This window comes from Lonchura striata, chromosome Z (genome assembly GCF_050655825.1).
Source record: "Lonchura striata isolate lonStrDom1 chromosome Z, ASM5065582v1, whole genome shotgun sequence".
NCBI lineage: Eukaryota > Metazoa > Chordata > Aves > Passeriformes > Estrildidae > Lonchura > Lonchura striata.
Genome location: NC_140740.1, coordinates 70,916,611 through 71,040,347, shown reverse-complemented (window position 1 = coordinate 71,040,347; position 123,737 = coordinate 70,916,611). Strand labels below are relative to the sequence as shown.

Below are 123,737 nucleotides of genomic sequence, written 5' to 3'. Positions count from 1 at the left end.
CACTTTAAGGAAATTTAAATCAATTAAATTCTCTTTAATAGGAAAAAGACAAAAAAGCTTGATTGGGGTGCATTATTCAATGTAGATATTGTTAATTATTCTGGCAAGTGTCTCTGCAGAAACATCCAAAAGCAATGATTTTTTGTCTGCTTGTTGGTGTAGTAAAGCATGGATTTGAATTTGTCATAATAAGTGGATGGAGGTAAAATGTACAGGTAGAAGATTTATGCTTCCCAAAGACACACAAAATAGTCCACCAAGAAATTCACAGCAAGGGAATGTGATAATTTATGTGGTGATGATTAGGCTGTCCCATTTTCTTACCATTTTAATTATTGCAACTTTTGAGTTTGGCTGTTTGACTTCCTTGGGTGAAACTGGAAGAAGAAGGGAAGTCTAAATTTTTCTTGGGCATTGGAAACCACTGAAGACCAGGGAAATATATTGATTAAGTGATTGCTACTGTTTGTAACCTTGTCACTCACATGAACCTGTAAATTCAATGCCTCAGTTGCAACAACACAATCTGTGATCCTAACTTCAACATGTTGCTATTGCAGCTTTTTCAGCTCTTTCTGACTCACTCTGCCAGGACACCATTTATTGTGGGGAAAGGCAACATTCAGCTGCAGAGCATTGAGACAGCAGTTTTTAGATATCTCTTCCATCTAGATCTCTGAAAATATGTCTGTTTGACTAACAAGTATGTTACTAAATAAGTACGGACCAACATCTGCCATGAACTCTGATCATAAAAGCAGCAGCAGATCTTCTGTACAGTGTGGCTGTAAGTGCCTGTACACAGAGTTACTCTTTACTAGAACAGTTCTGTTTATAAAACATTTAGAATAAAATGTCAGCAGTAGCATATTTCAATCAAGAAGGGGTTGTTTTAGTTTTTGAACAGAAAAGTTTAATGTGTTAGGTTAGTTAATGTACTGGGGAAGTACACGTACAATGGAATTTAGAAAAATTTTGAATGAGACCAGCAGAACCAAGCCAGAATAAAAGCTCTCTCTAGCATACTGTTAACAGTGCCAAAAATAAATTGAGGTTTCTTCTTACTTGCCTTGGTCAGATGCTTTTGTAGATAAATAACTGGCTTATATTTCATGTGGTTTTTGGCATTGACCTTGATACAGAATTAAACAACTGATGCATACTGGATTGCTGCAGGCTCTATGTGATTTTACATAATTAAAGTGAATGCTTTAGGTAAGTCAAATTACACTTTAAATAACTCGATGTAGGATGTATCTTACTTATTTGACAATAGCATTGTGCAGAAAATGACCTTATAGAATTAATAGAAATAATTTATTACCTTTTTTATACTTCCTTTTTCTTAAAATACCCAGTATCTTCAAATTTCTCCTATATTTTACCTGTACTTCACACTTAAAGGTCTGGATCTGTGGATCTGTATTACTATGAATGAAACTCATAATAAAATCAGTTCAATTCATATGAATAGCAACAGAGGTTGAATTTTGCAGGGTCTTCCTGGTAGCACTGTCAGTGGAAAAGAGCTGAGCAATGTAGGCTGTTGGCTACTTTAAGAGTTGGTTGTTGTGTGATCCCTCTAAGGGACAATGTCCCTCTACACATTGTTTTCCCATGTATGTGTCAGAGAAAAACCTAGTCTTAGCAAGGCACATGCTAGAAAATGAAGCCTTGTCTTAATTAGCAAACCAATTAGGAGTATTCTGTAAACATAGAATAGCATGGGGTAGCACTCTTAAGGAGTGATTTGATTGTGTTGAAATTGATGATTATGATGAAGATGACAAGATTGAGTGCCTATAGTAAGACAGCGGGAAGATCAGCAGAGCAAGTGTCATGGTGGGAGTCTGTTACAGACCACCCAACCAGGATGAACAGGCTGGTGAGATGTTCTTCAAGTGACTGCCAGAAGTCTCATGGTTGCCCTTTTATGTGTGTATGACTTCAGCTTGCCAAATGTCTGCTAGAAATAGAACCCAGCAGAGAAGAAGCAGACCAGGGGGTTCTTGGACTGTGTGGAAGGTAACTTCTTGACACAGCTGATGAAAGACCCTACCAGAGAAGATGCCCTGCTAGACCTGGTTTTTTTTATGTGCTTGTTTTGCCAGGGCTAGAGTTAACTTTCTTCATAATGACTGGTATGGGGCTGTGTTTTGGATTTGTGCTGTACACAGAGTTGACAATATAGAGATGTTTTTGTTATTGCTGAGCAGAGCTTGCACAGAGCCAAGGCCTTTTCTGCTTTTGGTACTGCTACACTGGGGAGGGGATTGGGAGTGCTTGGCAGGACAGGTGACCCCAGCTGAGCAAAGGGATGTTCCAGACCATGTGGCATCATGCTTAGAATGTAAGTAGTTTTGCTTGGATTGTGTGCATGGCTTTTGCTTTCTCTGTTAAACTGTCTTTATCTCAGCCCACAAGTTTCCAGGCATTTTTTCCTCCCAGTTCTCTCCCTGATCCCACTGGTGCGGGAGTGAGCAAGTGGCTGCCTGGAGCTTGGCTGCTGGCTAGGCTTAAACCATGACAACAAGCAAAGAAGGACTAGAGGGTGGTGTGGAGGTTGGTGGCTGTCTTGGACAGAGAGACCATGAAATACTAGAATTTTCAGTACTAGGTGGAGTAAGGAGGGGCACCAGCAGAACTTCCACCTTGGACTTCCATCTAGCAGGCTTTGGCCTGTTTAGGACATTGATTGATAGAGTCTCTTTGGAGTCAGTCCTGAAGGACAGAGGAGTCCAGAAAGGCTGGATTTGCTTTAAAAAGGAATTATTAAGTATTCAGGATCAGATTGTCCCCTTGTCTAGAAAGACAAGTCATCAGGAAAAAGGACTGGTTAAAGAAAACTTGGGGAAAAAAAAGAGAATCTATCATCTCTGGAAGGAGGGTCAGATGCCTTGGGAGCACTGTAAGGATGTTGCAAGATCACTCAGGGAGAAAACTAGAGGGGCCAAAGTCCTACTAGAACATGATTTGGCCACAGTAGTTAAAGACAGCAAAAAAGGCTTGTATAAATACAGTGATAGCAAAAGGAGGCTCATGGAGTGTCTTCATAATTTGTGGAATGCAGAGGGTAGTGTAGTGAGTGACAGGGCGTGAGGAAAAGGCAGAGATACTTAATGCCTTCTTTGGTCTTGATATTGTTCCCAGTCGTCCTTAGGATACCCAGCATGAGAAATTACCAGAGCTGGAAATTGGTGATGGGCAGATGAGTGAAGCCCTCATAATCCAGAAGGAAATGGTTAGTGACCTGCTGTGCCAATTAGGTGCTCTATGGGTGCCAGTGAGATCCCCCCAGAGTAATGAACTGGTAAAATAACTCACCAAACCACTCTCAATCATCTACCAACAGTCTTGGTTACTGTAAAAGTTCCAGAACACTGGAAATTAGCAAACATAGTGCCCATTTGCAAGAACAGTTGGAAGGATGATCCTGGAAACTACAGGGCTGTAGTTACCTCAGTTCTGGGCAAAGCTATGGAAGAGATGCATGAAGCCCATGAATGAAGAAAGAAGCCATGAATGAAGAATAATAAAGAGATGCATGAAGGTACATGCAGGGCAGCCAGGGGATCAAGCCCAGCAAACATGGATTAACAGAAGACAGGTCCTACTTGACCAACCTGATCTCCTTATATGACAAAGCGATGTGCTTAGTAGATGAGGGAAAAGCTGGGGGTGTTGGCTAGCTAAACCTGAGTAAATGCATTTGATACCATCTCCCACAGGATCCTCCTAGAAAAACTGCTTGTGGCTTGGATGAGTGGACTCTTCAGTGGGTAAAAAACTACCAGGATGGGCAGACCAATAGTGTGGTGGTGAATGGAACTAAATCAAGTTGGTGGCCAGTCACCAGTGGTGTTCCCCAGGGCTCTTTTTGTGGATGGATGTGTTTAACATCTTTATCAATTATCTGGGTGTTGCAATTGAGTGTCCCTCAGTCAGTTTGCAGATGACACCAAGCTGGGTGGGAGTGCTGATCTGCGGGAGGGCAGGAAGGCTCTGCAGAGGGATCTGCACAGGCTGGATCATGGCCAAGGCCAGTGGTGTGAGGTACAACAAGGCCAGTGCTGGTCCTGCCCCTGGGTCACAGCAGCCCCAGGCAGTGCCACAGGCTGGGGCAGAGTGGCTGCAGAGCTGCCCACAGGAAAAGGCCCTGGGGGTGCTGGTGACAGCAGCTGAGCATGAGCTAGCAGTGCCCAGGTGGCCAAGAGGGACAATGGCATCCTGGGCTGTGCCAGCACCAGAGTGGCCAGCAGGAGCAGGGCAGGGACTGTCCCCTGGTGTTACAGTGTGCTCGGGCAATGCTTTTCCCCATTTCCAAGGACCGCTGTGACTCTGATCAGAGAAGTGGTCCGTCCTTCCTGCTCTGATGGGGTTGGCAGAGAGCCAGAAAGCCCTCCCTGTCCAGAGCCTAGATAAGGCCATGACCCTTGCTGTTCTCTCTTTCTTTCCCCCCTGATCTCATGGAATAAAGAAGCTGGACAGCCTCTTTTGAATCTTTGGCCATCTCCTGATGTTCCTCCCCTCAAGGCCTTATATCTCTGGGCTAGCCTAATTGGGGGCTGAAAGGGGTAGGAGCATCACCCCTGTACTTGGCACTGGTGAGGCCACATCTCAAATCTGTTTTCAGATCTGTGCCCCTCACTTTAAAAAAACACTGAATTCCTGGAACGTGTCCATAGAATGGCAACATAGCTCTCGAAAGCTTTAAAAACATGTCATAAGAGGCACTTGTGAGAGCTGGGTTTATTTAGTCTTGAGGAGGCTCAGGGTGGACCTCATTGCTCTACAACTTCCTGAAAGGAGGATGCAGTGAGGTAAGGGTTTATCTCTTCTGCTGTGCTTGCAGTGAGAGAACAAGAGGAAATTACCTTAAGCTGGGACAGGGGAGGTTCAGGTATAAGAAATTTATTGTCATTGTTAGGGTGGTCAGAGATTGGAACAGTTTGCCTACAGAGGTGGTAGAGTGACTGTCCCTACATATGTTCAAGGGGCACCTGGATCTGGTGATGTGGTTGGTGGTTTATGGGTCACAAGGGTGGTGCTGGACTGGATAATCTTGAAGGTCTTTCCCACCCTTGACAATTTCCTGGGTCTTTAGTTACAGCTGGGTAATGGTGTAGTTGTAGTCTTGTATGGTACAATGCAATGCAGGGACTGATATTGCACTATACTGAGCTTTTGGTCTTAATTTGAAATTAAAGAATAGGCAATGAGTGGACCATAATTTATGGCCAAACATCCTGAGAAAGGTAAGCTTTAGGGTGCAACTCTTCTACCTTTACCACAGTTCTACGTGAAATACCTGTTTTAATCTTGGTATCCGATAGTTTGTTGATATATTCTAGCACCCATTACTTGGTGGGTCCTCCCTATTAAAATATAATTCAGCATTTCCTTATATGAAATATCATATTAAATATATATAATGCCTGCAACACATACCTGAGACCCATAAAACATATGAACCGGTAAGATTAGGCCTTCAACTATGTTTTGTGAAATTGTCAAAACATCTAACACATTACTATATTGCAGAATATTTACAGCAAAAATTGCAGAAGTAGGTCCTGCTGGTACCAAACAGACACCAGGAATTCTTGGAGACTAGAGTCTGCATGCCTCTCACCATTAGCTGTTAACTACATAAATCTGTAATGGGAAATGACTGTTAATATTGAAATGAATAAGTAGATTACAGTCCCTATTTACTGGGAATATGACAGCAACTCAGTTGAACTGACACTTCCTAAGTGATCCTGTCAGATGATCTTCAGAGGTTCTTTCCAGCCCTAGGAGGTCTGTGTTTCTGTGATTCAAAATACTTGCGTTTTTTGCCATCTGAGACACACTTGTTACTTGGTTCTGTTGTTGTTAAATTAAAAAAAGTGGTCTTATTTCAAAGGTGTAAGTGCAGTAATTTTTCTCTCAAAATCAACAGTACAGCAGTCCAAAACAGTTATATAAAAACTGAAACCATTCAGATATGTTTGTAACAAGAAAACAAATTTATTGATTTTAAAAGACAAGACACAATTTTGTTTTGAAAAACACAAGAAAGCTAGCCTGAGTTCAAGTCTGAAATATTCAGAAAAATCCTACTGTCTTTAGTATGTTCCAGTCATTTTTTTATACAACACACTAAAAGTTAATATATATTTTTATAATTATAAAAGGTCCCCAGTTATTGTACAGTACACAATACAAATTGCCAACAAACTATTATTTAGCTCCTGCCAGTTTTGAGAGGACATTATATACTAAAAGATTTAGCATTTGTCACAAAAATCACATCAGGAAATACGTATTTACAAAATCAAATACATTATACAAAAAAAACCATCACGTTATTCTGTAAAGATGTCTTCTTTAAATAATTAAAAAGTATATTCAACTGTAGCCCAAAAACTGGAAAAGAACATTACATTATCTCACACATACAATCTACAAAAAGTTGCTTACCTCATTTACATAATATATTCAGTCAACTGGAAAATAAGAATTTGAATATGTCCTAGTGTTTATGATGTTTCTGTGCTGTGGGACTGGATAATGTAATCTGCCACTTACTAAGTGAAATTTAAATGATGGCACTTAAAAAAAATACAGTATAAAATAAATGCAACAAGGGAAGTTTCACAGAAGGTAAGAAAGCCCTGAGTGATGATAAAATTACTGATTGGTAGCTCTAGAATTAACCTAATTAAAGTTTACCACCTCAGGCACAATTTTCCAAGTTTTTGAAAGGCACTCGAAGTTTCTTTACCAGCCTCATTGGTTATTAACTGTAAATCCAAATTTTCAGTGGGTATGAGTGGAAATGGACAACTTGCTTTGGTACAAAGTGATATTTTCCCAATATATTTTAAATTAACTGGGTAAGATGGGTATATAATGTTTAAATACAAGGCAGTCACTTTAATATTGTATGGAAGGAAACTTTACTTGGGGAATCCATTAAATATTCTTTGTGTAAAAAAACTTTTGCTGGTATCACTGAGTCAAAAAGAATTGAACTGAGTTCCTGTTAAAACCCAGTCCATTAAAGGTTCTTCCTGTGAAGTCTAAATTCCTCCTAAAAAGACATTTATTATTTCAGAATCAAATTAATTTAGAAGTGAAAATTCCTGTAAGATGTTTGCACCATAACCAAGAAAGTGCTTAAGAACATACAAAGAATATCTTCCTGAATTAGTGTTACGTGAGGCTCATTTGATGCCCATAGGCTTCTTCTGGGTCTTGTTTTCTACAGTGAATTTCAGCCTTAATGAGCAATCTCCAAGAACAATTCTTACCAAATATTTAACTACTCAGGGCTTCCAATCCCAAAATGCCAATTTATTTTTTTCAACAGGAAAAGAAGAAAATAAGAATAAAACAAGAGTTAAAATGATAGTTTTCAAACTAAGGCATATTTTACTTCAAACAAACACTAGGCAGTCACTTTGTAAGTGGCTTTTACTATTTCTTAGTTAAACTGGTAAATTAAACTCAGGTCTACTGGCACATAAAATCACTAGCAGCAATGATCAAGGCATGCAAACTCAGAAGCATTTACAGTAAATTATGAATAAAAAAAGTTGTTAAATTAAAACCCTTTGAGTATTGCATTTAAGTTAATTAATTATGCATTAATTTGCATTAACTGACTAAAAATGTTTACAACTTACTTGCACTATACTACTGACGTAATTCCCTTAAATAACTTTAAATGATACCCTTTTTCTTTGCCCTCAGCTAGACTTAAATAAGTACAGCTGCTTTAGTGTTTGCTGAATGATATTGCAAGAAACCAGTAGAAAATGTACTGTATTCTCACTTAGTAAGGTGGCATCAGTATCTCTAAGTTAAAAGAATCTTTACTTGCTGCTACACTTGTTCCCTTGTTCCTGTAAGCAGTAATTTTAAGAACAAAGGGGCTTTTAAAATTTTTTGCTCATGCAATTTCTAGGTTGCTTTTAAATTTCTGACATTCAGTAAGGGCCATCCAAACTATACCCTTGTATGTGAAATTTAATAAATACCTTCATCTTCTAGCTAGTCATTATTGCCGTGACTGAGTTTTAAAAGGAATATTAACATAATTGTGCACTCTTTGTTCCTGTTTGTCACAAACACTGGCAAAAATTTCAATGCAAACACATCAAATACTCTGTAAAATTTATTATTACTAAACCTTCTTTTAATCCTAAAGATTTCTCTTTTACAGTACCAGAGTATTCCAATACTAATCTATCTCAGAAAATTTTCAAAATAGCTGAATATATTTTCTAAACTTTTATCTTTGTCCTAGGGTGACGTTATGAAGCTAGTATCCCCAATAGTATGTTCTGTTTATTCTGTGCCTTCAAGACAGGCTTTGAGAGCAAAGGCAGGGAGTAGAAGAAGAAGGAGTTTTGTTATTAGCCTGCACTCACTCCTCCAATCCTCCATAGTTTGCTGAAACACAGAATTCCACTGTGTTGTCTGGGCCCAGACAGGGCAAAACACCTCGCTCCTTTGCTCCTTAGTTTAGCGAGCTGAGGCAGTCCAAGTTTTCCCTGGACTGGTTTTCTTTCCCTTCTCTTGGATCCGTCCAAAGCTGCTCTGGACTGGGACCCGGGGAAACACCAAGAGCTCGCGCTTTGTGGCCTACCAGGACCTACAGTGGGCAGCAGCAGCCTTTCCCAGCGCCGCAGGGACTGATAACAGAGTGACCACCCCCAGAGAGACTTTCTGCATTTGTCATCTCTTCAGAGCGACAAATGAGTTTTGTCAACTGGTATTGTTCATTTTTTTTTATGCTGGGGAGTGCTTTGCCTGTTTAAATAAACAGGTTTTTTTCCACTTCTCTCTGAGGAATTTCTTCCCAAACTCTCTGGGGGGAGGGGCTATGTGGGTTTGCTTTCTGGGGGAGGGGCCTTTTTGGAGGTTTTCTCCCAAATTTGCCCTAAACCAGGACAAAAAATTGGCGCCCAACATGGAACTTGAGAGAGTGGAAAAAACCTTGTTCTAATTGTATTTTGGTTGTAATTACTCTGTGTTGGTATAGAGCAGTTAATAGCCATGTTGTTTGAATCCATAATGTCATTTGGGTTGGAGGCTTGCATGTGTTTCTGGTCCCTAGGTTTTTTTCAAGGTCTTAATACCTCTATGGTCCCTAGGTTTATTTTCTTATCCAGAAACAGCTCCAGTATTGTCCCAATACATAGTGTTTGCAGCAGATGGGCACTGACTAGAATAGCTATTGGACTGGGCTTGGTGGTAATGACTTGCAGGAAGTTTATAAAGGTGCTGGAGTCTGTTCCAGGAATGTATGGTTCATGGTTATGGTTATGCACCCAGTTAGAGGAGGTGCAGGGGATGAGGCCTTTCAGCCTTTACTTTCCTTCTTCTCTCCTGAATCTGTTACATCCCTATTGGAGAACATTCCATTTCCCTTGAATGTTAAAGAGACATCTTTCTGGTGTTTAATCTGGTAAGCTTCCTCTATACAGTCTGCAGCTTCTCTAGAATGAGGGCTGAGATTTCTAGAGGGGCTGATGAAACCCCGACCCAGGAGTAGACCCAGGCATGGAACATCCTAAGTGGTGTGGGAAATGGGAGTATATGGGCCAAATCCTGAAGGAATTTTATGACCCTATATTCTGGGACTTTCCACATGAAGAAATTCAGAACCCAAGTGAGGTTCTGAGGTGAGGAAATACCTGAAAGAGAGGTGCCATGATGACCCTAAGGAGAAAAGATCATTACAGTGAGCTGGGTCCTGGCCTATGCTTATCGCACCCTGCTAGATACTGTAGGGCAGCAGAGGAAGGGGGGCAGGGAGATAAATCAGCAGCTACCCCAGTCACTCAGGCTGCAGCCAACACCCCAGTTACAAAGCCAGCAGCTAAACCAGACAGTGAGCCTCAACCAATGGCTGTTGCTACTAGCACAAGCAGAAAGTGCACAGACAAGACCAATCAACTAATGGATGATGACAATGATGATGATGATGGCAGTGATGATGATGATAATACAGGAGAAGGACCCTCCATGCCTGCTGACATAAAGTCAGGAATCAAAGCAACTGGCACAAGATCAGAAGCCAATACTGAGTCCTTTATCCTGAAGGACATTTGTGGCCTAAGGATTACACTCAATGATCTGACGATTCTATAATTAGTTGGTTGGTCTGTCTTTGGGATACTGCAGGCAAGGCTACAATTCTGGACGGCACTGAAGTGAGACATTTGGGATCCCTGTCACATGATCCTGTCATTGACCAAGGAATTATGATGGGGGCTAACCCTCACAGCCTCTGGGCACGGGTTCTGGAAAGTGTAGCACAAAGATACCTGTGTGCAGACGATCTTTAAATGCAGCAGACCCAGTGGAAGACTATAGAACAAGGAATCCAAGCCTGAGAGAAATGGTGGTGGCAGAGAGTATCTTCTCAGATGAAATAACAACTAGGAATCCAGACTTGGTACCATGTACATCTGTGATGTGGCAAAAACTTGTACGGCTTGGGCCACATGAATACACTTCTGCTTTAGCAATAATGAAGTGGGATGAGAGGGATGAGACCGTGCTCAACATGGCAAGGAAACTCCGAGCATATGCAGATGCTGTACATGGCCCAACCCATGCCAGAATTGCAGCAGTAGAAACACGTCTGCAGAAATTAGAAGATAGAGGAGAATCATAGGAGACTCAGGGAGGAGATGAAAGAAGACCTTCTGCAAATCTCAGCAGTACAGATCAGAAGTTCCAATATCCAATGCAGATGTTCTTCAGATGGGGAGAGAAGGTACACCCCATGAGCTGAGCTGTGGATCTTCCTGTGCAGTTGTGGAGAAAACGCGAGGAGATGGGATGGAAAATCTACTGCTGCTCTGGCACAACAGGTAATGGGTGCATGAATTGGAGGAAGGCAAGACTCAGAGAGAAAGTTCCACCAAAATGAGAGCAGCTCCAGGTGCCTGCAGCCAAACTATGAAGTATGATGATGATGATGACATGTCTGATCCCCTTTAAGGAACTTCCAAGACATATGCCCAAGGAAGGAAGGATAACCAGGTTTAAAGGGGCCTGCCTCTAGCCAGGTAGAAGCGAGGGAAAACCATGTTTTCTGGACTGTGTGGATTCGTTGGCCTGGCACATCAGAACCAAAATGATATAAGGCTTTGGTTGATACTGGTGCACGTTATAAATGCACGTTAATTCCATCGAGACACGTAGGGGCAGAATCTATCGCTGGCATGACAGGAGGATCACAGGACTTTACCTTGGTGGAAGCTGATGTAAGTCTGACTGGAAATGAGTGGAAGAAACAGCCTATTGTGACTGGCCCAGAGGCCCCATGCATTTTGGGCATATATTACCTTTGAAGGGGGTATTTTAAAGACCCAAAAGGACTCAGGTGGGTATTTGGGATGGCAGCTGTAGTGACAGAGGGCATCCAGCAATTGAACACCTTGCCTGGACTGTCTAAGAATCCATCTACAGTAGGACTTCTGAGGGAGAAGAGCAACAGGTACCAATTGCCACTTCAACAGTGCATCGCTGACAGTACAGAACAACTGGAGATGCTGTGGTTCCCATCCATAAGATGATCCGAGAGCTGTAGAGCCAAGGGGTAGTCATCAAAACCCACTCACCCTTCAACAGCCCCATTTGGCCTGTGCATAAACCTGAAGGAGAATGGAGATCAACTGTGGACTACCATGCATTGAATGAAGTGACTCCACCGCTGAGCGCTGCTGTACCGGATATGCTGGAACTCCAGTACAAGCTGGAGTCCAAGGCAGTGAAGTGGTATGCCACCATTGATATTGCCAATGCATTTTTCTCCATTCCTCTGGCAGCAGAATGCAGGCCTCAGTTCGCTTTCACCTGGAGGGGCGTGCAGTACACCTGGAACCGACTGCCCCAGGGGTGGAAACACAGCCCCACCATCTGCCATGGACTGATCCAGGCTGCACTAGAAAAGGGCGAGGCTCCAGAACATCTACAGTATATTGATGATACCATTGTGTGGGGGAAGACAGCATCAGAAGTGTTTGAGAAAGGAGAGAAAATAATCCAAATCCTCCTGGAAGCTGGTTTTACCATCCAAAAGAGCAAAGTTAAGGGAGCGGCTCATGAGATCCAGTTCCTGGGAGTCAAGAGGCAAGATGGACGGTGTCAGATTTCTACAGATGTCATCAACAAGATCACAACTATGTCCCCACCAAGCAACAAGAAGGAAACACAAGCTTTCCTAGGTGCCATAGGCTTTTGGAGGATACACATTCCTGAGTACAGCCAGATTGTGAGCCCTCTCTACCTGTTTACCTGCAGGAAGAATGAGTTCCACCAGGGCCCTGCACAGCAACAAGCCTTTGCCCAAATTAAGCAGGAGATTGTCCATGCAGTAGCCCTTGGCCCAGTCAGGATGGGACCAGATGTGAAGAACGTGCTCTACTCTGCAGCTGGGAACCAGGGTCTCTCCTGGAGCCTTTAGCAGAAGTTGCCTGATGAGACTCAAGGTCAACCACTGGGATTTTGGAGTCAGAGCTACAAAGGCTCTGAAGCAAACTACAGTTCCACAGAAAAGGAAATCTTGGCTGCCTACAAGGGAGTCCAAGCCACCTCAGAGGTGATTGGTGCAGAAGCACAGTCCTGCTGGCACCCTTACTACTGGTGCTGAGGTGGATGTTCAAAGGCAAGGTTCCCTCTACCCACCAGTGCTACATGGAGCAAGTGGATTGCCCTTATCATGCAGTGTGCCTGTATTGGTAAATTGAATCGCCCTGGGATTTTGGAAGTCCTTACAAATTGGCCCGAAGGTGAAAGTTTTGGTGTCACAGATGAAGAACAAGAAACAGTGACATGGGCTGAAGAAGCTCCACCATATAATCAACTGCCACCAGAGGAAACACACTACACTCTTCACACTGACGGTTCCTGTTGCATCATAGGGATGAACTGGAAGTGGAAAGCAGCTGTATGGAGCGCTCATGACAGGTTGCAGAGGCCACTGAAGGAGAAGGTGGATCAAGCCAACCTGTGGAACTCAAAGAAAGCCGTTCAACTGGCCCTGGACATTGCAAAAAGGGAGAAGTGGCCAAAGCTCTACCTCTACACTGATTATTGGATGGTAGCCAATGCTCTGTGGGGGTGGCTGGAGAGATGAAGAGAGGGTAAGTGGCAGCATAGAGAAAAACCAATTTGGGCTGCTGAAGAGTGGAAAGATATCGCTACCCGGGTAGAGAAGCTACCTGTGAAGGTTTGCTATGTAGATGCCCATGTCCCGAGGAACAGAGACAATGAGGTGCACCAAAACAACCAGCAGGTAGATCAGACTGCAAAGATAGGGGTGTCAAAGACAGGCCTTGATTGGGAACACAAGGGGAATTGTTCTTAGCACGATGGGCCCATGATGCCTCAGGTCATCAGGGCACAGATGCCACCTATAAGTGGGCACGGGACTGAGGGGTGGATCTAACCATGGACAGTATTTCTCAGGTGATCCATGACTGTGAGACGTGTGCTGCCATCAAACAGGCCAAGAGAGTGAAGCCCCTATGGTATGGTGGGCGGTGGTCCAAGTACAAGTATGGGGAGGCCTGGCAGATTGACTACATCACACTGCCCCAGACACACCACAGCAAGCGCTACGTGCTCACAATGGTAGAAGCCACCACGGGATGGTTGGAAAGCTACACTGTGTCTCATGCTACGGCCTGTAACACCATCATGGGCCTTGAAAAGCAGGTCCTTTGGAGGCATGGCACCCCTGAGAGGATTGAGTCAGACAATGGGACTCATTTCAAGAACAGCCTTATCATTATCAACACCTGGGCTATGGAACATGGCATTGACTGAGTATACTATATCCCCTACCATGCACCAGCTGCAGGCAAAGTGGAGAGGTAAAATGGGTTGTTAAAAACCCAGTTGAAAGCACTGGATGGGGGATCTTTCAAAAATTGGGAGCAGCATTTAGCAAAGGCCACCTGATTAGTTAACAGCCGACGTTCCACCAATTGAGCAGGTCCTGCCCAGTCTGAGTCCCTGAATATAGCAGACAGAGATAAAGTCCCAGTCCGAGGTTTGTTAGGGAAATCATTGTGGATCAATTCTGCGTTGATTACAGACTAACCCATTCTGCTCAGGGACCAGGTTGTACATGGTGGATAATGCAGAGAGATGGAACAACACCATGTGTACCTCAGGGAGATCTGACTGGGGGGTAAGATATGCAAATACCACTGTTTGCTGGATGTTACTGCCATTGTCTGTACATGAAACCACACAGACATGAGATAGAAGAAAATGTTTAAGTGTCAAAGGTCTGAGCAAGTGAAAGATGGAGGTTTGAGTGAGTAAAATGAAAGCGGGGAATCCTGCAGCTCTGTAGTCTGGGCCCTGGATTCAGCGGTCCAGTGTGGGGACACAATGGCGGCATGATGGGTATTGCTTGTAATTTTTGGTTGGAACAGATAGAAGTTTTTATGTGAATAAAATGCATTATGTTTGGTAGTAAGCTGATGATATGGGAATAAGGGGTAGAATGTCCTAGGGTGACGTTATGAAGCTAGTATCCCCAATAGTATGTTCTGTTTATTCTGTGCCTTCAAGACAGGCTTTGAGAGCAAAGGCAGGGAGTAGAAGAAGAAGGAGTTTTGTTATTAGCCTGCACTCACTCCTCCAATCCTCCATAGTTTGCTGAAACACAGAATTCCACTGTGTTGTCTGGGCCCAGACAGGGCAAAACACCTCGCTCCTTTGCTCCTTAGTTTAGCGAGCTGAGGCAGTCCAAGTTTTCCCTGGACTGGTTTTCTTTCCCTTCTCTTGGATCCGTCCAAAGCTGCTCTGGACTGGGACCCGGGGAAACACCAAGAGCTCGCGCTTTGTGGCCTACCAGGACCTACAGTGGGCAGCAGCAGCCTTTCCCAGCGCCGCAGGGACTGATAACAGAGTGACCACCCCCAGAGAGACTTTCTGCATTTGTCATCTCTTCAGAGCGACAAATGAGTTTTGTCAACTGGTACTGTTCATTTTTTTTTATGCTGGGGAGTGCTTTGCCTGTTTAAATAAACAGGTTTTTTTCCACTTCTCTCTGAGGAATTTCTTCCCAAACTGTCTGGGGGGAGGGGCTATGTGGGTTTGCTTTCTCGGGGGGGCCCTTTTTGGAGGTTTTCTCCCAAATCTGCCATAAACCAGGAAAATCTTCTAAAGGAATCTTAAAGTAGACAACTTCCTATCTGTAGAATCATGTTTGATTTTCTTTGTATATACATGCAGTTATGAAAACCAGGTAGCTGAAGTACTGTTTTATATTACACAGTACATATAAATGGCAATGAATATTTTGCCTACATCTACTGAGGCCCCTATTAATAAAAAAACATCCCCATATTGTATGCAAGTATTTACTTTAGACATAATTAAAAAAAGATTTACAATACAATAAGCTATTTAAAAGTATATACTCAGTGGACTAGTTAAATTAGCTAAAAATCTTTGTTCCCATCGTGTTACTTACAATGCTCAAAGGGTTAATGCAAGGCATTATATCAAATTAACTTCCTAGTACTAGAACTAAGCACTGTGTGTTTATGCTTCTATTCCAGTTTTTATTTTCAGTGTTAATTCACCAAACAAATTAGCAGAGATACTAGAATTCCAGGTACCAATTTGCTTTAAACTGTATACAAAGAGCATGTCCTGTTAGTGTGACAAGGGCCCAATTTTCAGAAATTCATCTTGCTCTCTCAGATTTGTATTTCAAACTCTGAAATTATTGTTGTATACTTCTATTACTAGTAAATCTGGGTTTTTTGTCAGCGCATTTATGGCTCTCAGTGGTTGGTTTTGTTTTGTAAAAGCATTTTTAATTAAATTGGATTGCAGTGTATCTCTAACATGGATTTTTTCCTAAACAGTGCAGATGTCAATTGGTGAACATGATTTCCTAGGGAAAACAAGATATAACAAAAAATTTTTTCATATATTTAAAAATACCTTGCTTTAAGTTTAATTTATATATAGACCTATGCATTCCTGAATGACAGAACTTTATTTTCCTATTTTTTGAACTAAAGGCAGTAATGCCTTTAAAATTGTCATTTTATAGGCAAATAATTTAACATCTATTTTCCAAATTTTTATGGAACTTATTAAAAATGAAGGTGCTTTGAGCATACTACAGTACAAGCAAAAAAAAAAAAACCTGAAAAAAATAAAAAAATGTTTTAAATCTGATTTACCACAAGAAAAATGAAAATGTAACAAAACATTTTAACATATATAAAACTTTTGAAAATTGGGCCCTGTGCTTTGTAAAGGTAGTTCAACAAGACCTCTTCCCCCACACTGTTCACTGTGCTATTTTGTGCTAATGGGGGAAATGCCTCTAAAACAACTATTCTGGATTCCATTTCAAGATTAGATAAAACACATAAATCATGTCAACTCTCATAATGTCTACCCTGTGGACACATGCTACACCTCTCCATCGCATTAACAACAGAATTCAGAGCTGGTGTGGCAATGCAGCCGCATGCTACACATTACAGAATACACACTGAGGTATTCGTAACTCTCTACTTCAACAAGTACTAAAACCCAACTATTAAACAGCAAGAGTGTGCAAAATGTTTTATCTAAGCATTTGATTGAAATTTCAGTAAGAACAAAACAAAAGACCCCCAATTCTGTACGTTTACAACACATTAAGATAGTTCCTCTAAAAAAATCTGGTAAATTCTTTAGAATTTAAGAATAAGAATACAGACTCCAGTCAGTTTTCTGAACCTGTGAAAGTTCCATTTTGTCTTGATAATTCATTGTTTTTAGAAGCTATGAAATACATTCCATTTTTGTATTCAGATTTTTGTTCAGTTTTGTTTTTCACATTATGACATTTAACAACTGAGTGGAGTGGAAAGCTAAACAATGAAAGATACTCAAGTCCCACCATATTTAGCAATCTAGATTTACCTTGTACAATTGTACTCTTTTCTCAGCAACAACAAATTCAACATTAAACCAAGAAAGAATAAGAAAACACAAATGAACACAAAAATTAAAACAACTACTACAGTATTTAAAAAAAGCTGAAATTGAAAAAAAAAAGTTGAATTATTTCACTTTATTTTACTTGTAAACATCTTATAATGCACAATGAAGGGGAGTAAATATTTATCACAGCTTAGTTTTAGCATTTTTGGTGAAGGGTACAGATGCGCTGATTTCTAAGGAAAAATCAGGACACACTGAGCGATATATGTGACAACAAAATCTATAATGAGATTCAGTGCATTTATGAGTTTAGAAATAATGAATATAAATGTCACTTTTTACTGAGGCAAAAGCCATCTACTGACATTAGTAGGAATTATGCCTACACAGAATGAGCTGGATGGGTTCACAATTCTGCAAAGGAATTAAATTTTTTTTTGTGCACCAATAATGTTAGGACATTTTAATTTATGTGCAACTGTATTTGGAGCATATGTAAACTTTAGCAACAAACTTGTTTGTTATAAATACACTTCCATTTTACATGCTCTTCTCCCATTTGGTATATATGACTTGAAAGTCATTTCCAGACACACTAAATAAACCAGAATAAAATAATATGATTTTTTTTTACACAGTCTTTCCTGTAAGGTTGATATTTTTGTGTTTTCATTCACTTTTTGGATTATTTTTCCTATTTAATTCTACTACTTTAGTGTAGCAAATTAATGTGTCTGCACAATGACATGTTTGTGAAGAAAAACTTGAATTCATTAATGTCAATTAATATGGTCTCTATAAATTGATACTATTCAACCATTAAAATGTAGTATCTGGCTGATACACCACAAAACATAGAAATTGAAAACATGCACTGCATTATGTACCTGCTCATTTATTTCTTTTTAGTTTTTAAAATTAAAAGTAGGCAAGGGTTTACAAAATATATAATCATGCTTGGGACTATGGTCAATCTATTTTGACATTTGAAGTTGGTATTAAAGCTAGTTTTGCTTTTCAAATTCCCAAGCAAATTTTATTTCTATTAAAGTGAAATCCAGCTAGAAACGAGAAAAAATAGGTCTATTGTTATTCTAAGAGGGATATTAAAATTATTTAATAATAAAAAAATCCTTTTATTCTTTTGAAGGCTGTGTAACCTGTCCTTACTTCTTAGGGAATTTGAAAATGACAGGCACACCTTGTTGAATTAATTTAAGAGTTAAGAATAACAAAAAGTACTAAGTCTTAGCTTCAGTTCTGTTTAAGGCACCATGTAATAGCCGAGGTACAATGATCCCTGATGTACATTCTTAAATGGCAATGGTCCATCTAGCCACCTATTCAAATTCTACACAATTGGGAATAGGTACAAGTGAGGTGTGCCAGTTACACTGCCTTGTCTAATTTTTGTAAAAATTTAAATCCACTTTAACAACAAGGAAATGTTTTTGAAAGAAAAATTATGCAGGTTGCTACATTCCTTGCATTCTATAAATCACCTTTTCTAAGAGCAGCAGATTGAACCACTAGTAGGAAAAGACCTGGAATAGAAGAAAGTCATCCAAAAGGAATGTTTTCCTGTATGTCCAGTTCAGCATAAGTAGCACATACACTTAAAATTAACAGTAATCAAGTCACTTCTTTTTTTAGCTTCAGTTTCTAACAACTACAGTGCCACTGAACAATCAAAAGCATCTGTTCAGTGGCCTCACATATAGAATCAGTAGTCTTCAAAACAGAGGAACTGCTATGTATGCAAATAATATCTGAAACTGTTGATTTTAAATGAAGCTTGCATTGTTTACATCATGTTCAGATAATTAGGTACATTTATGCCATACAGATTACCACATTCTGATACAATTCTGTCTTTTAAACAGCTTCTTCCTCACAGGAAGAAACGAGGAGATCTTCTCAACCCTCCAGCATTATTACAAAAAAATCCCCCTAAATACTCACAATTTTATCAAAATAGTGTCTTCTCGTAGTACGATGAAAAGCACCTTTTATAACAAATTTGATACATCTGCTGTCAAATAAGTATGCCTCCAGTGTAAATCAAAGAAAATAGTTCTTTTGATATTTCACAGAAGTGCATCTAATTAAAAACCTATCTATATGAAATCAGCATCATAACTAATAATTAACATTAAAATATTTTTAAAACTATGAAAAAAATTAAATTATTATAAGAGGACAAAACATTAACATTTAACTTTGCAAAAATCTTCCTTGCATTTGATACAAAGAAACCTCTTCATATTGAGTGGCCAAAGTAAAATGATTTTGTTTACAAAAATTTTTTTTTGTAAATACGTACAAAATACGTACACCCATTCCATTTAACAACTCCAACAAAATAATGATCAGAAGTTACATTTGACAATAGTCAACCTTCAGACTTATTGTTTTTTTTTTTCTTTTTCCTATTAAATCTAAACAGCTAATGCAATGGGGTGTGTGTTGGAGGCCAGGGGCAGTTTCACATTAGACTGCAGTATACGTATTTCCAGTAGCACTGCATTGTCTGATAGTCTGAGTAGTTGCAACAATGTGCTCATTATGAATTGGGTTCAGGAGGTTCTGCTGTACTCCACTCTCAAGCACTGGCTGCATGCAGCCCACCTGGAATGCCTGGTTTAGCTCAGTTTTCTCCCTCTTAGCTTGTGGCTCTCCACTTTCATCCAGCTCTTCATCTATTTCACTTTCAACTTCGCTGCCCTCATCTGCACAAACAAACCAGCATGTAACTACCACAGAGTGAGAAGTTTCTAATACCAGGCTCTTTATTCTGTAAGCAATAGTTGAAATATAGGGGAGCAATCTGATAAAGCATAAACTGAAAATTAAAATTTTGATGGAAAATAAGTCATCTGTTATCTCAAATAGATAAACAGATTCAGGTCTGATCACTTGAGCTACATACTCTTGATGTGGGAAAAAAGCCTCCAATTTCAAAAGGTCTAACAAACAATGTAACTTCATATTGGAAAATACCTCATTTCCTAAGCATGATAAACAGGAGTTGTTACGTTTAGGTACAGATAAGGAAACTGAGGCGAGGAGAGTTGTGGTCATTTGACCCCAAATTTTGACAAATATTCTTATAGTCACTAGTTGAGTTCTGAGGTCAAATCACCCCAAATCACTCAAGTAGTCAGTATAAGAATGCATGTCAAAACAGAGCATGAAGAGAATTTAAGGAACTAATCTCTCCCTGACTACTTGCATATAATTCTGCTTCTTGACTTAGCAAAACATCACTACATTTAAATATCCATAAACAACTCTTGTCTTTCTTGCCACAGCTGCTACTATACTGCATCCTATTAGATATAACAAAATTTGCATAAAAATTTGAATATTTCTTTGTGACAATAATAAACATCTTCAAAATATTCCTATTTTAAAATGAACCTGCAATATTCCAGTCATTATTACATGTGGCATATTACATACATAACTACTGTATTATATCAATGTATCCATACAGGATATACATGCACTTTAAAGGATAATTCAGCTCAAAAATCTGTTTGACTGTGTTTTTAAAACCTAAGGATTTATTTGGTTTAGAGACACATTAGCTCTAAACAGAATTATACCCTGGAGATACTAAAATGCTTACCTTTATCCATATTTCCAGGGGACACAGCATTTAAATCACCAAACTGCAAAATAAACAATTAAAAAAATAGACACAGTCTTAAGCAAATGTGGACTTAGAATATCTACGATGTAGGAAATGTGTGCTCCACTGGTTTGATACATTCATTCAAATGCATGATCTTAGCTGCAGCCATAGCCATAGTAGAGCAATTTCCCATTCCATTTCAGTCTTGTGCTTATTAAGACAATTATCACTAAGTAAACCCTCAAAAAGGAGAAGTACAACCTTTTTTAAAGATTGCTTCCTCAGGGCCTTTGTTGTTTGAAGTAAGCTATTTATGTTTTATAAAGCCATAAATTATAATGGATATTCATTCTGAACTGCCAATATTATAACAAAAACTCCCTTTAAAATTTTCCAGGCACCATTTCAATTGTGCTGGAGCAAAAATGAAGTATGTCACAGAGTTACTAATCTACCTGTAAGGCAGATGAAAGGCACTCCTGCGAAAGGGTTTATAACCTGTTAACTGATTTATATCAAAATCCAGAGCTTTTAAAAGTAGCTGCATGTAAGTTAGAAACCTTCTTCCCTTTCCTTCCTCCATTTCTCTTGTCTGAAATTTGGAAGGGTAAAATGCCACCAGTGGATACAAATGAAAAGGACATTGTTTAGATAGATACACTTCTAGTTATAAATTACGCCAGTCTTTTCCAGAAGAATTTTGCCAATACCTGTGTCCAAGGGTGGAAGAAGAGGAAGGGAGAAGTATGAGAATGCTTTTCTCAGTTGCAACCAGTTTATACTGTTTTACAGTGCTTGTTGGACTGTAATCTTCCTCATTTTATTTCAGCCATTGAATACACAGAAATATAAGAAGACATGCATTTAATGTATTACTTCTATTCTGCCCCTCATCTCCAAAAATTTTGCAATACGTACTTCCTCATAGTATTTCCATATTCAGTCTTGTAAACCTTTTAGACGGCCCTATGCTATATTTTTGTCTTTATCATATAAAGTCTACTAAGACAACAAGAATGTTGTAACTGCATACTTGTGTAGGACTTTCTGCAAATATAAGGCAAGAAATCTAAGAGACTCTATAGTGATGGTGGGTCTTTCTGCTAAGTAGAAAAATGATTTAATTTTTCTGAAACATGTCATGACACATGATATAAAATAATTTGACAAAGCAAGATGAGACACTTTCCAACTTCTCTTAGAAATAAATAATCTCTTTATAATGTTTAATAAACTTATCAATATATCTTGTGGGAAGAATGACAACTCAACTAGCAAAATTACCTGCAATTTATAGGTAACATGGAACATGATAAAGTGTCTTGCAAGTGTAAAAATGTAACAAATCTGTCCTATTAACAATTTAGCATATTTTTAAATATATCCATTTTCCAGCACCTTGAAGCATTATTCTTTGGGAATAGTTTATGCTTTCCTTAGCATCTCCTTCAAAATAAAAGGTCAGATGAACTACTGAAAAAAAAGGGATAAGAGAAACTTTGCCTTGCAGAAGCCACAGCTGAGTGTAAAAAAATAGTTGTGCATTGAGACTCTAGATCTTCCTTATAAGCTAATAGTCTTTGAAACAACTGTATGAAAATAAAATGTGTTACAAACCTTTTTGACATAAGAAGGCTGGTTTACATGCAGAATTTTGGCTTATCCAGACCTGTTCACATACCAGTGCAGACATACATACCTGGGAATTGCCCAGGTACATGCAGGAACTAAATGTAGTTTGCAGTATTTTTTTCTAACTAGTGGCAGCAGTCAGAAAACAAAAAACTCCTGCCTCACCAAATCCTGGTAGGCTCTTGTTAACCGGAAATATTTACTCTGGGAGGCCTAGGTAACATGCAAACCTGCAACTGGAGTTGCACAGAAAGGCTTACAAAAGATCTACAACCCAGCATATGCTGTTCAGTGATACCATACAGATAAAACACACAGCAAACTGGCTGCAGCCAGAACAGGAGACCCCACAAGTAATGAAAGCTACTAAAGCAACTATCTAAAAGGAAGCTCAAATGAGCTTATTCCCAGTTGCACAGCACTTTTCCAGGATGTCTGCACTGTCTATCACACTTTGGAAGTCATGGCTTGCAGAATAAACAAATTAATTGCCTGACATTGTGGCTGGAAACCACTGCTGGCACAAAATGGAAGCAGCTATGTCAAAAAGTGTATATATTTTGTGTGGGAATTGTGTGTGTAAATGTATGTAAACAGATCCACAAAAGTAACATTTTCCTATTACTATGCTCTTTTTTATTTTCACATAAAATATTCAGGTCTCAAGAAGTGGAAAATAGTTGTAAGTTGATCAACATTTTTCAAATTATGCATATGAATCTGTGTGCAGATTCATAAAAGAGTAAGTTCATTTAGAAATAACTGATTTTAATAATTCAATGTTTTTTTAATACTCTTACAATGAACCAGGGAAACAAGTTTGAAACCACTGTATATATTTGTAACCCAGTCTGTTGTAATGCTGCAGAAATCCTACCATTCTACATACACACTTAAAAATGTGCAAACACACTTTCTCTAATTCATCACTAAATCTATCAATCTAGTCTCTTACATATTATCTTACCTCTCCCATAACTGCAATAGGTGTCTCTCCTGTTGCCTGAGCAACACGATGTTCTACTAAGTAAAACATGTATTCATCGTAAAGCAAGCGGATCAGATGAAAAGAGCCAAAGCTAGCAGCACTGCGCAAGGTTAAATCCCGAATCACCATTGAGCTATTCGAAAATAAAAAATATATATATGTTTATGTCACAGCCATTTTAACATTCAACCATGTAGACAGACATTTCACCTCAAAACCAATATTCTCAAAAGTAACATTATCCTTAAATGACTGATTTAAAGGGATGACAAGGAAAGGGCAATAATTTGCTTCTCTCTTTTCTCAGAACATACTGTTGAACACCACATAGGAAATAACCAGACTGGTTTGGTTTTGGTATTGACCTAAGCATAATTGACCTTACCACTAAGGTGGTAAGTGTAAAACTTGAAAGAAACTTTGATGAAAGAAAACATAAACAACTAAAATGGCAAGAAAACTATTTGTTTTAAAGAAACTATTGCTTAAATAGTGTCTGTTGTGTCAATCTTTCCAGGGCAATGCTTCCAATTGCCAGAATTTAAAAAGCTTTGAAACTTAAAATTCAAAAACAATAGAATTATTGTGGGTTCATATTCTATCTTCGTATCTTCAGCAAGCAGTCACTACAGTCAGGTTCAAAGAACAAGGTTTACTCTGATAACTGTTTCAATAAGCAGCTAACATGAAATGCTTGTCTTAATGTTCTTTTCATATATTAAAATCAGCTTTTGCCTTTCTTATCCAATAAACATTGATGCCACAATGTTTTAGTAAGTACACTAATGTGTGCTTACTAATGTACTTACAATGTTTTAGTAAGTGACTTAATAACTGCATAGTTTTTTAACCAAAACAATTCATAATATGTTTCTAACTCTGGACAAAATTACACCTGCATTCATTTTCAGATGGCCTTTAAAACAATAAACTAGGGTGATTTAGGTCTCTGTTCATTTGCTGATAATCCTGAGTTCAAGGTTAATAACAGAAATCCTCTGAAAAAAACCCCATGTTTTTCATGATGTTCCAAGCCACTGTTAGATATTAGATTTGTCAACTTCATTACAATGCACAATTCAGTAATTAATAGAATAGTTAGAATGTTTTAAAATCTACTAAATACTACCTGTAGAAAGACCATTTTAACAGAAATTGCCGTGCTGCTTTAGGAAAGCTGGGTCTTCCTTCATACGGTTTCAATGCTTGCATCATTACATTATCAAGCCAGGCAGCCCACTGCTCCAGGGTGCTCTGCTGTTGAAGAGTCATCTTGAAATCTGTTTCGAGTCTCTGAACCATGTTGTCATCACACTGGCACACCCAGGAAGCCTGCTCCTGTTATAGCACAGGATGCTCTTGAATTGACAATACATAAGCCAAGCATACCGTGTAATTGTATCTCAAAGGTTAAGCTGTTCAATGGATGAAAGAGACTGGACCCACTTACTAGACAGACTAAGAAGTGGTTTTTATTTTATGTCTGTTGTAATTTTGTTGAAAGCAAATAGGTGGGAAAAGCATACCATGAAAGAACAGACATCAATGTAAACAAAAAAAAGTTTCCTGTTTCCCACATTCATTTGTGAGAAAGGGCTTCTACCTTTGTAATTTTTCTATTTAAATACTTATATCCTGTAATTTTTTTTTTCTGGGATTTCAGGCAGGACAAGCAGGAAGAAGAGTCAAATGCAGGGAACTAAAGTAATAAAAGAAATAGCAAGAAATCAAGTCCAATATTCCTTTTGTTCTAAAGAAGCTTAAAGACAAATCCTGTTACATTGTCTTATAAAAGAAACTTTGTACGCAAATAAGGATTGTTTGCTGACTCTGCGCAGTATTAGATTACAGATTACTTAAAGACAACATAAGATGCACACAAGCGGAGAAACACACTATGCAGCAATCAGCAATTTAGTGAATGTTACCAAGTTTAAATTAATTTAACTGTTAAATTCAGAAAATGAGAAAAAAATGACAGCTCACTAACTGCAAGCCATTTTCATTGAAACTGTAGTTGTCATGTGCCAATTTAACATATTATTCACAGACTGTCATGTCAACATATTACTGTCCTTAATATATTGTACCTTTGGTCAAGAACCCTTGACTAGATTTCTGTTAGGTGTGTTAACAAGTACATTAAAACACTCATTTACAATGAAGAGAAACAAGAGAACTACCAGGAATCTGAAACCTTTCACTTTCCTGGCCAAAAGGACGAAAGTATTTTTCCTCAGACAAGCAAAAACATGTAGAGAAATTAAGCTTAGTACAAATATATTGTAAATTTAGGCAGAGGCATGTAGAAAAAAAAAGTACTAAAGTTTCAATACTAATGTATGGAGACAGTCTCTACTGAAAATGCTATGCATTTAATAACTTTAGAGACATTCAGAAGATCCTAAAATATCATTTTTGCTATTAGTAAGACACAATTCATGTTACCCATTCTAAGAAAGTATTTGTTCCACATTTGCATAGAAGTTGGATGAATATGTGCATTTCAAGGGAGTAAATAGAAACAGGTAATGGTTCTGAGCTCTTATCTTCCTAAAGCATAAGCTGTCACATTTGGATTGAGTTACACAGAATATGAATGAGCAAAATATTAGCACTTGCCTTTCTTGATAGAATGATGCCTGACAATACTGTTCAAAATCATAAAAGAAGTAACACTTAAAAAAACCTGCTATCCAAAATTAATTTTTACCTGAACATTGGCAAAATCAACACGGTTGAGATCATTGAGCATCTGGTTGATTTGAGAAGTGTTTTGAAGCACAGCACGAGCTGCTTGAGCCAGGTGATTAAGAGATGTGTATCTTCGCAGAGTCTGGGCAAAGGCACTTACAGCGGCAACCTATGATGAAATTTACTATTTTTAAATATTTTGCTCCACAGATTAATTCTACAGATTGAGTCTTGACTTTCATTTTAATACTGTATATTAATGAGTCCTCATATTTGAATTACACCATGCAACAGATCAAATAAATTATTTCCTCTGCTATTATTTGATGCTTGATACTAAACATGAAATTTAGCATTAATGTTAAAATGCTTCTCCTTTTAGATGCTATTGCCCACTTGGTTTGCCACTACAAGAATAGTACTTCAAGTTTCATCTACCTTGGTTTGTATCATCCTTTGTGGAATATTGTTCATGGCATTTGAAAGCCAACCTTCAAGGCTTTTTGCAAAATTGCGAATGGCTTGGGTCAAGGCACCTGCACATTGGAGAATAAAAACAGAATGAAAATAAAGCAGTGCACCTGTCTTGAAATGTTTTGCATCCTCAGAACTCTTGCGTCCAGCTTTCAGGTCTGCTGCATTTACTTACTTGACAAATCTAGTCTAGGCTCAAAATGCCTCACTGAGATAAAGATTACACAACAATGTATTAATAATATAATGTAATAATTATTTTTAGTTTTGGTTTAATAAGAAGTTCTGACTTCTTCACCAGACAATCTTCCAAAGAAGTTTGTGACTTAGCAGTATTGTTTGGGGCACTCCTATACAAGAACAACACTAACTGCAGCAATTCTGGTGGAATTTTCCATCAAAAATTTTCAGCTTTCTATTTTGCCTAGATACCTCTTTCAAAAAGCAAAAGTCTGGGGGAAAATCCACTTACAGGAATACTGCAATTTCCTCAAATAAGTCCAAAGTAATCTTAAACTATGTCATAGTGCTGTGAATAAATTCTGTTCACATGCAGTCCTTAAGGATATCATCAATAAGCAAGATATAGGAGTGTGTTTCACTGACAGGAAGTGGAATTATTCAAATGACTGTGAAATCTGTGTGCATTTTGTTTCTTTTCTATAGCATCCACAGAAATGCTGAATAGCTGTCAGATATAGAGAGACACTGCTGCATTACTAAAACCAGAAATTTTAATTTATCAAAAGAGGACAGGAAATATTGTCACAAGGAATAGTATCTGGAAAAAATAAAATCATATTTTCTGAATGATAGAAACACAGCTTTCCCATGCCTAAAGCTGATACATTGAAATAACAGTACTACACTCAAACTGCTGCAAAAAGTAGTCAAAAAAAGGAAAAAAAGCTAAAGATTTCTGAAGACTACTAGAGAATGAATGCAACCAAAAAAGTGAAGAGGAAAAAAAACCTAAAGAATACATTTTTTTAATAATACATTTTTAAAATAAGCTTTCTACCAGAAATGTAAATTTACTAAAAGAAAAACTGCACTATTTGTGGTATCTTTTTCAAATGTCTTCAAACTTGCAGTCATAAGCAGTAGAATCCATATTGGTAATTATAACTCACCACACCTTTGGATGCTTAGCTGACCACACTTTGATCTTACAAAGTATCTGTGTTAGCTGAGCCCTCTTATGGTATCAGGTTTTTTCCTTCCTTTAAGGTTTACATGTGAAGAACAAGCTTTTTTCTTCAGCCCTGTCAATCCCCTAGTTCACTTGTGTTGCTTTGTAAATTATTTCTGTGCACTCACTAATTGACTATGTACTCACTCACATTTTCTTACCTACCAGAGAAGATGGAAGTAATAATGTAAATACTGTATGAGTAGTATTTGAACATTTAAGAAAAACATTACCACTTTTTCACTTCTAGTGTTCTCATTACTCTTTTTTACCCAAGTTTATATATGTTACAAAATTATTTGCATCACTGTAATGCTGATCTCTTTTAAAATAAATATTTTAAATTTATTTTAAAAATAAATATGGAAAAGCAGCTCAGGTCTTTAACTAGACCTGAAATAAAAAGGAATAAATAAAAGGAATTCTAAGTTCTGAAGAAATAAAATAGCAAAAGTAGCTAATCAGGCATCCGTATTGTATAGAACCATTATGAATTTCTAATGACCTTTGCAGATATATTAAATACAGAATTTTTCTCATATCCCTAACTACACATCTAGCCATTATCAAAACCATAAGTACTACACCCTTGAACTTTTAAGTTCCTCTGAACTCTTTCAAGAATCTTTGTATGATAAGCACGGTGAAAAGTAAATGGCTTAAATTATTAAGTGTTGCTAGTCACACACTAAAAGATGTGGCAATGGCACTTATGGAAAGTTTGATTTGCATAAACACCTAAAAAGCTTGACTTCTGAATCAAAACCCCTCTGACTTGTACAAAACTGAGCTTTATAATCTTTCCATTACTTCAATTTTTTGTCAGTCTAGAATCGTGTAATATGACATGGAAGTGTATTTTGCATAAATTCTCTATAATGGAAACTAACTCACAAGCAAATTTGTTACTGTCCATTCTGCCATGTGAGAAGATGCAAGATGTCCATTCTAAAACATAGCAGGACATTAGATAATTATGATCTTTATTCCTTACTCCAATGGACAGCATTTCACTTGCTTAGGAGACGGAATTTGTTGTTTATATACAGCAATTCTTTACTCATTCTGTGGGTGTGAAATATTTCAGCTGATAAATTTAACACAGAGGTTAAAAATAAACCCATTTTTCTCCTCAACAGTCTATTTTTTTTCTAGTTTAGTAAGTCCTATTGTATCAACAATAGGACTTGTCTAAAAGAAAAAATACTAAAGATCTAAATAAAAACAAACCAACCAAACAAACAAAACCTTGAAAAAGTTATGCTTTCTTCAAGCCCCTTTCAAATTAATATTTGTCCTTATTTTGAGCAACAGCTGCTGCTACCTTCCCATTTACTAAAAATCAATCATAAACATGCCTTTAATTAAGCGTTTATAGTCCCAACACCTCTACAGAGTCCAAACATTCCTACAAACTGCTATTTTCCCACAGAGGGTGATGAATTTGTCTGCTTCACCCAGCTGCATTTTTGTTGTAGTCAAACTTAATCCATTATTTTAGTCTCTTGTAATGACTGGAGATGCTTTTATTCAAAAGAAGGAGTTTAAAAAAATAATAAAATTTTAAACATTTAACAGTGAAGAAGAAATTTGGATGGCCCATCATTTAAAGGAAAGCTGCTAAAAAAAGCCATTTAGTTAGCTGGTCCTAAAGGATAAAGTAAGAAAAAATGTTAGCTGTCTTCCAAAGGTAGCTCAGTGAATGTAATTCTGAGCAGAAAACCACTGGACTGTTCACAAAAAGGAGGCAGAAGTCTCTTGGGATGAATTTGTCCTGGGATCAGATGATATGTTTGAATCCAACAGTCTGATAACCATCCCCAAAACAGGAATGTCAAACACCGTAGGTATCAATTATTCAAACATGACTGGTAATTCTAAAAAGAAAGAAATAGCATGAAAAGGATATGATTCATCTAGTTATTGGTATTAATTGATTTTGTCCCATTTTCTTGTAATCCTGTACTGGCAATGACCAATGCATCTTACATAACAAGGCAGGAAGACAGCATGATGTAATTTAAACATCTCTCTAGAGACTGCCAGGCTTTACAGGAAAAGCAACTGAAAAGGAGAGGGTCAGGTTTGATGAAAATTGTCTGCACTACCTTTTTATTCAGAAATTACCTTGCTTTTACAAGTGAGAGTTTTCATTCAACCTATTAAATGTTATAATAAAATTTGAGGGAGTTTTTATTATTACCTAATTGGTTTTGATACACTATATTACTCTAAAATCCTACCTAATGGTATTGTCATTAGAGAACTAAAACCTTAAATATAAACCAATGCAAAATAATTTACACAAGTATTAGTTGCCAATAATTGCATGTATTTGAGAAAACATTTTTCTTTTATTCTGCTTGATATGTCAGTTATAAATTATATCAATTGCTACCAAGAACTTACTTGTTCCTTACACAAAAGGTAAAATGTGCATTGTAAATGGCAAACCTTCACATTTTATATATTTCCAGTTTCAATTTTTTTGGTATTATACATAATTTGCTAAAAACTCATTTTATACCACTGGCAAGCAAGAAGTCAATAAAACTTTTCTGCAAGGCACTACTAACAAATATTCTGAGTGCTTATTACTGCTGGACTCCCTGTAGCAGAGAAGGTGTTTACAGCATGACAATATAGCTTTGTTACCTGCAGAACTACTTTCAGCCTTAATTAAAAAAAAATAATCAATACAACTTTTTAAAGTAAATACTGTGGTTTTTTTCATTGGAAAAAGATAATACATAGGAATTATGAGGGTTTTAGTAGGCTGCTAACATGATTACAGTATAATATTTAGGACAGTATATGTGAGAGAATAAATACTTTATGAAGCAGTTAAACTTCATTCACATACATTTGTTTTCTACCAAAGATAGCCATAAAAATACATTGCTAGAGCAATGACAGATTCTAGTAAAATTAAATTTGAAAAGAAACCTCTACTCCTGGTAATGGTGGTATGACTGGGCAATCACTCACTATTTCATGCAGAATGTATGACAGAAAAACAGTAGATTAGAGTAATAAATTGGACTAGGAATTTTTCATTGCTATAACAGTTACTAGAATTGATTTCAGCAGTCAGGGATAAAGGAGCACCTCTCCAAACATGGAATCATAAAGACAGCAGTTCTATTCCAGCCTAATCAAAGATTAATATGTGATGTAGGCATTTCCTAGCACTCCTTACACAACAAAACTGAGGATCAATTATACAGTATTTTGTAACTTTCAAATTTTTTTCTTAAGTTGTCCTGTGAGGCGCAAGTACACCTCCACCATATACATGCTTGCAGAAAAATCTTTATACAATGTTTCAGGTGTTGAACTTACTAGGAATAGGTCTAAGGACGTCAGGAATGAGAATCTCCACCAAAGCCTGGTACATCACATGGTCACAGTTACACATCCATTTCAGAATAGACTCATTCTTGCACAGAGTAATCAGCTTTGCTTTAGGAAGTCGACTTTCTATTTCACTCAGATTGCTGGTGTTAAAAAAACGTAGCAAATTAATAAATGATAATGCATTTATGGCACCTAGAGGCATGGTTTAGCAGCTAACATGGCAGTGCTAGATTAACAGTTGAATTTGACTTTTCTGACCTAAAGTTTTTATGATTCCATGAGTTACAACAGGTAAAAACCTGGGTGTTAAAATGTACTTTTTTTATACAGGTGTCATAGATCTCTCAGTTGCACCCAATATAACTTATTTACATGTTGTCTCATGTGGAAATGGGTTTAAGAAATGTCTCCATAATTCTCCTACAGCTCATAAATAGTGCAGACATATGAATGATCCTTTTGGTTTAAAAGAAGTGGATTGAATATTTGGAAGAGACAACTTCAACTGTAGTTGTCTATGCAAAATACCCCCATGGTGACACAACATGGATGTTCCAAGACGGTCCTTTGGCATACACCCAGGCTATACAAAACTGCCAGACAACATAAATTTAATTTGGAAAATAATCATAGGAGAAAAAATTACTATTTTAAACTAATAAGATTTTTTAAATTTCACACTTAGCATTATTATGAGACACATTAAGGAAACTTTCCTGACCTTGGTTCATTAACAGGAGTGCCATCAGGTGGAGCAGAAGGAGAATAGCGCCAGAAAGTTTGCCACAATTTTTCTATCAGGCTGAATTGAAGATTAACAACCACATCCAGTATTGCCTGAAAAAATGAAACATGAGATCATATTGTCTTTTACCCAGAATCCCTCCACTCCTAACTCCAACTACATCTACAGTTCTTTTCCTTCATCACAGAGTGGAACCAAGACAAACTATATTTCTCAGGTTATAAATGGTACCTGTTCTATTACCTTTAATACCTATAAATTATCCAGTACTATAAATTGTTGTGCACAGAGACTTGCATAAGGCTTGCATGGAAGCCTCTGGGAACTAGTATGGTCTATGTAAACATATCAGAGGACTTTAGGCACAGAAAATATCTACCGCTACTGCAAATAGAAAAGTAAACCTGACATGTTATTCCTTTTCATAATGCCTTATAAGATGAAGTACCTCCAAAAATAATTTTAAAAGACATATTGTTCAGTATCAAATGTGCCTTAAATATTTTAATGTTTCTTTGATAGGAGAAAAATGTTACTGCTTTTAATGTAAAAGAAAATAAAATTATAATCTAACCTGATTTACATTTCCTACTGACTAAACCAAATATCTGCATACACAATCTAAAGTCTAACGTAAAGAAAAACATACATGTAACAACATTTCATTCAGTATTTACTACATATAACTCTTTCTTTCCCGTGTCAAGGGGATCATTCAGAAAACCATTTTGCTCTCCTTTTCATTGAGTTAAGTAAAATATTGTGAGGAAAGTCACATGCCACTATCATGACTGCAATATATTTGACACTGTTCTCCTGTACTGGCCTTCTTCAATAAAAGTCATGAACTTTGGAAAAGAAATGGTTTATAGAAAATACCTCACAGTGCTCTCGATAAAGACTCTGTAGTGATTTGATATCCTCAAAGGTAGTACCATCTGGCAGAGAAGATATTTCAACTTCTCCAAACTCTGGCAGTACTCGAGATGCATCTGTTGTCATGACAACATAATGAAAGAGGTGCCAGTTACAGTATGGTTAAAAAAAATTAAGATTATACATAGAAATAAATTCCAAAAGGTCATAATATTCAAAGGAGAAATTATTTAATACCTGTTGTATGCCAAAATACTAAATACAGTAATAATTTTTAGTAAAAAATAAATACAAAATTATACTTGAATAGATTATAATGTTATTGTGTATATAGTATACCTATATGTAAAACCTAACACATGCTTTTTCAGACTATTACAAAGAAAATATGTAGAGTCAGTGCAGGAGAGACTAATCCTTGAAAAATATTTTTGTTGCTCAGCTGAAGAGCTTCCATGCAGCCACGTGTGATGAAGCTTAATAAACTCAATATACATTTTTACTTGACATTTTCTAGACTTTCAAGTAGAGCCAATGTGTGTTTTTACTATTTGCCACAAATGTTTCTAAGTAAGATAAAATACTGGGCTGAAAGGTACCTGGAAAAGAAGACTCAAAACATTTCAATGCTACCTTATGCTCCAAATGGTTTTAGTAATAGCAAAATCAAGCCAAAGGATTTGGTGGTTGAAAATCCCAACCAAATAAGCCTACAGTAACAGCACACTCTATCAGCACAGCCAAGGACTCCTTTTACATAAACAATTAACTAAATTATGATTTGTTTCTATGACTGGAATACATGCTTAACTGGTCCACAAATCCACTATTTGGATATTTTTAAACATGACCTTTAGGTTTTCAGTTGAAATTATTTGTCTATTTCCAATCACAACACTAGAACACCCTTTCAAAACAGCCAGGGGTGGCTAACCTGCATAGTAGTGCAATACCATCCCCCCACAACAACTTTCATGAAATAAAATGCACTGTAATGCACATGAAGGAAACAACTTTTACAGCAGGAATTTCAATAAGCACATTTAATATAATTATGCAAAGCAACTTCATATTTATGTAATATGAAGTATATCTCTGTGTATATATAGATATACATACACTGTTTTTCCTATTTTTCCTTTTATACTTACATGATGCATATTAAATATTACATAAGACTTAAATTACATAAAGTGTAATTCAAGTGCCTTTCTGTTCTGTTGAGAGCAAAGATTTTAGAGAGGGCATGATAACTTCAGATGCAACTATTTTACTTGTCTGGCTTAATATTCACTGTGAAAACAAAGTTCACCTTAATTACTCTTATATAGCAGTATAAAACCTGCTTTCATACCTAGGAACTGTTGATGATGTTGACTTTGGGCAATTACAGTTTGTTCAACAGATGTGCCTGTCTGTTGACCACTTCCTGTGAAGCCATCTGTAACTCCATCCACTTTCTGCATAGGCTTATACCTGCAAAAATATCAAGTACAAAATTATCCTTTCTGTTTATTTCTTTATTAATGAAACACTGAGTTTGATTTTTTCAGGACAAGTGTCAAAAGAATTTAGAGATTCTTCCTTACTTTGTAAAAACAGATATAAAAACCACTAAGGGAAGCCAGAGTGTTAACAATGCATTACAGAATTCACAAAGGTGATATTCCAGCACTACTCCCAATTTCTGGTAGAATTTAGCTTAGTAACAGCATATTGTAATACCGGCAAATTTATACCAAAAAGAATCAAATCATTCTCTTTCCACACAGATTGATATAATTTTGTAATACAAAGGTAATATTTCATTACTTTTAAGAAGAAACAACAATACTGTCTGAGGATAACGATGACTTCAAAACAAGCACTTTGGGATATTGAAGTTATGCAAATCCAAAAGGTTCATGGTTCCCAAATTAAGAAAAGGAATGAAGAAAAATGAGGCATTCATTCAGTCTACAGCCTTTGCTGAAGAGAACTAGAAGTATTTATTCAATTAGATGTGTCTGATAGAGATGGTAGAATTGGAATAACTACCCAGAAGAAAAGTACATTGACTGCAATCTACCCCTGATTTAAAAGACAAAAAAACCACTAGAAATATAAATAAGCTGACAAAAGAGAAAGATTACCATAACAATGAAAATTACAATATTCAGTTTTTTAGTTCTCTGTTAATAAATCCTGCTAGAATCTTTCAATATACTTGGATAACAATAAGAACACATACCATCATATATGAAACACTGAAGTTAAATACTAAGCCTCCTACAGCACAGTATTTTTAATGTAACAGCTACCTATTGTGCATAAGAGTACCTTGCAGTTCCCACCCCTCATCAACACCTTTACAGATTCTCACAGCAGAGCTTAGGATTGGTGTGAATTGAGCCTGAATTGGGTGCATGTTGGTGCAGGTACATGTGTGCCACTACAAAACATGGGGCACAGAAGTATGCACTAACTGCACACAGTGCCATATGTGTCATTTTGTACAGATATAATCAAGGAACGTACTGACTAAAAGTCAAGAAAATTATGCAAACATACTTAGGTAAGGAAAATAAGGGAACTATGTAAGACATACAGTGGTGTTAAATAAAATAATGAAGGAAATAATACAAAAATAAATATCCAGTCCTAACAGCTATATAATGAAATTCCAAAATTATTTTTAATTTGTGAATCACAAAGAAGACAAGATATGTGACAATGTTTAGTTGACTGGCGTAATTTTTCTAGAAATAATTCTAATTAGACCATTGTGGCATATGTTTTGGTGCACATATGTAATTCTGAATGCAAGTGAATGAAATGTCTAAGTGAATGAGATTGAGAGGGCAAAATAGGCTTGCTGGGAGATTTTGTAAATATCTATCATCATTACTATATAATCCTGCCATGGTTTTTGTAACAAGCATTTTCTACACGATGCTATTATGAGACATCTCATGCTCCTGTATTATGCCCAGCAAAAGATTCAACTGAACGTTTTTGGAGGAGTAAATGTGCTAAAGGTGACTTGCTTGATATGGTGCTCTTCTGTCTATGAGTGTAACGAAATTATGCATCTAACATAGTTTACTTTAGGGTAATATTACTGGCTAGTGAAACCAGTCAAATCAAAATTAATTTCAAAGAAATGCACTAATTTCCAATTTTTCCCCTAAAATTTTCTGTTTAACATAGTTTTTAATATGCATATTCACACTTTCTTTCATCACCAGTACAGCCCTGTGCCACAGCTTTCAACTACTTCTGAGCCTTCACAGATTCCTCAGGAACAACAGATACTAAGGGAACATAATTACATGTACTTGGAGGCAAACCATTGTGGCCATATTAATTCTTCACAGGGACATGAAATATATTCCAAGCAACTTAATAGTAAGTTCTCTGATAAGAAGTGTGAACATAAAATGATACAGCAATGAAAAGAAACAGGAATGTTTGAAATTAAAGCTGTTACTGCTTTTATACAGCTTGTGGGACAAGAATTCAATATAGTTAAAAAGAATCTGTTCATATTATCGGTCATTTTATTATTATTTATTTTCTGCAAGTTCATATTCTAGGTAAATATTCTTTCACATTGACCAGTGCCTGACGTCATTGACATCAACTGGGTATTCAGCACACTTTTGTTTTCACAGCAAAAAAGCTGAACAGGAATTCAAACTTGTCCATGTAAGGAAAAGTAAGACCTGATGAAGTAGAAATAGTGTGAATAGTTGTGTTTCACACTTTACCTCTGTTTCTGCTGCATGGGCTGCTGTCTCATGGCCATATATTGCATGTCCTCTTGTAGTCGATTAAGAGGAGAGTCTGGCTTGACACGAATCCCATAGTAATGATATTTGGAGTTCCCCCTTTATGAAAAAGCAAGAATTAAAAAAGCAGTAATACTAATTTTACACATTTACATTACATTTACTTTACAATTTACACTGACTGGAAAACAACACACATAAATCAGGTCTGGCTCTCCTGTCATACCTGTTTACCATGAGTGTCATTTTACTACCTTTGGGAAATTATTTCACTCTCTTAAACAAATATTATCAGCATATTAACTTGCACTCCACTTGAGTAAGAAAAATGAAATGTAAATAAATACAATTTATCTAGTTATGGGCAAACAGTATTCTTAGTGATTCCAAATGGAAAATTATGTTTTATTTATAATGATAAGAATCTGAAGTGTAGTTACCAAAATATAAACACATAAACTGTCAAAAGCAGAAAAAATAAAACTGTAATAATATATTGAAAAAACATAGAACTATTCAACATGAAGAAATAGAGCTAAAAGAAAAACACTAATATTTTAATGCAGGTCTTATGTATTCTTTTTCTTAGCAGACTAGTTCCTTATTCATAATTATTACTTTTATTTTTTATTATAATTCAGGATTTCAATTGCACAAACCTAGTTCCAAGTCTTCTGGTCCGTAGTCCCATGAAGATTGACCGTATGAGTTTTCCAAAGGAGGCAGCATTGACTGGATCCAACTTGTGCTCCTGACAGTGTCGTAAGTAATGGTTGTAAAGGGTACTTCTTGGAAGGCTCACTCCTTCTGCAGTTTCATAGTTGTCTAAAAGCCATTGAAGCTATATCACATATGAAACAGAAAAAAACAAACTTTATTATATACTTTATTAAAAATATTGTAGCCATACAGCATTAACTCGTTGGAACAAGTTGGAACCACTCTTCAGGTCTATTAAAAAATTACTTCCTTCCTCAGAATGTCTTTAAATGCTAGTTAAACAATAATGCTTTAATACCTTCAGAATTACCAGGGAATAGCAGAATTCATTGCACTTGTGACCTCAGTAAAGTGTTCTTTTCTTAAAATATTTTTGATTCAGTATCACACATCAGTATGTGATAAAGGTATCTAAGCTTTCGAGACAAATTATTAGTACCACAAAGAAATAACGGAATTATGAATGCAATACACATAAATTGCAGAAAACAAACTCCTTCGGCACAATAGGTAATTAATGTATTTGTAAATCTGGAATATGATACTGTTTCTCTTTGTCTACTATTAAAAAAACATTAAGATAAAGATCAGAAAAAAGCTAGTGCATAAAAGTCAAAGAACTACCCAGGTAACATTGAAAATAATTGGTATGTCTATAAATCATTAAGGATACAAACCCTTTCAGCTGTAGCCTGCTTGCCTTTGACTTCCAAAAGGAACAGAATGAGTTTATTGGAAAAACAGTAATCTTTTAATGTAATTGTGGTAGATAATTAGAAACATGCAAGAAGAGACTTTATGTAACATCACTGCAGATTCTAAGTACAGCAAACTCATGAAACACCTCTAGCTGTTGCTAATATAAAAAAAAAGTTAAGAGGACAATTAAATACTTCTAGATTTAATATTAAATGAAAATTATGAAATATATTAAAATCAATATAGTCTAAAAATATATTAAGTTTCATTGTTTTAGTTTTTTGATAAGTCAACATTTTTCATTATTTTTCCCAGTACTTGTCATGGATCCCTAGAATTTTCTAAGCTGTAGAAAAATATAGAGAGAAGATGAAAATGCTTCCAAGACATACAATGTTTAGCTTGGTTTGCAGGCAATTTTGGATTTCAAATAAAGAAAATGAAGAAGTACAGCTAATCATCACTTATCATTGTTTTATATGTACTAACATTCACAAGTGCTTCCAAACTGGGCACCTATTGTTTTGAAATATAGCTGAAGAAGAGGTATAATTGTTAGTATTTGAGTTTTGTGTGAATGTATTAAACTCATTTCACTAGTGATCAGACATAAGCCTGTCTTGGCTTACAAACAAAGGTAGTTATGACTTTCAACGGTTGCAATCTATCCATATTGAAAATCTGTTATTACATCTCTATTTTTATTAATACATTTATATAACATTTGTCATATATTATTACATCTAGAATTGAATCAGAACGATACAGAACATGAAGTACTTCTGCCTTCCCCAAGGAGAAAAACTCTGTCAATCCCAAAAGACTGACAAAAATTAATTATTTTGTAATTAAATTGTATGTAGCATTAAAGATATTTTCCTCCAGATGGTTTCTAATCTATTATTAATCACTTTGAGTGCACTTCATTAATTATATTGATTTCTAACAGATGTTATTTCAAACATAACTTGCATTATTCAACACACAAAAAACCTAAATCAAAAGTTAAGTGCAATATAAGAATTTTTGCTCTTGGAAGGAGTTACTTAGTAGCAAGAGCTTGAAATCCTTACTTGATAGATTATAGCCTGGAAGAAAAAGTGCAGTTAATTCATGATTTTAAGAGAAAATTGAATCCAAACATTATTGTAACAAACCTTTTAAAGAATCCAAACATTCTCTATCAAGCTAAAATACAATTCTAAAACTTTCCAGGTTTGAGTCATGGCTTATGAATTTGTACTACTGACCATAATGTACTGGTAAGATGGGGAAAGGTATGAAATATTTACAGAGCCAGACCTGTAAAATTGAGTGTGATTTCAATTAAGGTGCAACATTTATAAATCACTCAACTATCAGTTAGTTGAATAAGTTGATCCCATGCAGAAATACATCAAGAAACAAAAGAAAACAGAGGAGAAATGACAAACTCCTTAAAATGGGAACTCATGTACTTGGGGAAAAAAATCCTACAAAACCTCACTGAGGTATCAAAGGGTAAAAATTTAAATCCCAAACTAAAAAAATTCCACAAATTAATTTATTACCTTCTAAGTTTATAAGTTAATTAAAAACACAATTTAGAATTCTATTTTAAAATCTGCTAAGCCTATTATTTTAATAAATGCCAAACCAAACCATTAGAAGGCAAATTCAAGAAAAATTTAAAGATACAAAGTGCACATCTACACTTGAATTTCCTTTACACTGTCTTTGAGTTTAAAGACAATAAGCAGTGCTTTAAAAACAGGCAAAACAGCCTGTAGGCTTGATCTAGATTTTAAATTTATTTCAAAAAGACCAAAAGCAGTAAAGACTTCTTGCCACAAAAATGCGTACAAGGCTTGTTTTAAATTTTTCTTTCCCCACAGAGTCAAACAGTCATTCCTATCACAGTATTTTTCACAAAGTGTTTACAGTAAAGAAATACCATGGTAAGTCTTCACAGCTGGGAAGACTGTGATCTTCTGTGCAAATCTTGTTATTAGGAAAACACTGTGAATAGTGCCTAGAACCAGGAAACAAAGCTTACAGAGGCACTGCAGCTTATCTTGTAACCTTTCTTGGTTTTATACAGAGACTGTGAAGTTCCTAACAGGTTTAAGCACAAACGTAGAATAATTCTAATGTTTTAAGTCTTTTCTAGATCGTTCTAAAACATTCCCCAAAAAGTTACAGTCTGTTAAAAATCACATTTGAACAATGATGTTGATATTAGCAGTCCAATAATATATATTATTATTTAAATAATAATTTTGATACCACTTTATATTCAAAAATTATTTTGTAAGCACATAAGGTAGAATCTAAATGTCTGTCTGTAGATAATTTCTTGTAATTTTTTTATAATACAGTTTTCCTCTCTAAATTTTACATTTAAGAAAAAACAGCTTGCCTAAATTCTCAACAGAACATTTTTAATTTTAATTTCAACAAAATCAGACCCCTACAGGAAAAAATCCAATTTCAAATCCAAACCTTCTAAAGCATACATGTTTAATTTGATTTCCAAAGGACAATATCTACCATCATATTCTATATTCAGACTGCAAACTAAATCTCAATTTCTTATGTAAACAATAATGGTATTTGAATTTATATTACAAGCAAAGCTGAGAAGGGAAAAGAAAGTAATATGAATACAAACCAATCAACATGGCAAATATACAAAATTCAAAACCATAAGTACCGACAGGAAAAAAAAACTTTTCAGAAAGGCTAACAACTTACAAAATCATAATATTTATATAATAAGTGTAAAATTATCTTGGTCTTTTCCCTTAATTTTAAGGTTATATATAATGAACTTATCACTATATTTGGAGATCATGTTTTCTGCAAATATCTTTTAGCTTTTTCTATGAAACGTTCTTAACCGTAAGACTTGCTACTTCTTTGATAAGAACAAAGTAAAAGGCAGATGAATAACACATTTCTTAATTTCTTCAAATTAAGGCACTGCTTTCAATTTTTACCAGGTCATCAGAAGGGTCCTTAAGATTCTTAAATAAAAAATTACAAAATAAACTCACTAGTCAGAATAAATGAAGAAATACCTAGGAATAACCAAAATATATATTTTTAGGTGTTCTGTTTGTTTCTTTTCTTCTTCTTCACATGCCACAAAATTAGTATATGGTACAATTCTTATGATGTAGACAATTGTATTTAAAATACCCAAAGCCAGCTCATTTAGAATTAATTGAACCTTAGCTTGATATTTACACTGTAACCCGCAAAACAGTTAAATGTGTTAACTCATCCTAACACAGGTGTACAGCATAGGAAACAGGTAACACTCTGCAATATACCATAAAGACATTTAATCTGACAAAATAAAGCCATGGGAGGTGTAGTAGAAGATTACAAGCAACTAAGATGGGAAGATTAAGAGCAAAAAGTAATAATAAAATAAAACAAACATTTAGAGGCAGGCTAAGCATGCAGAACAAGCAAGAGAGAGTGTATGTGAAGAAGAGACAACTTACATGGCTGTTGAGAAGAGAGCTTCTGTGAGTGGACAGACCATCAGACTTTTGCAGTGTCTCAATCGCCATTTCAATCTGATAATAGATGTCATTAAAAAAAGGACTCAAGATGGGATAGTAAAAAAGCCTGATCAGAGAAGTTTTGACAGATTCCTTACAGATCAACAGAAATGCCTGTTTTATCCCTGGATAGGGCATATATTTTATTAAAAGGGCTCATTCTAGAGTCCCAGTGAACACAAGCCTCCTCAATGAGGTCAGAAAGTCCTTGCACATATCCAATTTTCCTTGTACATAAACTGCAGGATCACAGCCTCAAAGTTCATTTTACCTTCCAAGCTGCTCAGAATGAGCTCAAAGAAGTAGAATTACTAGTGAGCTGCACTGAAATAAAAATAACCCAGATTGAACAAAAACATAACCACTAAAGTAAAAAAAAAATTAAATAAAAAATCCCTAAACTATTTTCTGGAAAGCCTCCATATGTTTTCCCTTTAACTATACCAGGAAGAAACATGCAGAGCTTGCAATAAGAATTGAATTAGAAACAAAACTTTAACTAACTGAAGTCACAGAATCAAATCCCAAACCAAAATAATTCAATAGGCTTTACACCATTAGCTTCGCTGGGACAGGACATCAACCCTAACTCCTGCCAGCACCCTTTGAAGATCCCCAGCTGTCAAAGTAAATGGAAAGTCAGAAGTTACACAGACTGCAGGATCCAGCCTTTGGAAAAGCATATTTGTTCACAATAATTTGGCTTTAAAAAGGAAAAGAAAACACAGTATAACTAAAATACAAAGTAGATTTTTTTTCAAATGCAAATGTAGGGTTACTCTCATGTCCATTTTCTTTCTTTTCCTTTTAAATAACAATGGATATTCTGATTTTGGTCAGTTTGGCAGCAACATTAAAGAAAAAACCTAAGTGTAATTTATCTTGGGGGCCAGAAGAGCAAAAACCAACAATGAAAATGACAGAGACAATGGAATGCACAGTAAGAAAAGGCACACAATTATTAGCTACAATAAATGGCCGAAATGAAAGCAATGGAATCACCACTTAAACTTTTCAAAAAAATACTTATAATTATTTCCGTAAACATTTTTAATGAATTCTCTCTATCATACTTCAAATACCACAGTATTTGAATTATACACTAATTATCATTTTAGTGACATAATTTATCAATACTGCCTGAATTTACTCTCTGTATAGTAGAAATGGAAAACTACTATTGCTGATATTTGAATTTACCTGTAAAACTAGTTTCTCCTTTTTTTCCAAGGCAATTGACAAGTATTTTAATATATTAGCTGTGAGGAGTAATTTCTTTTAATTGTGTCATATTAGCTTTGCAAGTTTTTAAAAAAGGTACATTATTAAATATATACAATTACTATGCAAGAAAACATTCTTGCTTGGCAATAATGTTCTTTCTTTCTTTTTTCCGATTTCTTCACTGACTTGCTTCAGTGGAAAATACCATGAAGTCAACGTATTCAATCAAACAGGAAAGATCGAATTTTAAAAGCATGCTTCAAGAAAAAAACTACAAGCTCAAAAGATCATCATGCTGTCAGTTTACTATATATTGTAGCCAGAGAGTTTCCCTTCCTAAAAAAAATACAATCAAACAGTTGAGAGTGTACAGACATTTAAATCCTAAATCCGAATGTTAGGTCACATGTGCCAGAGTGCTTAATCCACAGCAGTACTGTACACCGGGGTTAAACTACCTGCTGCTCATTCCCACTACTGCCCTACTCCATTTTGCTGCTGCAACTTGTGGTCTTCTTTGTTCAGAGAACCAATCTGCAAAAAAAATTTGCCATCTCTAGTAATTTCACTTAAAAAGAGGAATTACAGATGACACTGACTCCTCAATGCCATATTGATTCCACATCTTTTGGAGGTAACTTTTGGGCTTTCCATCATTTGGAAGATTTTTGTTGCTGGAGTTTCTTTTAGTAAATTTCATGTGTATGGACACTGAAGGCAAAGAATCTGTGCTCACTTCTAGTGCATCACATAAGGCAAGAAACACTGGTTACCACTAAAACATGTTTATTACTTTACCAAGTTCAGAAATGGGATCTATATTTAAAATGAGTCTCCACGTATTCTACTAGGACAAGCTTAAAGAGAAATTATTTTCACTACTAATATTTGTTCACCATTTTTAGATGATATTTTGATAAAATGAACTTTCACCTTTATCTGACAGATGTCTCTACAATCCCAGAAATCCTCTTTGCATATAGACTGTAAAATTACTTTTTAAACTATTTTTTAGAATAAAATATGATTGATTTGAAGACAGATTTCTTAGACACTAAATGATTCACCTGCCCTTTCTGCAAACTTATGACTGCTTCTTGTTTTACTCTACTGATGAACTACAGGGCTCAGTTCTAGGGCCAGTTCTATTCATTTTTAAACCATGACCTGGATACAGGAGTTGAATGCACCATTAGTAAGTTTGCTGATGTTATCAAACTGGAAGGTGCTGTTGACTCTCCTGAGTGACAAAAGGCCTTGCAGAGAGAGGGATCTGGATAGAGTGGAGCACTGGGCAATCTTCAATGACATGAAAATGACAAGTCAAAATGCCAGATTCTGCACCTGGGATGGAGAAATGCCAGACACAAGTCTGAACTGGGAGAGGGGCAGCTCTGGATTTGCAGAGAGAGCTCTGGGGGTGCTGGTTGGCAGCAGGCTCTGTGGCAGCCAGCAGAGTGCCCTGGCAGCCAGGAGGGCAGCAAACCCATCCTGAGTGCAGCAAACCCATCCTGGCTGCAGCAAACCCATCCTGGCTGCAGCAAACCCATCCTGAGTGCTGCAAACCCATCCTGGCTGCAGCAAACCCATCCTGAGTGCTGCAAACCCATCCTGGCTGCAGCAAACCCATCCTGAGTGCCTCAAACCCATCCTGAGTGCAGCAAACCCCATCCTGAGTGCAGCAAACCCCATCCTGAGTGCAGCAAACCCATCCTGACCCATCCTGAGTGCAGCAACCTTGGCACTCTGAGGAGGTGATCATCCCTCTGTGTCCAGCGTTAGGGCAGGGCCCCCCACGAGTGCTGGGTGCAGCTCTGGGCTCCATTTCAGAACCATGGGAAGGTCCTGGAAGGTGTCTGGAGAAGGGCAAGGCAGCTGGTGGAAGCACTGCACACCATGGCCTGTGAGGAGCTGCTAAGGGCTTTGGCTTGTCTAGTTTGGATTAAAGGAGGCTGAGGGGCAACCTCCTTGCTCTCTACAGCTTCCTGAGGAGGGGAAGTGGAGAGGGAGGTGCCGATCTCTTCTCCCTGGGATCCAGGGACAGGATGTGTGGGAACGGTTCAGAGCTGGGCAGGGAGGCTCAGACTTGCCATTAGGAAGCATTTCTTTATAATAAAGAGAGAGTGGCCAAGCCTGATGGTGCCCTGAGCCTATCACTGTGTAAGGGGCATTTGGATGGAGCCCTTAAGAGCCTGCTTTACCTTTGGGTCAGCCCTGAAGTGAAGCACTGGGCTAAATTATTCTTGTAGGTCTCCCACAGTTTAAATATTTTATTTTCTTCTACTCTGTTATTCCAAGGGTTTTTGGTTTTCAGGAGGCTCTATGTGATGCCCATGTACAGAAAATTGAAGCCACCTGGGTAAAAAGTTCCTTAGGTGAAGGATGTGTTCCTTCAAGTTTTAAGGTTCTAAGTTCTGGCTAGGGACTTTTATTTAGGCTGTAGAAAAACTGAGCATTACATCTCTATTCAAATAGCACTTAAGCACAAACAAAGAATAACTACACAGGTAACACAGTGTGTATTATTATGATATTTTTTGTAAAGATGAAAGTAATTTTAACATTTAAAATTATATTCTGTGTAAATACAAAAGGAAGACTGATACCTTTCCATTTTTAAGCTGTGAGAGATTCCAGGCACAACTTCCTACATATTTATCTGATATGTTAAATAAAGAAGAATTTCACATATTTGAATATGTGACCAGTCATACATTCCCCCTTTTATTGTCTTAATAAGACTAAAAACATTTATTTAAAAGTTCTGATAACTGAAATATACACTATGACTCCCACTGCAATTCCAACTAAACCATGTTAAATGTTACACTATATGTAGGAACACTAATCAGTTTGTACAGTTACAAACATAGGCAGTCATTAAATTAATATCATTATAGATGAGAAAAGAATGATTATGAATTTCTTCAATTTACTTTGTTAGTGAGCTGAAACACTGCCTTATACTCTGACACAATCATTAAGGAATAAGGATATCCTCCTGGGTTTAAAAACTTAAACAGTTTGATCCCAGTATGTGCACCTATAATGTAATCCTTAATGATCTACTGATGTGGAAGTTACTGACTGTTTTTGCTAGGTTATGCCTCAGTATTCATCAACATGTTACTAGATAAACAAATTACACATAATAGTCTAAGATGCATATAGCACAGACATAGCAAACACCTATCCCAAACCCACTTTGCAAAAAACTCCCTTCCCCTTAGGAAGAAGAAAGAAAAAGAAGAAAGAAATAGTAGTTTTCTATATGATTCAACTAACAATTCCCATGATCAAGTAACAATTTAATAATTGATACAAAATGTTTATCGTAAGTTGCTCTAAGGAGTTCAAAAAAGAAAACAATGTTGGTGTTTTTTTTTTTTTTCCTTTATCTGTTTGCATTTGCAAATCGCCCTCCACCAGCAGCAGGGCAGGCAGGTGGTACCTTAGTTTTCAATATATTGTTGCAGCATGTTGAAAAAAGATAGCTACTGTCTCTTTTTCCACAGGCACCACTCATTCACAATGCCTTTTATCCACTTCCAAAGGTTCACCCTTTCAGGCTTTAAAGGAAGTGAAATTCTAAAGCAGCTATCATCACAATGCTCCATTATGAAGGAATTACTAATTCATCATATGTATAAAGAAAGACTGATATGGTGGTACAGCTAGCTAAGGCCTGGGTGCTTGTGGCAATTGTGCCTATGTAAATAAGGCAGAACTAAACTGAAAATACAGGATAAATGGACACAGGCCTTTTGAAAAAGTGACAATTTCAGTCTTCTAGAATGCCACAAACATACATGGTTCATGTTGGCTTTCAATACTATTTCAGGACGGAGTATTCATCTATGTCATATTGTTTTCTAAAACCTGTGCCAGAGGTTTGTTTGCAAGCTTGTCTGTGTTAGACAGACATTTCATTTTCATGCTTGCTCACAAGAAACAAGCTTGAAAATTAAATTATACTGACCACATGAGGAGAACTCCAATCTAGCCCATACAGCTGGGAGACTTAAAAGATCTACATTCCTGTCAATAGAAAAAGCTGTAGCAACTCCTGCAAACAGATTGTGTGAAATTTTGCTCAAAATATTGAAACAATACTATGAAGACAGACAGATACTTCTTTAAGTCTGTAGAATGAAAGAAATGTAAATATGCAGAAAGAGAAGAAAAAAGAAAAAGATGTAAAATTAGTGCAGTATTTTACATAAAGTTGACCTTAAAAGAATGCTGATAAGCCTTAAATACTTAGAAAAAGAAGGATTTTTTTAGTTCCAAAAAACTCCCCTGATTAAATTGTACATATGGAAGTTTAATATACAAGAAAGATAAGGGTCAAGACACCTGCTGCAAATGCACACTACCAGTAGTCTACAGGTACATAAGACATGCATCCTGACTAATGAATACAGCATGTTCTCTAGTGACTATAAAAGAACATATGGAGTTGTTTGGGAGAAAAAAAGCACACCTCACAGTCACAAAATGGAAAAAGATTACTTGAATTAAATCAAATTACCTTTTCCTTCCCAAATTTTCAAACATAATGTTACTGCCCAAGTGCCAAGGGACCTTGACACAATTCAGGTGGGCTGACACAAATCTCATGAAATTCAATACAGTGAAGTGCGAGGTCCCACACTTGGGTCGTGACAATCCCAGGCTACAGGCTGGGTGAAGAAGTGTGAGAGCAGCCCTGCAGAGAAAGATTTGGGGGTGTGGTTGAGGAAAACCTCAACAACAGCTGGTAATGTGCATTCACAGTCCAGAAGGCCAAATGTGTCCTGGGCTGCATCCAAAGCAGCAGGGCCCCTCTGCTCTGCTGAGACCCCACCTGCAGTGCTGCATCAGCTCTGGGGTCCCAGCACAGGAGAAACATGGAACTGTTGGAGCAACTCCAGGGAAGGGCATGAGGCTGATAAGAGGACTGGAGCATTTTCTTCTGAGGACAGACTGAGGGAGTTGGGTCTGTTCTGTCTGGAGAAGAGAAAGTTGCATGGAGACTTCACAGCAACTTCCAGGATCTGAAGGGGGCCTGCGGCAAAGGTGGAGAGGGACCCTTAATCAGGAACTGCAGTGATAGAACAAGGACTAATGGGTACAAACTGAAAGGGAGAAACAAAGGCTGCATATTAGGAAGAAATTCTTTACTGTGAAGGTGGTGAGACACTGGAACAGACTTCCCAAAGAATCTGTGGCTGCCCCACCCCTAGGGTTGTTGAAGGCCAGGCTGGATAAGGTCTTGAGAAACCATCTAGAGGGAGGTGTCCCTGTCCATGGCAGAGGACATTGGACTAGGTGATCTTTAATGTACCTTCCAACCCTTAACAATCTACGATTCTGTGTTTATCTTCTTTGCTAGAAGTTGTCCAGCATAGGGTCAAACTGACTAATTTACCATCTTTTCCCCATATCATCCAGTTACTTGTATACCAAGTACCTCTTATATATATATTTAAAAATATTCTAAACCTTTTTCTCTGTGTTTATTTTCTCCACATTTGGAAAACAAACAAAAAAAAAATCCCATGTAAAAATCTATTGTCAAGTCTGTCATAAAGACTTTTAAAATACATACATTCCACCTAACACTAAAAAACACATGTAAATACATCAGACTTATTCACACCAGAGAACCAAAATAGAGAAACTAAAAAGAAAATTCAACCCAGATTACTATTACAATCAAATTTGAGAACATTTACAGCGTGACACCCTTAGAAAGAAAGGGTGGCCGTATTAGGACAAGTGTGTACTTTATCAAATTCAAAGCAGATCTGTAGTCCTTTAGAAAGGTGATGCGTCTATGCCATTGATAACCAGACTGTTTTAAGAACATCATCATGGCAAGTCTCCTGGCATCCAGTTTATTAAGCATTTTTAAACAAAAAGAATCAATACAAATTCTTCCCATGGATTGAAAGATGCTTATTTTTGATATCTTATTATGAAAAAACACTGTTTCTTACAATCTTTTAAAATCAGAAACTGGAATACTGCATTGGAATAAACCAGGTTTCCAACAACTCAGTTTTTTGATTAAAAAATACCAGAAATAAACATTAAACTGCCAAAATTAGTTGTATAATTGCTACAGGGCTTTTATGGAGAAAACACACTCTAAAAGCCAATGAGGCCAGCCTCCTGTATCAGAGGAGAAGCAAGGAGCATAGACAGATGAAGCCAGAATCTAGTCAGGGTAGGTGTGGCTGACCTTAGTAGCAACCATTCTCCCTTTCCCCCCTCATTCCTTGTCTTGCAAAGATCGCACAGTCTCAGTGCAAGACTTTACAGTGTAGCAGCAAGGTACTCAAAGGGACAGAGAAATTCATTATTTATTTTGGTGGCATTGCTACACTGAAATCTCCGGAAGAGAGGGAAAGAAGCCATGATGCATCATAGCCTGAAGCAAAAGTCAAAGCAGGAGATTTATCAAGGCACAAGGTCCACATGATACCTTTTTTTCACAGAAGAAGTCACTATACTCAGTTGCAGAAATGATAAATAAATATCTAGCCTGTATATGATGTCAGACAAAATGATCAAATAATCCTTTTTGCATTAAAGTCTGTGCATCTTTGATTTGCTCAGAAATGTTTTATTTTATGCTAAAATGGATTTAGCTACATCAAAATTACCAGAGAAGTTAAGAAATGGAAGAGGAAAAAACTTCTGTATTGAGAAGGAAATTAATAAATAAAATCTCACCTCAAACTTAAATCCAAATTATAACATTTATGCCCTTATGTAAGGTGTTCTAGTTTTTCTGAAATAGTTATAATACTTCCACTAGAAGGATATGGTATTATGAGGATATGGTATTTAGACTGGGCCTTCGTACTTCTTGTTGTTTTCTCTCCAATAATTACAACATATTTTCAGCAGGTACCATCCCTCCTTTGAAGTTATTCCTTTGCATGCTGTATTTACTAGCAGAACTAATAGTTTGTGGTGATACATTATATACATATTAATTTTGATTTTATTTTCATGCAGATTTAGATTTGCACTGAAATAGGATGAATTTCTGTAACAGCATGAGTGGAGACCTCCTATGGTTGATGATGACGGCTGAATGACAACTGTAAATTGAGGATCAGTCATAAAGCTTGTTAGAAATCAAGACTAATAGATGGGAGGCTCTCACTGACTGATAAGCATAACAACACATACATTATTAGAAACTGTAAGAATTTTTTAACCTTTTGATATTATGAAATATGGTTGATTAAATTACCTTTTTTCATCACAAGAAAAATCCTTAGGTGTTTACAGATGGGTAAAAAATGAAAGGTGATTTATATTTCATTATTAACATGGCAATCAATCTAATTTTTTGGAGAGTCCCTAAATGTTCCTTATTTAATGAGAGCTGCCATAAACCAAATGGATGACTGTTCCATACAGGTTTCAACATGCAAATTCATTTTAAATAGACATCCAGCTAGGCTAAATCAGTTCTTCTTCAATGCAGTCACATACGTTCTTAACCAATCCACAAACATACTCATATGAAACTGATAATTCTGGAAATCTGCTTATCTACTGAGCATCTTACATAGAAGTTCTTATAATCTGAATGCTTTTCTGGTTTTGTGAAAAAAACCTTTTTAGCATGTAGAGAAAGTAGTTTAATAGGTCAGCAAGGGTTATAATGGAAGAAGCAATGAAATCAATGGAAAAGAAAAAAGTAAAGAAAAAGCTAACAAATGTTATTCATGCATACCAACAAAAACCTTTACTGTATATATGTTGGAATAGTTTTGAGAGAGCATAAATCTTGATATTTTGGCTATAAAACCAGTTCTACTGCATGCTGCAGCTTCATAAAGACAGCTTTCTTGTATTAATATTTGACAGAAAATTAAAACAAATTAAATATTACAATAAAAATATTAGCTCTTTATTAAAATTCTGAAGCACAACTCAGAATTACATTAAATAATAAAGAAAAAAGTGAAAATAAAATTAAGTTTAAAATACTATCTTTTATTGAATTCTGCATAAAACAAATAGCTTACCTGCTTAGGAGTAAATTAGTTTTTTAAATTCATTTATCTAAAAGACAGTTAATAAAATTTACCCATTTTTTATGTTTGACTTTTAACCCGAACTCTTATTTCTTTATTTCTTCTAACTTAAGCTAGATGTATCAGAAGGAGTTAACATCATTCATATAATAATTTGCTTATTACATAATGTAATGATTTGATCAGTGAGGGTGATAAATGACAAAACAAGTGAAGTTATCAGCTGAAAAGAGTAAACAGAACTAGCACCTCTATGGCAAAATAAAGAGAACTTGTGATGATCACATATATTGATAAATAAATTCTTATTAATTTCTATACCCTTTTTCTCTATATGAAAATTCTCAAAACTAATTCAGAACTGGGAAAAATTTTATGCATATTATTCTAGCAAAACAGTCTGGATACAGGTTATTTTGATCACTCCAATATATCCCCTACACAAGAATGGAAAAAGTTATGATGGTAAAGATAAAAGTAAGCTCATAAGTGAAACAAGCTCTACCTATCAAATGTGCAATTCAATTAAAGTATTACATTGCGCTATTTAATTTAGTTTAGTTATGCCACCTAGTAAAATTAAAACAGACGTGGTGCATTCAAGTGAGCTTAAACTGAACCTTTTGTGTTTCAATTAATTCTTGAAACACACCTAGCCTAAAATTATTTTCTAAAACCATGTTATGTCCACTTCCTTTGCAAGAAATGTACTTCTGATGTACTCTAATTTATCATTCTTCTAGAACTATATTAAGCAGAAGAAATAACAGCCTAAGAAACAGAGAAAATTATTTTAGTGTCAAAATGCAATTTAATAATTGTTGTTTAACTAGCAGTATATTTTCCTATTCTTAACAGTGAGTTGATACAGCAGTATGAAATTTATTTTGAGCAACTAAAACAGGCTATTTTACTGACACAAGGAGAAAGAGAAAAATGCTGCTGAAGCCATGAACTTCAGCTTTCATTCAGTGTTGGCAAATTCTACTTTTAATTTGCAAAAAAAAATCAAACTGGTTTTTAATTTGCAAAATTACAGGTGTGGAGTTCTGACATTCAAATAATTCTAGGATTTTCAACTTCAAAGTAACTCTACTACTCTTCATTTGTGTTTACTGGATACATTTAAGCCTCAATTGTTTTCACTGTCAGTTAAGCATATGAAATCTGAAAGAGCAATGACCCCTTTTTCAGAAACTCTGTACTTCTATTAAGTAATGAAAAATACAGGCAAATGTTAATATACACACTTTTTTACAACTCAAGTATAAAATTCTCTGTTGCTATGAAATCTCACACTATATTCAGGTGGGATAGTTATACTATTCTTGAATTATGACTCTTCACAATTTTTGTTTTCAGGAAATAATACTGCTTTCTTGGATAAATACTGTTTTTTTTGGAAAAAGTAATAATTTCTTGCATGGCACCAGAAAGAGTATTTATCCATACCAATCACCTTAAGATTAAAATTGGAGAGAATTTTCACATCATCTAAATTATCCAATGCTTTTACATTAGTTTCTAAAAATTAAGTCCCCTAACTTAACTGCCTTTTTGAATACTGATGAATCTGTATTATCACTGATGCTTTATCTCATTTCTATATTTTTAAATTGCTGCTACCCTATGTTTCACAATTCTCTTCCTCATTACTTCCAAATCTCTATGTGCAGAAAAGAATACTCAGAAGCATGAGGTAAAAGTACTCCTTAGGGCAGCAATGGTAAGAGTAGTATAAACCATTTTCCTAACTGACATATAGGCAGATTAAGTAAGATTTTAGGCAAAGTTCTCCATGCCCATGTTTATATATCCACAATATTCTATACCATTGTTGTAACAGAATGCATCCTCCCATTGCACTGTCAGACATTCCCACAAGAGTTTTTAATATGAACACAAATTAGAGACATACCACAGATAAGTAAGAATGAATTGTTAAAACATATTACCTCAGTATTCTGAAAAAATGGAAATATTTTGAAATAAGCAACCAAAACTATACTAATATCAGGCAAAAAGCTGATTAAATGCAGGGAAGTTACAGATACTGATCTAGAACTTAGATTATTTAACATTTACATCTAACAGTTACACTCAACAACACTGTATTTTTCTTATGTTTTCAGAAAAATTACAAAATGTTTAAATTTAACATATGAAATGTAATTTTTCACAAGCTGTCAAGGGAAAGGTATGCCTTCATGATTAAGTTTTCACAGTATTCTTACTCTTGTATCTTACACATATGTAGTGCCTTTTTAACAAAAAGTATTGTGTAGTCCTCATTCTGACAACATAACATCGCAATGCATTCTGTCACAGAAACTGTGTCAGGCTGCAAGAACCTCTGAGTGACTACGAGACTCATTTCAAAGGTTTTGCATCAGTCTGAAATACTTACTGTCGCTGGGGAGGCCCGTGTTGTGTGAGTCACTGTATGACCAGAATTTTCCATTGAATTGCCAATCAGATAGGTCCCTCCTGAGCTGCTAATGAGTTGTCCTCCTGTTACGCCCATCTGAATCCCTCCAGTGCCCACCATGCTATGAGACGAGACCACTGTTGTCACCTGTGCAGAACTTCCTTGAGTATCAAAATAATTTCCCCCAGTGTTTTGACTGTACATCTGGGTTTCTGTGTAAGGATAAGTTGTTGATCGGCTTCAAAAAAAGAAAATAAAAGAAAAGGAAAATACATTATTTGTATTTCATTTAGCTGAGTGTAATGTTATAATGCTAGAAATTGATTTACAAAGACTAAAGTCAAATCAAACAATCCTTGTGTCCTCAGAGAATAACAGCTAGTCAAATCAAATATTTAAATAACAAACTCAGTATCAATGGTAAGCCAAGTATCCACCGAACATTATAGAAAAACTGTCAGTCTTACAGAAAGAGTAAGAGAGAAAGGAACAACACAAATTGAAGGCAGGCACATAGAGCTAATCTAATTATTAGTATATTGCAAAGTAATCTACAAAGTCCTGCCTGCATCAACATTTTTTTTTTAATTAAAAATAGACAATAGAATTTCAATTTCAAGTCAGATGCTATATATTTTGCATAATGTGTAGTTTGCAAAGTTACAAACAATTCATACAAATATCAGCTAACAGAGACAAATGTTCAAGAATCCTCTGCTGTCAATTGTTTTTAAATTCACTGAAGCTCTTGACTGAAGCTTGAAAATCTGAGTCTGTTGGTATTTTGGGAAATGCAGTTATTTTTACAGGGCAAATTCAATATTAGACATGAATTCATGTAATGATAAAAACTGGCATTTAAGAAATAAAACAAAGAGAACTATAACTTGTAAAACTATCACAAATATTAGAGAAGTTAAAGGAATGCAACAGTAACATTTTAAAAATAATTATCAAGTATGAAACATTTCCATGTCATTAAACATTTCACCCTGATAAACTATTCAGCTACTGAAATCTTCTATCATGTTTTCATGTTCTTATTTACTTTGAATCATTACTCTTCACGTGTTATAAGCTACTTAAAATTTTTGAATCTGTATTTGTTCCCACTAACTAAATTTGATATTTAACTCTAAGTATTTCAAAATTATAAAGTAAATATAATTCATTATTTCAAAGACTGGATCTTTGTATGTTGACAAGCATGATAACAAGTAAAGATCAGTCAGCTTACCCAACCATTAATTTTCTTATTTAAGCATAAAAATCTGTAACATTTCTTGTAATCTACAGGCAATATCAATTTATACAGCAGGTAACAAAACAAGTTTAAAAAAACCACAACAACCAACAACAAAACCCCAGAAACACAAGAGGTGGATGCAGCACTCATGTTTTATGCAATAAACTGATGATTAAGACACATATGCAAGAACCTGAAGTCAGGCTTTTCTTCCCCTTTATCTATACAATATTTATTTATAAATTAATATAGAGAAAAAGTCCAGGCAATTTACTGTTGTTGTTTTTTAATTATGAACTCTTACATAAGATTACTTAATTAGCAAACAACAGACCCAGAAATTATAATTTCTTCTTTACCTTCAGAAAAGCATTACTTCTAAATATTTGAGGAACATAATAGTACCTCACCAAGAACCAAAGTCAGAACTTTTGCTCTAATAACTATGGCTACAACAGTTTCTCCTTTCCCCTGCCAAGACTGCCAGAATCTCCAAACTTAAGTTTCAAAATCTAAAATGTTTCATAAGCTTCATACTACCTTATTCCCTCTTACCTCTCTTTAAGTTACATAAACACTTTCCATTTTATTTTGAGTATTTCAAAAGCCTCAAGATCAGCTGCAAAAAACCTAGAAGCTAATCCAAAAGAAATGCATTGCAGTCTGCTGAAAACAAAGCAAAATAGTTCTTTTAGGGACTAATGCTCAAACAGACATTTAATCTATTAAGCTTTTTTTTTTTTTTTTTTTTTTTTGAAGTTAAAGTCAGTTGATCTTTCCATTGCAATAACGTATGCATATATTGAGGTACTGTGCAGGTCCTGGTTAATCTGTTCTCTCAAGCCAAGGTATCATGGTGATATCTTGTGATACCCTAGGGATATTGTTTATCTTAGAACCTTAGGAAAGATCTACTGAGTTGTTAAGGTGCAAAAAAAATATCGCTAAACGCTCTCATCTTCATCCCTAAATCACCTCCCCACGCGCCACATCTAGATGATTGTGAACATTTCCAGGGATTGTGCCCCATCACATCCCCACATTGCTTGTCCCACTTCTTGATCATCTTTTGCAAAGAAAGCGAAGAAATTTTTTCTTAATGTCTAATCAAAGTATCCCTTGGTGCACCTTGAGGTCATTCATCTTGTGATGAGCACAGTAACCACTAACAACTGGACGTTGCCTCTATCTTTACATCTGTGAACAGTGCTATGCAGCAGAGGACAAATGTAGGGAAATGGTGTGATGTAGGCTCAGGGGAAACAGTTCATGGAAATTATCACCAAGTGACGTACCCTGTAATTTCTCTCACAAGAGGAAAGAAAAATCTTGGTATCAGCTGTCAGTAAGGAAAGTAATGAAAGGATAAGATCATTGTTGACAGCAAAAATAATGTCTAGAGGAAATACATTGTACAAAAAATGCAAGGAGAACAACTCTCACTTGCAAAAGTAGAATTGAATGTTGGAAGCAATGCAAATCCTAGAGAATGCTTCAAATTTTGAAGAAAATTTAGTCATAGATTTGCTGTGGAATAGAAGATGAAATATTTGTTTGCTTTTACCTTGTTAAGGTATATCTGTATATCATATGTATCATCTGCTGACCTCTGTATCACACATGGACTCTAAATAAGGACTGAATGTAACAGAGCACCTATTTCTGCTTATAATAGCACTCTGTATCAGTGCATCAATGGGACCAATAGGTCTGACTCCAAAATAAACACATTCTTCCAACAACCAACCAGCTTTACTAGAACACCCCATCATTGGAGATGATTCAGCAAACCTTTCACAACAGAGTTAGACTGTGTCCTTAAAAGTGACATGAAATTATTATTATTACATGCAATAATAATTGCAACTTAGCAAAGAGACATTTAATTTAACCAAAATTATTCAATCTGGAAATTAAAAATGCAGCTGGATAAGATGATCTTTTAGAAAGCAGTTTTGAGAAATTATGTTTTTAGAAAGCAGACCTAAATGTTTTAAGGTCATTGTACATGGTAACACGACCCTTTAAAACAAAGTTGCAGCAAAGAGGAAAATCAATTCAAATAAGGAAGAGATCTTGTATTTCTCCACAGCACGTATAGCACAAATACATTATACTTTCTCAAATAGCCTGACAAATATCATAGTCAGTTCCTTCACACTACAAAGGTTGCGAATGCATTCCTAGTTCTCTCCTTTAACAGCTGCATATAAAATCACACAGGGAGTAATCTTAAAGTTTTCTTGCTCTTTATGAGAACATATTGATGATTAACTCATGCTTGAGATAGCAGGAAGGCAACAGAACCTGACAGTTCCTACTACTGAAATACTGTGAAGTTTGGTGCTTACTAGAATGTGGCATTAGGAAGCTTACCAGTTACAAGTCAATTTAAAGTCTAAGTACTTAGGCTGCAGTATCCTAGTTTCCAGAAGGCTGTGCAAACCAGATCATGCTTACCCTGACAGCAAGCAACAAAAAGTCAGGCACTGTGTGAATTCAATTCAGATTAAGCAAGTCCAGAGCAGGTGCCTGATGTTAAGATCCCACACTAGTAATTAACAATACCAGCAAGAACTGGACTAGCATTGCAAGGTACAATAATTCAAGGCATTTCCTATTATGCCTCACTGCTTGCTTACATACATTTTATAATGATTTGCAAAATATAATGTTAGAAATAAAAGAGATGGATTTATGGTATAAAGTTGTTTAAAACATAATTTTTTTGCACAAGAAAACAGAAAAGAATTAATTTCTACATGCAGTAAGCCCCAGCACTAGCATGCAAATCAATTGCAATGTCTTATCCTACATTACAGACTAATATAATGTTACTGAGCCCAACTTTTACAGACACTTCTGTCTCTTCAAAGATACTGACATTCTGAAAAATGGAGAAAAATAAAAACAATGGCACAGAAAGAGTAAACATTTTCTTGTCCTCCCTTAGTTTTTAGTGTGCACATGCGCACATTGGAAATAATTTATTCCCATCTGCATCTATGACCAGATTCACATAAATATCCAATCCACTGACTACTATATATGAGTGTTAAATCTCAGAAAACCTCCAAATCAAGAAATTCATTCACGTCAGAACAATATCCTCAAACTCCGTAAGTTTTTAGGATAATTGTGTGGTCCTTAAATTAATAGAGAGTTTCACAGAAACTAAAGATAAAAAAATCCTTTGTCTAATACTGAGGGAAGGCCTTACCACAGCCAGATTCTGGAGGTGATATATCCTAAGCAAAGAGAAGAAAAGGAAGTGCCATACACACTGAGACTGTAACAACAAAACATGATACAGCTATTTAATTACAATAGAGAGGCATTTATTAGTCACAAAAAAGAACTGAGATCTTCAACACTCAGTCCAGGACCCTTTTCCACATGGAAACAAAGCCATAAAAGCACACACAATGCACAGCTACAGAAAACTCTGCAAGCCAGGGAATATAGCAAATGAAAACAAAGGTGCAATTCCATAAATGTTATTCTCAGGATCTGTAATTTAGACAATTAAGAAAACATTAATTAGAAATTTCTAGAATTCTGATTAAGTACAGCAGACCTTTAGTCCAAGAAATATGGTATTGCTACTGTTAGGAACATGTCAAAGGGCACATTCTAAATCTGCAAGACCTCAGGAGTTGAGCTTATCAGGCTCTCTTTGTCCAGGCTTCTCTGTCTTAGTCTAGAGTTTTGTTCTAGCAGTGATTACTGAACATTTAGATAAATGTTACTTAATCTGTTTTCATTTTATCTTAGCTTTCTATGACTGTATGGTATGAAACCAATAATTAAAATTATGAGGCATTGCCCTGTCTAACAGACTTTAATATCAAATAGCTATTCCATACAAGATAAACAATCCTGGACCCTAGACCAGCACTGTAGCAAAGAGAACCCTGAACTGGCATAACAGTATTAAAGAAGTATCCATTCTGGCAAAAACAGACCACATAAAACAAATTCAGATAAACTATGGAAATGGAAATCAGTGAATAACGGACAAGGTATAGGCTGCGCTAGAACACAAAAATAGCTCCAAGTGGACACACTATGCCATCCTCACCACCCATCATACATTGTCCCCACATAATGCCTGTGATAGTGGTAAATTGCTGTAACTCTAACTCAGACAGGAGCCATTCACCTTAGTATGCATATGGGTAGTAAAAGGAAAAGGATAATGTCAGAGAAAAAGGGATAGATACTAGTAACTAGTAGAAAGATAACAATTTTAACTATATTTATAATAATTAATTAACCATTAAGATTTCAATTAGGGTAATAGTAAATTCTTGGGTTTGCATAAATGGGGCATTTTGCCAACATAAACACAACAAATTGTTGTACAACAAGTTGGTGAAGAATGTGGTTTGGATCCAACAGCAATATCAATCCTTGCACAATCCCAGCAATTAAAACCTTCTTTCCTGCATCAGAAATACCAGATAAATGGCTACATTTTATTCATCTGTTACAATCTGTAAGAAGAAAGTTCACGTCTAGTATGCAGAACCAATTGATTTCTTAACATAGGTGCAGCAATAATAGTATTAATATATTCTGAACAGTCAGGTAAGCCTGTACATGCCACTGCAACAACAATGCACTTTTGTTTCAGAATAGTGACATGCTTGACAAGTAAAACTGTTGTTAACAAGACACAAATGCAGATAAACGTAATTCAAATATTCTTATATCATACAACGTATGTGACAATTTGTGGGCTACACCTCTTGTATAATTATATTGTCTACAATTATAATAAAACCAAATAACTTTTAAATGTAGACAAATCATGATATAAAATGTGTGGGAAGAATTGTATTATAGAAATATAACAATTATGCTTGACAAAGACTGTGAAACCTGACAAACATCTTAGTTTTATAATGCAAATAATTAGGCAACCTTTTCCTGACATATATTGTAACTGCATCCTTTGTTGCCACTGTATATGGATATAAATCAGTGCTACTTTGTAAATGCTGTATTTTAAAATAAAGGATAATTCTTTCACAGAATTGTAGAATGGTTTGGATCAGAAGGGACCTTAAGGAACTTCTAGTCCAACTCCCCCCACCATGGGCAGTGATACCTTCCATTAATCCAGGTTACTCAAAGCTCCATCCAGCCTCGTCTTGAACAGTGCCAGGGATGCGGCATCCACAACTTCCCTGGATGACCTTCTTTGCCACACTCTGAGCCAAGAATTTCTTTATAATATCTGTCTCATCTAATCTAAATCTTTCCTCTTTTAGTTTAAAACCATTGCCCCTTTAGCCTATCATTATCTGCTGGTAAAAGAAGTTTTTCTCCCACCTTTTTTGTAAGCCTTCTTTAAGTAATGAAAAGTTACAATAAAGCCTCTCAATCTGTCCTCAAGTATCCTTGTAAGAGAGGTGCTCCAGTCCTCTGGTCATCTTTGTGTACCTCTTCTGGACCTGCTCTAACAGGTCCATATCTTTCTAACTGCTGAGGACCCCAGAACTGGACACAGCACTCCAAGTGAGGACTCATGAGAGCAGAGTAGAAGGCAATGTCTTTCATCAGCCATGTTAAGACAATTTATTCCAGAGATTCTCATATAAATTAATGTCTTCACCCTAACTATGGTTTGCAGACTTCTTATTCTGTTGCCAGAGGAGTACTGTTGCTTGATAGATTACAGAACAATCCTATACCTGATTTTGAGTTAGAATTAAGATTTTGATTTATCATAAAATATATCAAATATAGAATCATAGGAAGACTACACAAAATCTGGTGTATAAAAGCATGTGGGAAATGTGCTTCACTATATAGAATCTTTAAAAAGTCTGAGTAGAAACATAGACTAGGTCCATTCTCCATCAATTAAATTCCAATCTCTAAAAAGGCTAATCTTCCTGTAAAGATTGAACAACAAGTTGCTCATTCACTACATTGCTGCTTACAATAACATCGGTAAGATCTTCTTTGTAGGAGGGAAAAACAATCTAGATTTGGCTCACATGCTAAGACAAGCTTTCCTCTTTTATATCCTGATTTTGCAACAACTCTTAGAGGAATTCAGATGCAGAAATACAATAAAATAATGGAAATACAATAAAATAATGGATACCTGAAAGTTCATACTAAGCCGTCAGTCATATATGTTTTTCCCTTGGACTATAGTAAGTAATGTAGTACACTTTCTATACACTGCTAAAAGTCCCAACAGCATATGTAACAACTTAAAAGTAATGAATGAAAAGATAAACTTGAAAAATAGCATATTTAAGAATAACCTCTTCTGGAGGCTACTAGGTTCTATCATGGCCACAATGACTTCATGCTGCTGTATGTGTGTGCTGACTTTGGCTGGGGTAGAGTTACTTTCTTCACAGTAGATGGTGTCAACACCATTTGTAGCACAAGTCTGGAACACAGCTGCATACTAGCTACTAGGAAGAAGATTAATCTATCCCAGACAAAATCAGTACAACAGAGAGGTCGAATGTGTATTTAAAATACATTGTTTAGGATTTACAAGTGAGAAAAAAACCAGAGAAGACAGTACACGAAAAATTAATAAATCAAAATGTTCTAGTAAAAATTGCCAAAGAACACTGTAAGTGTTAGCATCCTAAATCTCTGAATCCGAATAATATTACTCTTTTGAACTGCTTTTGGATTACCAATAAATAATTATCTTCAGACAATCAAAAAGCTTTTTAAATTGTACTTCTTAATAAAGCCAGTTAGAAAGCAAAAATGGTAAATGAAGGAATGACATTGAGAAGCTCCTTCCCAAGCAATGCAGTCTACTTTGAAGTTTGAGCCAGCTTCAAAGGTGGTGTTGCTCCAAGTCTGTTATTAGACTAGGTAAATGTCCAGAGGTCAGATCAAATCTAGATCATTTTTTTAGTCTTTCTTAGCTTAGGTATTGAAGAAAGAAACTTGATGATGAAAAAGCTTGTTCAGGAAAGCAGGAAATGCACAATCATTGAAAAAAGATATTAAAGAAGCAGCAAATGAGACTGTTAATTTCCTTCCTCTGCTTTTCCTCATTCCTTTGGAAAAAAACCAAACTGATCTCATTTTATGAAACACTTGAATTACACACATTACCACTTTCTTTAGATAGCAACTACAGCTGCTGCACCTTTCTATCATTTGCCACTAGGATTGCAGCCAGGAAGACAGAAGGCCCTACCTTTTGTCTTGAGGATAGAAGTTATACAACATGTGTTTTAGACAGAATGTAGCCATGAACTAGAAGATACTTTTTCAAACAACACTATGCCATAGAGGGTGCAACTAAAACAATCACAAGAATTCTACTTACACAAAACTTCTGCTTAATAAAAACAAATAATGTGAATTCACATTTTCATCAAAAAAGCTATTTTGACACTGGAAGAACTGTAATTGAGTACTTTTTCTTTTAAAATTAATATACAGTAGTTGATAGAAAATGTGTATTTAACTTCACATTTTAATGCACGTTAAAGTTCAAACCATTTTCTGACTTACATAGCTCCATTAGTGTAGACTGTGTCACTTCCCTCCACATACTGAACCTGGGCTGGGTAGACATGCTGTACCTGTTGCACAGTCTGTACTTGCTGTACCTGAAAACAAAAAAAAACCAGAAGATCAGGATATCATAAAGAAATACCGATGCTCCAGTGCACCCCGTGGCTTCTAAACAATTTGGGATATCTCAGTTCCCAAAATTACTAAAGGTACATCACACCAGTAGCAAAGAAAATTTTTGTTCTTACACAATATTTATGCTATAAATTTGGTGAACAGAGTGCTAACACTGGAGATGACACTCATACACATCTTCAGTGCCAAAGGCATAACTGGAGAGCACAAAGATAAGATAAAGTGTAACTTTGGTTTGTGCCAAGCTGAAGAATTACATTTACTACAGAAGAAAGTATCATTTAATAACATTTATGCTTTTTGTTATTCTTTTTAAGTAGTAAATAGTACAAGCCCTAAAATCATAGCTCAAATATGTTGCAGTAAGTTTAGAAATAAATGATCTCATTAAGATTCTTTAGCTCTTGTTTAACTGGAGTTAAATTACAGTGATGCAAGATTTTTTTTTTTTTGCAGTGTACATTTATGGGCCAAAACCCCCATTCTGAGTAACCCCTTTCCCAGATTATCAGCTGTTAAAAACTCCAACACAATCTGGTTTTACTTCAATGAACTAAACAACAAGAGGCAGTAAGGCATGGATTATCTTCACATGTATCACTAAGGACAGTTACTAATCAACTCCTTTGATTCATATACTATTGTAGGAATGTTTCAGGTTATGCAAATATTCTCTCCAATTCTAACTTTTTGTCTTCTGCCACAGTAAAGATGAAGAATTTAGTCTTTAACATCTTCCAGCTTTCAGAGAAGCCATTAATTTGGTCCTACAGCAGTCCAGAATCTAAAACATGGTAAAGGACTTACTGAGACTTCACAGATTGACACAATTTTACCCAAGGAATTGAATCAAGAAAGTATCAATGCACTTATTTAGCAAATAGATTTAACATTAGGTGACAATAATTTTTCTCATATTTGTTGCTATAAGGCTACTTCAATCTAAACCATTTGGTTCTAATGACTACACCATAGTCCCAGATAAGTCTGGGTTTCATGCATTTGATGAACCAACTTCAAAAGCTCTTTAAAAATATCCTTATCTAATATTTTCACCTGTGTTGTGTTTTAAAAAGTTCTGCAAATAAGCACATTCCCTACTTTTCCATAAAAGTCCATGACTCTGACATGAAACAAAAATCTAGACTTTTACAGAAATTTTCCCTTAGGTTGACAGTAAAACCCAAAGTCTAAAAAGGAGAGAAAACAGCCAAAGCTTAGAATGCAGCTATATTACCATGATGAAAAATCAGATCCTTCTGTCCACTAACATCAACAAGACAGAACATGATGGCTAAGATACCTATTAAAATCCAAACTTTTATGATTTCCCACATGAATTATTACATAAATTGAGAAATACACCTGAAATACAATTTCTCAACTTCAAAAAGTATAGTTTGAAGATGTCTGCTTAATTATTAAAGCAAAGTGTGTACATTTCTTCTCCTAACAATATTCAGTTATTTAACAGAAAGGTTCAGTTCTCAAAATAATCACAATAAAATTATAATCAAATTATGCACATTACTAAGACCTTTGAAAATTCTTTAAATTAAAAAAAATAAATGACTGTATTGTGCAAACAACTTCCAAAATTAAATTGCTTCTATTTCCATCACTTTTGACTTCATAACTTAGATTAATTCAAATCATCATTTCATGGAATGGGCTTGATCCAAATCCACTGTAAGAAAGATCTGTAAGCTTGTTATTAATCCGTACCTCTCAAAACTCAGATCTGCCAAGCTCTGACAAAACTCATGCAATAATTGGCCAAAATCCATGTATGTTTTATTGTGAAACATATCTGCAACTTATTGTGATATTTTTTAAGTTTAACTGTAGGTATATTTCTTCCTTTTGGGTGAGTCAATTCTATGACCTTCAATCAGTGGGAAAAGGGGAGTGATCGACTTGACCTATGCTGGGAGAAAACATCTTGAAAATGGGCTTTGTTCTTAAAACCAGTAGCTTGTCACCTGACATGTAATGGATATGCCCCATTTTCTCCCTCAGTAGCACAGCTGGGGAAACACTGTGGAAATATTGCTGTTGTTAGTACCAATTCTATGCTTTCACCCAACTACTACCAAAATGCACTTTGTTCCCTATTCACACACTCTGAATATGGCTTAGTTCCTATTAAAAATAACCCACATTATTTTGCTGTTAATAATGGAGACATGGTTTTCTCCCTACAACCTGCCTACACTGGTAAAATGGAACTCTACATTGTGTACAAACACGGCATTAAAACAGACAGGTCACATTCCCTTTCTATATAAGGCATTATTATATCCTCACATTATTCTTGAATACAAGCTGCTACCCATTTCAAAAGCACCAGATTCAGCATAGTGCAAGACCTTTCTGTCAGAACTGACACGATACCGTAGGGATAAAGTGTGTACACAGTGCATCAATGTTTGCTGTCTATTGGATAGGAAACTGAAATATTCCAACATGTGTTTCTCTTCTAATATGGAGTAAGAACAATAAAAATTTAATTTACCATGAAACAAATACCAAAATTTGTTAAAATTAAAATTTTAATTGCTTAATTTCAATTTTCCAGCAGTTTTAATGTAAGTCCTCTAATAGCCTAACATGTAGTACTACTAGAAACATCCAGACTGTTTACGCATAGAAAGTAACTTATTTTTTAAACCAATATTTAAGAATGGATATACTACAGTGCTATTAAACACTTTACCTACTTTTCAAAAAATGAAAATGTTTTTCCTTCAACACTGAAGTTCAATACAAAGAGGGCCACTGATTTTTTTTTTTTCAATATAGTAATTTAAAAAGTTTACAAAAAAACTTTGCTTCAGCTTTTCTGAAACTCAGTACTGCTACAGTTAAATTCATTATCCTGTCATAGGAAGCTGTAGTCACTACATGGTACTGCAACGTACTAAGAACTTCAGGGTGGGAAAGGTTAGAGGCAAATATTTTTTTCTGTCAAGCTATAACAAATAAAATAAGTAAGGAGCCTTTAGGATGGCCTTGTATATGAAACCTCTGCCATGATGAAAGTATTTTGTATATAATATTTCCAACATTAATTTTATTTCCTATTTTATTTCATTTTTAATGTTTTAATGAGATTTAAATCTAGTGCCTCTGAATCTTCTTTTTAATATTCAACAGAAAGAAATTACATATGTATATTTACTCTCTATGAGCATAAAATTATTTGAGAGAAGTTGGTTATGAGGAAACAAAACACCATGAAAATTGTGGAAAATATGAAAAAGGTGGGTTTTTTCTTCATATCTGTTTTATTTACCATTATCTTTTCACCTTTTATTAAGCTGCTAAAGGAGTACTATCAGCTACGTCACGTAGTTCTTGGGGCAGAGCAGAAATTGTTGACTATTCCTGCAGAGTTTTCCAGAGGCCTAAAACTAAATGGCCTTCTTGTATTAAAAAATACTCCAATAATTAACTGAAATGGGCTCAAAATAGAAAACACAATAAAATATTTATAAAACAGCAAGAGTATGTAAGTTCCAAAATTATGCTCTAGGGTGGACTGGTGAAATAGCCATGGTAATTTTCATTATTTTCTGGCTGGAAAACAGAAAATTAACAAATTTGTATAGCAATTTTTGACTTAAATAAGGTCAGATACTAGAGCTTTCATTCCTCTTGCTTCAGTGACTCTAGCCTGAAATAAAAAACTGGAATAGGATTAGAAGCAAGCAGCTGAAATGTTGCAGGGCAAGAGGTGAATGAGATTTATTTTAATACACATGTGTAGCTATATTTACTAGCTGAAGAAGAAAAAAAGGGCAAAAATAAATTGTATTCTTAATTATACTACCTTAGAGGAACAAATGAGGGACTAAGATATATTTTATCTATGAAAATTTGTCAACAAAAATAAAGTGGATAAAAGCATACTGAAATGCTGAAATTACACTGAAGCATGAATCAAAATGTAAGAGTGAATGCTGATTTCCAAGAAAAAGTGCTTCTGTTCAAAATACTACTAAGCAAAGACCAGAAGAACAGAGCAATATATATATAAAGGTTTTTAAATTCCATTTTAAAAAGAACATATAATTATCCACTGTGTCTTTGCAAACAGCTTGGATGTGAAAACATTTTCTGTCCTTGGAGATAAAAATAATTTTTTCCTTCATTAGTATGGATTACCTTTGGCAAGTAACATATAAATAGCACATGCTGTAATATTCTAAGCACATTCATATTTATATAATGGCTAATGTCAGCTCATGATTATGTGTTTCATATGCTAAACATGATTTTGCATTAGGAGCAATTCTGATTAGCAGAAGTCTGCATCCCCAGTTAATGAATGATAGAACGCTTTGTGAATGTGATGGCCACCAAATTCACTGACTGTGAAGAAATGCTTTGCCCAACTTCAGATGCATGGATATATTTTTATGAAATAACTTAATTTTAGTTTTATTTCTCCAATTTTTCCATATCACACGGCATAAACTCAAAAGTGAGTTTAATTCTGAATCCTTAGAAGCTTACTGCACTGAGCTGAAGACTGCCTGTTGAAAAAGCAATCATTAATTAATGAAAAATCCCTGTATTCAAGGAAAGAGAAGACTAAGAGAATTCCTTAAGCTATTTAAACAGAATGTAATTACACTCCCACATTTTTGGTCTTAGTGTTGTTGCTTTTTGCTTCTTTTTCCCCTCCATCCCCTCTTAACAGTGACTTCTGCTGTGTTGCATGAAACCAGTTGCCACTAGAGCCACTTCTGCAAGAGGGAATATCAAGGTTTTCATAAATGGTACCTTTATTGTTCCTATTCTTGGAGCATTACAACTGACTTTTATGAGCAGTATATTAATACCAGCTATATGGAAATTAGGGATTTGTTTTAGCCAGAAATATTAAAAGTTACTAATTTGTTGATTGTTTTTTCAAAAGACAGGATGCCTGAATATTAATGCTGCTGAAGAGAAAAGGCTCCTAGTCTGCCCTTCCACTTATTCAGCTTTCTCTTCTTCAGGGCAAAAATATTTCATTTTAAAAAAAATGTAAATTTTTTGTGCATGTAAGAACCATGATGTCATGAAATCAACCCCAAATTAATGCACTCAGGCAATGTCATTTAAATATGGTGTACATACAGGAATAGAACCTTGGGAAACAGAAACCACCCTAGAAAAAATGAACTAATATACATTTAATATTAATTAAAAAACAAATTCATCCAAAATTGCATTATTCACTAGAAAGTAGTAATAAATTACTGCAAATCATGATATGAAAGTTTCAGCCTGCACTGAATTGTTCTATATACATGAATACTCATGTTACAGTATCCTTGAATTTAACAAAATCCCAGAATTGTCCCATTGTTTTTAGCAATGTATATTCACAAGAAAATATAATCAAAATTTGAATATTGAGACATAATTTGGATACAGCTAAAATCATTAAGCATGTCCATTATAAATCATAGAAAAAAAGAAACCATATATTATATACTCTTGCCTAAAACCTTCTCTCCAGCTTTCAACATGGGTAACTTTGAATGTACAGAAATAATAAGTCCTCCCTCTGCCATAAAAAGAATGTCTTTATTAAAATGGCCATTACAATGGCTCTTTCTCCTAATTTTCTTTAGGCAAATTGGCTTATTCCTACTAAAAGTACATAGAGGCCTTTATACAAATTGGCCTACACTTTAGGCCCAATGCAATCATCTATATACAGGTAATTCCTCAGGAGAGATCATACCTGCAATTTCCTCAAAACAGTGTTTGTTTCTATATTTGCTATTCCTTTTTTTTTTTCAACCCTGAAATTGAAATTACCTATCCCACATACATTCTTCATCACATTTGGCATACCATATTCACAATTTCACTCTTCCCTTCCTCCTCACTACTTCCATAATCTTATCATCTCTCTCTACACATATCTCCCATACAAGTGTTTCAAACACTGCAATACTGTCTGCATAGGACTTCTGAACATTCTTGTTGGATTTTTAATCCCCCTTCCTTTAGACTTCTTTTCTCAAACATTATGCTGATTATACAGTCAGTGTTAAGAGTCAGTCAGAGAAGTATAATTTATTATGTCCACAGGGAAAAACAATCCAATGTAATGATGGTGTATTCAATACAAGGTGATACTCAGAAGGAGCTTTACGGAAGGAGATGTACGTAAAGATGATGAGGAACAGTTGTGCACACTCAGGGCAACAAAAATACTGTTTGCTGTTCTTACTGAGGTATAATCAAAGAAGGAAGAACCCAATCTCATCCTTGGCTTCTATGTTTTGACACATGTGTAACATTATTAGTGGACAACTAGCGTTACTTTAGAAAAGATATAAACAGTTGGTGACAATGATTAATGCATCATTTATGTGAGAAAATGTGTTAAGGAAAACTCCCAGTGTGACCATTCATGAGACTCTCAATGCAGAGACTTCAACTGCTGGACCTGAGATCCCTTCAGTAGGCGGCTCCAGTCAACAAACAAGGAGCCAATTCTATCCTAGAAGTTTTCAAAAAGGTAGAAAGTTTGCACAAACAAAGTTTACAAATACCAAAGGCCTGCTCATTCTCAATTTTTCTGTAAGAGTTGAACACAAATGCATAGAACCTGACCTTACAGTTCAATCAATACAAATACTAGAACTGCTATAAAGTATCCTACATGGCACTAACTGGTTACCAGTTTTCAGCAGTGACCAGCACTTAACAAATTCAGTACATAATATTGTATGTACATCTGATATGGAGAAAATAAGCAAGCATGGAGCACTATCAAACTGCCATCTTGTACCTGAAAAAGTGAAATACAGAAATAGCAAGGAACAAGTCATACAAACAACATGTATTAACATCTGTAATTATGAAAGATGATCTCAATCAAATAATAATCCAGATTGTATTTCACAAAGGAAAATAGTCTTTCACTCAGAAATCTTACAAAAGAGTTATAGACAAATCTCCTTCAAAGTTTAGCTAAGTTCAATCATCATACTATAGTAATGGAACTAAATGCACTGGAATTTAAGAATTTAAAAATTGCTGAAGAGTTTAATTTAGAGAGAAGCGCTCCACCAGCACAGAAATTAATGACACTGTTTAATAAAATATGTCTAGTTCTCATATTACTGATTTGGAAAATGGGAAGTCAGATTTTGATGAAAAACATAAAATGTCATCCAGAATACCCATCACATGGACAGCTATTTTCTGTGTTTTCTGGAAAAGTCCTAGACAGTCATCATGGCTTTCACACTGAATCTCCATTTTCTATCTCCATACTTTTCCTTTTTAGCTCCCCATTTATTTCTGCTTCTATTTCTTCTAAAGCTCATGGGTGCTGCATAGAAGTAACCACCTCATGTAACACAACAGCACATTGCGCTGGCTGCTACACCAATCTTCCTTCTCTGCCAAATTTACATTATGGGTTATTGGTTGTCATATCACAAAAACTTTCATGAGACTGTGCATATATCTGCATGCATTCAAGTCTAGAGATGCAAAGAACAGTGCTTTTCATATTTACATTTGTTTTACACTTACTTGGACATCCAAACAGATGAAGAAATTATATAGTCAATAATTTCAGAAACATATGCATTATTTAAAGGAAAAACGTAAATATTCAGTAACATAAAATAAACTTCTGTGAGCTACTGCATGAATTATATAACAAATAACAGCTAGAATCATGTATGAGTACTACCAGAGCTTGTCAGATGCTCTAGTTAAGAAAAAGATCTTGAAAATAGCTTGCTTTTCTCTGGTTATTTTCATTCCAGCAAACTAAAATTTATAAAGCAGAGCAAAAGTTCCTTTAGCATCTTGCACAAAACCAAGTTCTTCATTAAATTGTAAAGAACTATTATTAGAATTTTTTTTTTTTAATCTTCTCAAAATTAACAGCCACATACCTGCTGCTGAACTGGTACTTGCTGCACTACCTGTGTGGGCACTGCTGCCTGGCCAGCCGCAGATGTCTGTAAAGTCACAGTTGAACCTGTATCCGCCCCAGTCTCCGATGTCTGCATTGTGATCTCTGAATAAAATTAAAATATAAAATCCAAAAATTAGTGCATAAATGTTTTTATTTTGCCACTTACATTAGCACACTAATTTGTCCCTTATTTCTATTAATATTTTAAAATTAGCTAATACCAATTGTGTTAGAAGCCCAAATATTTTTCCCCCTGCTAGCACACAGGTTTGTATAAATAGAGTTTTATGTTATTTTTATCTTACTTATATTTGAAATAGCCTTTGCTTACATATGAAAAAATATGTCACTTATCTGAGCTTTGTCCCTTTAGGATTAAGTAAGAAAAATCAGCAGCAGATCTTCTCTCAGCCTGTAAATAACTGGTCAGCATTCAATACCATTTTTTCTCTGTCTTACTGAATTATACTAAAATCTCTATACACTCACATTCAAAGTTGAACTTGAAGTGGCCACAGAATGAAGGCCTCTACTCTGGAAAGTAACCTCTGAAATGCATTTAATGAGCCACAGCGAAAAAAACACTCAAATAACCTTCTTCAGTAGAAAGCATTAAAGCAATTATTAAGAAATTTTTTTACTCTAAAATCATTTAGAAATACATAAATGGTAGACAAGTGTTTATGATCATGGCCCTGATGTTTAAAGGGATGTTTAAAATTTGGGTAGAATAAAGAAATGGTTCAAGAATCAAGAAAAATGCCTGAAAAATAAACTTATCAAAAAGACAACCAAGAACGACACGTCCTCATATGAAACACAGTTTGTGAGCTGCAAATTCCTCAAATTTGCACAGCCAAAATGACAATACAATTGAATGGTGACAGACCAAAACGAATTCAAAATTGTGAATCAGCATTTTATTTCCCTTTTTTCTTAAATTTCTTTAAAGCAGTGGACGAGTAACCATTGAAAATAATAAACAGATGAGGCAGGTTCTTCTTCACCTGGTACCTTCAAAACAGAAGACTGTGTCTGTGAAGAATCACAGAGAAAAAACACAAACTACTAGTCTGTAATCCAAATGTTCTGTGAAAACTTTTACTGCCCTCAGTCTCTATTAAACTATACTAGCTACAAAACACTTTGGCAATCTGAGAAACACTGTCACTAAAAATTAGTAGCTTTATCATGCATAATAAAATAGATTTATATGAAAAAAATCTATAAATACTTAGAATGACTTATGCAAGTGATTTTTTTTCAGTTTAACACATGAGACCCACATGGCTGACAGCGAAGAAAATTGAATCCCTACCACCACTACCAAATAACAAGCTCCCCCAAAAACTCAACAATTTTTTTTTGAGACAAAACCATAACAAAAATATTGAGGGACATACCACTAGATAACAGGAGGAATGAATTATTGTATGAAAAAGAATTCAGCATTCTCCTTGCTTAACAACAGAACCAGCTGTCAGCAACAAACTTTCCCCACAAGGCTGGGTTCAATAGCAGTTTAAGCTGATTTAAGACTGGATTTCTGCAGTTCCTCCCTCCAACTGTCTCTAGTTCACTTTGCATTTAAATGTAGTCACTGCAAAGCAGGAAACAGGTATAAAAATTTGGTATGAGGTCAGGCGACAGGGCAAGGACCTTGCCAATTGGGACCATGCTTGGTTTAAACTCCAGGAAATCATGCCTATGGCAAACCTGATTGATTTAAATTCCCCTTCTGAAATACTCAGAAAGACTGATAAATTCTTGATCAAACTAATTTCAGATTAATCAACAGACTCTCAGAGTCTCATGTTAACTGAACCCTCTACTTTTAAACAGTGGATGCACTTCAGGACCCAGCACACCAGACAAAAATCAGCATATAAAAGAAAAAGAATAAAGAAGTAGAACTCCAGATTACATTTATATGTTAAAACCTTAACAATTAAAATGGATGTCCACACAATAAATATGGAGTTGGAAGCCTCCATGCTGCTAGAAAGTTACAACCTAGTTGTGATTACTCAAAGGTGGTGAGATGAACCCCATGGCTGGAATGCAGGCTGTTTAAAAACAGGTGAGGAAGGAGGGATGGGTATATTGTGTTTGTCTGGAAAGGCTTGGGTAGCAAGCAAGGGAGAACTACAGGGGTGGCTTCTCTGAGCAGCCTATGTCTGATGAAGACAGTGCCAGCTGGATCCAAGATGGAACTATTGCTCACCAAGGCTGAGCCCTGAGCCCATCAGGGACAGTGGTAGTGCCTCTGAGATAACATATCAAAGACGGGGGGGGGGGGAAGTTATTGGGCAGAAGCAAATTGCAGTCACAGAAGACAGGAGTGAGAGTATGTGAGAGAACCTGCAGACATGCCAGTGGAAAAGCAGGCTCCAGAAGGTGCCTGAGCTGAGATAGGAGCAGGTTTGCTGGACTGTGACTCCAGGGGAAAGGCGTGCTGGAGCAGCCTGGTCCTGAAGGGCTGCACCTCATGTAAAAGACCCATGTTGGAGCAGTTTGTGAAGAATTGTAGCCCATAGGAATGACTCTCAGAGAAATGCATGGAGGACTGTTTTTTGTGGGAGGATCCCTACACAGAAGCTGAGGAAGACCACGAGGAGTTCAGCCCCTGAGAAGGAAACAACCACAGAAACAATGTGTAAGGAACTGATCGTAATCCCCGTTCTGAATTCCCCTGCGCTGTTGGAAGGGAGGAGGTAGAGAATCAGGAATAAAGTTAAGCCTGGGAGGAAGTGAAGAGTGGGGGGGGGGATGTTTTTGAAGATTTAGGTTTATTTCTTACTATCTTATGTTGATCTGATTGGCAATAAATTCAAATAATATTCCTCAGGTCAAATCTGTTTTCACTCTCATGGTGAGTGATCCTTCCCTGTTGTTATTTTCATCAATGAGCTTTTAGTTACATTTTCTCTCACTTGTCCAGCTGAGGACTGGAGGAGTGACAGAGTGGTTTTGGTGAGCACCTGTCATTCAGCCAGGACTGCTTCCATTGTTCTGGTTTAAGCCTGTATCCTAAACACTAAATTTTATTATAGTTCGGTACACTGTACAGATTTTTGCCTCTAGATGCCATATGATATGGTCTGACAGTTCGCCTTAAATATCTTCCAATTTACTGGAAGTTTTTCTAGCATCATGTCAATGATGCAGTCAGTGTAATTCCTTTACATTTTATTAATATTGAGCACACACTGCTGGTTTTGGCTAGGGCAAAATTAACCTTCTTCACAGTGGCTGGCATTAGGCTGTGCTGAACGCAGAGTTGAAAATACAGAGATAATTTTGTTAGTGCTGAGCCAGGCTTGCACAGAGCCAAGGCCTTTTCTGCTTTCGGTACTGCTACACTGGGGAGGGGACTGGGGATGCTCAGGAGGTCAGGAGGAGATGCAGCCAGGACAGGGGACCCCAACTGACCAAAGGGATGTTCCAGACCATGTGGCATCATGCTCAGTGTATAGAGTGAGAGAAGGAGAAGGAGGTGGGTGCGTGGGGGGTATTTGGAGCAATGGTGTTTTTCTTCCCAAGTCTCTGTTATGTGTGATGGGGCCCTGCTCTCCTGGAGCTGGCTGAACACCTGCCTGCCCATGGGAAGCACTGAATTAATCCCATGCTTTACTTTCCTTGTGTGTGTGGCTTCTGCTCTCCCTTTTAAACTGTTCTTATCTCAACCCCTGAGCTCTTCAGCTTTTACCCTTCTGATTCTCTCCCCAACCTCACTGGTGGGAGAGTGAGTGGCTGCTGGGGCTTGGCTGTTGGCTAGGATTAAAGCCACAACAATAATCTAAATGAAAACTCTCCCATTTTTTCCCTGAGCCTCCATGTAAGTAAAGGAAGTGAATATTACAGCAGAAAAGACGTCATCTTTGCCTAATTGGACCATCAGGTGTATGACAAACAACAGATGAATGTTTGACAAGGTTCTTTTTATTCTGCCTAATTAAGCAGTTGGACACACCCATCTGTTAATGGTATTGCTTTGTATAGCCAGCGCTTGTTGCATGATGTGAATGTAAGCTAAACAGGCCACATTCTGAAAGAAGACTAATTAACCTATCCAAGTGGGAAAAGATACTGTCGGGACCCAGCTGCTGAATGCAACAAGGTTAGTATTACCTCTGTATAATGGGCAGGACTTAGGCAAAGCTGAAAATTATTGCTTTCCTATAAATTCTGTGCAGTTTCATGTTGTCTGTTAAATTCCCTAAAGATTTTTTAATATACCCAAATTCTCAGTTGGAATCCTTCTGTTTTCTTGAGTTGAAATATGAAGACAGAATGATTTAAGAGTGTAACTTACTCTAACACTTATCAAATGGGATTATTAAAATGTGTCAGATCATGGTTTATTTTGTTCCTGGACTACTTCACACTGAACTAATTTACTTTTTTAAGCAATCAGAGTTTGCAAAGTTTTGTTAGCTACATATGCTTTATTGTTTAGATAAAATAATGTAGCAGGCTTTAATTCAATGCAGAAAATGAAAGCCTGTAATTTACTTTCAAGTGCAGCAGGAAATTTCTTTTTTCTCCTCTAGAAGCCTAAACAAAACATCACAGAAGATAAACTGAACTAGATCTCATAATCACATGCAGTAATGGCAGGCTTTTAACAGTCAGAATAAAAGGCTAATCTTAAGATCTTATCTATTTATAATGATGAATAGCCAATATACTAATTAAGAATTTGCAGCAACATAATGTGTTTCACAATAAAGGAAAACTCAAAACATTGTTTCAACAATTAATAAGGAATGCTTGGTTCCTGAACAAGAGTATAAATGGAAACAGTTTTCAGTAATATACTAGTTTCACATAAGCATTCCATTTCAATTTTTGTATAAACAAAAACTTTATGAATAATTGACTTCATAACTGTGTTGTGTTACCCCAGAGCAGAAGACAGACTATGCAAGCTATTCACAGAGGAAGAGCAGAATATTACAATAGTTTCGAGATACTAATGTATTTTCATGTTACAACCCCAGTGTCTTACTAAACACTATTTGATTGTTTGTCTTCTCCCAAGGTTCTTGTGAATACCAAAGTAGGCAGCTGGACTCTGCATGGTATTAGTACTAGTTGCTAAATATTGTAGCTAGTAATATAAATTCCCTTACTCTTTTTTCAGCTTTTCACAGATTTATGGAGGAATAAAAGTTAACTGAATGGCACAGAATGAAGTTTAGAAGCTGCCTCTCTGGACTTACATATATACTTCCAAATAGTAAAACCCTCTAGAAGAGTAACATATTGGAAGGGACCTGTGCAAGTAGAAACTTGTGGAGTTGTGTTATTACAGGTTTTATTATGTAATGGTTTGTTCCTATGTACCCCCATGTTCCATTTGGTTTGTCCCTGAGTTTTCCTGCCTTACCCCATCTGTCAATCCTTCCCTAAGGTGCCTAGTCACTCCCTTGCCCCCTCCCAGGCTCCCTGTCAGTCACTCGGTATCCCTTCCCATACACCCAGAAGCTTCCATCCTGGGTGCTGGGTGATTGGAGAGGGGCCTGGGGCCCCTCCCATATCCATCCCTCATAGGTTCCCATATGTGTCACCCCATACAAGAGCCACTCCCTAGCCTACTCCCATTGGTTGACTGGTTCCCCTCCCTCTCAGGTTATAACATGCTGCAAGCACATTGCAGGTGCTCTTGTTAGCAGGACTGTTCAAGTGTTGGTAGCCCTGGTCGGGCTGTAATAAACTTCGGACTTAGCCCTAGCAAGAGCCCTATCACGCCGTGGGATCAGCAGCGCTCTTCAAACCCATGAAGCACCCTCCAAAGCCCTGCTGGGTCCAGCAGAGGGTGTTTCACCTGCCCCTCTCGCCCCATCGGGAGCTAGCCGGGGCAAAAAGGGATCTGGGACGGGAGCACGGCAGAAACTCCTGGTAACTCCTTCAAAGAAAGTCCATCATATAAAAAAGCATTGTCTTGACGATCAGTTTACTAAATCCCTAGGAACAGTACAAGTCAACAACAGTCATAATGAAATCCCATATTGCCAGGAGATGACAGCACACGAGTGCTTAGAGTGAATGACTACTTACTTCATGGAACTCTCACTTTGATATACTTACTAATTTTACCTTAAAAACCATCCAAATTATATCTTCTCTTGCTGGAAAATTAATCAGTATTACACAGCAACCTTACCCATTAGTACACACCAGCACCAAGATTACACTCACTTACAGGTTAAAGCTTCTCAAAATTTTTGTTGTGAGAAGACTAGCAAACCATCAAACATTTATGCTATTCTAAAGCATCAGTTCGCCCACTAGAGAGTCTGTGAGTAGAAAAGTCCAAGAGATGTCTTCCTTCATCCTGGGTGAAAGGGTGTGAGGAAGAGGGCACTGATATTCTATGTCAACCAACACTTGATTGTAGAACCAGCATTGGCAACAGGGCTTTGGCTTTTATGACTATAGGACCTTCTCTGAGGTTAACAGCCTAGGAAAGCTGGGATATACCTCATTAATTGGGGCAGAGATATTTCTGTGTGCATGACAGCTGACCTGGTGGGAAGGGACTGAAACAAGGAGTGGTATGGGGAGGGAAGTATTTTCCAGCAGCCCAGTGAAGGAATGGTGGACAGGTTCAACAAGCAAAGGCCTGGGGTGACATGAATGAAAGGCAACATACAGTCAAAAAACTAGGCTTAAGGAGGGTCACCTCAAGTATGTGTATATGAGCAAGGAAGCGGCTACAAGGCATGTTTATGAGAAAGCCACACGGATCTTCTTTTAGAAATCAGCATGTCGAAGTGCCTCTCTGAAAAGCTTCACACATATGTGTGATGGGGTATACAATGGTCTCACACTCAGTATAGTGAATAAACATAAGCAATAGAGACCTCTGTGCACTTGCAGGACTATCACCTTGTTAAGATGACCGTGATGTGCTGGGACAGCAAACATGACTGAATGGCAGCAATGGAGGGACATAAACTATCTAACCTTACAGTTTGTTTTTTTCAGAAGTAAAAATGTCTTCAGGAAACAACCAAGATGGAAGTTTACAGGAGCTTCCTTGTTGGGATAGTATTTTGTAGTGTTTAATCAGAAATAAGTTTTGATAAAGAATTTTATTACAGAACATTTCTACAAGTTTAGTGTGCTTTCTAAGTTGCTATTTACACTGCTAAGTCTAGTGCATTATGACTTTTAATTCACACTTAGTCAAGCATTATCCATCTTTAATAGTACTCAGATACTTTTCAGATACTGAGGCATCTGTCTTTATTATATTAGCATAACTGTCATGGGCTGGAATAAGCATGTTCACAATCTTCCAAAAATATATCTATGCAGAATGATAGTTACAGTATCAAATGAAATTTCTAGCTTGAGCCAAGATCTTATTCTAGGGCACTAATAATAACAGCAGAATTAATTATATAGTCTAACATGTATAATGCTACTTCTTCACACCTTTCAAAATTATTGACAACAAAATGTATTGTGATTACTTTATGAGAAAAACATGAAAGCAGGAGAACCACCTGAACAAACAGCTTCTTTTGCTTCTGCATCATTTATACAGTTATGAAAGGAGATCTCTAGGTTGCTTCAGAATTGAATTATGGGTGTTTGGGTGGGTTTTTTTCTTCTCGTATGACATTGTGCTGCAGTCCTTTCATCAAAAGACTGAGCGTGTACCTAATAATAATGAAATAAAGGGAGAAAAAGTGATGTCAAAATGGAGACTATATTTATTTTGACCACTCAGTAGATCAAAACATAAAATGAATAAAAACATTACAGCTGGAAAAATCTACCTTATTAACAGAATGAGCAGAAATAGCTTATGTTCCCCATGTGTCACCTCTGTGTCACAAATTTTCTATTTGTGATTCTTACTGTTGGACTTTCACCGAATGACAGTACAGTCTCAGAGACTGGAAGGGACCTGCTCAAGCAATGTTACCTACCTTCCTTCTGCCCAGGACCACATCCAGGTGACTTTTGAATATAGCCAAGAATAGGAACACCACAGCCTCTATAAACAACCTGTGCCCATACCTGGTCAGCCTCAAAGAAAAAGCTTTGGTTCAGGTTGAGAGAGGACCACCTCTTGTATATACACTGGGCACCACTGTAAAGAGTCAGATCTGCCTTATCCCATGCCATAACTTAACACTTAAAAGTTATGGTATTATTAAAACACTGACATCTTTCAAATCCCTCAGTTAGCAATTTCCTCACCAGGTATAAGAAGAAGGAAACAATTAATGTCAGAATTATTGCCTCAATGGCTGTGTTCATAATTTTTTCCTTCACCCATCACCTTAGCAGTAGTTAAACAGATGGTGAGACATGTGAAAACCCACAGTTCCCCTATGAATGTGGATGGGGGAAGCCAATTAAGAAAAAAAAAAAAAAAAAAAAGGAAAATAAAAAGGAGAGAAAAAAAGAGATAATGTAGAGGGAGAGACATAGGTTTCACCCAATAACAGCCTACCACATCATGTTCAGGTTATTATCAATATCATTTGCCAAACTAGAATTTACATTCACTGGATAGGAAAGAAGGCTTAGGATAAAAATAGATGAAAGCTCTTAAAGGGCTATTTAGCGCTCCCTAGAAACTAAAAGTGGCTCAATATTAAAGTATCTTTAAATTTTGGACAATCTACAGAATAAAAGGTTAAACAGCATGATCCTATCTTGCTACATTATATTAGGGAACAACAGTTCTAATGAAAGATTGTGCATCTAAGGGAAAAGAAAATTAAAAGAGACATTTTTTTCCCTTATTCTGAACTACAGTGAAGTTTACTTCAAAATCCATATATCACAAAGTTATCAGATTCCAAACAGGTAAACTTTTGGTTGTTTTGGTTAGGATGCATAAATCTTAATATTTCATTTTTTGAGAAGCTGAAGCAGTTCAAAACATTGGAAATGGTATTACACATACTTGACATGATTTTCATGTAGACAGCATTGATACAAATATATAATCCTAATCCCCACAATATGTAACTGATGTGCCTAGTGCCTATACATACTACAGTAAGCAGGTAACTACGTGATGGCACCCTGATACAACACCTTTGAGTTAGGTAAAATTTTGTATTTTTGCTAGAAGTATTGCATTACAGTACAATTAAAATTTCATATTCTTTTAACAGAAAGTCTTTTGACAGTAGCACACAACAGAACTAAGTTCATGCTAGAAAAATTTACTAATACATGTATGTTAAGTAGATGTTTAAATTAAAAAAGGTATCACGTTGCCTGGCAGTATTATACCAAGTTTTGGACATTTACAATCTGCAGCTCCTGTTTCCTGTTTCCACTACATGATACTCCTCTCTTGACTGTGATACACAATACTGCTCTGAGATTTGAGAATCCTAGTGAAAAACACTGTTGACACACTGAAAGTTATTTGGAGACGTATATTCTAAACATTTCAGGTTTAGGCTCTGAAAAATGATGATAAATTATCACAGAATTGTAGAATCATTAATACTGGAAAATACCTCCAAGATCAAGTCTGACCTTTGACCAAACACCGCCATGGCCAGTAAACCATAGACAAAGTGCCATGTCTGCTCATTGTTTTAACACTCCCAGGAATAGTGACTCTACCAGTTCCATGAGCAGCTGTTGGGGAAGATGAAATAGGAAAGCTTTATAAATATGATTGCCTGGCAAAAGATTTAGAAAATACAGAGATTGAGACGGTAACAAGTTTTGACATACCAAACCTTAGTTACTGAACAAGTAGAAAACAATAGTACAGCCAGGATGAAGACAATCCCCCCTTCTGGTTGAACACTGCCCTTACCTACAGATAGGCTCAAAGTTTAAATGGAATGTTCTATCTCACTCCCAATGTATGGTTCATCCCACATCTGTAACCCTCCCCTGAAGCATCTGGTATCTGTGACCCCATTGGCCTAAGTCTTGTTCCAGCCCACCTTGAAGCCCCCTGATAAGGAGTCCCTGAGGAGCCAGACACTCTCTTGGAACTCCCACTCTCCTGGAACATCCTCTCCCTCTTGGGATCCTCTTTTATCTCCCTCTACCACTTGCCTCTCCCTTCCCCCACTCCCTAGGGTCTACCACGTGCCACGTCTGGTGACTCCAAGCTGGGCTTTTCACCCTCTCTAGTAAACCATATTTTCTAAGAGCAGCCTTCAGAGATCTCTCATCTCCATCCATCCAAACCGTCCTGGAGTCCAGAGTCCTTGCAAGCAGCCCATTTCAATGCTTAACCACAGTCAAAAAACATTTCCTAGTATCCAACCTGAACCTCTCTAGGCAACTTGAGGCCATTTCCCCTTCTCCAGTCACTTGTTGCCTGGGAGAAGATGCTGACCCCCATCTTGCATTGTCTCCTTTCAGGCAGTTATAGACTGTGGTAAGGTTCCCCTGAGCCTCCTTTTCTCCATGCTGAACACCCCCATCTCCCTCAGCTGCTCTTCATAGGACTTGTAGTCCAGACCTTTCCCAAGCTCCATTGCCCTTCTCTGGACACGCTCCAGCACCTCAATGTTCTTGTATTGAGGGGCCCAAAACCGAACACAGGATTTGATGTGTGGCCTCATCAGTTCCGAGTATGGGGGAACAATCCCTTCCCTGATCCTGCTGGCCACACTGCTGCTGATTCAAGTCACAATGGCTTTCTTGGCTAAATATAAAATCCATTTGGTCACTGAATACAGAAGCTACAGCTGTCTTTTATCTATGAAAGTACAAGGAACAAGACTTCAACAAGAATATTTTAACTCTGCGTCCAGTACGGACTAGGTTGCCTTAAAACAAAGAAGCAAGCAAAGACAAATACTTTCTATACTGACCAGGGAAACATGCAAATAGTCTTACAGCTGGTATATCTGCAGGATTACTTCAGGGATAACTATATGTAATCTACTTAAACAATGAATGGGACAGATAAAATCTCACCAGTTTCTCCCATTCCTGTCCTCCTTGACCTGCAATTTTATTTTGTAAGAGAAGAATCTACATCATGCATTTCAAGAGACAAGTTAGTGACTATTTTACTTTGCTAATGACTGAGACATCATCTGAGGGATATCTTTCCTTGGAGCGTTCCTTCCCTGTACCAAGGAGGTCTATTTGTGAAACATACTGTTTTATTCTTGCTCTGAGACATTACATCGCTTGCTTAAAACAGAAAAATGAAATAAATTCTTGTTCACCTTATACCCAGACACCTAAAAAGAATGAATTAGAAATCAGAAGTACAGTATTTTATCATATTGGATTGTGTGCCACAGTCTGCAACTGCAGGAAACTGTTTCACTTGCAGGAAACAGATTACTGGAACGATGTCTGAAAATAGGTATCAACCCTCTAAGGAAACACAAAGACCAGTGTATTTGATTAGTGCTTGATTCTTAGATTGTAATAGACTAACCAGCTACTAATAGAGCATAAAAAAATGTGTGCCTGAAATTGGAGAATTGATCAGTGTCTCTCAGAATACTACCATTACAACAGTCCCAATTACCCAGTAATAATAACTGGCAATAATTCACACTTTAGCTGCAACTGGGATGCTGCTTGGCATGGTGTCAACTCACATAAAATGGAGAAGAAAGTGCTTGGAATGCAAGATAATTATGAAATACAATACAATTAGAAAAGAATTCACATGTCAACAGGCAGGGAATGTAGAAGATGATAAAGGCACAGAATGTCCAGATGAACTTCATCATTCTCATTTACATCTGTCATTCTGCACTTAGCAGCTGTGTAGCCAAACAAGCCTTGCTTATCCTTATACCTTTCTCCCAAATTACCTCATATCCTAAATTATTCTTACTCATGCTTATGTTCCTGCTGAAATAGGATTAATTAAAGAAAAAAGAAAGGAGAAAAAAATGAAAAAAAAAAAAGAACTCTATAGTCATCATGTAATTTTGGCTGAAATTGAGTAAATTTTCTTCACAGTTGTTGGTGTGGGACTATGTGTTGGATTTATGCTGAACACAGGATTGATAAAATAGAGCTGCTTTTGTTATTGCTGAGCAGGGCTTACACAAAGCCATGGCCTTTTTTGCTTTTGACACCACCATGCTGGTGAGGAGACTGGGGGCACACAAGAGGTTGGGAGGAGACACAGCTGCAACATCAGCATATAAAGTGGGTGCAAGAAGGAGGAAGAGAGGGACATTTGGAACAGTGGCATTTGCCTTCTCACATCACCATTATGTGCGATGAAGCCCCATTCTCCTGGAACTGGCTGAACACCTGCCTGCCCATGGGATGCACTGAATTAATTCCTTGGCTTTTATTCTGCCTGTGTGTGTGGCTTTTGCTTTCCCTATTAAACTGTTTTTATCTCAACCCATGAGACTTCTCACTTTTCCAATTTTCTTCCCAAATCCAGTGGCAGGGAAGTGAGTGAATAGCTGCAAGGGGCTTAGCTGGCACCTGGAGTTAATTCTTAGGAGTCCTTTTTGGTAGCTAATGTGAAGGACAAAGGCTTCAAGATAACAACAGATTTGACTCAAATGTACTAGATCAAATTTATAGGTAATGCCATTTAGCTAGTAAAGAGCAAGCTCCTGTGCTTGCCATGGGGCTTGCTTGCCTGACTGAATATGTGGCTCATTAGTACTTGTTGCCTTTGCTGCTCGCTGCAGTGTTGTGCTGCTGATCATCTCACTGTGCGGTGCCCGAGAGCATTTTGAAAACAGCCCTGGCAAAGTTCCTGGGCTGGCAGGTGGCCAGGGTATTGGAGCAGTTTTCTGTGCTGCTGTATTGGACACACTACAACACCAGTGTGAACCTGAGTAGAAGGATGAGTCCATGCAGGAGCAGGTATCCACTTTCAGTCCATGGAGGACCCCACAGTGGAGTAGCTGGATAACTGAAAGCATTTGGGACCTCACAATAGGCTCATGATGGATCATGTGCAGGTTTCTGGCAGGACCTGTGAATGCATGGACACAGGAGCTCACCCTGAAGCAAGTTTGCTGGTAGGACTTGTGACTGTGAGGGACCCATGCTGGAGCACGCTGTTTCTGAATGACTGCACCTTGTCAAAGGGACTCAGGCTGGGGCAGGTCATGAAGAGCTGCAGCCTGTGACAAGGACCCATGCTGAAAAATTTTGTAGAGAATTGTCTCCTATGGGTGGTACCCCATGATGGAAGAGGGGAAGCAAGAGATTCCCCAGCAGCCTGTTTTGCTGAAGACCATGCTGAAGCATGCTGTCTCTCTGCAGCCTATGAAGGTTAATGGTGGACCACAGCAGGAAACCCTTGCTCCTAGGCAGGGTAGAAACAAGTGAAGGTGCTCACTGCAATGTTAAACCATAAAGCCTGGCCCAAAAGGATGAGGGACAGAGCTCGTAATGGATATACCTTTAAACTGTTGCTGTAAGCCATGATTTGAGTTGCATCTTATAGGAATCACCATAACACTAATGACCCAAACCAATGGAGAAGACTTACAAGAAGCAACTCCAGTGCAGCAGGGACCTGACCTAGGCTGGCTTTGGTGCCCAGTTACTCTATGCAATACACCACACTCCCTGTCCCAAATGACCACCAGAACAGATGGAGCCCAGTTATGGACTAAATAAACTCAATGGATGTTTTGTAAACATTTTATGAACATTTTGTTGAGGTGGTTTTCAGACTAAGGGAATGCTATCTATGTATTATATCAAACTGAAAACTATTATATCAAAATGAAAGTGGGCTGTGGTTAATGAGGTCATACCGAGTAGTATGGCACCTGAGCATGATGTAAATGTGAGGAAATAAGGGCTGGGTTTAGCTGGGGTAGAGTTAATTTTCTTCACAGTGACTGGTATCGGGTTGTGTTTTGAATTTCTGCTGAACACAGAGTTAATGATACAGAGACATTTTCTTATTGCTGAACAGCACTTCCACAGAACCAAGGCCTTTTATGCTTCTTGTACCACCCCACCAGTAAGTCGGCTGGGGGGTACAAGAAGCTGGGAGGGGATACACTCAGGACAGCTGACCCCAACTGACCACAGGGATAACCTTTCTGATTTTCTCCCCCATCGTGTTGGTGAGGAAGTGACTGAGCACGTGCATGGGATTTATGTGCCAGATGGACTTAAACCATATTTAAACCTAAAAATATTCCAAAGAATAAAATGCATTGTTTCTGCATTCTGTCAGAAGCACTGACAATGAAGTCATGAAGAAAGAGCCAAGTTTTGTGAACACATCAGTGCAAAACTTCTTTACTGATCACATTCAGTCACATTCAGTCACATTCAGCCACATTCAGCCATGAATTACGCAAACGCTCTGGGCAGGGCATGCAAACTCTTCCTTAGCATCAGAGTCATTAACTCTGCCTTGAAGCCTCAGTCAGCCCTGAACACTGGCATAGCTTGCTCATCATGGTCTGCACAACACCAGGCACACCTGGTGTCCTCTGAACTCCCTAAACTAAAAAAAAATTCTGAAATTATTTCAAGGAAATGAAGCTTTCAGACCTAGGAACTGATCAAATAATTTACATGAAGGTATGGAACCTGAAAATATGGAACTTAAAATGGAATTTTTTTTTAAAAATGTAGTATTTTGAATAACTTCAGGTCCTAGACCAACCACAAGTTGGTGGCTTAGTATTTATGACTTATCAGAAGGCTTGTATGCTCTTAAACCATAATCTGATATATTTTGTGTATCAATGGACAACATTCTTCTCTCTTCCTAAGACTACTTAAGAGTGTTCCTGTTTTGACAGCATTTGCTATAGTAGAACATTAATCTTTCAAGATACTTTCACAACTTTATATTGCAAGAAGAATCTGCAATGACTAAAGTGTTTAAAGAACAGACAGTGGAATGTATTTTAATTTATATCCATGATTTTTAAAAGGTAAAAATCCCACCACATTATGTGCTATTTTAATAGTACTAGTAGAAAAAAATATTCTCATATATTTTATTTGTGCTGATATCTTTAATTATGTATGACTTTAACTTGTTTCAGATGAGTCTTTCTGATTCCCCTAAACAGCAATACACTGTAACATATATTAGGTGTTGACATGTTAAAAATTACTAAGTATTGAGACACAACTGGAGTAAAGCTAATGGGAACTGTAGATTAATACAGCCTTGCAGTAAAGACAACCAACAGCAGATTTGACTGTAACAGGCATGTGCCTCAGTTCCAGACTTTAGATTAGAGGTAATGATATGCTCTATCCATCTATCCATCTTTGGATTCCACAGAAGGAGGTAAAAAGAAAAGAGGAAAAAGGAAGAAAATTAAAAAAAAACCCCATAAACAAAACAACAAAAAAAACCACAACCAAACAAACAAACAAAAACAAAAAAAAAGAGCTAAAAAAAGAAAAAAAAAAGAAAAAAAAGAAAAAAAAAATGCAATTATATTTGATGTGGAAGGAAAGGCAAACCAGAAGATCAGAAGGGATTTGTTCAGCCTTAATAAAAGAAGTTTAGATACATATAATTTCCTGAAGAAGGACCTATAGGTAAATTGCCTCCTTAATTTCATGATGTACCTTTATAACTTCAGAAACTTCCAAATGCTTTTAGTGGTAAATATGATTACCAGTGTTTCTTTGAGATAGCCTCCCCACACTTAATCTTAGAAGCAGCCAATTTCCATATAATTTGTTTTCTAAATGCTAAAGATTATACTTATGCTGTAGCACAGTGACTATAATTCTCAAAATCAGTAATCCAGCAGATTTTCTAAGACAACCTAAACCTTCATTAAAAAAAAACAAAACAAAACAGAGACTTAAGCAGAGTGCTTAGATTTCTTAATTCAACCTAAAGAAAAACTAAAAACCTTCTTCCCATAACTAATTTATCTCTCCTTAGAGAGATAACATCTATCATTGTGGGGAAAAAAATCTAGTAAATCAGTAGTTACCAAATTATTAACCTATATTCAGCTTACCTAGACATTCTTGCTTACCTACTAGTATCTTCCTGGCATCAAAAGAGCAAGGATTTTTATAGGAAAACTGGAATGTTTTAGTTTCTTTTGGATAGGTTCACTTAAAATTAAGAAGTCTGTATGTAGAAGAGTGAAAAAACCATACTGAGTGGCTGCAGCAACTGACAAATTTACTACAAAAAAGAATGGACTCAAATCAAACTAAGACAAGTTATTGACCGTATGGTTCCAGGTTCAACAGCCTGCATCTGATCCACTGTGGTTGAACACAACAGAATAGTGCAAGCCAAAAACAGTGCAAGTAGACTGTTAGATGAAGTTTAAAACACTATACATATGAAAAAAGACATAGGTTTTTGAGATAAGAAAATCTCCTATTAAGAATGAGCTTGGATCTGTACATCATCTTCACAAGTAAGACATGAAAAGACAACTCTCAGACAAAAACAGAAATAAGAAACAAATGTCTCCACCATTTGACAGGTGGAATAGTTAGATTTAATTAAAATGGTTGGTCAGGTGTAAGATATAACTTAGCATACTTCTTAGTTCACATAATTTTGCCTTACTAAGAATGAACTTCACCATACACATCATTATACTTTGCCTGGCTTGGATTACAGCATGATACCTCCCTGTCTCCAGCTAAGAGACACAAAAATTATTTGTTCTTTCACTGCTCATATCCTTGTAGCATTACAGCAGTAGGCTTGATATCCTTACTGAAAAAAAACAGCTTGATTCCTACTGCAGCTTTTCTTAGAGCTTTTTTTTCCTTAAGGCTTCATGTTATACTATGAGTTTTTCTCACTTGGCAAAAATTACACTGGTGCTACTATGCTGGTTTCTTTTCACATGGAAAGTGAGATCCCCGATGCCATCATTTGGAACTTGCATTGTATAAACAAAAGTCTACTGCCTTTAAGTATAAAAAAGTTTTATTGTTATAGAACTAATATTCCAAGTCAGTCTACAATTTCACAGCAAATAGTTCCTACCTTACCTGCAAAACAAATTGTATTGATTATTTTTTTTGTAACTTTAGGAGGACAACTGTAGCATGAAGAGCTGCAAGCCTGAGCTACTCTCAACTATTCACTCATTTAGCATATAGAGAGACAAATATTACTGGCAGTTCTATTACAGTTCAATGAAGCAATCAAAAACTATCAATCATTGTAAGGCAAGTTCCTTGACTGCAAAAGAAAACTTGCCCGTCAGACCCCACATAATTAGTTATTTTTTAAACAAGTTTGCTGAAGTGTTACTGTTCATAGCACATATGCCAATGCAGCTATTATATTTACATTTAATATTTTAGATTGATAGGTATCACACTGTCTACATCATTATTAGATAAGTGCTGATTTTTTACTTCTGGTAAAGAGCAGCTTTCCTCTAATTTGGTACATTGTAGATCAAGTTTCTGGTACCAAGTAGGAAAATGTGCCAACCTACTAAAAGATTTATTTTCACTATAAGTGACTCAGCATTGATTTACTGTGTTATATTTTGTTATTTCTATGTAAACAACACTGCCCACTTTACCAAATATTTATTTTGTCTTCATTCTAAGAAATAAATCAAAAAGCCACAGGACACTACAACCATAGTTAAAATACTTATTCAGTTAAAATGTCCAAATCTGGTATCCTTCCAAGTGATTTTCCATTTTTGGTGAATCAAGATAATGACTCAACTACCTCAATAGCTTTGAGAAATGCAGTTCAACTCACACCAGATACAAAATAAGATTGGTGGCAATACTTACAGGAGTTGAAAAACAGACAGATTTTGTTCCGGTTCCTGCTGTTTCCACTATACTTTCACAACATTATTTGCAAATAAGCACAATCTAAATGGTCTACTCACATTTGAAATGTCAAGGCTGCTTACTAATCAATGAAGCAGCCATATTGACTACTTTATTCAACTACAATGTTTAAACACTTCAGTCAAGACAGAAATTTCCTTATGAAGTACAAATTACACAAATGCAGAATACCAGGGCAAGCTGCACAGTAACTACACACCGCACCTAACTAAATACTAATGAAATATTCTTCCCTTCTTTTAATTTGTTTTAGAAGAGAGATGGTGTATTTCCTAGAATCAGAGGAAGCCACAATAGTATCCTTAACTGAGTTTTGTGATCTTTACAAGAATTCTGTTTTTCTCTTCTTTTCCTTCATATCTCTCCTCACACGTTCCCATGATCCTCATGGACAAAAGTTCTCTACACTGCAGAGACTACCTGCATGTTACTCCTACCTAACACAATCCTTTAAAAAGCACAGTAGTTTTGCACTTTGAAATGTGCCATATTTGATATCAAGAGAAACAATTCAGCATTTGCATGGTTTTCACTTAGAGACAGTGCACACAAAAGAACTACCACCTAACAAGACATAGCACAATAAAATGAATGGTGTCTGAAGTCTTCAGTGCAAAGTGAATTTGACAATGTTAAAATATTTCTGTTAAGACTGCTCTAGGACTAGAAATTTGCTTCAAAATGTAAATAAATGTCATGTATTTTACATGCCATGAATATAATGAGCTGTTACACAGAATGCTAAAATATTAAAAATAAATACCCAGGAAATTTGGTGCAGACATAAGTTCCTGACCTACAGGACAGAAGAAATAAGTAGCAAACTTTAAAAATACATGTATACACATATACTGGCCTAACCTAAAAACAACACAAAAAGATTAAGTTATTTTTAGAGTTGCTGTCTCTAACTAATTCTAAGATAGTCCACGTCCTGAGCAATTCATGTGCCAAGGAAACACTTTCATGTTTAAGCTATTGATATGCACACATATATGCACAACAGGTTCCATCCTGAATTTTCCCCCTTGAAAGAAGCTAGATTGTATTTTGCTACAAAACTCCACAGCTGCATTACACAAAGTATTGAAGACAAGAAAAGGGAGGTCATCATTGGCCTCTGCTCAGCACTAGTGAGGCCACACATGGAGCACTGTCCAATTCTGGGCTCTTGAATCAGTTGGGGAGCAGGGGGGCTACAGGTTTGGCTTTGGTAAGCTTTCAGAAACCCCCCATGTCAGAGACAGCCACTTCCACTTGGTTCCAAGACAAGACTCACTGCTGACCAAAGCTGAGCTAAACACCAATGGTGCCAATACCCCTGTGATAACGTAATCAAGAGAGGGTAAAAAAAAGCCATCACACAGCAACTGAGAAAGACAAGCAACCCTGCAGACATCAAGGTTAGAAGAAGGAGGGAGAGAAAGTGATTCAGGTGCTGAAAGAGATTCTTTGGAAAAAGACTCTGTGGAAAAAAACATGGTGACACAGTGTGTGCCTCTGCAACTCAGAGAAGTCCACAATGGAGCAGATATCCATTCTGCAGCCTGTGACTGAAATACAGGAGCGTCCTTATTGAATATCAGGAAAAGCTTTTTTTTTTCTGTGAGGTTGAAAAACCACTAGAAGAGCTTGCGCTATCTCCATCATGAAGATTTTCAAAAGCCACCTGCATATGGTCCTGAGCATCTGATTCTTAAGTGCCCCTGTTTAGAAGAGATGGCCTCCAGAGTTTACTTTCCACTGCTCAAGTTTTCTTACCAAAAGCAAGGGGTCCTTCTCCCCTGACATATGTTTGAAGTGCCAAGACAGAGTGCTTCATAGGCACCAACAGTTCCCTGCCTACATTGTGGTGCTGCCTGGTGCTGAGTCCTCACACTAAAACAGTCAGTCATTACAGGATCTGAGGAGACTGAGGCTTATCTCAGCTCAAAAAGCCACCATTATACGACAAACATCCAGTGATTCAAAGGTTTCCACTTTTCTGGGGTGTTTGCTGTCCTGCTTAGGTGCTGGTTGTGGTGCAGGACCACAGACTTCATGTATTATCACTGAGGAGCAAACAGCTATAAACTCACTGAACTTCAGTAGCCAGAGCATTTGGTCCTGGCTCCTGTGAGTGCTTCAGGACCCGCGGCACCGCTGAGGGCTCCAGCCCCACAGCACCGCTGAGAGCTCCAGCCCTACAGCACCGCTGAGAGCCCCAGCCCCACAGCACCGCTGAGAGCTCCAGCCCCAGAGCACGGCCCCACAGCACCGCTGAGAGCTCCAGCCCCACAGCACCGCTGAGAGCTCCAGCCCCACAGCACCGCTGAGAGCTCCAGCCCCACAGCACTGCTGAGAGCTCCAGCCCCAGAGCACGGCCCCACAGCACCGCTGAGAGCTCCAGCCCTACAGCACCGCTGAGAGCTCCAGCCCCACAGCACCGCTGAGAGCTCCAGCCCTACAGCACCGCTGAGAGCCCACAGCACCGCTGAGAGCCCCAGCCCTACAGCACCGCTGAGAGCCCCAGCCCCAGAGCACCGCTGAGGGCCCCAGCCCTACAGCACCGCTGAGGGCCCCAGCCCTACAGCACCGCTGAGAGCTCCAGCCCCACAGCACCGCTGAGAGCCCACAGCACCAGAGCAGCACTGAGAGCCCACAGCACCGCCCCACAGCACCGCTGAGGGCCCCAGCCCCACAGCACCGCTGAGAGCCCCAGCCCCACAGCACCGCTGAGAGCCCACAGCACCGCTGAGAGCCCCAGCCCCACAGCACAGCTGAGAGCCCACAGCACCAGAGCAGCACTGAGAGCCCACAGCACCGCTGAGAGCTCCAGCCCTACAGCAGCACTGAGGGCTCCAGCCCCAGAACAGCACCGAGAGCCCCAGCCCCAGAGCACCGCCCCACAGCACCGCTGAGGGCTCCCAGCCCCACAGCACCGCTGAGAGCCTCAGCCCCACAGCACCGCTGCGGGCTCCAGCCCTACAGCAGCACTGAGGGCCCCAGCCCCAGAGCACGGCCCCACAGCACCGCTGCGGGCTCCAGCCACTTGTCCCGGGCCGCCTCCCGCAGGTACCCTGCGCCAGCTCAGCCCCACTGGCGGGGCGGAGCAGCGCGGGAGGGAGATTCCTCCTGGAATGGGGGGCAGCGTGCCTGGGGGAACAGAGGGGGAGGCAGGTGACCAAGGCAGCTGAGGGCGGCTCGGTCGCTTTCCAGTAAAGTCGCCTTTTCCCGCAAGGAGACCCCTCGGGAGGCCCCGTCTCCCCTCCCTGCCCACCTCGGGCCGTTCCGGCAGCCCATGGCGCGCGGTGCCGCCGAGGCTCTGCCCGAGAGCGGCTCCGCCGCGCCGGCCGCCTCGAGCGGGGGGCGGCGGGAGGCGGCGGCGGCCGGGCCGTGCCCCATCTGCCTGGGCGACGTGGACAACGCGGCGCACCTGGACGCCTGCCTGCACACCTTCTGCTTCGCCTGCATCCGGCAGTGGGCCGCCGTGCGCGCCGCCTGCCCGCTCTGCCGGCAGCGCTTCGGCCGCGTCCTGCACACGGTCAGGGCGGACGACGACTACCAGGAGCTGGTGCTCGGCCCGCCCGGCTGCCAGCAGAGCCCCGCGGCCGCGCACGGCGAGCTCGGCGCATCCCCGCGCTGGCGCTACCAGCTGCGCCCGCGGCCCCTCCGCCAGCCCGCGGCCAGGAGAAGGGGGCGGCCGCCAGGGCACGGAGAGAGAGCCCCGAGAGCCTCTGGCGCCTCTGCCCCATAGGCTGCAGCGCAGAGCTCGGCCCGCCCTGCCGGGGGACCCGCCGGCCTGGGGACGGGGCTTACGGCCCTCGGGCACTTGGCGTGAGCATCGGAGGCTTTCGGAGCGCGCCTCTCTCACAGCGCCCTCCTGTACTGCACGCTCTTTTTCGTTACTAGTAGTAGTAAATTATATTTTCTTTAAATTAATAAATTGTTTTTTCCTTAACCGATGAAGTTTATCTTTTCTCCCCTGCAGTGGGTGGATGCGGGGAGGCAATACGTGGGAGGGGGAGTGCGTGAGGGTCTTCATAGTGCTTAGTTGCCAGCTGGGGTCTAACCTTCTACACCTTTTAAAATGAGTCATGGTGGCTCCCAGGGGCAAAAAAGGAGAGAGCTAAAACTGTGCTAGTTTTTAGTGGGCATATTAATATTTTCAAGAATTTCAGTCTGTCTTCTGAAGAGAACTTCCCATGTGCTCGAGATACTAAAACGAATTGCATTCCAAAACTATAGTCCGTTTTTTTCTTTCCTTGTTTTTTTTGGGGGGGGTTTTTTGGTTTTTTTTTTTTTGTTTTTTTTTTTTTTACATCAATGTTCTTTGCCATGTATTAGATTGTATTATGCAGATAAGCTGTATAGGTTAACAAGAAAATGGATTTTGTTATTTTCTGTTTTTATGAAGTTTCCAACAAATGCTACCAAGTTTCTAGACATATCTAAGCAAGCAAAAGGAAGAAAACCCAACAACAAACAAACAAACAAGATAATTGCAAGAAATATCACCAAAGAAAAGGATGATTTTAACAGAAAGTATGTACACAAGTGTATACAAAATGCAAAAGCTGAATATGACCTCAAGCAAATATAGGTATATTTCCTTCAGCAAGCTGTCATAAATGAAACTGCTACTGTTAGCACACTCTGCAATAAATGTCAGATAAGAATACATTCAGGAGTTAATATATTACATCAGTCATAATATATTAGCACTTCATAATTTCAGTCTTAAAAGTTATTGTCTAACTTTTGCATGAAGATTGATGTATCTTCATGACAAGCAAATTATTAGAAAATTCTGTTGTGTCTTAGTTTAGGACAAGCAGCACATTATTTGAAGCCCTATTTTATTACAGCCAGAAACCCGACTGACAAAATGGAAGAAGGTAATAACTAGTAACAAACACAGACTCTGAAACAAGACAAATAGCAACTGTACCATCTGCAACATGTCTCATAGACTAGAGAACATGGTCTTCACAAAAGCACAATAAAACCTCAATAAAATATAATAGCTTAAGAGATTATTCCATCATCAAGTTTATAGGATATTTGGCCACTACCAGCAATTTATTGTTTTCAAAGTTAAAACCCATGCAGATTTGAAATTTATTGCCACATGCTATAGAGATTTAAAATAAGAAATAAGGGAAATTGAGCAGGATTTATGTAATTTCATTCATTATTTCAAGTAAATTAGAAAATTAGCTAATAAATTATTAATACAATAAAAAAGCAAAGGGAAGAATACTACTACTGATGAAAGCACAAAGCAAGGAAAGTGAAATGAAAGGATTGTGTCTAATCTGTTTAAAAAAAAGGATTTGGATAATTACAATCTTATGTGTCAAAAAACCCCAAAGATTTAGTATCTTCTCTCCCTTTCCTGCTCAAAATCACAATACAGTTATGTTGGGATACACCTGAAACCTGATACTATAGTGTCATCAGGAACATAGCCACCATTATAAGAAAATGAAAAAATAGTGCTGAAATATAAGATTTGCAAAAAACCAGAAATTAAGATTATAATTAGCCTAAGATATGTATTAAGAATTTCACAGCAATGCCTGTAATGCAACCCTTATGAACTACTCAGTGAACCAGGACCCACACAACTTTGAGTATGTCCTGTGAGTCTTTTTATATAAGCATACAAGTGCAACATTAAGGCCCAAGAGAGAGCCTGCCCCACTCGTGATTTCGTAGGACTAGAAAGCATGCATACTAAAGTATTTGAAATTCTGAATTATGTATCTGCCAATACCCACATTTTTTTAAAAGAGATCTGAATGGAATTTAACAAGAGAGGTTTATGAACAGTGGCACAAAGTTCAGCAGGTGGCCAGTCCAGTTGCAAGGATCAATACTGGGTACAGTAATGTTTAATGTCTTCATTAATGACCTAGAGGATGGAACACAGTGTACCTGAGCAAGCTTGTGGGTGATACACAACTGCAAGGACTGGTTTGTAGGCAGTGATTAGTAGTGACTAAAAGCCATCAAAAAAATCAATCTCCTTTTAAATTACTTTAACAATTTACATTCTTGCATTGACAAATGATAATGATCAATCTTTATTAAATAAATGGATAAGATAAAGAAAAAACTACTTGAGTTCCAAACATTTTTCTGGAGACTGATAGATGCTAAACAATTTTAGCCTTCAATTTAGCCACATTTCTTCTCTGATGATTAGGATAATGTCTGTTTTATACCAATATATTGTGTTCCTCAGATAAAAGCTCTTCAACCTGATTTAAAAATATTCCTTATAAAAAGTACTAAAAAAATTTAAAAGATAAGTCAAGACTCTCTTAAATTCAAGTATCTCTTAAATCCTAGCCATTTCCTTCTAAATTCCACAAAAAAATTCAAGGTGCTAAACCTCAGTATGTTAAAAAACCTCACTCATTTGAGAAAAACATAAAAAAATACCAGAACCAAAAAAAACCCTCATACTTAGAAACTCTGACTAAGGATCAGCTAAGAAGAATTAGGTTTGTAAACACCTTCAGGTATGTAGGCCTAAACAATTAAATTCAGAATTTGCAACACAAGGAACAGACTGCAAGTTTCCAGATTAACACGCTTATTTCTGGATCTTCTTTCCTCTTCAACAGACATGACAGATACTGGAGGTAAGTCTTCAATTTAGAAAAACACATTTTGTAGCTCTAAGGATCTTTCACAAAGTATAACAAGTCCTATATTATTTCACATTAAAGCAGTATGGTTTTAGCATATTAGTTTATTTTCCTGTGTCTTACACTTTGTCTATTTGGATTTGACAGTTTTGACATTGGTTTATTTCAAATGGGGTAAAATGTTATTTCAGAGTATAAGATATATTTTCTTCTCTCTCTAATTTACATTACTGCTACTGCTGACAAATAAAAAAAAAATCAACAAAACAAGAAGACACTGTTTTCAAAGTAATACTTAAACAATTGTTTCCATACTACAAGCAACCCAAATTAGCAATCATTTTTCAAAGCTAACTTCTGAAACCTGAAGTGTTACAGTTTATACACTTAGGACATGCTTTAGGCTTCACCACATGCTTTTTTTTCCTGTAGAGAGGAATGTAACTGTCAATCATGCTTTCTCTTGCAACACATATGTTTTGCAACTTTTATTTATCACTTCCATTATATGTAATGTAGGAAGATTAGCACTAAAACCAGCTAAAGAACCTGCATAAATTAAATACATACATTATTATTAGAGTGACAGAAAAGGCAACAAGTTTCTTGAGACTCCATTTGCTTTGTTTGTTAAGGAAGAGAAAGCTAATTAACTGCAAACACCAACCATAAAGACCTAGACCTGTTTATGTCAACAAAAGCTTTAGAAAAGCTAAAATATATTTTGCATTCAAATATCATTCCCCCCTGCCCTTTCTCCTTTCTGGAATCCGGGATATTATTAAAAACAGTAATTATATACAAAAGAGTGAAGACATCAGGCATAAAGAAACCTAGAATAATTGCTTTTTAATAAACAATTCCCTGTATTATTTTAAATATGCATATGCTATATAAAATAAACCTATTAATTTTTTATTATATCTAAAATTTTGTTGTAAAGAATCACTCTGTATAAACAATTTATTCTAAAATCACAGCAAGAATAGTGGTTGCAAATTTAAACTTTAAGTGGCATTATTCAAACGTTAGACTAGAAAGGCTGGATATTTCACAAAAAAATGGAAAATACTGCAATTTTGATTTAATTTCATATTTCAAAGAGAAAGCTAAAGTCTTTTTAAAGTATGTATTTTAGGGACACTTACACAAAGTGACAGCTTTAATACTCTCACTGTGTTCTTCTATCACAGTTGCTTGTCTGGCAAAGTATAAGAAAGAGAAAAAAACAGAAAAGGGGAGAAAAGCAAGGGCAAAGGAAGGGGTGGTGGACAGACAGAAAGAAAAGGATGACAAATGTACTTTCTGTCCTCATTTTTCTAATTGTTTAAGGTACAGAAGTCACTGCCTCTAGAGCTTTCATGAAATCTTAGTTTTTACTACATATCTTTCAAAAATTACTTTTATAGAACCTATCCGTGCTACAGTAATTATCAAATTTTTACTTCCCTATTCTTGCAGTTAATGTCTCGATCCTTTTCTATCCCATCTACAGCACATGCTTATTACAACATGCTTTCTCAATACTCCATGCTGTAGTCAAGGTCTCACCAGTTGGCTTCACCTTCCTTCATGTCTGCTATTACAAAAGCATTGATTCACCTGTACAAAATTTGATCTTCCAAAAATATCTTTCCTTTAGAAACTGCTGTAACAGTCAACTGTCCATACAGAAAAGTGTCCAAGTAGAGAACAACAAATGAAGAGACCACATTGTCAATCTGAAAATTGAAACTCCTGGTCATTTTTGACATCTTTGTTCTGAAATTGATACCATGTGCTACAAAGTGAGCTGAAGAAAAAACCTGTTGCTAGAATCTAAGAAATTCCAGCCATTGGCAGTAGAAACTGAAGTGATTAGGTCCTTAGGTCCCTAGGAGAATTAATGCTGAATTTAAAACACTAGGAGGAGTTTTGTTCAGCTCAGAAAACAAAAATGAATAGAAAACAATTGCATAAAAATCCATGTAATAAAAAACATAACTGGTCCTCTCCAGGAAACAAAGGAAGGATTCATTCTACCAGAAAGACACACACACACACACACACACACACACACACACACACACACACACACACAAGGTCTAACAATGAGGTAAGGTACCAATTTATTCACATGGCTTTCTTACACATTCATTACTGTGGAAAGCTAGTAAGTAGTGTATTATAATGTTGCAACTGCACCATTTTAAGAATACTTCCTATACATTTTCTACAAGAACGAGTATCTAGAGATACAGTTTAGTAAGCATAGCTCTTTCCCAAAGTGTGCTCTCTCACACCCTTAAGTTAAAAAAGCTTTATTGTGTACTCCAGGGTTTCTGATAAATCTTTATTACAGTAAATGCTGTCTAGTTTTTGTTCCAGTTTAGCATTGGTATAGTGGTATTCCAGTTCAGCCTAAAAAAATAATCAGGAGAAGAGTCTGCATGTTTTCAAGCAAGGTCAAATAAAACCCCAAATATAAGAAATTAACATTTCCTAACTAAAATGCCCATCACCACTACTACCATAGTATGTAAATTATATAACTACAGAAGCAGTACAAAAAAGGCAAAACAGTTATTGACATAATCATCCATAAACATGGAAGTTGGAGTGTTTAAACTCCCTGAAACCTTAAACAAGTGCATAAAAATAAAATTAGCTACTGCAGAGATATTTGAAAGCAGGCTGAGACACCACTCCTTGTTTTTATGACAAACACCTATCAGAAATACTGCACACACCTGATAGTTTTTAACTCCAAACACATGCTTGTGAGAAATCTATTACCTAATTTTTTCCCACCTTTTCATGATTACTGATAGAGACTGACTGATACCTATAGAGAATTTGAAGCCATATGATATTTATGTAATTTTGCTTTTTTTGATCTTTCTTGTTGTAATATGCAGAAATTTATTTATAACATAAAACATCTGAAATTAATGAAATATAATGGAAGATTAAAATATAATCACTGGCATGATCTTTCTTATCCACATGTCATTTTAAATTCTTTGAGTAGTTATTTCTCTCATACTAGATCATATTTATCTAAGCATCATCTTAATGTACTACATTAAGTGCTCCCCTACAGTGACTGAGCTTATGAAACTTTTTTTAAAATTCAGTTAATGAAGATGTTATTAGGTAAACTCAAATAGTATAATTGAAGATAAACTGATAAACCAATGTAGCTCTATTATGTTACAGTCATGAGTGAACATATACTTCAAAAATTACTTTAATTACATTAGCTTCTGAAATACAGTTACGAACATGTGAATTACAGTCCTTAATACACTAAGAATGTTGCTAAGCTGCAGCTAATCCTAGAAGTTCAAGTCCATGGAAACTCTACTTTGGCTGCTTACTAACTTCATTTTAGTACAAATTGTGGTGGCTTATTATGCTGCTTGAGTAGATTTGGTGACTTGGAAAACTGCAAAATCATTATAGAAGGCGTGTACTGTAAAATGTGATAAATAAATTTCAGGTTATGTTAACCAGTTTCTTCAAAATGCAAGTAATGTACTAATCCTCTTGCTTTTCTCACCCCTTTTTAGACTGTTAAGAATTCAACCCTATAATAGCTGATACATGAGTTAATATATTGACCTTATTAGAGGGCTGAATTCAGAGCTAGCAGCTGAGTCTCTTCAGCTCTACACTATAATAATATACACAAAATGAGCATCTATCTCCATATAGTAATTTACTGTTTTGCATGTGTTAAGTATTTCACTGACTTAAGCACAGAAAAAAATTTCTCAATATATCCGGTAGATGCCTCATTCTCTATATAACCTCTAAACAACTCTCAAGGCACCCTGGCCCATGCAGTGAAGATCCTTGTCTAAGAGCTGAGAATCTTTAAATTCAATACTGTTTTCCCACACTCCTTTTCATGATCTTTGATATGTCTCTTTGCCTTTCAATCCATTCAATCTTTTTCATCAACCTTCCTATCTCTAAAGCAGTAATATCCAGTAGTAAAGAAATGTATTAACAAAATTAATTATTCACACATTTATAGGACTGAAATTGTTGACTGTAACAATTTAGTCCTGACAGATATTTCCTATGGAAATAAGATCTGATTAACATTTACAACAAATAAATCAATTCCCAAAAACCTAATCATTTTAATTCAAATATTCCCAGATGAACAATAGATACTGACAGCAATTGTATAATCTCAAAAAATTAGATTTCCACTTAAAAGCAAATAATGAGGAATAAACTCATTGCCGAACAGAGGGTCACATAGTAAGTTATGCCGTGACAAAGCCACAGGAATGTTGACATGGCATCTTTTTAATTACACCAGCATAAATGAAAAGCAAGGAATAGTTCTATGAAACTTACTTTAGCAACTAGACTATCACTATGCTCTGGCATTTAGTTCAGATTTAGCTCAGTAGTTTTTTTAATTGATTATGGCATTTAACTGACTAAATTAATGAAATCCAACTCACCATGAACAATTCTATTCTTTAATTACTTCCTTACATTAGTCTTTTACTAGAAGAGTGTATACTATCTGAAAGCATCTTTAATAAACCAGATAGCAAAACAGCATTGAAAGCATTTTAACTAAATCATATCAAGTTGAATTCAGAATAAATTTTCTGAAAGTGGTAGCTGAATAGCTCAATTATCTAGTGCTAGTATCTGTTTTAGTCAGTATTGTACCAAAAAAAGAAAATACAATCCTAAGTAAAAGTGAACACTACACAGATATTTATTAATTTGAAAAACAAAAAAAGGTTTAATAAAATGGATTAAGACAGAAGCATGGATCAAAAATGTACCAAAAACACATATCCCTAGCCCCATATCTGGAACATCCCCTGACCACCATGACCTTTCAAACAATCAAAAGTGATCTCCTGGTGGCACTGGTCAGCTCCTTCAGCATTCCTGTGTGCATTTCCCCTGAACCAATGGAAATTTTGAGAGTCCTGTTTGTTTAAATCATCATAACCTGACATTCCTCCACAGAGGATGTCCCACGATCCACAAGTTTTCCACTGGTACCTGCAACACCTGAAGGCAGATCTTACCAATAAAGACCAAGGTGAAGAACATGCCTTGGGTACCTCGCCTTTTACCACTGTCCTTTTCTACCAAATCTGACCCAAATTGCATCTAAGTAACTTATCTTCAATTACTATCTGGACATTTCAATTCCCTATTCCCCCTTCCACACATTTCTATTTTTAAATAATCCCCAAAGAGAGCATTGACAGCAATTTATTTTTTATAGTGATCAGCTGCTCCCTTATGATCAAACTCACTGCAGGGTATGCAAGACTGTGACATCACAATCGTTTTAGTCATACAGCTACAGTTTGAGAGTTTGTTGTTTCATCTCAAAATTAAACTACTTGCTTTTCTCATTACCCATTTGTCTCACATACTGAAGAAGAAATACAGAATAGAACTGGAAAGTGCAGGAAAGAACTGTTAGCCAGAAGTGACTAACAGTACAAGCTGGGAGTCAAACTCTCCACATTTAAAGCATCATTACCTGGTAAAAGATATTTTTTCAACACTACAATGGTTTTGTTTCAGATATTAAAAACAACAATATCAAAGAAATCCGAAACAGTACTAGAATTAATTTGGGAAGAACCCCTTCCCCCCTTTCCTCAAACTCAAATACATGGCACAACTGATAAATTTTGATAAAATTACCTAGTCAAACACATTAAGGAACTGAAACTTTTTTAAAGAACTTATGTATGTCTGAACTTGTAACACTATGTTTATACAGTGAGCCTTACTGCAGTTATAAATTAATATTATTTTGAAATAACAACACCAGATACATCCTACATTTGCCACTTTTATGAGAGTACTGGCAGGCCAATTAACTATTCAAAGGAACTACACTGACTTTAATGTCACATTTGTCATGTCAAAACACCTTCAAGTTCAAAAGAGACTGTCTTCCACAGTAGAGAAAAGGAAAAAACGGGCCTAGCTACTGAGACTTCAAGTAATTACAGTATTATTTATCTAATGATTAGAGGCTTAATATTTATTTCAATGAGGTAAATGATTGCAAGGTGGTATCACCACTGTTCTTATATTCATATATGTTCTTATGTTCTTAAACTGAATGGCATATTATCTCAAGGCATGAATAACTTGATGTTACTGACTGATTTTTGCTTGGTAGCTATATTCCATTATCAAGTAAGAGAAAATTAAAATAAGATTTGCTTTATAGGTCAACACCTTCAATTACTGTAATAGAAAATTTCTGTGCTTCTAAAAAGACGTAGAAATTACCTAAGTTCCAAACAGAGGACTTTTTGTTCTAGTATGCTTCAAATATTAAACCATGAGATTCAGCAATTCACACACTATATCTGTAAAATTCTTAAAAGATAAGTCTTTAATGACAGCTTTCTCATCAATAATATGAAATAGGTAGCCCCAGGGGCTACATTTAAGATTGTATGATCATAGTCAGCACTTTCAGAATAGTCAAAAATTCTATTAAAAACATGACACAAATGAAACATAAAGAACTAGTACATGAAAGTATAAATGTAAAGCTGTATGTAATATTTAGCAATACTATTTAGATGCTCTCCTATTTATTACAACATAAAATGCATTTGAAATAAAAATGGCAAAAGAATATTTTTTTCTCAGAATACCACAGAAATCTTAGATTCTCAATTGTCAGAAACATAGGAAAATACCTAAGAAAACCTGTAAATTTTAGGCAGCTTGGAATTTTCCAATAATGAAACCCTTAAAAGTAAAACATGAGCATTCTGAAACATTACTTTCCAGAAATATAAATACATGCAGACATAAATCTTATAACCTGAAAATTCCATCTCTCTCTTCAAAACGTCACCATCAAAGATTATTTTTGTCCATGTTTGTCCTCTCTAGATAAAAGCAGCTCTGAGTCTCAGGAATTCTGCACTGTAGCTTCCTATACCTATCTTTCCAATACAAGTAACTTTAAAATCTTAAAGGGTGTATCCAAAAGAGAGATGCTGAACACAAAAATTCAGGTCCAATGCACAAACAGCATTCTGTACTTATATCTGATTAACAGCTATGTTTATGTAACGTAGATCTATTAAGTTGGGTGTTAAGTATTTAATTAAGCAGAAAAACATCTCAGTGACATTCCTCACTCTTCTTGGCAGATACATGTGGCATAAATAACAGTGTATGATCAAAGAGTGAATATTGTACATGGGTAAATTTATGAAAGAAGAATATCATACATGCTTCAGTAACACATAAATAGCAATTAAGTCCAAAATGTTAGTCAGATCTTGTAGTCCACACAATAATTACATTTAATGCTAATATAGCTTTTTGCTTGAAGCATTCAGCCTGCTACTTCAGCCTGTTTCTTTACCCATTTAAAAAACTGCATTTTTAAACATCTTTTAATTTTAATTTTACACAGCATTTCATTAACATTACATAAACCAACATTATTGCTTGTGTTTTTTATTTTAGTCATAGTCAGTGTATTGAGAAAAGAAAGACATTACTACATAAAAATAAATAGAACGCATATAAGATGTTTGTTTCAGAACTGGTATCTGGTCAATTATTCCAAACTACAGTTTTCAACTTACAGACTTTAAATACAAAAATAATCATTTTTACTTCTTACACTAAATTGTAGTGTAATTGTTCTTACAATAAATCAATAAGATAATAGAATATGTTTACATAAAAGGGAAAATTCTGAAAATAAATTTGCATATCAACAACACTAATTTTAAAAAATAGGATTAAACACTCAATGCCATGCCAAGCCACAATGCATTACGTTTCATGGTAATTAAGTAGGAAGATAAATGTACAGCCCAATGGACTACACAGATTTTTTGCCAAACTTCTTGTTCTCTGTTGTCCTTCAAACTTCAGAGACCTACTTCCTCCCACTCTTTCTTTTTACATTTCCAAACACTTGATTGAGTTTCCTAAAATTACATAAAATAAATAAATTTATTTAAGTTCAAGTATTTAAATAAATTTAAATACTTTAACTTAAATAAGTTAAAAGAAAAAAAAATAAAATTGGGACTATTTTCTTTTAGCTCACCTTCCATTTTGTTCCTCAAGATTTTCCATTGTTACATGCTACAAGGCCCTACAATTTTCTATCCTCCTAGTTTTTTTTTTCTCTTTCATAAAAATTGCTAGCTCAAAGAAATGCCAAGTATCCTTTCCCGACGTAAATTTCACTTGAACTCCCCTAAAAGCACAGAAATAAAAAAACCCAAAAAACACTCATTACCAATAAATCTGGCACACAGTCCAATGTCTAACCTTTGCTCTTTTGTTTTGAATGGAAAAGGGTTTTTTTGTTTGTTTGGTTTTTTTTTTAATTCTGAGGCAAGTAGCCTGATAGGTCAGGTCTGGATGAAGCAGAAGCCTTAACATGCAAATCCAGTTAATTATGTTTGCCCAACAAGAACAATATCAGTAACTAACTATTCTAAGCAACATCTCTGGTCCAAAAGTAAAAGTAAGCACTAATACAACAAATAGAAATGTAGGAGAAGGGATATAGGGAGCTGAAGAAAGCTAATGAAAGTTAATGCACTTCTGGAAAGTAAATTCTTGCAAGAATTCTCATTGTAATGTACATGATTTAAGAATATATATTTGCCATAATAAATGCTATAGTTATAATGTAAGGTTAAAATACTTGAGACATCTCTGAAAATATCAAAACTATACTATACAAAACAATTCTCAGTAAAGATGCCTTTAACAGTCATAATCTATGAATGCTGTAAAAGTTATGTTCCAGTATTTTAAATTTCTTCTTTCTATATCCTAGCTATAATTTCATTATCAGATTTTAATTTTATTCTAAGTTGCAAACCTCTAATTCTGCTAAACCCTTCAAATTCTCCTAGCTCTCCAGCTGTGGCAGTAATTATATTACCACATAAATACCTCTGTAGAGCACAAAATTATTTAGCAATCCACAAATGCTAGTCAAATGTTTTTGCTTAGACGTCAGACTCAGACTAGATTACACTCCTAAATAATTTTAAGCTTTAAAATTCAAAAATCTAAATGAGTGGCTAGTCTAAATTACAAACATAATACAAATTCAGAATGTTGTTCAGACTACTGCTTAACTCACAATTCAAACAACAGAAATTTTTTAATACAATCACATAAAAGCATCTTGTTTCATTGATTATATCCCAAATATGTCTCTGTCACTATGCTAATATCCTTCACCATGCAAATTATAGTGCCAAATGTGGAAAAACTTAACAAGAAATTCTTTACTGTGACGTTGATGAGACACTGGAACAGGCTTCCCAGAGAAGTTGTGGATGCCCCAACCCTGGCAATGTTCAAGGCCAGGTTGAATAAGGCCTTAAGCAACCTGGTCTAGTGGGAGGCGTTCCTGCCCATGGCAGGGGAGTTGGAACTAGACAGTCATTAAGGTCCCTTCAAATCCCTGAATATTCCATAATTCTAGCAAAACACTGAGATTAACAGTTAAAAAATGGAGAATACTATCTATAGTCAGACCTAAGAGATCCACTAAAAAGAAAAGCTTTTATCAGAATTCAGTTTTAAAAATTCCTGACACTACTGATAAACATTGGAACACACTGAAACATCGAAATCCAGTGGAACATCTGAAGTCTCTAACTTCCAAATATCTAATTTTATATTTTTTCTTCAATACTGTATAGCCCCCAGAGTCATCCTTGTTATCAGTAACTGAAGATGAACATTTTATACTCTTACAGCAGTTTTCATCTATTTAGGAAACAAAGCGTGCCATTCTAATGTAATATAGCAGATTACAAATAACTATTTTGTCCTTTTTATTAAGGTAACTGGTCTTTACTACTGTGACACTTCAACATCATCCCAAAACCAGATATACGAACTGAAAAGAGGTGTCAATCTAGTGTCAATCTACATCTTTATTTAACAACCAGTGTTACAATTTTGAACTGTTAGCCAGGTCAAAACATTAAAATTGAAATGTAATCATCCAGAATTACAACTATTACTATTTAATGAAATAATTTCTGTCTCATTCCAAGTCACTTGCTTATCCATATACTTCTACCTTTCACACATAACAGGTCCTGAAAATATGAAATACTTAGTGTCATGAAACAAATCTGTTACTCAGTTTTATTCATTACCTTTTAACAGTATACTGACAAGGTATTTCCTAACTTTTCTAAACAATATGTATATCAGTACAGCTAGGGGGTTTTATAAAGAGCCAGTACAAGTCAATTTATAAAAGACGTTGGGATTTAAAAGCAATGTAAAGTGGTTATTAAATACCCTTTTTTGTTAACAACCAATTCAATGTTTCTTTGTTTTCCCCAATGTTCCAAACTTCTAGACATCAAAGTCATTCATTTTAAGCACTTTGTCAGGGTTTTGGTACCTCAATTTTCAAAATTACTTTCATTTTGCAAAGAGGTTCACCACTTTGGAAAACAGAATCTCCCTAAATTCAACACTAGTTTACTGTGAAAAGAAAACCATGACAACTGTTTGTACTCTTGCTTTATTATTACATCCGGCCTGGTCACTATTGGAAATTCAATCTATTATTGTTGCTAGGAGCCTGTTGCTATGCAACCTAAAAGGGTTATGCGGCACTTTCAGTATGAGAAGCCTTGAAAATACCACAGGCCCTCTCCTAAGGCTCTAACCAGTTTATTTAAATAGATTAACACTCTCCTTAGTCAACCCCAATCCAGGCATACCCTTAAAAAAAGTTACAATGACAGATTTGAATATGGTGTACAAACACAAACTCCAAAAAATTACACAGAAGCAATATATCTGACCTACACTGCACACTAAAACAAAGCAGACAGCAGTACTTCCTCTAATCCATCATTTAAATTAGCAAAGCTAAAATCTGTTAACTCCAAACTCCGTCAAAGTCTAACCTTCACATACTAACCAGCTAGTATAATGGAGTTGCTAAACATGCTCTGCAAAGATATTTTATAATAAACTTTTGACAGAAAAATACATTTTCTTACAATTTTCAGACTCTAGATCATTAAAAGTGGAACTTTGAGAAAAAAAACAACTTAATTAACTCTGAAATGGCAGAATATTTCTTATTTATAATCTATACCAAAAGATGTCCAACAAACCTTTAAGCAGATTTCAAGTGAGTTCTAGTTTTTTATGTCTTTGTCACCTTTATACATTCTACATATTAGACATCTATGTAAATCTTTACAGATTAATTTCTTTCAACAATATTTTTGTAAATCTGCTGAAGAATGGCTAGGAAATGACATGCAAAAGAGCTGATTATTATGGCTTTTCTTTCTAATAATCTGAGGCAGTTCCAGTCAGCATCAAAGAACAAGTTGTTCCATGGCACCAGAACTAAGAAAGCAGCATTTCATCTAGATTGGTCCTTTAAATGGATCCATACAACACTGTAGGATGGATTATGAGTATTTGCTGCCTGACTATCCAGAATGTTGGGAGTGAAAAGCAAGTTGCAAATGCCTCTTCTTCAATGCTAGCACCTATTGTTTCTTACCTCTTCAAGCTAATTATTTTGTTAGTATGTTTTTTGTGAAACTTCTAACTGTCTTTTGAATAAGATAGACAGGTGTATCAGAGAAAAAAAAAACAACCAAAAAAACCCCAAAAAAAACACCCCCAAGAAACAACAAACGAAACTTATTTTCTTAAGAGTACAAATTTAAGAAATTAATAGACTATACTAGTAGTTATTGGAAATATTAAGATCAGTTAACTAGACAACAGATGTAAAAGACAGTGCCACAAAATGGATTCCAGTAGTCATATAAGGAAATGCTACAGCTTATCTTTTCCAAAATACTTCACTATTAGGGGAACCATGAAAACAATACAATTTTGTTCTGAATACAAAAATCTCAGATAACTGGGGGTAAAACAGCAAATATCAGCAGAATGCACTCTTGAATTCAAATTCTTCCAACTACAACTTTGTTGTTTTTCCAGAATTTTTAAGTTCACAAAATCTTTTTCAAAGGCAAAACCGAACTTTTCACCTGTGTCAGGATAACACTCAAACAACAGAAAAACCTGCATTAGCTCCTGTACTTGAGGGATTTAGCCTGTAACAGTTGACAGACACAAACCTAGTAGTCTATACAAAAAGCCAGAATGAAACACATTCTAGCCAAATCCATAAATCTAAAGAACTGCTGTGTATAACAACCATTGCTAGTTTGCTTTTTATGATTTTATAAAAAAAAGATCACTGTAATATGTTACCCTAGACATCATGACCTCAAAGATTACAGACTGCTTGGACAACACCAACAACTAGATATTGCTAGAGGAGTAATAGAAGCATGTCATGCTGTAAAACTACCTAAGGTTTATAATTAAAGAGTAGGTACTGATTATCTGAATTAAGTTCTGCAGTCAACATTTTGTTAGAGCTTATTCCTTACTAAAGTGTTGCCCAAGAATTTATTAGAGAAAAGGAGGACTTTGACAAAGAGAACAGATCCAAAGCTACATCTGTCCACCATTTTTCCTTAAATGTTCTTCTGTAAGTATACTTCCTCTAATGTTACTGAAGGAAATTAAATTTGTAGACATCAGTGGTTTTTTTACACAAAACAGAAGAGGGCCTTGATGCCTTCAGTCTGGTGAGACACTCTGGTTGTCTTTAGTGACAGTTTAGTAAAAAAAATTTGACCAGAATCTCACCATAATTAGCTTGAGGATGAGCCTAAGAGTCTTTCATCTTTTATTACAGAAGATAACTCACTTGTAAACTGGCCATTCAAATAAATTGTATAAGCTGAATGTTCCTTTGGCTCTAGAAGACAATTCCACATTAGTAAGACTAGTTATGAAGGTAATGTTTCTCCCATAATTCTAGAATCCCTATTCTTAGGATAGAATTCACTACCACCACAATTAGACCAGACCAAATGCATGTACAACCGCTCCCCTGAGTTTCCTGAAACAACAACAACAAATATACCCCCTCCACCAAAACCCCAAAATTACTCAAGATCTTATTTCAAGATATTCTTCAAGCATTCCACTCCTCAGTAACTGGGTTATTTTCTACAGAGTCTGGAGCTACCTGTTCTCATGTAGCTGTTAAAAGAAACAGATTCTGAATTTCTCAATACAAGTTATTTCCATCTACATCACACTGACTAAAAGAATGTTCTTCCAAATATATTTTTAAGTATCAATTCTGTATACATTGCCATGAAGCAGGCTAAAGCACCCTGAGAGAAAGCTAGAGATTAGCAAACATGAAAGCAAAGTGGTTGCTGGCAAATAAAAAAATCAGGCAGTTCCTGAAAGTCAATCTCAGCTTCTGTAGGCAAACCCTACAACCAACTATGTCAGTACTGTGTGATGCTTAGCAGACTAGTCACACCCCACTATCTCAGGTAAACTGTTAAATATTAAACCACATCCAAGCCAGGCATCCAGCAAGAACAGGGGAAAAAAGCCAAACACCCAAACTGTGGATACTGAACTGCCGAGCTTAGTAACTAAAGGTGAATGCCAAAAAAGAACTGAAAAAATAATTGCAATTGCAAAATATAAGTAAGCAAATATCACTGTCACCAGTGATGATATAATAAAGCAGCAAAAAAGAACTCCATTATAAATGCAAAGAAAAGAAAAAATGCTGACATAAAAAAACCTCAAGGCTGGCATATACTTTAATTTGAAAGAAAAAGAAAGGAACATCTACAAACTTAGAAATTTAGAAACCCATTTAGAGAAGGCTGTCTTGTTATAAAATACTGCTTTATGTCCTAAAGATATCCTTTACCCTGCCCTACCATCTGAATTTTAAGTATCTTTAGAAATCTACTACTTAGCTTTGTAACCATGTATTTGAAGTACTGCAACTGTAACAAGGCAACCAATATTTCACTATGTTTACCAGGTTTTTCTTTTTTTACTGAAGAAAATTATACTCAATTTAAGAGCAAATTCAACAGCTGCAATTCTACAGGAAATATATAAGAAATGCATTACATTGAAAGCAATGACAAAAAATCCTCTCAGTAAAAAAATACTATTTTACCAAACATGCTTGAAATTTACTATCACACTTGACAACATTAAGATATTAATTATAACTTTGTTTGCCTTCCTGTGTGACCTTTCCCAACACATTAGCTTTCACAAGCAAATATTTATTCACAGGACATTGTTACTACTGGTGTTGATTTTGATGTGATATGAAATGAAATCTATTTTAACATTTAAAATACATAACAAATCATACACAAAAAAAAAAAAACCTGTAAGCCAAACATATAAAAAACCCTCCCGCATGGCTTTTTGTTGACCTCACTGTAAAAGACACTCAGTTCCACAGCACATTCTGTTCTGCTTTTCCAACCTAAGAGTACTGAGCACCTGAAAAGACAGTGATTTAACACACCACAGCTTGTATTTCCTGGATAGATACCAATATTTTATTTTTATTCCATCTGTGACTTAGAAGAAACCATTTCAACTTATATTTTCAGCTTATAGGCATTGATTTATAAACAATATCCTAAAATTATTAAATTCTCTTTATTCAACACTACCTTTCAGAAACAGTTCTCTAGGCTCTTAGCTAAGATTGACTGCAGAAAGTATTTGAAAATATGAAACTGTAAAATTAAAACATGCATAAGTATGTTTTAGGTTTATCTAGCATGGCTTTTTTGCCCTCAAATCAAAAATCCCTGAGTTAAAAAAAAAATTAAGTACTATGTAAAACCCAAGTGAAGTAAAGAATAATAAAAATCATACCAGCACACATAAATGCAAATAAAAAATAATATAAGGTAAATTAATTAATTATAAAAAAGGAGGAAAGAATGTCATTAATCAATTACAATGACAATGGCTGGTACTGTACAACACTGAGTATTTAACTAATCTCTATGTTTACAGTAATTGTACTTATAATACAAACTGATTATTGAGACTTACATAACTGGATCCAAAGCGTATTTGTTTATTTATTTGTTTTCTGGCTTCTAACATTACAAAACATTCCTAATGGAAATGTTCATATAATCTAACAAAAAGTGTGATGTTCACGAAGTTTAAGTAATATTGCTTTCAAAAGATGGTTTGACAAAAGGTAATGGTAACTGATTTTTATAATTTTTTGGTAGCTTTTTTTTATTTGGCTCCAGCCTACTGCACCTATAGAAAATATAAAACCTACTCAAATATAAAGAATGTTCAGCAACAATATTTATACAAGATTTATGTCATGAACAGTAGAAACTGAATTTGATTTCTAAGTCTTTAGATAAAGACATACGACTATATAACATACCATTGCATTATTCTTCCATAATAGCTAATGATATTTGTTTGATATTATTTTTACTGTTGTTTGGCAATCTCATTTATAATATGGAAATATAGAAATCTAAACTACAACATGCACAACACCAACAGTGAACACTAATTACATAAATTTTGAAATATATTTATTTCATTTGTTTTCCTTATTGCAGCTCTTTGTTTTTTCCACCAGGATTTCTACTACTTGAATTTCCTGATATTCATTTTAATCACTGACTTTAAAAAGTCAGGCAGGACTTGACAGGAACATTCTAAAATACTAGCACATTAGAATAGGGATACTTGAAAAAGGTACCTACTATGTAATGGTGTTAGATCTTTTAGGGCACTTTGAGGGTCACTGTGCATTCACATGCTTTATTCAATCAGAAAAGGGATTTTTCCTTGGAAAAAAAATCACTGGAAACACTTTATGGAAATCCTACACCCCTCTTTAATTTAAATTCTCAAATTTAACAGAGGTAAGTTTAACAAATTATGAATAAAATAAAAACAGATAGTAAATAATGTATTTGCTTATCCAGGCCTTAATAATTCAATTCAACTCAGCTTATCAGCTGATATTAAATACCTCTATTTAAATAAAGGGATTACTTTCTAATACTGCCATGATTATCCAGACTACATTTGTCATAATTAGTAATGTATACATATGTTTTTGCTTTTCCCTCAAGCAGTGCTAAATGAGAGTAAAAGAAATCAAAGTACATTAATTTTGCTATGGATCCAAATATCCCATCATGATAAACTCCAGCCAAAACAACCAAAAGACCCCCAAAGAGAACCACTTCAGTCAACAGAAGCATTGATTATCAACCTATTTTTTCTGATTTCACCAGTAACAGTTACTGCAATACATACTTTCTTTGATCCTTGCTCTCGATCTCTATCATTGCTATTAATTTTGTATCTGTAGTGGTATGATAAAGCAAACACTTTTTAAAAACAAACATTTTTTTACATATACTCAAAAATTATTGTCCTTGCTTCTGAAATCCTTTTTCTTTGGACACAGTCCAGTTCTTATCAAAGTGAACACAGTCACGTTACAGAAAAATGTTTTAGATGCCCTCATTACAAAAAAGATTGATACCCTCTTCAGATTGTTGGCTGTTATGTACATTGAACACCACTTACAAATCACCAGGCATTAAGCCAAATATAGAATGTTTCATCAACACCCCTGAACTTGTTTCATCAAGGAAAGGAAATGAACCAGTTTATTTTAAAATTCTGAATAATTTCCAATAAAAATGTAATTTGCAGTTCTTCCTCTTTTAATTTATTATTTTCTTTTGCTACAACGAAGGAACTAAAAGCCCCAAATTAAGACTTTGATAAATACACACAAATAAATGTCCACAGAAATCAGCAACTGGGGTTTCGTTTTGCCAGGTATTCAACCAAGGTCCCTCCTTCTTTCATAAAACCCTTTGCTCATCATTGTCTTTTCCTGAAGAGACCTATTCCTGCTCCTGCTTTTATTTTTTCACCTTTGCAGGACTCTAGTGAAAAGTCTCAAGGTTTCATTTTAAAATATTGTATAAATAAATGTGAGGAATCCAGTCTATGTCCAGACCTAAGTTTGCAAAATCCATAGAATGAAGTGTTGGACCAAAATAACAGAAATAACACACTTAAGAAAAAAGGAACCCAAGAATTGTGTGGTTAGGGAGATCATCTCCTGTGCACCCAATCCAGGTCTTTGTGATGTATGTCAAGAGGACTATTTTATGACTCTAGCTCTATCCCCCCACTTTTACTTCCAGATGAGAGGATTTAAATGCAGTCCTAAGATACTGAACTGGCCAACAAGACTAGAAGGCAAACTATATCACATCTAGAAACTTCTGCTGTAGAGCAAAAATCCCAAGTAAAATTATAGTGTAGCTTGGGCTGCCATGGATTTCAGGAGCTCCCAAGCCCAACTTCCCTCCCAAAGCAGGTCCAGACTTGGCTTTAGACCAGCTCCCCAGGGCTTTATCCATTCAGAGGCTGAAAATCTCCGAAGATGGAGATGGCAAAACCTCACTTGGTCCAAGGTGCATTGTTGGGCCATCCTCATGGAGAAAAAAGTTCTTGTGTCCAATCTAAATCTCTTGTGATTGTCTCTCATCCTTTTACCACACACTTCCATAGGAAGTGCACTTCCAGGGAAGGCTGCCGTTGAGACCCCTGTAACTCTCTCTTCTCTAGACTGAACAAAGTCCATGTCCTTCAGTGCCTATTAACAGACGTGCACTCTAGTTCCTGATCATCTTAGTGGCCCTTTGCTGAATTTACTCGAACCAACATCTTTCCCACAACTGCAGAAGAGTAATGGTAAAAGCAGAAATGCATGTGAATGTTGTATAATAAATACCGAAGAGACATGAATAAATATTTCTCTCAATTTCCTGCCTATACCTGTGTCCATACAGCTCAAGAGATATTTTTTGATCTTCCCCATGGTGAAGGCACACTGCTTGCACATGTTCAGCTACCTGACAACCATGGACCTCGGGGTCTCACCCAACCTATAGTCTCGATCTGCCCCCACGCTGCAGTCTGCAGCTACAGGTCTGTGAAGCCCTAGAGAGCTTCACAGGCCTGGCAGTTCTCTTCCTTTTGGCCAGAAGATTCTTGTAGAAGTAGGACAAAATATTTTTTTTCAGTGACCGCCTTTGTTCCAGATTTCACTAAGACAACTGTGTTTATAAGACATAATCTCTATGTTTGCTGTAAGAAAATATAAGCTTTTTAACACCCTGTGAAGGATGAGAAAATATCTCAATACAGAAATGACATACCAGTCAGTGATGTGAAAACCACCAGTTTTACCCTTTGCCCTAACACAAGTAAATCCACTTGACAAGCTGAACAACCTAGATTAAAATAAAATGTCTTGCTAGATGATTCTTATTCCTATAAAAATATCTTCCACATTTCTTTCACTCTTCATGGAAAAAAACCCCAAACAATTAACCAAACCAACCGCAAATTGCACACCATCCTGCACTGAGTACCCTCAGCACCTCCTGTTCTTTTGGGTTTATTGATGCCTTAAACATCTGGAAATGAGCAATACACTTTTGAGACAATACTAGTATAGGAGGTAATATAAAGGCTGGTCTTTATTGGAGGCCTGGAAGGGGCAGGTATGTAAAAATGCCCATCCCACACAGGGTGAATACAGTTTTGTAAGTTTTACAAATTAGCATAATTGAAAAGAATCCCCAATCAGAAGCACAAGCAGTGAGGTAATTACCCTGGTTCTACCCCTTCCTGAATTCCCCCTCAGCTTAGATAGGAAATAAACTTTATTTATGAAAATATGTCTCCAAGAGCTGGTTTGAACCTTAGCTCTCAAAGAAAACCAAGACAAGATAGGGGTCTTGGACCCCTGGGGCTTGGAGCCTCTGGAACATGTTTTGCCTTTCTGCCTATCAGGGTAGAGAAAAATGCTGGAGCTAGCTAGGAACTATATAACTATGCAACAATAGTCCAAATATAATAAAAAAATATACATAAGGAGGAAACAAGAAAGCAAAAATCATTCTGGCAACATTACAGTAAACTTAACCATTCCCATACTATCAAGTTAAATCCTGTAACTAGAGCACATAAAATGCTTTTAAATCAGTCTGTGGAAGACAGAAGTACTTCATGTGGAATGAATATATTTTTAAAAATTAAATCTAAATATTAGTCAAAGAGAACAGATCATTGGGATGTCAGAAGCATAGCTATAAAACAAAGTTATACTTGTGACTATGCAGTTTGTTTTATGGAGATGACACATGTAATTTTATCACAGGATGTAACACATTATGAATCAATATCTCAATTCCCACTATTAATACACAATAACATCTTCAAGCTGCTTTTAATGGCCAAAACCTGTTACTTTCCCATTCTTATACTACAAACTCTGGGACAAGTACTGAAGCATTTCTAACCAAAATTTACAAACACATAGACGGCTTTCTTTATCATAGATGACAAAAACATAATTTGTATCAGCCAGATCCACTTGGACATTACATCTTTTCCCATTTTATAAAATACAGGAAGAAAATGTTTGTAGTTTTTCAAAATATTCATTATTTTCAAGTACAGGGAAAAAAAAATTTACTGGCTCCAGTTTAATCCTTTCTTCAGTAGACTATAGATGGTCAGTCTGTTGATGCTGAGCTTTCAAGAAATTCAGCTGTATCTGAAGAGTTACCATCTTTGGATCGTAGCATGTAACAGAAAACAGAACTATGATGACACAAAAACTGAATATCTCAAACTTACGTCTGTTTTAAGGACACAAGACATTAAAAGTCTCTGAGATTTACAGCACTGAGTTGTTACAAGTCTTAGCCAAATAATCTAATATTTCATCCTGAAATTAAGAAGTGGGTGTCCTTATATGGCAATCTTTCACAAGGAAAGTAATCCTAAAACTTCTCTTAATCTCAGTTGCCTGAAATATGTTTGTGACAAGCAAACTTGTAACCAGTGATTTGAGGCTGCATGAAGAATTCATCTTCATCAGGTCATGAGAGTTGGTCACTGCACTGAAATCATGATCCTGTGTCCAGCTCTTCCCTGAATTTAAGAAAGGTCAGTTTCTTCAGAATTCAATAAGAAGAAATAAATACTAAAGTAGGCCAAGAAGTGAAAATACTGAAAACCTTCAAGCCCTATTAAGTACAGGAAATTTGACTCAGTGGCCCATATCAAGATGATGGCAGGAAATTTTAATATCTGAAATTTAATTTTTACTCCACGGGAAGTATGAATATAAAATAGTAACATAAAATCTGGATATCCCAGACCACACAAGTTCATAAGGTTATAATGTTTGACAACTGACTATCTGAATGACCTGAAACAACAGCAGTAAAAAACCACTACAACAAAACAGATAAAACTGAATCAGTGTAAACCCACAACTTTTAAAACACTGCAAAATCTGTTTCATAAGATAGAATCATTACTTACATGATAAATTATGATATTGCTTTATAGGACCATCTCTAATTCTGAGTTTACTGCAAATAAACATTTTCTCAGCATGACATAAGTTTGCTAGCAAAGGGTACTTCAGACACAAAACCTGAATTCTGTGAACTAGTCTGAGGTTTGCAAAACCCTAAGCCTTTCTCATCTCCACACCTCTACAGACTCAGCATACTGAAATCTCTATACATTTACTTGCTCACTACTGTTCCAGGCAATACCCTCTCAGGACTGTGCACTTTACACTAGAAAGGAGTTTCGAAGTTGGAGAAAGCCAGAGCAACTCAGGACAACCTTCCATCAGAAAGCACCTGGAAAGAGACCATGAAGAGCTGTGTTTTCATCTTAATTGCCTCATTTCACCCTTGCCTCACTTCAGAATGCAGAATTGCAGCTCAAATGTATTTCCACAAAATAAGGGAATGAAGCTATATTTCTGTTCTACTTACCTCCACTTATTATTAAATAATAATTATATTAAATTACATTAAATCTATGATTTAACACTAAGCATGTCCTACTCCCTAAACAACTGTAAGGATGATATAGCTTCCATGCTTTTAAGAAAGTCCAACAAATAAACTTCCTAGAAGTTACATGGAATTGCTATTAATATTACCCAGTTTCAACTCCGAGGAAGCAGAAACACACTGGATTCTACATTTTTCCATTTACTAAATCTGTCAGGAAAACAATACAATGAATATGGAAGAGTTATTTATCACCTCCTCTGCAAATTGCAACTCAGTTGAATTGATTTAACACAGAGTGGACAAAAGACAATAGGAGTGAACTAAATGCTAAAGACAAATACAAATGTTGATATGATCTTAGCTACCACAATGTGTCAACTCACCTCATGGCTAACAGTCAATTTGATAAATCAGCTATTATACAGGTAGCTCAACTGCTCCTCACTATACAAAGCTAATGTAACTTTGAAAACAGCTGGGCTTTCCTACAGAAGAAATCTAAATAGTTTTCATGAGTCATGTGTTTTATAAATGACCGTAATAGTCTCTTGAACTATATATATTTGTACAACACCTTTCTATAACTTAACCATAAAATGCCTATCAGATGATCATTATATTATTCCAGATTTTTCAGTAAGAAATTTTGAGAAAATTTAGTTTTTAAATGGCAATTATATAACAACTATTTTTCTTAAAAACACTGAAAAGTAAAAAGGGTATTTTAATTAAACAAAGTAGTCCTAAAGCAAGGCTAACTCTTCACAATCTTTTCTAAATTCTCTGAGATACAAAGTAGTTAACACTGACTTCCAATAACAAACACAATATATAAAGTATTAACTAGAAAGACAAAGTAACAATCCTTTGTGTACAGCCACATGTCCTTCCTAATGGAAGAACTACAATGTGCATCTCATCAGGAAAAACGGGAGGTGGGAAACATGCTTCCTTCATTAAATCTGTAACTCTATTGTATCTACTCTCAAGCCACAGAACAATAAAGAGGTAAGAATACAACAGACATCTTACTGGGAATACAAAACAGTTAGGACTCTAAATGGAGAATTTTGAATACTTTTTGCAGCAGTTAAAGAGAAAATAAGTCATCAAATTTATGAGACATTTAATGTAAGTCATAAATCCTGACACTGACCACTCCTTCCAATGGCATGAGAACTACAGCTATTTTGGTTTTTGTTTTTTGCTTTCCCCTACCCATAATAAACAGATGTTCTCCTTAGATAATGCTAACTACCTTTTACCATTCAACTCGTTAATTTTAATTTCACTGCTAATTTCACTCCTAGCTCTTCACACTGCTGAATTCTACCACAATGCAAGGAAGCAAAAGCTCAGGTGATAAGACTAATTTTGTTAAGATGATGCCACACAGTACAACAGCAACATTTCAAAATGCTTTGTAGATATACTGCAACAGATCACACCAAAAGACAGTAGTACAAATTGACAGTCCTAGTCATCTAATCCACTATAAAGGAAACTTCAGAAATTCAATAAACATTCAATAACATTGTGAGATTAAAAGAAATACATAAGCAAGACTGCTCTCCCTTCTTCCCGCCCCAGATTTTGGAATTTCTGGGGAGGAGGGAAGAAAATCAGACCAAAGGTATTAGAGAATCACTTGAAAATTCAGCAGATATGAACTGGTTTATTGGAGCCAAATATGTATTTTTGAATAAATAAATAGCTATCTATAACCTTAATAACTGTCTTGTAAGTAGTTCTGTCATGGAATCCTATTATACTTTTAAAGTTCCTTGTAAAGGATGTATAATTAGCAGCACACAAAAAGTAATCAAGACAAAAGAAAACCAAAACCCCAGAACACCTTAATACCTCTAACTGAGGTATTACTCTGGGGTTAACTGAACCCCAGAATACCTCTAAGTGAGGTAGAATAATCTGAGTCAATAGCACCTGCAAAGTGACATACTTCATCTTTCAACAGAGATGCCTCTTACTATTCCTACTTTGCAATCTTTCATGATTTAACTACACTGAGTTTCAGAGTTTAAAAAAAATCCCTGAAGTGGTATGTAAGAGAAAGCATAGTTAGATTAAACAACAAAGTAAAACAGAAGAGAGAATTCACTTACTTGGTACATAAACAGCAAACATGGCTTTGATCATTAGTTGTAGCAGCAGCATCCAAAGCCTGAACAAAATCTAAACACATGGTTCCTGCCTTAAAGGCCTCATAAACTTACTTGAAATCTGTCTTCAATAAGAAGAAATGAAAGAAATAAATATATTGTTCACTCAGAGATGGTCTAAGAAGCTGAGATGTACTCAACATACTTAGTCTATGGGTGAATGAAATGACCTTTAAAAATAGTACTAAATTCCTCTTTCCTCTCTTTGATGAATGAATAAAGTTACAAAGGCTACACAATTCAGTTATTCATATACAATATTCGTCGTTCTCATAGCATTGCTATGAATGTCATGCAAGAATTTAAAGAAGACAGGTTAGAAATACATTAGATATTCAAAGAGGAAATCTAAATTGCTAGAAATTAACCTTCCAAGTCTCACTAATTTTTTTATTGTATATTTCTTTATAAAGTAGAATTTACAATATATTCCATCCACCATCTCTTGATTTTAGGACACCAAAACTGAAGTTCCTAACTAACTGAACAACTTACAATAGTGGAACAGGTAGAACAACTAAATTGTTTGCAATAGTGTCCAAAACTAAGCAACTTAAGGTGTACTACCCTAGATACACTCTACGTCTTTTTGCACATTTCCAAAGGGAAATTACACTAAACTCAACACCATTATCCACCTGCACATAGGAAAAACATATTGCCTTATTAATCTTACGGGATATGATAAAAAAATATATATTCCTAAACTATAGAAGTTACTACAATCAATTTCTAATCTGACAGGTTCATATATCCATAGAGAATTAATTTAAAATCAAACCTACTGGTACTTATAAATATGTAGAGGGCTGGTTTGGGGTTTCTTTTGTTATTGTTGTTGTTGGGATTTTTTTCGTTGTTGTTGTTTTTTGGGTTTTTTGGGTTTGTGCTTTGTCTGTTTTTTTTGTTTGGTTTGGGTTTTTTTTTTGTTTTTGTAGGGGGGAAGGTGTGTGGGGGAGGTGGGTTGGTGGCCTTCTTTCCCAGAACTACTGATTGATGGAGAAAAATATCCTGTTCTTTTTGCAATTCGTAAGTATGAATTGCATTCCATTCCAACCTCAGTTTCCATCTAGGAAGAGATTCAGTGAGAAAGAATTCTATATACAGCAATACATTATTTAAAAAGGGCTCACATATGAGCAAATTAGCTACATAAAATGTGAACATAGACTTATAAATGAAAAATATACAATAAAGGTCACTCCAAAATGCATGTGTCTTACATGAGTTCATGTAGTACTTCAATAAGTATATAGCTTTTATAGTTTTAGCTACAAGTGAAACAGACATAATTTACATATAAATATTTGTTTTCTTTTGATGAACAGAAATTGCATTTTAAGTATGTGAATTTACATGCACAGACATAATCCGATCCCGAACAGCCAATTTCCTCTATGATTTTTAACATAATATTGTCAAAACAGTAAGTTTGCTATATTGCACTGCACAGAAAAGTGTGAAAATTTCAGTAATGTTTATTCAATGCTCATATGCATTATCAATGCATTTCAATGAACAAACTTCCAGGATTTTCTTTCCTTTTGTATTTCAAATAGCACAGCACCCTCTGGTGCATCTTCTAGAAAAAGAAAACAACTAACAATAAACACCAGTCATTGCAATAAAAAAGTCAACATAAAAACAAGAAAAAAGGAGTCCTTAGAAACAAAAATAACAAAAAAATTATTAGAAATCTAACTTCAATTTCATTCTTCCCTATTAAAAACTTTTGTAATTAAGGAAAATTATAACTACTGAATAAAAATTTTTAGAAGAAAAGAAACCTGCAGATATGCTAATACAGCAAGGTGACAGAAAAAAAAAATTAAACATACATTAGTTTGACACTAATCCTGTGTTCTTAATAGTAATTCATTTTTATTAAAAAAATATTCCAAAAATAAATAATCTTTAAGTAGAAAAGATAAGGTAGTGAAACAAAATGTTACATCAAGCAATATATCTGCTGTTGGTCATGCAAGAGTAACAATTATTAGGTCTACAACTATCCACACACTCAAACTGCTGATTTTCACACTAGAATACTCACATCTCCCTTAAAAGTCCAATGAGAAATTTTAAAATGATTGTATTATATGAAATATCTCAAATTCTGCTATGACATTTTAACTATCAGAGCATAAATTTTAATATGACATATCAAACTATTAAAATACACCTAGTCACTAGGAAAATAATTTCCTACAAAAGTATATTTTTCTAATCACAGAAGTGGACATCACCATCTGCTTTAGGAAGCTCTTTTGTAAACCTCTGGAAGTTTCAATACAAAGCACAAGAAATGAAAGTGACACCTGTTTAAATCAGCCATCTGTCTCTAACAAACTAGATTTAGCCAAATATAAAAATCAAAATCTTAGCTGTGAGAAAAGTGAAGTATTGTTCTGATTGACAACCAACTGTAGGCAAAATACATTGACAATAAACTTGTGGCTAATTGAAATAAAAGATCTTAAACTTTAGTTATTAATTTTAAAAGCCTCATTAAGTTTTCAGCCCTAATTCTTGGCCCAAAAAAAAAAAAAATTCATTGATAATTTCAAAACATTCTTCTTTTTGTACTCTAGTACAAAAATTTGACAAGGAGCTCAATTTTGAAATGGAACTCCAACTACCAGGACACTACATTGCCACTGAAAGCTTATTTTTTATTCTGTATTGTAGAGCATTCTTATGTCTTTCCAACTGACAATTATTTTTAAAAAATATTTTAATAGCCATATATATTTTTTAAAAGCCTATTCATTTTGTAAGCATTCTGCATGACACATACCTGCGGATGGTAAACTGTTGAAGACTGCAGGTAAAAAATACAACTAATCTAGAATATTTTCAGAGGGAAGAAAGCCTTTCAAAGTAAAGCACGAAAATGAGAAGCAATAGCTACAACACTAAAAGGAACTACAATGATAAAGTACTCTTGCATTTTAGACACTGGCTTACGTTTCAAGTAGGAGAAGCAAACAAAAGCAGCTGGACTTCTCAGAAGTTTAGTATGGAAATAAAAGTTCAACATTTATTTCTCTAGGCAGTTTTTGATTAACGATACCCTGTCAGGAAGGAACAAGAAGTGGGATAGTGCTAACAAAGCTAAACCTGATTATCTAATAAAGCACCATGACTTTAAAATCTTTAACAGCTTTTAACACTATCTTTGATGCTGATTTAATTTACCTACATTACCCTACTGAAAGGATTTTTCCAAAGTAGCACAATGTAGGTTAGCTTACTAGTAACACAACAAAGTACCTGATCCTTCCTGGTTTGTCTGGATATGTTGAAACAAAATTAGATAGCCACACTCTAAGTCATGAAAGCCTATTAATTTTAAATAAATAAATAAATAAATATCACAAGCTAAGTAATTTTTAAACACTGCTTAGCATCACAAACACCAACTATTTTGTTAGCTGTGGACATCAGGGAATCAGGATACACAATGCAGATCTCATCTGTGGTCACTGCAGTATCTCAGAAAGAATAAAGAGTCAATACTTTTCTCAGAGAAGTCCGTAATATTAAAAGCAGTGATTACACCTGCTTTATTATTTTCCAAATTGTAGTCATTGGCTAAGGAAAATGCAGATGAATAGTACTATGAAGGTCTTTGATTTTAGACAAAACCATGTGCTTTTAATAAGATTTTTCAGAAACACCTGTATACATCACCCCGCAGAATTAGAACAGAAACTTTGTTTCACACATAGGCACACACTTTCCTTCGCTACCCAGCAGCCTGGATACATGTTCTGCAAAGACATCCTGAGCAATATTCTGTCGTGCTCTAAGACAGGTACTTAAGGTATGGTGCAGAACTGACATTGTCTCTTTTCAACAACAGTAGATGCCAGGAATTATTTCTAAATCAATGAATCACAGAAAGTAACAACAAATTCATAAAGACTTAGATGTGCCATATAACTGATACCCTACTAGAAGTCACACTGAAAATTCCTAACGTATTTAGAACTTACTTACACCAGGGCCTACAAAATTAGTACGCAGCAGCCTCATCTTGGAGTTAAAGAATTAAAAGATGATGATGTAGAGGTTTTTGATCATTATTTAAAATAATTTATTTTCCAAGTTCTTGTGAAATATGAAATATTAAAACACTCTTAAAAAAAAAATCCAATATGCCTTGCCTCAAGGAATATCAGTATCAAACAATGCACTAACCACTTAGCAGATTTTGTAGTTAATACCTGCTTGAAAAAATTGATACAAATCTCATATCTTACATTGGATATCTAAGGATATAAAAATGGAAAAGGTGTACATACAATTAAATGTAAGGTTTAGATTAAAAACAAGAGCATTGTTTTTTTCCTAGTTATATTATTAAATAAATAAGAAAATAAGTAAGTCACCACTTTAGAAAGAATAAAGTCTACCAAAACAACACATTATTTGACAAGTCAAAGGGGAGAGTGCAACTGGGTATGGAAATGTTACAATATTAAATGTTTAATTGCCATAAAAGATGCCAAAAATTCACTTCATCCAAAAAATTCAAGAAGTATTTGGAGTATGATTTGACATCAATGACAACGCAAATCTTTAGATATTAATAAGCAACCACGAAATGGATGAATAAAGCAAGTATTTTGGATTAAAAATAAGAAGGAAACCATACTCATTAATCACGAGTCCTACTACATCTCTTTGAGGGGTAAGCAGCTGCCCCTTCCCTCTTTCACAAAAGTACTCTTGAAAAGCAGTACCACTAACAAAATCACTCAGAGTTCTTTTTAGTACTGTTTTTTTCCTCCTTTCTTTGCTGCTTAGTGCTGAAACCCACAGTCAGTATCTTGAATTTCCTTAATAGTGGAGAGTTTAAGGAAACAAATAGATTCTCTCCACATGCAGGTAACTCACTGTGCAATAAACTAGACCTAGACGTTCACTGTTCCATGCTACACTGACAGTAGGAAAGCATAATTTAAAAACAATTCCCTGCAGGAGGAGTGCGATAAGAAAAAAACCTGCTACCCTATGCATGTATTGGTGGAGGTATTGAATAAACAAAACCCCACTTCACAATACAAAGAAAATACAGCTTGCACAAAAACAAACTGCAATATTAATTATGAATAGAGGAAAAAATTACACAGAGAAAGCACAGGAAAAAAAGGGGTTCGATATGATCGATAGCACGAGAGTATCGTTAAAAGATATAGCAAGTTCAAGAAAACCTGCAACATTTAAGTCATTTAGTAGTCAAATCAAATCAGAACAAGGCCCCTGTAAGCAAAAAGGGGAAACCGACCCCTGCTCTTGCCGTCCTACAGGATCCGTCTCCAGCTGCATCTTTTCTTCCAACCCTACGGCTTTTTTCAGGTTTAAATCCATTAACCTTTGACTGCGGCCGCAGCGCGTTCCCCGATTTCTCCATCTCCCGACCCGTACAAACCAGATCCAACTCAGACGCACACCCACCGCATCCCAGCGATTGTCCCGGGGGTCCCGCAGCGTGCCTGCGTCCCGGGCATCGCCCAGCCTCTCCGGCCGCCGGCCCGCACGGCCGCCGGCCCCGCTCCCCGCCCGCCCCCGCCCGCTCCCCCGGCGCACGGCGCTCCGGGCGGGCCGCGGGGCCGGCGGGGAGCCCCGCGGCCCCTCGCCGGCCCCCGAGCCCGGCGCAGCCCGAGGGCGCAGCCCGGGTCCGGATGCCTCGCGGAGAAAGAGGAGGGAAGGCCGGGGTGCGCCCGCCGAGCATTCACCTGTGCCGGGGCGGGCTGCGGCGGCGCTCCCGCTGTCGCTGCTGCTGCTGGCGGCGGCTGCGGTTGTTGTTGTTGTGGTGGCGGTGGGTGACGGTGAGGCAGGGGGTGCGGAGCAGCGGCAGGAGGAGGAGGAGCAGGAGCGGGAGCGGAGCGGCTGTTGTTGATGGGTAACAGTCGCCAGGACTACGGTGACTATGGCGCTCGACTCACAAGGCAACGGTTGCTATAACTCACAAAAGGAGAGCGGGAGCGGGAGGGAGGGACCGACGAGCGGACGGAGGGAGGCGGGGGCGGCGGCGCGGCCGAGCGCCCCGGAAGGGGCGGGGCCTGCGGTAACGGCCGGCGCGCGCCGGCTGCCCCGGCCCGCCGGGCTGGGGCGCGCGCCCGCCCGGCTCCGCGCCCGCGCGGGGGGGGCGCGCGCGGCGGGCCCGGCGCGGAGCGGGGCGCGCGGCGGCGGCGCGAGGCCCCGCGGGGAGGGGGGGGGGGGCGGCCGAGCGGCGGGCTCTGACGCCACTTCCGGCAGGAGGCCGGGCGGGAGCGGCTCGGCGGCCGCCGTCCCTCCCGCCTCAAGATGGCGGCGGGCGCGCCGCTCCCCCACCGCCCCTGCCCGCGCTGCCATTTTCCACAGGGGGAGGAAGAGGAGGAGGAGTGGATCGCCGGCGACAAGCGGCGATGGAAGGGGAAGCGCTGCCGCCACCATGCCCGTCTTCTTTCCTGTCCCGCCGACTCCCCGGTGGCCCCGC

At 36.6% G+C, this 123,737-nt stretch overlaps 1 protein-coding gene across 2 annotated transcripts; it reads right to left on the bottom strand.

The window, feature by feature from the left end:
• Positions 1-17,985: 17,985 nt before the first annotated feature.
• On the bottom strand, positions 17,986-123,289 carry RFX3 (regulatory factor X3). Of its 2 annotated transcripts, XM_021531725.3 has the most exons (17): positions 122,995-123,289; positions 69,825-69,949; positions 61,765-61,862; positions 52,986-53,244; positions 41,253-41,327; positions 37,002-37,183; positions 36,322-36,441; positions 33,927-34,048; positions 32,576-32,688; positions 31,673-31,788; positions 30,937-31,091; positions 26,367-26,464; positions 25,948-26,097; positions 24,364-24,572; positions 23,214-23,367; positions 20,609-20,651; positions 17,986-19,706 (listed from the first exon to the last, which is right to left on the bottom strand). In XM_021531725.3, the coding sequence occupies exons 2-17, from the start codon at positions 69,939-69,941 to the stop codon at positions 19,468-19,470; spliced, it is 2,250 nt and encodes a 749-aa protein (XP_021387400.1). In that variant the 5' UTR covers positions 69,942-69,949; positions 122,995-123,289; the 3' UTR covers positions 17,986-19,467. The 2 variants fall into 2 exon arrangements, with proteins under 2 accessions (XP_021387400.1, XP_021387402.1); XM_021531727.3 differs by lacking the exon at positions 41,253-41,327 and having other exon boundaries at positions 122,995-123,250.
• Between the last annotated feature and the right edge of the window lie 448 nt (positions 123,290-123,737).

Bases quoted from the DNA above. Each gene is read 5' to 3' on its own strand.
- RFX3 (XM_021531725.3), bottom strand. From the start codon at position 69,941: ATGCAGACATCGGAGACTGGGGCGGATACAGGTTCAACTGTGACTTTA. The intron at 31,092-31,672 runs GTCAGGAAAGTT...TTTTAACACCAG, and splicing joins ACTCCTGTTAATGAACCAAG to CAATCTGAGTGAAATAGAAA. The intron at 26,098-26,366 runs GTAGATGAAACT...ATTTCATCATAG, and splicing joins AAAGGATGATACAAACCAAG to GTTGCCGCTGTAAGTGCCTT.